This window comes from Hyperolius riggenbachi, chromosome 9, assembly GCF_040937935.1.
Source record: "Hyperolius riggenbachi isolate aHypRig1 chromosome 9, aHypRig1.pri, whole genome shotgun sequence".
Classification (NCBI taxonomy): Eukaryota; Metazoa; Chordata; class Amphibia; order Anura; family Hyperoliidae; genus Hyperolius; species Hyperolius riggenbachi.
The window spans coordinates 47,262,403-47,406,581 of record NC_090654.1 but is presented as its reverse complement, the minus strand read 5'-3'; the positions used below and the strand labels follow the sequence as shown (position 1 = coordinate 47,406,581).

The following is a 144,179-nucleotide window of genomic DNA, read 5'->3' as shown; positions in this document are numbered from 1 at the left end:
GGGCCCCTACAGGCTCTGGGGCCATTGCCCCCTTTGCCTCTATGGTAGTGCCGGCCTTGTCTGCTCCTCTCTGTCATGCTCTTCATTGGCTACCAATTAACCAGTTTTAACTCTTAACAAAGCTCTCCACAATCTCTCTCCCCTATACATCTCCTCCCTAATTTTAAGATACCAACCTACTCGCAATCTCAGATCTACACTCGACCTTTTTTTGTCCTCCTCTAGATTTACCTCCTCACATTCAAGTATACAAGATTTTACACGTGCTTCACCCCTGCTTTGGAATGCCCTCCCCAACACATCCATCACTCGCCAACCTTTAATATCTTTAAACCCTTCCTTTAAAAACTCACTTTTCCGACAAGCATACGCTCTACCTGAAGGTGGTCACTAACGGTCCAATTCCTAGTGAAAAATCATTCAAGGGATCAGAAATTCTGATCAGATTGGTTGTAAATAATCTCAGTTGATGGGCACCATCAATTACGAACGATTATAAAAATAGTCGTCCAATTAAATTTTCGTCAACCCAAAATTTGGATTTTCTTGTCGGTTGTGATAGAAAGGAAGCAAAGACTGGTTTGTTGATGGTGTAGTGAAGGATTTTTCTTCTGATCAGAATTATCTGATCGCTCGAACGATTTTTTGCTAGAAATTGGACCTTTAGTGGCCACCTTAAAGGGAACCTTAACTGGTGGGGAAAAAAAAATTCACTTACCTGGGGGCTTTCCTGAGCCTCCTGCAGCCGTCCTGTGCCCGCGCCGGTCCTTCGGTGCCCTCCGGTCTCCCTCCGCGACTAAGTTTCGTTTTCGAACGACTGCCAGTCGTCCTCGGGCAAAGCGTCCTCTTCTTCCGCATTCCCCGTCAGAAAGAGCCATAAAGCGCGTCCGCATGATGCGTTTTGCGTCATGTGGACGCGCTTTACGGCTCTTTACCGGCGCGGGCACAGGACTGCTGCAGGAGGCTCGGGAAAGCCCCCAGGTAAGTGAATTTTTTTTCCCCACCAGTTAAGGTTCCCTTTAAGGCCATTCCCCTTTGACCTATGGTTGACCTATGGCCAAGTTGCACTCCTACTAGATATTCTAAAAACATGCTGCCTCTAGGTCTGTTTATTGTATGCTACCCCACCTCTTGTTCCCCCTCCTATTCCTTTAGATTGTAAGCTCACAAGGGCAGGGCTCTCTCACCCTTTTGTGTCTTGGAATTTGTTATACATTTTATTCATCATGTTACTTTTGTCACTGTCGTTACCAGTTCTGTATTTTTTGTATCTATTCTGTATTTTGTATAATGATGTATACTATTGTCTGTATTATTATGTACTCCATGTTTGTTTCTTACTTTGTACAGTGCCACAGCATATGTTGGTGCTTTATAAATTAATAATAGGTGAGATTTAAATAATATACCATTGACGTGAACTATATTTTATATTTGTTTCCTCCTAATACCTTAAGATACTGTATCCCCAGCTTGGGTTGCTAGTTGTCTTTGTTGCTGTGTCTCTACACATGTTTCCTTTTGGGCCCAAAGGGGAGAGGCAATATTAATGCAAATTAACACTTTATGTTGGTGTTTTAGCAATGATCCTAATCCAGGTGATTACGTATTTGTTTTTAGAAATTACATAACCTACATGTGTACAAATATTTGGGAACTGGCCTCTGATATTAAAATAAGGAGTACATCTATAGCACGGCTTGCAGGAAGGCCTGCTGCCACCTCCTCTCCTCCTGCTACATCCTCTTCGCTGTCATCCTCCTCCTTGGCTGAGTGGCAGTTCAACTCTACTGGTGCTGCGATCTCCTCTCCAGCTACACAGCCCCAGCTCCCCAGGCCCTATGCTGCATGCCAGGTACGACAGTGTCACGCCATCTTAGACATGTCTTGCCTCAAAGTGGAGAGTCACACTGGACCAGCTTTCCTGGCTGCTCTTAACAGGTGGATCAGTGGCTGACCCCGCACCAGCTGGAGATCGGCAACGTGGTGCGTGACAACGGCAGCAATCTCATTTCCGCATTAAATTTGGAAAAGCTGACACATGTACCCTGCATGGCACATGTGCTCAATCTAGTCATTCAAAGATTTGTGTAAAAGTACACAGGCTTAGAGGACGTCCTGAAGCAGGCCAGGAAGTTGTGTTGGCATTTCAGGCGGTCTTACACGGCCGTGGCACGCTTTGTGGACATTCAGGGGAGAAACAACTTTCTGGTGAGACGCTTGATATGTGATAGCCTGACTTGCTGGAATTCGACCCTGGTCAAGTTCTCTCGCCTGCTAGAACAGGAGAAAGCCGTCACTCAGTACCTGTACAATTTCAGTAGAAGGACACAATCTGGGGAGATGGGGATGTTCTGGCCTCAAACGGCTCATGCGGCCGTTTGAGGAGGTGACCAACCTGGTGAGTCGCAGTGAAGGCACCATCAGCGACTTGATCCCATACGCTTACTTCCTGGAGCGTGCTGTGTGTACAGTGGTGGACCAAGCTATGGAGGAGCGTGAACAGGAACAGTTACGGCAGGAACAATTGTGGGAGCAATTTTCATCAGAATCAGAGGTTTCCTGAACACCTGCTGCAGCACAGAGGGGGGAGGAGGAGGAAGAGTCGTGTGGGGAAGAGGAGTTAGACTCGGATGATGAGGAAGGTGTTTCTTTGGAGGAGGAGAAGGAGGCAGTGGCAGCAGAAGAACAACCACAGCAGGCGTCGCAAGGGGCTTGTGCTGCTCGACGTTCCCGTGGTAATATTCGTGGCTGGGGGGAGGAGGAGGACTTAACTGACGTCGCTGAGGAAGAGCAAGTGGAGATGGATAGTACGTCTGGATCCAACTTTGTGCAGATGGCATCTTTCATGCTGTCCAGCCTGTTGAGGGACCCCCGTATAAAAAAACTCAAGGGGAATGAGCTGTACTGGGTGGCCACGCTACTAGACCCTCGGTATAGGCACAAAGTGGCAGACATGTTACCAACTCACCAGAAGGCAGAAAGGATGCAGCATATGCAGAACTAGCTGGCAACTATGCTTTACAATGCGTTCAAGGGTGTTGTCACAGCACAACGCAATAAAGGTACCACTGCCAGTAATCCTTCTCCCATGTCCACGCAGGCAAGGATAGGACGATCCAGCGATCTCATGGTGATGTCGGACATGCGGACATTCTTTAGGCCTCGCCTTAGCCCTTCCGGATCCACCCTCCACCAACGCCTGGACCGGAAGGTAGCTGACTACCTGGCCTTAAGTGAGGATGTAGACACTGTGAGCAGCGATGAACCCTTGGACTACTGGGTGCGCAGGCTTGACCTGTGGCCAGAGCTGTCCCAATTTGCCATCCAACTTCTGTCTTGCCCTGCCTCAAGCGCCCTGTCAGAAAGGACCTTCAGCGCAGCTGGAGGCATTGTCACTGAGAAGAGAAGTCGCCTAAGTCACAAAAGTGTTCAGTACCTCACCTTTATCAAAATGAATGAGGCATGGATCCCGGAGGGCTACTGCCCGCCCGAAGACTAAGTCAGTCCCCACACACAGCATCTCTGCCTGCATGCCCTGTGACTGCCTGCCCCAAGACTAAGTCGCTCCCCACACAGCACCTCTGCCCGCAGCCCGCTTGACTGCCTTGTCCGCCACCACCAACAGGGTCCAGGACTCCAGGCGGATTCCTGAATTTTTAAGGCTGCTGCTAGCAGCGGCCGCTATAATAATTTTTCTGGTGCGTGTACATGCCTGCCTAATTTTTCTGCCTGCACTGCAGCTGCAACAACAAAACAAAAGGCATGTACATGTGCCAATTGCCATTCATGATCATTACCTTGCCGCGGTGAAGGGGCTTGCGAATCACAATGAAGCAATGACCGCCGGCTATATGAGTGTGTTGGGGGGCACACCCACAATAATAAGGTCATTGCTTCATTGTGGACAGATCAAATTTGATCAGCTGGACCGTCACTGTTCTGTCATTCAGCTACCTCAGCCCAGGGACCATATGGGCTGGAAAGCCGCCATCACCTGCACTCTCGTCATGGTGCGCACCAGTCTAGCACGGCCGTCACTACACAAACAGCTGTTTGCAGTCACTGCATACCTTTCACTGCATCTTTGACTGCACATTGTATTATACTTGCCAGTCAGTGCATAACTTTCACTTGAATGGATGGCAGACTTGCCCTCCATAACAGATTCTCGTTAAAAGATTTAAAGTTGATATATCTCATATACAGCAGGGCCTCAAAAGTCCTCCTGTATTGTTGTTTTTGGTCACTACCTCGGCACGTGCATGCCATGCCTGCTGCCTTCCTTGGATGTGTGGTAGCTGTTCCTGCTCCTTTGCCCACAGGGTGCCTGCTGCCTTCCTTTGATGTGTGGTGGTGGTAGCCATTTCTTAGGCTCCCACTCCGGACCGGAATCGAACCCTGATTCCCCGGCCATTACCCGTGGTCACTGACAATGGCAGACTTGCCCTCCATAACAGATTCTCGTTGCAGGTACTGAACAGCAAGTAGAACAAGTATTTAAAAAAATAGATGTAAGCTTTAACAACGGTAGTGAAAGAACCATCGAAAGTTGATAAGGCAGTCAGACATTACCTGATATCACTGAGGAAGAGCAATCTCACCATGGTGCGCACCAGTCCAGCACGGCCGTCACTACACAGACAGCTGTTTGCGGTGCGTAACATTGAGTTTGGTGTGTCAGTGTGAAGCAGTACTCTAATTACACTCCCTGATTGATGTATACACATGCAAGATGTTTTAAAGCACTTTAGGCCTGCAATTTAGCATTCAATGTGATTTCTGCCCTTAAAACGCTGCTTTGCGTCACATCCAGATTTCCCTCCCGGGACTTTTGGCATCTATCCCACTCCTCCATGCAAAAACTCAGATGTTAGACCCCTTGAAACATCTTTTCCATCACTTTTCTGGGCAGCATAAGTGTTTAAGGTTTTCAAAGTTTCGCAAACCGAAAATCAGAGGTTAGGGCCATCTCTAGCAATAGGGTATGCGGAAGTAGTGACTACACATAGGCCCCTGGACCAGTGGGGCCCGCAAGGGGGGTCCTTCTTCAACTGCTGTATTAGTGCTTCATTCGTGCCATGCTGGAAATGATCATCTCTATATGTGCTTTGAATAGTGGTAATTGTTAACAAACTGTTTCCCTGGGATCAGTTAAAAATGGCGCCAGAGCCTACAGTGTAAAAATGGCGCCGCATTAATTTGCATTATAAAATGATATTTATCGTTTTATGAGTTAAAAAATGGCGCCGCACAAAAAAACGATATTTATCGTTTTATGACTTCCATAAAACTATAAATATCGCTTTGAAATGTAAGTCATAAAACGATAAATATCGTTTTGAAATGTGTTGAATATGGGTTTTGCTCCGTGTGTGTGTGTGTGTGTGTGTGTGTGTGTGTGTGTGTGTGTGTGTGTGTGTATGTATGTATGTGTGTATGTATGTGTGTATGTATGTATGTGTGTATGTATGTGTGTGTGTGTGTGTATAGGTGAATGTGTGTGTGTGTGTGTATAGGTGAATGTGTGTGTGTGTGTATGTATGTATAGGTGAATGTGTATGTGTGTGTGTATAGGTGTGTGTGTGTGTATATAGGTGAATGTGTGTGTGTGTGTATATGTGTGTATGTATATGTATATATATGTATATATATATATATATATATATATATATATTTATATTTATATATATATATATATATATATATATATATATATATATATATATACACACACATAGTAAAAACAATATAGTTTTAAAAAAAAATATCGTGCGTAACCAGGCGCCATTATTTGGCTGGCGCCATTTTTAACTGGACGCGTTTCCCTCCCCTTGCTTACCCCCTCTCTGACATTGTAGCTTTCTTTGGCAGATTTGGTGCTCCAGTTGTTAAATAGGAGTAACTGTCTTGAGACTCTCAGCCAGCAAAAATGCTTTTTGAGGCTGAGAGTCTCAAGACAGTTATTCCTGTTTATCGCCTGATGAAGTGGGTGAATGCCCGTGAAACGCTTTTCATCGTTTGGATTTTTTTCGATTAAATAATTTTTCAACTGAATATCAACTGTTTTAGTCTATTTGGGAAGGTAAGTCCACCTCTGCCTCCCTTTTAAACTGTTTTTAATTTATTTTACTTTTTTTTTTGTTCAACAAATAACCACATCTTAAAGTCCACACTTGGTGGAGGGGTGTTTCCCCTATTCATTACCTCCTACAGAGAGCCAGTCTTAACCCAGGTGGGGACAGGTCTAATCTCACCACCTGCTATTACAGTGGTTGCCTTACTGGTAACCCACCTTTGTGAGTAAACTCTTCTGTATGTACTGAAAATCATATTTGTGCTAATATACTACACAATTAGGGGCTCTCAATTGTTCCTTTTTGTTTTTCAGTTGTCATATATAGACTGCTAGAGGGTGCCCAATGTAAAACTTGCACTGGGGCCCATGATTCCTTACCTACACCACTCGGGCATTTTTAATGAATTCTTTCGAAACGTAAATGACTAAGGGGGGAGACATAAGTAAAATAAAAAAAAAGTACAGTACAGACAGCCTTATAACATGTTACAGCAGCCCCTGCAAACCAGAATCAGATATTTGCACAGCGCCTCCCCCCCCCAGTGGGTTAAAGTGACCCAGAGATGACCGATATTGAAGATTTTTACTTACCCGGGGCTTCCTCCAAGATCTGCGCATGTGCAGAAGGCCCCCTGCAGATGTCACTGAGCCGAATACCGGAGCTGAATGCCTACTAACGGAGGCACTCAGGAGGACGGCGAGGGACGCATCTGTGCTTGTGGGGCTGGAGGAATCCCCAGGTAAGTAAACAATCTTTAATATCGGAGGTCTCTGGTACAGTTTAACCATAAAGTTAAAAACAATTGCGACAAATGAACCACCGTGAGGCCTGCAACTCTGTCATTGCTGCTTTATTCTGCACCCTTCTCTGATCCGCAATGCGTCATTCATTCACTTCCCTGAATCCTTCTGCATAAAGTTTATAAGAACCCCCGAGAGGCATGGCGGTCTGCCAGACAGACAGGGCTGCGTGCGGACAGTACCCACTCATAGCAAGTCCCCCTCCCCTTGTTCAGATCCCGGAGAATAAATATCAACATTTGTGTTCATAAAACAAATAAGGAAACGATTCTCTCCCAGACTGTTTCCAGAGAACCCTTGGCAGCCGTAGAGAGAAGAACACGCGAGCAACAATTTGGCTGAAGATGACACTACGCTAACAAAAACATCAGAGACTCCACCGCCTGAGCGTTTCCTGCAAACACATCGGGGTCTCCTAATCAGGCGTTTAGAGGTGGCATAAAAGATTACCCATTTAAAGCATAAAGCCCCATACATACACTCAACAGCTGTCTTTTATGCTTTCACAACTTTTGTTGTGAAACAAGTTGAAACACCTAAAAAAAGTCTTTTGCTATTGTTCAAAGAGCTGATACGACTGATAAGAAGTCAATCCAACTGTTGGATTGACTTCTTATCTGGTCTTTGAACATTAGCAAAAGTCTTCAGGACAAAACCGCTAAATAGATGAAGAACAATTCTAACAAGGTTGACACAACTTGGTTTTATGCTGGGCATACACGGCTCGATTCGTCCGCTCAATCGATTCCTCGCTTGATTCTGCAGGCGATTATCTTATCTTCAGCTCATTTTTCTTATCTTTTTCCATTTTCCTCAATGCAGAATCGAGCGACGAAACGATCGGGCGGGAGATCGGACGTGATGGAAATTATCTATCGAGCCATCTAAATTACTAATCGAGCCGTGCATTCTCAGCATTAGATTCCTTCAACACTCCTGCACACGTCCCAACAATCTGCCCAACTATCTTCCGAACTTGTCTGTTGGAAGCTAAGTTGGGCGTGTGTACGCCTGGCAAACAACCAGATGACCAACTGATAACAGGTTGTTTACCAGATCCAACCGGTGAATCAAACTGCCCAACTATCAGGCAGGTTGGAGGCACTAGGCTGAGTCATCGACTCTTGTTGCTGCATGCTCCATCCCCTATTGCCTGATGAAGCGGGGTTCACACCTGCAAAACGTGTTGCTTTGACCCTTTGGAGTGTATATATAAATAAATTTGATTGATATAATATCAACCTCTTTTTGTGTCTGCTTGGAGGCGGTAAGTCCACCACTACCTCCCCCTGTTTTTTTTAAAGTTTTACAGTGATGTGAAAAACTATTTGCCCCCTTCCTGATTTCTTATTCTTTTGCATGTTTGTCACACTTAAATGTTTCTGCTCATCAAAAACCGTTAACCATTAGTCAAAGATAACATAATTGAACACAAAATGCAGTTTTAAATTATGGTTTTTATTATTTAGTGAGAAAAAAAAACTCCAAATCTACATGGCCCTGTGTGAAAAAGTGATTGCCCCCCTTGTTAAAAATAACTGTGGTTTATCACAGTTCAATTTCTGTAGTCACCCCCAGACCTGATTACTGCCACACCTGTTTCAATCAAGAAATCACTTAAAGAGACACTGAAGCGAAAAAAAAAATGATGATATTATGATTTGTATGTGTAGTACAGCTAAAAAATAAAACATTAAGATCAGATACATCAGTCTAATTGTTTCCAGTACAGGAAGAGTTGAGAAACTCCAGTTGTTATCTCTATGCAATGTTATCTCTATGTAAGATCAAGATGGCGCCGCACCGGTAGCCACGGCCACAGGGCTCCGGAATATTCTTCAACTCTCTCTTTCTCCTCTAACTATGTTGCGCCCGAATCCGCCCTTACCTACCGGGGAGGATGTGGAGGCACAGGAGAGCCTGTCCACAGGGCTCAATCATCAGCCACGGGACGGCGGCAGCCTGCCAGCTGATCGGGCGGCCAGCTGATCAGGGCCCACGTGCTCTGATCCGCACTCCACCACCGCTGCCCAGACTGCTTTTCGCCGCTCAGGGGGGAACTGTGTGACTGCCGCCGCTGAAGATCGGCTTCTCCCTGGTCTCCGACATCACACGGCCCGTGACCTGTAGCCATCGGTCCGCCACGTGGGGAGGTGACGCACTGATGCCGGTCCCGACACCATCCACAGCGGCTCTCGGACAGGACCCAGCCGCTGCTTCAACCTTGTGCACTCGCTGGCCGACAGGATGCTTCCCCCTGCAGCCGCTCCGGCGTATGGCAGACGGGACCACACTGGCAGCTCTCCACCGTTGCTGCTGTGACCTGGATCGGCACGGTAGGCTACTGATCCCCGGCCCCACTCTTTAAAGCGGCCCAGCATGGCCCCTGGGAAACATGCTCGCCTCCACCACTGCGGCTCAGAAACGCTGCGGGCAAGTCATGGGACTGTAATTTCAGGGCCCCAGCACAGCGTCTCCTGTGCCTGTTTCCCCTACACGAGCAGAGGCAGCCTGATCTCTGCTACTACTCCAGCCACCATGGGAACATGGCCGCTCCTCCACTGCGACCACAGAAGGCCTGTTGCCGCCACCCCACAGCACTCTGGCAGCCACAGAAGAGGAGATGCGCTCCACCACCGGGTCCCTGGACCCCTCTCCCGAATTGCCGCTAGGCTGCAAGCTGGGGGCTGAATTCTGAGTGCAGCCATAGGATCCACCAGCCACACCACCAACCAGCTGGACAGCAGGACTCTCTGAACTCTTTCTATCTCTGGCCAACAATCCTTCTTCTTCTCATTCTCTCTCTCTCTCTCTCTCTCTCTGTCTGTCTCTCTCTCTCTCTCTCTTTATTCCTGTCTTCTCTCTTTCTCTCCTTATGTACTGTCGGACATTTATGGGGGGGATCCGAGTTGCTGCTACTGAGTACTTGAGCGCCGTCAAGGAGGCAGGCAGCTCCGCTCACACAGCACTGGGACCCCTCTAGTTTTTGCTGCTATGTATTTGCCTACTCTTGTAATACTACGCTGCATGTGTTATGCCAAGTGTATATCTACTGCATGTCTGATTTTTACTGTACCATACCATCACCGACCCTGTATGTGCCAAAAATAATTCCGGGTACAACTCCCGTTGTACTTGGCGAAATAAAACGATTCTGATTCTGAAAAAAGCTATTAAGCTCTCCGACTAACTTAGTCGTGGAGAGGGCTGTTATCCGACTTTTATTATCTCAACTGTAATTGAACTGTTTACTTTTCCTCTGCTAGAGGAGAGTTCATTACTTCGCAGACTGCTCTGAAAGACTCATTTTGAATGCTGAGTGTTGTGTAATTTGCACATATTATAGAATGATGCAATGTTAGAAAAAACACTATATACCTGAAAATAAAAATATGAGAATATTTTCTTTGCTGCTAATCTTCTAGTAATTATTCATAGTACACAACCAATTCATTATATCATATATTTTTTTTTCGCTTTAGTGTCTCTTTAAATAGGAGCTATCTGACACAGAGAAGTAGACCAAAAGCACCTCAAAAGCTAGACATCATGCCAAGATACTGGCATGGCTCATGTGTCATTTAACACTAACAAATCACTTTCAAGTCATACCTTATGGACTTGAACAAGGTCTTTTAGTTGATATAATCTATATAATTTTTCTTTTATTTTTGAATTTTCGCTTGTTTTTGTATCTTTTCCTTATTATAGTTGCTCCTTTTGTATTTGCCTGAGGAAGCAGGCTGTAGACCCATGAAATGCATTGCAGCAATTGTTTTGAGTAAGAAATAAATGATTGTTATTAACAGATTTTAATCTGTTCAGTATTCTGTGGGGAAGACCACTACCACCACTACCCCACTTTTTTAAAGGGACACCGAGCAGTGCAGAAACTATGGAAAGATGCATATCATTTTAAAGCTCTCTTTCTCCTCTTTCCAATGATATATAAACCACAGGCCTACGCCTTTTAGTTTTCGTTATTTTCGCGATCGAAATTGCCGCGGCCGCGACTTCAATCGAGAAAACTAAAAGGCGTAGGGCGACGATTTAGGTGTCGCCAGACAGAGGAGAAAGAGAGCTTTAAAATGATATCCATCTTTGCATAGTTATATTGTATTACACAGGGCGACTTTTTCTCAAAGTCAGCAACTCCATTCAGCAGAAAAAGTCACCCTGTGTAATACAATGTAACTATAGAAAAATGGATATCATTTTAAAGCTCTCTTTCTCTTCTTTCTGGCGACACCTAAATCGTCGCCCTACGCCTTTTCGTTTTCTCTATTTTCGCGATCGAAGTCGCGGTCGCGGCAATTTCGATCGCGAAAATAGCGAAAACTAAAAGGTGTAAGGTGGTGGTTTATGTATCATTGGAAAGAGGAGAAAGAGAGCTTTAAAATGATATGCATCTTTCCATAGTTTCTGCACTACTCGGAGTCCCTTTAAACTGTTTAATATATTTTATACTATACTGGCGCCTTGATTGAAAATCTGTGTCCAGTGTGTGGAGGGAATGTGGATGATAGATTCCTCTCTGATCAGATAATTATTGGAGAGGGCTCTATCTGCTGGCTATATCAACCAGCGGTGTATGGCCACTTTAAAGTAAACCAGAGATCTGAAAAGAAAAAGATTTGATGCTCACCTGCGTCTTTTTCCAGCAGCATAAACCAGTCTGAGTCCCAGACAGGTCTATCCATGTGCAGTAGACCCAGACTGGACCCAACTGAGCCTCTTACCGGGGCTTATCATGGCTGAATGGCAGACCGCAGGATGTTGGTGTGTTTATGCTGATGGAGGAAGCTGCGGGTAAGTATTAAATCTTCTTTTCAGATCTCCGGTGCACTTTAAAGAAGAACTCCAGTGAAAATAATGTAATAAAAAAGTGCTTCATTTTTACAATAATTATGTATACTGTAAATGATTTAATCAGTGTTTGCCCATTGTAAAATATTTCCTCTCCCTGATTTACATTCTGACATTTATCACATGGTGACATTTTTACTGCTGACAGGTGATGTCAGTAGAAGTAACTGCTGCTTGCTTTTTTGGCAGTTGGAAACAACTCTAAACAGTTATTTCCCACAATGCAATGAGGTTCGCAGACAGGAAACTGTCAGGACCATGGTCCTGATATCACTTGGGCTTGATTCACAAAAGAGTGCTAACTGTTAGCACGGCCGTTTTCATGTAAATTTTCGCATCGCGCGCGATCGCGAATTTTCACGCGAATCGATAACGTTTTAGTGCAAAACCGCGAATTTTCGCGCAAAAACAATATCGATTTCGCAGGACAATTTGCGTTTGCGCGCGAAAATTCTGTGAATCAAGCCCATTGTGTGAGGGGTTTCACCACAATATCAGCCATACAGACCCTCACTGATGATCTGTTTGAGAAAAGGAAAAGATTTCTCATGGGAAAGGCGGTATCCGCTACTGATTGGGATGAAGTTCAATTCCTGGTTACGGTTTCTCTTTAAAGAGAATTTTAACTGAAGACTCATCTTTGAGCTTTAACCAGCCTACAGCAGCAGGCCAACAAAACTCAGCAAGTCTGACAGATCGTGCTGCTAGGCCATAAAGCAGCCAACCGCTGCTACCTTATCAGGAGGGAAAGACAAGAGGAGAAGTTTGTTGTGTCACACATTTGTTGCACCACAAGGCAATATGTAAAAGGCCGCTTAGCCGGTAAGCTGCGTCACACAAAGGACTATTGTCTACCTCTGCTATGTGCTGAATGTGATTAGGTGTTAAATTATACCAGTGCTAACGTACAAAGAGTCTTCTATGACAGGAAAATGATAGGGCAGGAACAGGCAAGCGTTCCAGAGAACTACTGTACATTTAGCAGCTAGTACAAGATTGAGAGCTACTGTTAGGAGATTAGTTAGCGTGACGCATCGGGCTGCTGTTTAGGTTAATCTGTTTGTATTCATGTGCAACGGTTAAAGGAAGCTTGAAGTGAGGATTGGAATACGCAGGCTGCCATCTTGATTTTCTAACAGCTGGACTTCTCCTCTGATGCTCCACCTCTAAAGCTGAATACTCACCTGACGACGCAGGAAGATGGATCGCGGCGACATCCTCTGATGACAAGCGTTTCCCGGTCTATCTTCCTGCTCCCGGGAACAAGCGACAGCACACGACGGGCGCAAACGAGTTAAAACGATCACTCCACTTTGCACTGGAGTTGTACGGGATATTAAACATCCGATCCGGCGTGATGTCATTATTGCTGCGCATCATCAAACGTCATTCCTGTAATTGTGAGCCTGTACCCATTTCATGAGATCGCAGCAACAAGCGCTCGTCCTTCAAAAAATCGCCAGTCTTTGGAAAAATCATCATAGAAATCACAGGTTAATATTTCACTGGCCTGAGCTGGAGGGGTAGCTGGCAGGACGGGGGTATTGGGCCAGCGGCGGGGAGGGGGGTCGGACCCCCCCCCTCCCTCGCCTGGGTCCCCCATCCTCCGCTCCCCTCCAGCCTAAATAGAAGCAGCCGTATGTGTAAGAGGCACGGGCGGGGAGGACACTCACCTCTTCCCAGCGTGCGCTCCACTAACGTCACTTCCTGCAGCGTCCTGCAGGAAGTGATGTCAGTGGAGCATACGCTGGAGTGAGGAGGAGGTGAGTGTCTCCCCGCCCGTGCCTCTTACACATACGGCTGCTTCTATTTAGGCTGGAGGGGAGCGGAGGACGGGGGACCCAGGCGAGGGAGGGGGGGGGTCCAACCCCCCTCCCCGCCGCTGGCCCAATACCCCCGTCCTGCCAGCTACCCCTCCAGCTCGGCGGGCCGGCTCCCCGCACCCACGGACGGGCGGGTGCCGCCCCTGGAAATTTGCCGCCTGAGGCAAAAGTTTCACCCCGCCTCATGAGCGGGCCGGCCCTGGCTACACTACAGCAAATATGCGCCTGTTAGGACTGTCCACTTCCAGAGACTCTCCGACCACATCCAGGATTTTACCTCCACAGATGAGGAGAGGAAACGCTACATCCTACTGGGGGAGGAGGAAACAACCGTGCAAATAGCTGCCCAATATGTCACAGCCTGTCACCAACTAAGAGGAACATGTTACCACATGGACTGTATACCCCCAATACCCCCCTATGGACTAAATATTCCAGCCCCCCCATATTATCCCTTACATCCTTCACACCCAAAGGACTACATACCCCAACCCCTAATACCCTTCCCTTATTCCCACAACCCCCTCCCCATGTTAATGCTTTGTTTTGCTTTGGCAATGCTAAATGTATTTGGTCCTGCCAATAAAGCTTTTTTGGATTTGGATTACTGGGGGGGGGGGGGGGCTAATTCTGGCTACCTATACTGGGGGGCACATCTTGCTACCTACGGTATAATTAGGGGGCTACTTTATACTGGGGGAGGGCATTTCTGGCTACCAAACACTAAGGCTACCTAAAACTAGTGTGTGTTTAGAGGGAGGGACAACGCTACCTTACAATTTTATTTGGGGGGGCGGGGGCTATGGTGCCCCATGGTTTCTAGCTACGCTCCTGACTCGGCTGTAGAGATAGACTGGCAGTTGTTAAACTGCATACCCGCCGGCAGATGCAGCCAGATGGATCTGGGATCTCCACTGACAAACGATCGTTTCCCCGGACCCCGATCCATGTGACCGAATCGGTAAGCATTGTTTGTGGCGCCCAGAAAAGAAAATTCGTGTAAACAATTGTTTACACAATCGCGGCAAAGCCTGCGCAAGTCCTCAACGACTTAAACAGACGTGCCGTTCGTTAAAAAACAAACGATCGGCACGGGTGGCGTATATTGCTAAACTTCGTTTAATTCATTTTCATTAAACGATGTTGTGCTATATGACAAAAAAATTGTTTGTTGCGCAAAATCGTCCACAAAAATCGTTTACTGGGTATGGGCCTTTACTTGTATTTGCTATATCTTAAATCTGGCCTTTAAAATTAGAACAAAAAATTCTGGACTGCAGACGCTGGATACCAATGAGGCACCTTTGGCCTGCTCTGCACAGATCTAACACTGCGGAAGCTCTTTGCTGTCTAAGTGTGGTTGAGTTTTGAAGCATATATTTGTCTTAGCAGCACTTTGCGAAGGCTGCGATTGTGGCTGGCTTTGATGCTTCTTCCCTTTGATGTATTATCCTGATATTTGCTTTTCCTGAACCTCTTCCCCTGAACCAAATCTAATAAGAATCATTCTTCCAAGTGCAGCCCTATTTCTCGCTTTAAAGGATAACCCTCGTAACACCATTTAAAGTAAGACTCCAACTTTTGTAACGAAAAAAGTAATCCTTTTTAGACGAGCTCTGTACAGTACAAGGATTTTCAGCAAACATCATTTCATGGCTTTAAGGGTGTAACGGTCGGGCATAAAATAAAAAATGAATTCCTTATTTTTATTTGGTAAACAAGTAATAAGGATGCTAACCAGACAACCCAAAAGTTAAAATCACTATTACTTTTCTTGTTGATAAATGATCATTCCCCAGTTTACCTGACTCTTATTTGGTACACACAAAATTTGGTACACAAAAAGGAAGTTGCAGGGCATGCTGGGTTGTTGTTTTTTTGCTTTTCTACTTCCCCTCAGACTTAACTAATGCAGCCTGATTGGCTCTCTCCCTCTTGTTTTCCCCTCCCACACCTCTGTTCCTCTCTGATTGGCCAATATTTCTCATGCTGAGACAATGCACTTTCTATAGTGAAGGGCGGGCAATGCATACATAATCAGGCAGAGGAGAGTAAGGGAGGAATTGACATCAGGATTGCCTTCAAAATAGCCACAGTTAAAATGGGAAATGCTAAGGATTTTCTCTTTTTTTACTGAAGAAAAATCACTAAATTCAAAATGTGGACAGTACAATACATATGTTATGTAAGTAGAGCAAGTATTTATCTACTTATATATGTGTTTCTTTCTGAGATAGTATGGCTGACAGCCCCTCTAACTTGTTCAGTTCCATATAATAAATGCCAGCATTCACAAGCGCCTCCTAACCGCAAACACTAAATGTAAGCAGGGCTGGATTTACATTTCATGCCTATAGGTGCAAAACAGTCCCACACCCAACCATCAGTACACCTCACTTCCCATGCCACGCCCCTGTTACACAGCTGGGAAATGGGGCACAATTGTCCAAATAGGTGCAGCTTTGTTGTATTAAAATATGGCGACATTAAATCAAGTCTGAAGCCACATAAAAAAGTCACCTCCAGGAGCCTTCAGAAGACTTAGGAAATACTAATGTCTCCAAGTGCTTCTGAACACGGTGTTAGATTTAACAGCATTATTATTTAAAGTGCATTATAGTAAAGCAACCACAAGATGTCACTGTCTGTAAAGTGGCCGGGCTGATGATCTCTATGGTATTGAGATTTCCTATATTCATTCTGTGTTCCTCTCAGTTCTAAGTAAGCTGCATTTCCTGATGGTGGTGCATGATCTAATTCTGCATGTTTTTCTTCAGTAAAGAGTTCCAACTTGTTATACTGGATGCCTATCTGCCTGTTCCAATTACTTGCTCCTATAGACGGGTGGATCCGCACTGCACGACTGTGTGTTTGCCCATGCATCGTACAGAGCTGCCCATCTTCAGAAGCACTTGTAGACACAAGTGCTTCTGAAGTCTTCCAAGGATCCCCGAAGGAGTATGCGATTGGTCGAATACCTACAATGGGGGTGAAAGCGCTGGAATGAAGACACAGAGAGAGGATCGGGAAGGCTCTATAGGATCTAGAGCCCTCCCCATAGGGGATTATCTGATTGGTGAGTATTGCTTCAGAATCACTTTAAAGGAAGCCGAAAGTGAGGAAACTCACTTCAGGTTTGGTATATACCTAAGTAGAGGGAAAGCTCTACACGGGACACCCCTCTTTTAAAACCGTTTACCTTGGCAACGGAGCATTACACTGACACGGGACCTGGTGTCATGGAAAGCCAGGACTTTCAGCTTTTTAAAAAGGGTTAAATCTTGGTAGTGGAGCAAACAGAACTTTAACAAGGAACTGCCAAACTTTTCAGACGGTATATTACGTACAGGGTCGTACTGACCCACCGAATAACCAATGGTTCCATCGGTGGGCCTCGGCCGCCCTGCCTCCTGGGGGGTCCCCCAGAGCTGAGGAGGGGGACACAGCGCAGGAAGGGAGAAATTGTGCACAGAGCGGCAAGGAGGGGGGGGGGAAGCCTCCCCCCCCCTCACCTAGGGGCCTCCGTTTCCGCGCTCCCCCCTCCCTCCAAAATTGCAGCCAGGCAGCAGCGAGGAATCGGCATGCTCAGAGGAGCGATAGCGCTGCGTGCCGCTGGGCTGGTCTTTGTTTCCTGCACTGGCCAATCATGCTCTGGCTGCAATTTTGGAGGGGGGGGAGCGCGGAAGGGGGGGCCCCTAGGTGAGGGAGGGGGGAGGCTTCCCCCCCTCCCCACCGCTCTGTGCACAATTTCCCCCCTTCCTGCGCTGTGCCCCCCTCCTCAGCTCTGGGGGGCCCCCACTAACTGGGACCTGCCTTTGTGGGGGTATCTGCCACCAGCCAGATTGCATTTTGTGGGGGTATTTGCCGCCAACCAGATTGCATTTTGTGGGGTTATCTGCCGCCAGCCAGATTGCATTTTGTGGGGGTATCTGCCGCCAGCCAGATTGCATTTTGTGGGGGTATCTGCCGCCAGCCAGATTGCATTTTATGGTGTTTTTTGCCGCCAGCCAGATTGCATTTTATGGGGTTATCTGCCGCCAAGCAGATTGCATTTTGTGGGAGTATCTGCCGCCAACCAGATTGCATTTTGTGGGGGTTTCTGCCGCTTACCAGATTGCATTTTGTGGGGGTATCTGCCGCCAACCAGATTTCATTTTGTGGGGGTTTCTGCCGCCAACCAGATTGCATTTTGTGGGGGTATCTGCCGCCAACCAGATTGCATTTTGTGGGGGTATCTGCTGCCAGCCAGATTGCATTTTGTGGGGGTATCTGCCGCCAAACCTGATTGCATTTTGTGGGGGTATCTGCCGCCAACCTGATTGCATTTTGTTGGAAAATCTGCTGCCATTTGACTACTTCATGAATTATCATGAGGCATGTAACTACTTGATTATTTTATCTAAAATGTATCTGGTCAGACCTAATCTCTGTGAATAACACCGCTACTTATTTTGTGTTTTGTTTTGTTTTTTTTAAGTCTGCCCATGACTCATCATGACCACGCCGATGTTCCAGTGCATGGTAACACCCATTTATTTTTGCTGCGCGTGCCGCATGTGGTCATATCGCTATTGGAGACTGCCCTCAGAAGTGCTCACAATCTATTTCCTACCATAAAGTCATGCAAAATTTCTAGTAGATGTGTATGTGAGCCCAAAATGGGGGGGGGGAGGAGGGGATCGGGGGGAGGGGGGCGGGCCCCAGGCTGAAACTTCCTTGGTGGGCCCTTAGTGTCCCAGTCCGACTCTGATTATGTAAGTTCAGTTTCTGATTCATACAATTATACATCATACTGAATGTTTTTAAACTGTGTGCCTCTGAGGAAGCTGCTTTTGGCCGTGAAACACGTTTCAGGCAGTCCTTTTTGTGAATTGGATTCCTGAATTATATCTACGCCTCATATCCGCAACCTGGAAGACTTGTGATTTGAAGAATAAAGAGTGAAACTGTTCCTTTAAAAAAACGCTTTTCTCTTGTTTGGGCTTTTGCATATAGTGTGCATGGCTTTGGGGTGGAACTGCACTATCTGTATTTTGTTATGGCGAAGCAGTTAAGTTCGGCGCACGGCCGCATAGCCCCTGATTGCTGGACCCCAAATAGTTCCTCCTGCCAAGTCGGAGCCAGGAATTGGAGCGGCAGCAGGGTGCACCCAACTCACCGGCGGCTTACATGCACCTGCGTTACCATGGTAGCGGCCGTGCTAATGGAGTACCGCGTTCGTGCTACCAGAGTATCTCGCGGTAGTTATGTACGCACGCAACAAAAATATTACCGTGTGCATTGTAATATTACCGCACACTGTGTATGGGCGGTAATATTACCACAATTTCATGCATCAAGACCGTTATGTGCTATATTCTAGTGCCTACAGAATATAACCTAGGTTCACATACCTTTATGCTAGTGACAATATTCGGATCCACGCATGATCTGTTATGACCACACCCACTCGTATGGGGTCCCCTCCATTTATTCTGCATAGGGGCCCTGTGTTAGCTTCGTCTGCCACTGGTAGGGATATTTTTTAGCTCCTCTGAGAGGGACAGTTAAAGTGAACTGAGCACCTTTTTTATCATTCAGGACATTTCTATAGCACATGAAAAATGCATGCCGACAATCTGTTTCATTATTAAAATAAACTTTCATTTTACCTTGTATTTTACATTCAAAGTAGATTAAATACCCTGTTTCAGCAGGGCTGCCCGGCCGTCCCCGGCCGCAGAGCTTTCAGGTTCCTAATTGTTTTATTGGGCTAATTACCAAGAGGTAAACAATGCTATTAGACAACAAAGGGGGTTAGTAATTAGGACTGTTTCTTCAAAGACCTAGTTTGTGTCAATGTGTCAAGATAGCATCTCTGACTTCTGTAAATAAGGAATGTGAGAAGTGGAGGGGGGAACATGGTAGCTTCTATGCCAAGAGATATTCCATTGAAAGAGAATGTGTTCAGTTCCCTTTAAAGGACAACAGAAGTGAGAGGGATACGGAGGCTGCCATATTTATTAGTCCTGCTGATAATTCCGGCATCAGTTGTGTCAGAACACACACCAGAAACAATCATGCGACTAATCTTGTCAGATCTGACAATAATGTCAGAAACCCCTAATCTGCTGCATGCTTGTTCAGGGGCTATGGCTAAAAGTATTACAGGCAGAAGATCAACAGGACATGGCAGCCCACATATCCCTGTCACTTAAGTTTCCCTTTAAGCCTGCACACATTTAAAATCAGAGGGCATAACTACAAGGGAGCAGCCCCTGTGACCGCAGAGGGGCCCAGAGCTGTGAGGGGGCCCCAACTACTACCTCACTCCCTCTCATAAAGGAGTCCATCCTCTTGATCAGGTCTTTTTATGGCTACACTTGTTATGGAGAAGATTATTATGATGCCCACGCTTGTTTGATTATTATTATTATTATTATAGTATTTATATAGCGCCGACAGTTTACGCAGCGCTGTACAGAGTATATTGTATATTTTGTCACTTAATTGTCCAATTTAGAGGGCCAATTTAGTGGGAAGCCGATTAACTTATCTGTTAATCTGTAAGACAGAGATGCCTGGCTCTTCCACTGACCACATATCCTATTGCTCCGTTGTTATTGCCTGATGAAGCGGGATCAAACCTGCGAAACGCATTGCATTGTCCCCCGGAGTATGTAAATAAACTTGTATTTGACAAACATATTGGCAATTTTTGTGTCTGCTTGGAGGAGGCAAGTCCATCATGGCCTCCTCATGTTTTAAACTTTTTAGCTTCTTTTTTCCTTTTGGCGCCTCTCTATCCATACTACGCTAACTTATCTGTATGTTTTTGGGGGATGTGGGAGGAAACTGGAGTGTCCAGAGGAAACCCACACAGACACGGGGAGAACATACAACCTCTTTGTAGATGTTGAAATGGCTGGGATTCGAACCGGGGACCGAACTCTGCAAGGCGAGAGCGCTAACCACTACGCCACCGTGCTGCCCAAAAGATGTAGGACTCTTGTGAGATGGGCCTCCAGGCTGTGAGGGTCACCAGGGCAGGCAACAGAAAGAATGTGCACATTGGGGACTCCATCAAAGTTTTGCTTGGGGGAACCCATGATTTGTAGCCACGCCCCTGTTGAAAATAATACTTTTGTTTCCAGCCTGCGCTCAGTCTTCCGTCACTGCTTGCATTTTAAATTCTGTTTGCTGTGTTCCAATTCCTCCCAGGGTTCTTTCCCACTGTAAACACAAACCGCTTGCAGTTACCCACTGCTAGGAACTGCGCTCAGCATGCAAATAAACCTTCCATTAAGTCAATCCAGAGATCATAAATAATCTGCATTAATCAAGACAAACAATTAGCAAAGTTAAAATGTGTTCTAAGAGGAATAGCTGTGAGATAATGTCTCCCTACATGAATAAACGGTTAGGCCTTGTTCACATCATAAGTCCCAGCGCTTGCGTTTTGCGTTTTTGTGCGGAATTTTTTTTTATCTCTCCCGGTACTTACCTGCACTTTAGCGATTCGTATTTTCACTTCCTGATGTCAGTCAGGAAGAGAACTCTTTCACCTGGAAATTAATAAATACAATGTATTTATTCATGAAAGCTCTGGGGAAATCACTATACAAAACGCTTTTTCATGCGCTTTGCGATTTTCCTATACCTTCCATTGAGGCAAATCACCCCAAAATGGTACAGGCAGCGCTTTGGTGAGTGGATCGGAATCGAACCGCTTATATGTGAACACTCTCATAGGGAATCATTGCACAAGCGCTTTTAGGGCGATTTTAAAAATCGCTGGCGCTTAAAAAAAAAAATGCTCTAGGTGTGAACAAGCCCTTAGGGCACTTTTCCGCTAGTTGTCGCACAAGCGCAATGCGATTTGATTGCAGTGCTGTTGCACTTTTTTGCTATGTTTTCCCCTGCGATCTGATTCGATTTGAATGTGTTCTATAAAGTAAGCGTGTGTGTTTGCCTTTCCGATTTTATTACACTGCGCATGCACAGAAGACCTAGACTGGACCCGACTGAGCCTATTACCGGGGCTGATCACGGGTGAACGGCAGACCACAGGAGGACGGCGAACAGGGGCGTAGCAATAGGGGGTGCAAAGGTTGCGACTGCACCGGGGCCCTTGGGCCAGAGGGGCCCTCTCTCAACCACAGTATTAGCTCTCTATTGGTCCTGTGCTCATAATTATCACTTCTATAGATACCTTGAATAGTGGTAATCATTAACACACTGCTCCCCATCCCCTTCTTGCTCCTCTGACACTGTAGTTGGCATTGGCAGGTTTTGGTGCACCGAATCAATTATGTATAGAGTGCTTAGGGGGCCCCAATGTAAAACTTGCATCGGGACCCACAGCTCCTTAGCTACGCCACTGACGGCGAGGGACTCACATGTATTTATGGGGCGGGAGGAAGCCCCGGGTAAGTATCAAATCTTTAGTTTAGAAGATCTCTGGTACACTTTAAGCTGTGATTACATTAGGGACTTTGTTGTATGCTGGGCTACATTCTTCACTTGATTGTAAGCAGTTACAGTCAAGCAGTGTGACTTGACAGTGGCCACAGCTAATCATTATTGGCATTCTGTGTAGCGCACAGAACGGCTACCTCCACTACCGGTGCAAGGCAGGTTCTCTTTCAACACCGCAGCGTTTTCATGGCCTCATTATTTTTGATTAGGCAGTTTATCCATTCAAGAGGAGGCAATCAATCAAGAGGCTCAAGGCACAAAGTCCAGCCTAACCGCGCTCACCCATTGAGAGACGTAACGCCTTGGCCTCAGACGTCACCCCCGTTTCTTGGGATGTGTAAGAAATAAAATCCCCATTTAATTACATAGACTACTTGTGGAATGCCATGTTACAGGTTGTCATGGTAACCACATGTCATCAGGCAAGCTCCCGATATAAGCTGAGCTGAATTAAACTGAAGAGCACGATATGGAAATTGGAGCAGTTAACATGACAATGGCTGATAATACATGCACGTGGGCATGCAGCTCTATTTAACAACACAGGAGCCTCTTTATCACAGACGGCCTCCTAGCTCATTATTCTTCATCCATCAGGAAGAAAGACTTGGGAGATGCCATCCCTGAACTCATATCTAGAAATGTTAAGGTGCCCATACACTTCAAGTGCATTTGAGACAGGGGGATTAAAAAAATAAATTATACATACATACATAGCCCCTTCCAGGCTGATCGCTCCCTTGCCATACTTCTGCGCCACCTAGATCCTCCGCCTAGACCAGGGGTGTCAAACTCAAATAAAAAGTGGGATGAAATTGTACACTGGGACCAAGTCGCGGGTCAACCTCAATGTCTACTGGCCACCTTCCTCTCTTATTAAGTTCCTAGGTGTCTAATGCCCCCCCTCCCTCCCCATACAGTTCCCTAATGTCTAGAGGCCCCCACCTTCCCCTATACAGATCCCTAGTGGTTAGTGATTTCTCCCTATCTCCCCCATATGGCTTCCCTGCTGTTCTAGGGCTACACCTCTATTATAGCTTCCCTGATGGTCTAGAGGGGGCCAAACATAATACAAAGTTGGGAATCCACTTGAGGGCCAAATTTAATGGCTGCCTGTGAGGGCCAGATTTGGCCAGCCAGCCGGAGTTTGACCGGTATGGCCTAGACCTTCAGTAGGGGCAAGTCGGTGCCTGTGCAGTCCGACCGCACACCCTCCCCCAGTATGCTCCAGACCGAAGGACTTTCCAGGCTGAATTACGGAGGATCAAGAGCATGTCCGATTGACGATGTGACCAATCTAGAGCCAAAATTGGTCACAAGTTAAACATTCCCTAATTTTTTTATGTTAAACAATTGCCCCTCCCCCCCCCCCCCCCCCCCCAGGTGCCCCATGCAGTTATACTTTACCTGTCACACCGCTTTTCTGCGTTCTGCCCCATATGACTACTACCACAACCACATGGGGGTGCAAATACGGAAGTACAAGGACAGCGGGAGTTAAAGTATGATTGGACGGGGCATCGGGGGGGACATAAAACATTAGTGGGACAGCGGCCAGGGGTGATTCCCGTAAGATTGCATACTGAAATCGATCAGGAGTCAGCCTGCGGTTTATGGCGGCCAGCAGATCTCCCCCCAAACAGATTCGATCAGAGAGAGATCTAGCCAAAATTGCTAGATGTATGGCCATCTTTAGCAATTTTTCTGGCAGATTCGATCAGAGCAATCAAATATGCAGAGAATAGTTTTCCAAAATGACTCCTTTTCGATTGATTTACGATCAACTGTAACCCAAAAAATCAGTCGAAATTATTGATTGGACTGGATGGAACATATAGGTGGATCGGGGGGCTGGGCACAAGCGGTAGTCAAGCAGCGGCGGCCCATACCTTTGCACTGTGTGGAACAGTGCAAAGCTGCAGTTTGATCAATTTTTAATTGATTCCCTACTAGAATCTTTTGAAAATCAATGTGCTTTGTATGGAGGAAAATAAATTCCGATCAGAGAGGAATCAATATTTTTACGACATCTATAAAGGTGGCCATACATTGCTTCCAGATCAACCATTAAATAGATTCCTCTTTGATCGAATCTAATTAGAGAGCGATATTTAGCCTGCTCACACTGCATATGGATTTTCAATAGCATGAAATTTATTGGAATTTGTCCTAGCACCGCCCCCGAAGTGTATATGTTTCTCCCCCCCCCCTCGTGCCCATGCGCAGTGTTGAACGCTCACCTATTCACCAGCGCAAATCCTGGCCTCCAATGTCCGACGTCACCCCGGGCACCTGTACCATGCGATACTAGCCCTTGCGACCAAGATTTTCTATTATTCCTGATTGACCAATTTCAGCCGGGAATCGCTCAAAAGATTGATCAGGTGGCCATGTTGCTGTACCGATTCTCCTTCAATCTGATAAAAGGATCATATCGAAAGTTCAACTAGCCAGCAACATTGAATAATGTGGGGGCCCCCTAATGCTGGATACACGCAATGCAATTTTTGCGTCAGATTTCTAGCATGTCCAATCTGCTTTAGATTCAGAAAGGGATCGATTTTGTGCAGTACTGATCTCAAAATCGATCCCTCTCAGATCCAACATGCTGGAAATGATCAAGCGATCAGTCTATCTGATGCAAAAATTGCATCATGTATATCAGCCTTATAAGGAAGGTTCAAGGTGAATAAAAATAAAAATCTACTTATTTGGGGCTTCCTCCATCCCCTGGCAACTGTCCTGTGCCCTCGCCACAGCTCTGCATCCAGTCAGTGGCCCGGGGTCCCCTCTAATGCATATGCCAAAAATCGCCAGATCGGCATCTACTGCGCCTGCGCAAGAGCCAATTGGGGTTGCGCTGATGTGGTCTGGAGTGTACTTCATAGGCAGAGTAGTTCTTCGCCTGCACAGAACACTTCAGATGACGTCAGCGCGACCCCATGCAGCTCTTGCGCATGCGCAGTAAGGGACCCCTGGGCCACCGGCTGCGAGAGGAGCAGCAGCGAGGTCACAGGACGGCTGCCAGCGGCTGGAGGAATCCCCAGGTAAGTACATTTTTTTTTCTTAATCACCTCTGATCTGTCCTTTAAGTGGCCTGACTATATTTCAGGAAACACATTAAATAGTTTACCTGGTACAGGTATGCAAGTGAAAGGAAATGGGGGGGGGTATATCACCTGATATGTAGAATAAATCCTAGTGAGCCTTAGCGTTAGTTATGTTATGCTTGCAATGCTAGGAAACCGTTGTGGGTGTTTTATGCATGTTCCAGTGCGACTGATGTTTGTGGATATTCACTCTTTTAGCAAAAGATTCAGACTCCTCTTTCCAGCTCAAGTAAAGTGGAAAGTATAGCGTTTTAATAAGGACTTGTGAGGAATAGGATAATGGAATGTGACCTCCTCGTGTGAGCTCAGCGTGGCTGTGCGCAAAGTATGTTGCAAAGCTGTCAGCAGGGGAACATCTGTCCAGCAGGGTTTCCAAGCTGTTGTTGAGCTTATAACATATGAACTGTAATCTAATTCTGGTAGGTAGGGATAGAAAGTTGTGATAAGCAAAGATTGACTGTGGTAGGCAGGGAGTGAAAGAAGGTAGTAGTAGGCAGGTAGTGACAGAAGGTAGTGGTAAGCAGGAGGTGACAGAAGGTACAGGTAGGTGGGGAGTAAGAGAAGGCAGTGGTAGGTAAGCGGGGAGTGACAGAAGGCAGTGGTAGGCGGGGAATGAGAGAAGGTAGTCATAGGCAGGGATTGACAGAAGGTAGTGGTAGGCAGTGATTCACAGAAGGTAGTGGTAGGCAGGGAGTGACAGAAGGTAGAGGTAGGCGGGGAGTGAGAGAAGGTAGTGGTAGGCAGGGAGTGACAGAAGATAGTGGTAGGCAGTGATTCACAGAAGGTAGTGGTAGGCAGGGAGTGACAGAAGGTAGAGGTAGGCGGGGAGTGAGAGAAGGTAGTGGTAGGCAGGGAGTGACAGAAGATAGTGGTAGGCAGGGATTGACAGAAGGTAGAGGTAGGTGGGGAGTGAGAGAAGGTAGTGGTAGGCAGGGAGTGACAGAAGATAGTGGTAGGCAGGGATTGACAGAAGGTAGTGGTAGACAGGGATTGACAGAAGGTAGTGGTAGGCAGGGATTGACAGAAGGTAGTGGTATGCGGGGAGTGACAGAAGGTACTGGTAGGTGGGGAGTAAGAGAAGGCAGTGGTAGGTAGGCGGAGAGTGAGAGAAGGTAGTGGTAGGCAGGGAGTGACAGAAGATAGTGGTAGGCAGGGATTGACAGAAGGTAGTGGCAGGCGGGGAGTGATAGAAGGGAGTGATAGAAGATAGTGGTAGGCAGTGATTCACAGAAGGTAGTGGTAGGCAGGGAGTGACAGAAGGTAGAGGTAGGCGGGGAGTGAGAGAAGGTAGTGGTAGGCAGGGAGTGACAGAAGATAGTGGTAGGCAGGGATTCACAGAAGGTAGTGGTAGGCAGGTAGTGACAGAAGGTAGAGGTAGGCGGGGAGTGAGAGAAGGTAGTGGTAGGCAGGGAGTGACAGAAGGTAGGGGTAGGCATGGATTCACAGAAAGTAGTGGTAGGCAGGGAGTGACAGAAGGTAGAGGTAGGCGGGGAGTGATAGAAGGTAGTGGTAGGCAGGGAGTGACAGAAGATAGTGTTAGGTGGGGAGTGACAGAAGGTAGTGGTAGGCAGGGAGTGACAAAAGGTAGTGGTAGGTGGGGATGATATAAGGCAGTGATTAGCAGGGACTGACAGAAAGTAGTGATAGGCAGGGAGTGACAGAAAGTACAGGTAGGTAGGCGGGGAGTAAGAGAAGGCAGTGGTGGGTAGGCAGGGAGTGACAGAAGATAGTGTTAGGCGGGGAGTGACAGAAGGTAGTGGTAGACGGGGACTAATAAACACTAAACTTCCTGTGAAGCAGGAAGTTTAGTGTCTAATATCAGTGACTGTAGAAGAGGAGACCAGCGGCAAGTGAGAGGCGCCGGCGATCGGAACCAGGAAGGTAAGTTGTTGTTCTCACTGCTGCAATCCGCATCGGAGGGGGGTGCACGGAGGGTGGCCCGGAGAGGAAGGGAGGGAGAGGTCGGGCTGCCCTCCCCGCGGCTCCCCCTACATCACGGTGGCCGCACGGGGTTTGCCAACTTTGCCCCCATATCACCCCCAGCAGTGGCACCAGGGGGCGGAGCGAGACGGACCCAGCCGGGGCCGCAGCTTCCGCCTTAAAACACAGGCGGCAGGAGCGCCCCCTGGAAGCCGGCGCCCTGAGCGATCGCACAGGTCGCTCAGGTCAAAGGCCGGCCCTGACGGGGAGTGACAGAAGGTAGTGGTAGGCAGGGAGCAACAAAAGGTAGTGGTAGGTGGGGATGATATAAGGCCGTGATTAGCAGGGAGTGACAGAAAGTAGTAATAGGCAGGGAGTGACAGAAAGTACAGGTAGGCGGGGAGTAAGAGAAGGCAGTGGTGGGTAGGCGGGGAGTGACAGAAGATAGTGGTAGGCAGTGATTCACAGAAGGTAGTGGTAGGCAGGGAGTGACAGAAGGTAGAGGTAGGCGGGGAGTGAGAGAAGGTAGTGGTAGGCAGGGAGTGACAGAAGGTAGTGGTAGGCAGGGATTGACAGAATCTAGTGGTAGGCGGGGAGTGACAGAAGGTAGTGGTAGGTAAGGATGATATAAGGCTGTGATTAGCAGGGAGTGACAGAAAGTACAGGTTGGCCGGCCGGGGAGTAAGAGAAGGCAGTGGTGGGTAGGCGGAGAGTGAGAGAAGGGAGTGGTGACAGTGGTAGGCAGGAAGTGACAGAAGGTAGTGGTAGGTGAGGAGTGACAGAAGGTAGTGGTAGGCGGGGAGTGACAGAAGGAAGTGGTGACAGTGGTAGGCAGGAAGTGACAGAAGGTACTGGAAGGTGGGGAGTAAGAGAAGGCAGTGGTAGGTAGGCGGGGAGTGACAGAAGGTAGTGGTAGGCGGGGAGTGACAGAAGGAAGTGGTAGGCAGGGAGTGACAGTGGTAGGTGGGGAGTGGTGACAGTGGTAGGCAGGGAGTGACAGAAGGTAGTGGTAGGTGGGGTGTGAGAGACGGTAGTGGTAGGTGGGGAGTGACAGAAGGTAGTGGTAGGTGGGGTGTGAGAGAAGGTAGTGGTAGGTGGGGTGTAAGAGAAGGTAGTGGTAGGTGGGGAGTGACAGAAGGAAGTGGTAGGCAGGGATTGATAGAAAGTAGTAATAGGCAGGGAGTGACAGAAGGGAGTGGTGAGGTGGTAGGCAGGAAGTGACAGAAGGTAGTGGTAGGTGAGGAGTGACAGAAGGTAGTGGTAGGCGGGGAGTGACAGAAGGAAGTGGTAGGCAGGGAGTGACAGTGGTAGGTGGGGAGTGGTGCAAGTGGTAGGCAGGGAGTGACAGAAGGTAGTGGTAAGTGGGGTGTGAGAGAAGGTAGTGGTAGGCAGGGATTGATAGAAAGCACTAATAGGCAGGGAGTGACAGAAGGAAGTGGTGCGGTTGGTACAGGAAGTAGTGGTAGACAGGGAGTGACATTAGTCTGCGGTAAGCAAGTAGAGACATGACAGCAGGTAGTGACAGAAGGTAGTGGTAAAAAAAATTTTGTAAATTTTGCAGTGAAATTGAGCCCATTGCTGCCAATGACATGAAGTTAACATCAATGACAGTCAGATAATACCAATGACAGGTAGATAGCAATGACAATCATACAATACGAACATGTAATTACAGACAGAAATGCAGATAACACCAATGGTAAAAGAGCAAATAATTCCCCCCTCTGTCACCCCAATACCATTTTCTGATTTGTGCTGGGCTAAAAGACCCCCAGTTTGTTAAATCTACAGTACATAAATCCCATATAGGTAATTCGTTATTATCTGTAGGCCACAAAGAAGTCCTGAATTTAAACCTGCAGGAAAGGAGAAACAAAGAACAGTGCTGTATTCATTTAACATACAAAACACAAAACCAGTTTGCGGTGGGGGGGGGGGGGGGGGGGGGCAGGTTACAGCAGTGAAGGAGAGTCATTATTGAGAACTCACAGTTCGTAGTTTTCATTTGGCTTCTCCTGTATTTAACAATAACAGAAACAAGCTTGTGCTGGAAGTGGCTGCGCACTGGTGACAGGGGGTACCAACTCCCACATAGGGAGCTATAATAAGGGCCCTGTGTTTCTGCTCTGTGGATGCCAGGGCTAGCAGGAGTGATTGGTTTTCGGCATCCTGGTTCTTGTAGCATATTTGACATTGCAGGAAAATAAATGAACACTATTTACAGAAGCCACCCATCTGAATCCTTATAAACAGACTTGCAGGGTACTATCATGTTTTCCCGAAAATAACACTGGGTCTTATATTTAAGGAGCACTATAGGGAAAATTTGTAATATATACAAATGTAATATTAATTTGTAAAATATGTAAAATACATGTGTACACAAAATACATATCTTACAGATTCAAATGTACGCCTATGTTCCAGTTTCTAGTAAGTAGTATAAACATACATATATCCAGGCACATCGCCTCTAGTTAGGACATTAAATAAATTATTAGGGAAAGGGAGGTGCTGAAGGGGGTGTGGCTAGAAAACAGCAAAAATCTATTAACCTTTCGCACACTCACATGCAAATGTTCAAACAATTGCATTCACAGATTCACTCATCCAGGCACAACTGTTATCCCTACAGCTAAATTAAAAGCCAGGGTTTTAGTTCACAGAAGAATTCATTCTTATGCTTAATCACCTATACTGCGCAGAAGTACCCAGGTAAACATAGGTGTCCTAACTCTGGCCCTGTAACATGCATAGTGCAGACATGCAAACACATTCATTGCATCAAACCTATCAATGGATTAGGAGCACACATCCTAACTTCCTCTCCTGGGAAAGACAGTGCATCTTACCAATCGCACAAGGGAGCTAATGTTATGTGTCCATGTGCACCATGCGCATACACCAGCATAAGCTGTCTGCATGCTGACAAACATACAGGGGAAGGGGGGAGTGCACCGAATTGGACCCTAGCCACAGGGGTCAATGATAAGAATAAACATACATATATCCAGGCACATCGCCTCTAGTTAGGACATTAAATAAATTATTAGGGAAAGGGAGGTGCTGAAGGGGGTGTGGCTAGAAAACAGCAAAAATCTATTAACCCTTCGCACACTCACATGCAAATGTTCAAACAATTGCATTCACAGATTCACTCATCCAGGCACAACTGTTATCCCTACAGCTAAATTAAAAGCCAATGCAATTGTTTGAACATTTGCATGTGAGTGTGCGAAGGGTTAATAGATTTTTGCTGTTTTCTAGCCACACCCCCTTCAGCACCTCCCTTTCCCTAATAATTTATTTAATGTCCTAACTAGAGGCGATGTGCCTGGATATATGTATGTTTATTCTTATCATTGACCCCTGTGGCTAGGGTCCAATTCGGTGCACTCCCCCCTTCCCCTGTATGTTTGTCAGCATGCAGACAGCTTATGCTGGTGTATGCGCATGGTGCACATGGACACATAACATTAGCTCCCTTGGGCGATTGGTAAGATGCACTGTCTTTCCCAGGAGAGGAAGTTAGGATGTGTGCTCCTAATCCATTGATAGGTTTGATGCAATGAATGTGTTTGCATGTCTGCACTATGCATGTTACAGGGCCAGAGTTAGGACACCTATGTTTACCTGGGTACTTCTGCGCAGTATAGGTGATTAAGCATAAGAATGCATTCTTCTGTGAACTAAAACCCTGGCTTTTAATTTAGCTGTAGGGATAACAGTTGTGCCTGGATGAGTGAATCTGTGAATGCAATTGTTTGAACATTTGCATGTGAGTGTGCGAAGGGTTAATAGATTTTTTCTAGTAAGTAGTAGACATCTGACAGGTTTTGGACTAGTCCATGTCTTCAAGGAGGATTCTCATCGATTTCTTTCTTTATTTTCTTTATTTATCACTGAACACTGTGGCGATTCAGAGCGAAAAAGCTCCCAGAACGGCGGGGATGTAAATATTTACCTTCCTGGCTCCAGCGCAGGCACAGTATCAGCTGTCCGCTCGGAAATAGCTCAAGTCACCTGCGCCTGCGTAGTAGAGCGGACCCGACAGAGATCGGCTATTTCTGCCTATCTCCGTGCTGAGTGCCTCAACAGCGCCCCCAGGGAAGGTAAATAAATCAGCGCTTGTCAGGCTTGTCTAGCCAGGATTGCGGGACACTTCGGGGGAGCCAGCGCTGGATTGCCTACAGCAGAGGGGGTAGCCTCATTGGGACCCTGAGGCTTCCCCCTACCGAGGTGAGTACCAACCCCCTCCCCGGGGACTTTTTTTTGTTAAAGGTTCGCTTTAAGACTGTAAGGCAGCAAGCTGTAGTGTGCAAGCTCCCTCTGTGTCCTCCCGCTGCTCAATTCTATGTACGCTTTGAATAGAAATAATCTTTGAAGGGATCTTCGAGACGGGCAGGAGAGAAAAATGTACATACCTGTGGCCTCCTCCTTCTGCCAGCCCCCTCCAGGCTGATTGCTCCCTCGCCGTCCTCCTGCGCCATCTGGATATTTGGCAATTCGTCCTGGAATTTCCTCTGGTTTAGAGTGTATGGCGCATGCCTGGCCATGTGTGCGCACCATCCACACTTCCCTTCTGCGCCTGCGTAGCTACAGGAGCGCGACAGGGGAGACTGCACCATCTGGTCCCAACTGGAGGACTTTCCGGGGGAAATTGCCGAAGATCAGGACGGCGAGGGAGCGATCAGCCTGAAAGGGGGATGGCAGAAGCCCCAGGTATGCATATTTTGTTCTCTCCTGCCCATCTCAGGTACACTTTAAGAAACTGTTATGTATAAAGTGCTGGGGGGGGGGGGGGGGGGAGGGGGGGGATTATTACCTGCCAATGGCAATGGCAACTACAGTGTCAGAGGTGCAAGAAGGGAATGGGGAGCAGTTTGCTAGTGATAACCACTATTCAAAGCATCTATAGAAGTAATTATTATGTTCACAGGACCAATAGAGAGCTAATACTGTAGTTGAGTGGGGGCCCTTTGGGGCCCCTCTGTCCGAAGGACCCCGATGCGATCGCAACCTCTGCAACCCCTATTGCTACACGCCTGCATAGCTCCTGAGCTACGCCACTGGCATAGTGGATAGGACAGGGAGGACATGGAGGGAGCTGACAGGTTACACAGGGATGGAAGAAGTCCCAAGTAAATAAAATTCCTTTTGTTTCCTTCAGGTACACTATCTTTTTCAATTTCTTTCTACTGTCCCTTTTTCATTATTTTTTTCTTTTCATGCAGTGAATTAGAATAACAATGCGCTTCCCCAAGTATAATAGACTTATCAGGATCTGGTGCTGGTGTGTGTGCTCTGACTCTCTCTACACACTTCCTCCACGGCTGAATGAAGTGCGTGTCATCTGGCGCTATCACCAGCGCATACTATAGGGGTGACGTTTCCATGGAGATCTCGTAGATAACAGGGGCACTCTGTCACATTGAAAGAGGAACAAAGGTGTGTGGAAGAGGCAGTTCGCACCGAGCCGTACTCTTCATGAAGTGCGAGGAGCCTGTGCCATTCTCTAACACAAAACACTGATGAATTAAAGCGGGTCTCCAGCCTCACTGAAAATCTGGATGCTGTCTTTAAGGAGGAACTGTCGCAAAAATCTTAAAATTTAAAACACATACAAATAAGAAGTAAGTTTCTTCCTGAGTAAAATGAACCATAAATTACTTCTCTCCTATGTATGGAGAATACAGAGGCGCCAATAGGATAAAATTTGATAAAACGTTTAAAAATGTTCTGGTGGCGGTGGTGGACCAGCCACACACAAACAGACAAAAATGCTGTTGATTGGAGAAACAACAATTTATTCACATACTCCTAAACAAGAACTGCAACGCGTTTCACGGGCAACATCCCGCTTCATCAGGCAAAGATTGACCGGAGTATTAACAGAGGTGCCAAGCTATCATTGGACTCAAAGCTGTGTTGATACTCCGGTCAATCTTTGCCTGATGAAGCGGGATGTTGCCCGTGAAACGCGTTGCAGTTCTTGTTTAGGAGTATGTGAATAAATTGTTGTTTCTCCAATCAACAGCATTTTTGTCTGTTTGTGTGTGGCTGGTCCACCACCGCCACCAGAACATTTTTAAACGTTTTATCGAATTTTATCCTATTGGCGCCTCTGTATTCTCCATACATTAAGTCGACCACCCTTGGTGGAAGGGTGACAAACCCTCCTTTCTTCTTTCCACAGAGAGCGACATCTTAGTCCTGAGTGGGGTCAGGCTTAATCTCCCCACCTGCTTATACAGAGGTTGCTTAAGAGCAACCCAGTAGTATAATACTTACGTTTTATTTTCTTCTGTTTTCATTGACATACTACACTATATTGGGCTCTCGGTCTCCATTTATACTTCTCTCCTATGTTGCTGTCACTTACAGTAAGTAGTAGAAATCTGACATTACCGAAAGGTTTTGGGCTAGTCCATCTCTCCGTAGGGGATTCTCAGCATGGCCTTTACTCTTTATAAAGACACTAGTGACCTTAGCCTGTTTAACAACGGGGTAGGTCTGTCTCTGCGCGCCTGCCGAGCGCATGCGCGCACCCGCCCTTCACACGCTTGTCACACACGCGTGCACCCGCGCACGTGCGCGCACCTGCTGCAAACGCGCGCGCCCCTGCCGCACACCCGTTTGCCCTCTCACACGCCCGCCTGGCCCCCGTCCCTGTCCTCCTGCCTGTGTGAAGCTGGGTCCGTGCTGCGCACATGCGCAGTAGCCAAAAGCACGGACCCAGCTATGCAGGGACAGTTGCCTATTATTATATAGGATTCCCTGAAAAAGATTCATACAAGATGCTGACCAGCCTCCCTGCTCACCGTACATTTTTTTGGCAGTTGGACGGAGCAACTCCCATTCACTAAGTGCATTTTAAAAATAAAGAAATCCCTGTGAACCCCTGTGAGGTGATGGGCTAGTTCAAAACCTGTCACTTCTGTCAGATTTCTACAACCTACTGTAAGTGACAGCAAAATAGGAGAAAAGTAATTTATGGATCATTTTATATGTTTACATATATTTTCAACTTTAAGATTTTCGCGACAGAGGTCTTTTAAGTGTAAAGGTGCCCATATATCTCTAGACTTGGCGGCCAATCAACCATCCAATTAATTATTATTGAAGCTGATGAAAACCGGTGCTGCCAAAAGCATTCCATCAGAGAGAGTTTGGTCTCTTGGTCGAATCTGCCCATCATCGCTAGATGTATGGCTGCCTTAACCTTGTATGGCTAGTCTACCTATCGTATTGACCATCAGATAGATCCCTCTCTGATCAAATCTTATCAGAGGGAGATGTATTGCCTGTCCACACACTACAAACAGATTTCCAATAAATGTAAAGGACCACTATAGCAAAAATGTGAAATACACGTGTCTAAGAAGTACTTTTCTCCCAGAATAAACTGCACAATAAATTACTTTTCTCCTATGTTGCCATTGTTTACAGTAGGCAGTAACAATCTGAGAAGAGATCTGACAGGTTTTGGACTAGTCCATCTCCTCATGGGGGATTCTCAGTATCTAATTTATTCCTACAAAAGCATTCCCTGGAAAAGATCTATAGAAAAATGTCATCCAGCTTCCCTACTAACCTGCACACTATCTTGGCCTGCCAACTGCCATTGAGTAAGACGTATTTTAACAATTAAGAAAACTCCCCATGAAGTGATGGACTAGTCCAAAACCTGTCAGATCTGAATATTTTTACAAGCTAATATAAGTGACAGCGACGTGGGGAAAAAGAAATCTATAGTGCATTGTACTCTGGAACAAATGTACATGTTATACTTATGCATACACATTTAATTTAAATTTTCAACTTTTCAAATGGTGATCCTTTAGGCCGGTTTTACACCTGGCGATGCTCCATCGATGCAACGCACAAAACTTCATTCATATGACCCTGTGGCAGAGTGCTTTGATTGTCATATGCATAGCGCCTCCCTCCGGCACGCGCTTCACTGCCCCTCGCCCAATGATGTACTCCCTGCTGGACAGGAAGTATGTCTCTGGGATTCCCCGTTGTATTACTGTCGTTCCACGCATTTCGCCACACCGTTAGCATATTTAAAATGTCTGCGTCGTCCATTGACGAGTAGGTATGAAATCGCCGCTGGGAGACTTGTGCGCAGGAAACAGCTTACCCTGATCCTGCACAAGTCCCGGCTGCATTAATTACTATTCCCCCTCCAGGTCCACGTGGACAGTGGGGAATTATGTAATTCCGCTTTCAGCTATTGCTGGCGGCTGAGTTAGTGTTTTAAAAGTAACTTCTGCTCCGTCTTCTGACGGCGCCAATGTTACTGTGCCGGCTGCACCCAAATCTCCTGCACTGTATTCAGTGGCGGCTCCAGGAATTTTTTAGGGGGTACTATGCAGGTGCTGGACCAATTTCCGGGGTAGCTGATGACCTGCCGCAATGAAAAAAATTTGCGTGGTCATGATCAGATGAGGGCGGGGCTAACTGTAATTTAAAGTGAACCCACTGCCATATTTATTTCCTTTTAAACAATACCAGTTGCCTGGCAGCCCTGCTGATCTATTTGGCTGCAGTAGTGAACTGAATTACACCAGAAACAAGCATGCAGCTAATCTTGTCAGTTCTGACAATATTGTCAGAAACCCCTGACCTGCTGCATGCTTGTTCAGGGTCTATGGTTGAAAGAATTAGTGGCAGAGGACCAACACGGCAGCCAGGCAGCTGGTATTGCTTAAAAGGAGATAAATATGGCAGCCTCAATATTATTCTCAGCTCGGGTTTCCTTTAAAAGTGCAACGCAAAGACTGAGGGCCCAAGTTTTGGTGACCCTTTCCCCAGAAAATTCACATAATTGTGCAGGTTTTCTCAAGAAAATACACGTAATGTGAGCAGATTTGAACAAAAAACACGTTCAATAACCCCAATATGCACAACCGTTATCAGATATGACCCCAATATGCACAATCGTTATCAGATATGACCCCAATATGCACAATCGTTATCAGATATGACCCCAATATGCACAATTGTTATCAGATATGACCCCAATATGCACAACCGTTATCAGATATGACCCCAATATGCACAACCGTTATCAGATATGACCCCAATATACACAACCGTTATCAGATATGACCCCAATATGCACAACCGTTATCAGATATGACCCCAATATGCACAATCGTTATTAGATATGACCCCAATATGCACAATCCTCATCAGATATGACCCCAATATGCACAATGCTCAGCAGTTCTGACCCCAATATGCACAATCAATGCTCAGCAGTTCTGACCCCAATATGCACAATGCTCAGCAGATCCGACCCCAATATGCACAATGCTCAGCAGTTCTGACCCCAATATGCACAATGCTCAGCAGATCCGACCCCAATATGCACAATGCTCAGCAGTTCTGACCCCAATCAGCAGCACCACCTGAAAAAGAAAAGGAAAACCCATTTACTCACCTACAGTCAGAAGACCTCCTGTTCCGACCTCCTCCTCTCCCGACCTCCTTGTGGCGCGCAGCTCTACGGGAAAATGGCTGCCCGAAGCCCTGCACTGCAGACTCCAAGTCTGCAGAGCAGGGCTTCGGGCGGCCATCTTACCGTAGCCCTGCTCTGCTGCTACGGGCTGCCGCTGTGAACTGACTCAGCGTCTTTTAGACGCCTGAAGTCAGTTCACGCCAGGGGGTGCTTTGGGGGTGCTTGGACAAATTTAGGGGGTGCTTGAGCACCCCCAAGCACCCCCCTGGCGCCGCCACTGACTGTATTCAACATGTTCCCAATTGACTTACATTACTTCTGACGCCAATGCGTAGCTGCAGTATTCTGATGGTAATGCCCTGTTGACTTGCGGCAGCTCAGAGGCCGATTGGCACTTCCGGCGCAGCGCGGCTTGACGCCGTAAGTGTGCTAGGCCATTGCCTTGCACAGGGTAACCCAACGCACATTTGTAAGGCAAGTGTAAAAAGAGCCCCATACATGAAATCTATTGCCAGTCCTGCCCCCCCCTCCCCCCCCATATAATGTGTCCCCGCCTTGGGCACATGGTGAGTGTTGCCAGCATGACTCTCCACCTCCTCTTGTGTCCAGCATCTTTTTGAGTGGCCACCGCACCCGCCTGTACCACACAACACCAGCACACGTAGTGACGTCAGTACATGTGGCGGTGTCAGGGTACAGACGCCGGCAGCAATGGAAAAAGGCGCCAAACACAGGCGCAGACGAGGAGTCGCACCAGCAGACAGGTGAGCCTGCAACACTCGTCAAGGGCATGGAGGGAGACATACATTTGTGGGGACACTGGCTGGTTGTCCTCCAGTTGTTGGGAAATCAAATGCCGTTACTGCCATGCACCCGATCTAGCCCCTGGGACTAACCAGGGCCGGGTCGTGGCAGAGGCAAGAGAGGCTCCAGCTTCAGGGTGCAGTGTGTAGGAGGGGGCGCACAACTCATTTAGATATCATTCCTCTATTATGTTTGAAGCAGAGAAAAATAAGAAAAGGGGATACATGACTGCAAGCCAGATAACTAGAGATGAATGTGTTGGGGGCCCTGGGGAGCTTCTTAGTCTAATAGCAATCAGTGTGTGATGGCTGGGGTGGGAGGGATGGACGGGCGCACTTTGGTGTCTCAGCCTTGGGTGCTGGAGGACCTTGTCTCGGCTCTGGGACTAACCATTTAAAGATTAGGGATACTCGTTCGGATTCCGCGGAAATGCAATTTCCGAAATTCCGATCGGAAATTGCATTTCCGCATCGGAATGTGGAATTCGGTAATGCAAGTGCGTTAGGCGGATTTCCGCCGGAAATCGCGGAAATTTCCGCCGGAAATCGCGGAAATTCTGCCCGACTTTAACATCGATTTTCTCGAAAACTATAAGGTCTTTTTGAAAACTTTTTTTTGCATTTTGTTCACAAGATTCAGTTTAATAAACGGGGGCTTTGCTATTAACCGCTAAAGTCGGCGGATTTTTACTGTAATGTGAAATGCAGAAAATCTGCATCTGCCTATTTTCTGCATTTACATTACAGTAAAAATCCGCAGACTTTAGCGGTTAATAGCAAAGCCCCTGTAAGTCCTAGAAACACCAAATTTTCAGGGTTTATTGAACTGAATCTTCTGAACAAGATGCAAAAAAAAGTTTTCAAAAAAACCTTATAATTTTTGAGAAAATCGATGTTAAATTCGGGCGGAATTTCCGCGATTTCCGGCGGAAATTCCGCATTAGAATGTGGAAATTGGTAGCGGAAAGCGGAATCGGTATTTGGCAATGGCGGAATGCGGATTTACCGCGGCAACGGAAATTGGAATTTCCGACCATCCCTATTGAAGATAACCCGAGGTGGGTTCTAAGAACGCGAATTAGCACACAGAGGCTGGGTCTGCATATACTGCCCAGCCTCTGTTGCTATACTGATCCCCCCACAGGCCCCCCTGCGCTCTGCTGTGCCCCCCATAAATCATATATGCCGAGCTGTCGACACGCAGCCGGCTGTTTACCTTGAATCTGTCAGTCTCGCAACTCCTTCGCCTCCTCCATAGCACCGGTCCCCGCCCGCCCGCGTCCCTTCCCTTCCCGCTGATTGGAGAGAAGGGACACGGGCGGGGACCGGAGTTATGGAAAAGGCGGGGGAGTGGCGAGAGTGACAGATGGAAGGTAAACAGTCGGCTGCGACACGCTGCGTGTCGACAGCTCAGCATATGATTTATGGGGGGTAAGCAGAGCGCAGGGGGGCCTCTGGGGGATCAGTATAGCAACAGAGGCTGGGCAGTATATGCAGACCCAGCCTCTGTGTGCAATTAGCGTTCTTAGAACCCACCTCGCGTTCTCTTTAAGAACATTTATAAACCTCTTATTTTTGCACCATTAGTGCAAATAGGACATTTATATAAATGTCTATTCTGCTGAAATGCACATGCATGCTTGTGGCCGTGCATTTTAGTTTCAATCATTTTTATTTTTTTCAAATACAAAAAAGAACATAATACATCCAATACGCGAGGAATTTAACCACAGTCAGAAATAAATGCAGTGGAATCACAATATGAAACAATAATTTTGAAATACAGTTACAAAAGTTATAAAGTATATTGGCTTTCCACTGTAACACCAGTCTGTATCTAGACTTATCACATGACATAAAGCATTGAATGCAGAGTAATTTGCCGGTAGTCTGCCTGAAACCATAAGGAGTATCAGTGGTCTGAAAGCCAGCATTTCTACTTTGCTGTAAAAGATTCCTCACAGCTTGAAAGCTACTATCCCAGACATTTTTTTTTAGCAGAACCTCACTGAAATGGTTAAACAAAAGCATTTTGTCCTGCTATTCAGCTTCAATCCGCATCCAAACTGTAGATAACAGTATCTTTGTCTACATTCCATTCTTGTTACAATGTGTGTAAACACAGTCAAGTGAAAAGGAGCTCTCTGTGCTTCATACACACACACAGTTCAGAAAAGCTCATTAGAAGATGAATAAAATGCAGTTTGAATAAAATGCAATGCCAGCTTTCAGGGTACAATAAACTACACTTTGTAAACTTATAATTTGTAAACAGACAATATTACTTTCTGCACAAAAGCATATATGATAACTGTATGAGTAATAAAAAGTAGGAAAACACATTTCTTTTTAATGTTATGTTGGAGTTTCAGACCACTTTAATAAGAGAAACACATCACCACATACAGTCCCAATCGAGGCGTCAGCATCCAACCGGACCAAAAGACATGGTAAAATTCCACAGCGATAAGCTTGTAGGCTAGTACCCACCAGAGCTGAGACAAGGTCCTCCAACACCCAAGGCTGAGACACCAAAGTGCGCCCCTCCATCCCTCTCACCCCAGCCGTCACACACTGATTGCTATTAGAATAAGAGGCGCCCCAGGCCCCAAACACCTTAATGTCTAGTTATCTGGCTTACAGTCACTGCCATGTATCCCCTTTTCTTATTTATTTCTGCTTCAAACACAATAGGGAAATGATAGCCGAGTGAGTGAGTTGTGTGCCCCCTCCTACACTGCGCCCTGAGGCTGGAGCCTCTCTCGCCTCTGCCTCAGTCTGACCCTGGTACCCACATCAGACACTACTGCCAGGCCTCATCATGTAGAACACTCCTCCTATCCACCCAAGGGTCTCAGGTTTTATAAACATTTTCAAGCTTGTCAGCAACTGTAGCATTGATTTTTTTCTGGCAGATGTTTACCATCCAGCCTGGTAAGAACAAGCGGGAAACTCAGAATGGGTTTGTAATATAGTGATGCTAGATAAACTTTAGCTTAAAGTAGAACATGCTGGATCCATCTATGTTTTGGGTATTTTGTTTTATCAGCCTTAGGTAAAAAAAAATGCCCGTGTATTAAAGGATACCTTAGCTCTTGCTAATTTTCCAAACGGAACGTCCCACTCCGTTATCTTTTCAAGGCCCGCGCGGTGATGCGCGTCCTTGATTGCACGCCCATGGACTGGAGAGCTCTGCACTTGCTCACTATAGTCGTGACGTCATTACTACACACACATGTGCAGAGCACTCCTGGCCATGGCATGAAGTGGTCAGTGCAGAATGTTGCGCAGCACAGATGGAAATACACACAAAAATGCCTTCATTTTCGAAACCACAAAACTGAAAAACTGAAGTAAAGGAATTTTATCAGACCAGTGAAAACTTATGATTGAAAGAAGACCAGAAAATACTCAAAATACTGTATCTATCTTGTCTGTGTCCTGAGTGATCAGTCAGGCTGAATTAATTTGATGCCAGTGTTATTTTGTAGTGGATGTGCCTAGTGCAGATTCTTACTAAGTTCCAGGGAAAAAAAATGAGAAAGGTGAGGTGATAATTTCCCTATAATAAGTCATTAAAATGCAGATTTAAATCCTTAATTCCCATTCCCATTTTTTAACGCATATGATATTTACAAATGCAAATTTGGATTGCGGTAATTAGCAATGCACATAGTTACTTCTGTACTTTTGTGTAAAAGACACAATTAAAAATACCTCGCTGGCTGGATTCTGTAGCTCCATTTCCTGAGTAGAAAAAGATGTATGTTTATTGAGCAGATCACTGTACAAACTCCACCCCCATCATATAATCACCCATATCAAGAAGTAGGCAGGGACTAGCTGGAAGATTATTTATTATTATTATTAAGTATTTATATAGCGCAGACATCTTCCGCAGCACTTTACAGAGTACTGTATATATATTCATGTCACTAACTGTCCTTCAGAAGAGCTCACAATCTAATCCCTAAAATAGTCATATGTCCATCGTAGTCCAAGGCCAATTTTAGGGAGAAGCCAATTAACTCATCTATTTGTGCCTGGAGGAAGCCCACACAGACATGGGGAGTAGAGATGGCCCGAACCTCCGATTTTCGGTTCGCGAACCGCGAACATGAACTTCCGCGAACCGCAATAGACTTCAATGGGGAGGCGAACTAGAAACTATGCTGGCCACAAAAGATGTTTCAAGGGGTCTAACACCTGGAGGGTGGCATGGCGGAGTGGGATACACGCCAAAACTCCCCAGGAAAAAAATCAGGATTTGACGCACAGCAGCGTTTTAAGGGCAGAAATCACATTTTATTACTAAATTGGAGGCCTAAAGTACTTTAAAACATCTTGCATGTGTATACATCAATCAGGGAGTGTAATTAGTGTACTGCTTCACACTGACAGACCAAACTCACTGTGTAACGCACAGCAAACAGCGTCAGGTCAGGCCTGGAACCCACTGGAGCGATTTTGTGAGCGTTTTGGAGAGCGATTCAAACCGCAAGCGATTTCCCTAAACGCTCAGCTAATGTTAAGGGATGGGCCAAATTCCAATGGAGCGATTGCGTTTACAAAAACGCAAAACGCAGGACATGCTACATTTTTAGCGTTTAGCGTTAGCAGTTAACGTTTCTGTAATGTAAAGTATATAAAAGCTGGCCTAATCGCTGGTCAAAACCTACACAGAGCGATTTAGTTAGCGTTTTTCTTGTCTGAAACGCTACCCAGAAGTGGTACTTCCTGGTGACGTCTGCTGGAAGTGCTACAGAGGTGCAGGCTCTGTACACACAGAATTCATCACTCCAAAAATACTGTGGGTTATGTGTGCTTCATACAGATACAAAGTTGTATTTGAGGTTTTTTTCTCAAAAAAATAAAAGAAAAAGGTGCCAAACATTAAAAAAGCAAAAAGAAAATAAAAGTTAAGTAAACTACCACTATTGTTTCTGTGTGAGTATTATTATCATTATTAATTTATTGTTTGAAGTATGTGATGCTGCCACTCATACAGGTGTGTAGTCCCCTTTAAAAGCTCAAAAAATCCAACACATCGGCTAAATTTGGTTAAAAATAAATAAATTTGAATTAACCCAATCATATTGCAAATCACTAAACGCTAATCGCTATCGCTCACAAAACGCTATGCACTTTTTGCAAAACGCTCACCAAAATGCCAGAAAACGCTGATGAAATTGCTGACAAACCGCTCACAGAAAACACTAGCGATTAGCGATTGTGTTTTGTAGTGGGTTCCAGGCCTGAAGGCGATAGCGGTTTTCAAGCCCCTATGATCGGGCTGAGGTAGCTAAATGACAGAACAACAGTGACTGAGTGTCCAGCTGATCGAATTTGGTCTGTCCATAATGAAGCAACGACCTTATTATCTATCTTCTTGGGTCAGGTGTGCCCCCCAACCCCAACACACTCATATAGCCGGCAGTCATTGCTTCATTGTGATACGCAAGCCCCTTCACCGGGGCAAGGTAACGATCACGAAGGGGAATTGACACATGTACATGCCTTTTGTTTTGTTGTTGCAGCTGCAGTGCAGACAGAAAAATTAACCAGGCATGTACACGCACCAGAAAAATTATTATAGCGGCCGCTGCTAGCAGCGGCCTTAAAAATTCAGGAATCCGCCCGGAGTCCCGGACCCTGTTGGTGGTGGCGGAGAAGGCAATCAAGCGGCCTGCAGGCAGAGATGCTGTGTGGGGATCGACTTGGTGGAGGGCGGATCCGGAAGAGCTAAGGCGAGGCTTTGGACTAAAGAATGTCTGCATGTCCGACATCACCATGAGATCGCTGGAGCGTTGTGTCCTTGCCTGCGTGGACATGGGAGGAGGATTACTGGCAGTGGTACCTTTATTCCGTTGTGCTGTGACATCACCCTTAAACGCACTGTAAAGCATAGTTGCCAGCTTGTTCTGCATGTGCTGCATCCTTTCTGCCTTCTGGTGATTTGGAAACATCTCCGCCACTTTGTGCCTATACCGAGGGTCTAGTAGCGTGGCCACCCAGTACAGCTCATTCCCCTTGAGTTTTTTTATATGGGGGTCCCTCAACAGGCTGGACAGCATGAAAGATGCCATCTGCACAAATTTGGATCCAGACGTACTATCCATCTCCTCTTGCTCTTCCTCAGTGACGTCAGGTAAGTCCTCCTCCTCCCCCCAGCGACCAACAATACCACGGGAACATTGAGCAGCATAAGCCACCTGCGACACCTGCTGCGGTTGTTCCCCCCCCCCCCTCCCAAAAAAAAACACCTTCCTCATCATCTGAGTCTGACTCCTCTTCCCCTCACGACCCTCTGCATCCCCCCTCTGTGCTGCCGCAGGTGTTGAGGAAACATCTGGTTCTGATGAGAATTGACCCCTCAACTCTTCCTCCTGTTCCTGTTCACGCTCGTCCACAGCTTTATCCACCACTCTACGCATGGCACGCTCCAGGAAAAAAGCATACGGGATCAAGTCGCTGATGGAGCCTTCACTGCGACACACAAGGTTTGTCACCTCCTCAAACGGCCGCATGAGCCTGCAGGCATTTCGCATGAGAGTCCAGTTCTTCGGCTAGAACATCCCCATCTCCCCAGACTGTGTCCTTCTACTGTAGTTGTAGAGATACTGGGTGACGGCTTTCTCCTGTTGTAGCAGGCGGTCGAACATAACCAGGGTCGAATTCCAGCGAGTCGGGCTATCGCAAATCAAGCGTCCCGGCAAGTTGTTTCTCCGCTGAATGTCGGCAAAGCGTGCCATGGCCCTGTAAGACCGCCTGAAATGCCCACACAACTTCCTGGCCTGCTTCAGGATGTCCTGTAAGCCTGGGTACTTAGACACAAATCTCTGAATGATGAGACTCAGCACATGTGCCATGCAGGGAACATGTGTCAACTTTCCCAAATTCAAAGCTGAAATTAGATTGCTGCCATTGTCACACACCACGTTGCCGATGTCCAGTTGGTGCGGGGTCAGCCACTGATCCACCTGTTTGTTAAGAGCAGCCAGGAGATCTGCTCCAGTGTGACTCTCCGCTTTGAGGCAAGACATGTCTAAGATGGCGTGACACCGTCGTACCTGGCATGCAGCATAGGCCCTGGGGAGCTGGGGCTGTGTAGCTGGAGAGGAGACCGCAGCACCAGTAGAGTTCAACTGCCACTCAGCCAAGAGGAGAAGGAGGAGGACGACAGCGAAGAGGATGTAGCAGGAGGAGATGAGGTGGCAGCAGGCCTGCCTGCAAGCCATGGAGGTGTCACAAGTTCCGCTGCACAGCCACGTACTCCCTGCTTGCCATCGGTCACCAGGTTGACCCAATGGGCTGTGTAAGTAATGTACTTGCCCTGGCCGTGCTTGGCAGACCAGGCATCCGTGGTCAGATGGACCCTTGACCAAACGCTGTGTGCCAGAGATGACACTACTTGCCTCTCAACTTAATGGTACAGCTTGGGTATCGCCTTTGTGGAGAAATAATTGCTGTCTGGTATTTTCCACTGCGGTGTCCCAATGGCCACAAATTTTCAGACGGCCTCAGAGTCCACCAGCTGGTATGGTAACCGCTGGCGGGATAACAGTTCCGCCAAGCCAGCTGTCAGATGCCGGGCAAGGGGGTGACTGGCAGACATTGGCTTCTTCCACTCAAAGATTTCCCTCACGGACACCTGGCTACTGGTGTGGGCAGATGAGCAGGAGCCGCTCAAGGTGAGAGGTGGAGTGGAGGAGGGTGGCTGTGATTGTGAAGGTGCAAGGGAGAAAGTGGCTGAAGAAGATGATGCACCTGAAGAACAAAGAGGAGAAGTAGGATGGCTTTGCTTTTGTGTGCTGCTTTTGCTCAGGTGGTCTTCGCTAGAGTTGGGCCGAACGGTTCGCCGGCGAACCTGGTTCGCGCGAACCTAGGTGGTTCGCGTGCGGGTACCGCACGCGAACTTTATTGCGGAAAAGTTCGCCCCATTGCGGTTCGCCCCATAATGCACTGAGGGTCAACTTTGACCCTCTACATCACAGTCAGCAGGCCCAGTGTAGCCAATTAGGCTACACTAGCCCCTGGAGCCCCACCCCCCCTTATATAGGCAGGCAGCGGCGGCCGTGGCCACTCGTGTGCCTGCATTAGTTAGAGTAGGGCGAGCTACTGCAGTCTCTCATAGGGAAAGATTAGTTAGCCTTAGCTTGTCCCTGGCTGCATACCTGTTCATTGATCCTGCCACTGCATACCTGTTCATTGATCCTGCCACTGCATACCTGTTCATTGATCCTGCCACTGCATACCTGTTCATTGATCCTGCCACTGCATACCTGTTCATTGATCCTGCCACTGCATACCTGTTCATTGATCCTGCCACTGCATACCTGTTCATTGATCCTGCCACTGCATACCTGTTCATTGATCCTGCCACTGCATACCTGTTCATTGATCCTGCCACTGCATACCTGTTCATTGATCCTGCCACTGCATACCTGTTCTGTGAACCCACCACTGCATACCTGTTCTGTTCAGTGGACCCGCCACTGTATACCTGTTTAGTGAACCCGCCACTGCATACCTGTTCTGTTCAGTGGACCCGCCACTGTATACCTGTTCAGTGGACCCGCCACTGCATACCTGTTCTGTTCAGTGAACCCGCCACTGCATACCTGTTCTGTTCAGTGGAGTTTGGTGTGTCAGTGTGAAGCAGTACCTTAATTACACTCCCTGATTGATGTATACACATGCAAGATGTTTTAAAGCACTTTAGGCCTGTCATTTAGCATTCAATGTGATTTCTGGCCTTAAAACGCTGCTTTGCGTCAAATCCAGATTTTTCCCGGTGACTTTTGGCGTGTATCCCACTCCGCCATGCCCCCCTCCAGGTGTTAGACCCCTTGAAACATCTTTTCCATCACTTTTGTGGCCAGCATAATTTTTTTTTTTTTTCAAAGTTCGCATCCCCATTGAAGTCTATTGCGGTTCGCGAACTTTAACGCGAACCGAACCTTCCGCGAAAGTTCGCGAACCCGGTTCGCGAACCTAAAATCGGAGGTTCGGCCCAACTCTAGTCTTCGCATTGCAGTTTGTGCCTTTTCAGCATGTGCCTTCGTAAGGCTGTTGTCCCTACATGGGTGTTGGCCTTTCCACGGCTCAATTTTTGGTGGCAGAGAGTACAGATGGCATTGCTCTGATCTTTGGCATACACACTAAAAAATGTCCACACCGCTGAGCCACTCTGGGGTGTGGGCACTATGGTGGCTTCAGCAGCTGACATTCAAGGGCATGTTGGCTGGCTGTCCATAGGTGGCGATACATGGCGCCGGACACTGCCACCAGCTGTTTCTGATGACGAGCTCCTGCTGCTTCTTTCAGCAACTAATCTCCTCCTACTCCTCTCTGGCTCCCCCTCTGAACTGTCCCCTTGGTCATCTTGTCTCTTAGGATCCCACGTGGCATCTGTATCATCATAATCATCCTCCCCAGCTTCGCTTGCCTTAGACACCTCATAAACTGCACCAACAGCAGGTACTTTATCATCCTCCTCCTCACACGTTATGTCCATAGTGTCGCCTAACTCAGACATATGAGGTGGTGCAACTTGCTTAGCACCTTCATCTTGTTGTAACAATAATGCCTGTGCATCAGTGATTTCCCCACCAAATAACTCCTGCGAAGTGTCAAATGCAGTGGATGTGGTACTTGTAGTAGCGCTGGTGGCTGCGGAAGATGAGGTGTTCTGTGTTAAATAGTCAACCTGACAATCTTGGGAGTTGATGGGACGTGCCTTCTTCTGAGCACTGCACTTTGGGCCAGGGCCGCACAAAATCACGTCAGCACGACCTCGAACAGACCTGCCGGGTGGCATGCCTCTGGGTCTGCCCCTGCCTCTGCCTCTACCTGTTTTGTCCATATCGGGGGAGATGAAGTGAAAGGTATGCACTGACTTGACTAATACAATGTGCAGTCACACAGGTGCAGTGAAAGGTATGCAGTGACTGGTATTACAATACAATGTGCAGCTGTCACACAGGTGCAGTTAACAGGTATACTCAGAGTGGTATATTAAACAGCGTGCGGTCACACAGGTACTGTGAACAATTATGCCATGTTGGGTATTACAAATGTGCACCTGTCACACACATACACACACAGGTACCGGACAGGCACAGTGACACTGCTTGCGCTCACGTAGGTAGGTGGGTGCACTGAACAGTGAACAGGTGCAGTGATTGGGATTACAAATGTGCAGCTGCCTGTCACACATACAGGTATTCACTGAATGTGCTGGCCCTGGCAGTGGCACAGTAGCAATTACCACCAAGGTGCCAAAGGCCAGCTGCGACTGGCTGACAGGGCTGTATATAATGCAAGTGGGCCACACAGAAAAAAAAATAGATCACAAGAACAAGATTAGCTCTCAAAAGAGCTGTTGAGGGGTGCTTTCTTAGCAATAAGAATCAGCAAGGAATAATCTAACAAGCCTACAAGAGCCTAACTAAGCTTTCCCTATAGCTCTCTCTGCTGCAGCAGCAGCTCTCAATTCTCTAATTACTGCAGGCACAGGAGTGAGTCCAATGCCTGATGCTGCCTGACTTTTATAAGGGGGGTGGGGCTCCAGGAGGGAGTGTAGCCTGCTACAATGTGCCTGCTGACTGTGATGTAGAGGTCAAAGTTGACCCTAATGATGCACTATGGGGGCAAATCGAACTTCTGGTAAAGTTCGTGGTTCTCCGCGATCGCGAACCCTGGAAGTTCGCCGGCGAACCATTCGGGCCATCTCTAGCTGTCACACACAGGTACCGTGAACAGGTGCAGTGACTGGTGGTATATTACACTGCTTGCGGTCACGTAGGTGCACTGAACAGGTTAGAGGTATGCACTGCAGCGATTGGTATTACAAATGTGCAGCTGTTACACACACAGGTACCGTGAACAGGTGCAATGTGTGCGCTCACGTAGGTAGGTAGGTGCACTGAACAGTGAAAAGGTGCAGTGATTGGGATTACAAATGTGCAGCTGCCTGTCACACACACAGGTAGTCACTGAATGTGCTGGGCCTGGAATTACCACCAAGGGGCCAAAGGCCAGCTGCGACTGACTGACAGGGCTGTATATAATGCTAGTGGGCCACAAAAAAAAAATAAAAAAAAAAATAGTTCACAAGAACAAGATTAGCTCTCAAAAGAGCTGTTGATGGGTGCTTTTTTAGCAATAAGAATCAGCAAGGAGCAAGCTAACAAGCCTACAAGAGCCTAACTAAGCTTTCCCTATAGCCCTCCCGTCTCTAATTACTGCAGGCACACGAGTGAGTGAAATGCCTGATGGCCTGATGCTGCCTGCCTTTTATAGGGGGGGGGGGGGGCTCCAGGAGGGAGTGTAGCCTGATTGTCTACAATGTGCCTGCTGACTGTTATGTAGAGGGTCAAAGTTGACCCTAACGATGTAGTATAGGGGCGGACCGAACTTCCGAAAAAGTTTGTGGTTCTCCGCGATCGTGAACCAGAGAAGTTCGCCGGTTCCCATTCGCTGGCGAAACGTTCGGGCCATCTCTAATGGGGAGAACATACAAACTCCACGCAGATAGTTCCCTGACTGCTCATATTAAGTATGTAAAAGCTGCAGGGAGGAGTTAACCTCCCCGAAAAATATATAATTTTTTTTTTCAAAAAGTACAGATATGCAATGTAAAAGACTAAATGTCACTGGCACATGCATTAAAGGGAACCTTAACTGAGCGGGATATGGATGTTTCCTTTTAAACTATACGGCCTGGTGCACACCAAAACCCGCTAGCAGATCCGCAAAATGCTAGATTTTGAAACGCTTTTTATTTTTCTGTAGCGTTTCAGCTAGCATTTTGCGGTTTTGGGAAGCGTTTTTGGTGTAGTAGATTTCATATATTGTTACAGTAAAGCTGTTACTGAACAGCTTCTGTAACAAAAACGCCTGCAAAACCGCTCTGAACTGCCGTTTTTCAGAGCGGTTTGCTTTTTTCCTATACTGTACATTGGAGGCAGAAACGCCTCCGCAATCCAAAAAATGCCTCACTCCGGGAGTATGCGTTTCAGACTTTCAGCAAAACGCCTCCCGCTCTGGTGTGAACCACCACATTGAGATACATTGACCAAGCGTTTCCGCAGCCGCGAGCGGCTGCAAAAACGCCGATAAAACCGCTCGGTGTGCACCAGCCCTACCAGTTGCCTGGCAGTCCTGCTGATCTCTTTGGCTTTACTAGTGGCTGAATTACACACCTGAAACAAGCATGCAGCTAATGCAGTCTGACTTCAGTCAGAGCACCTGATCTGCATACTTGTTCAGGGGCTGTGGCTGAAAGTATTAGAGACAAAGGATCAGCAGGAGAGTCAGGCAACTGGTATTATTTTAAAAGGAAAAATCCATATCCTTCTCAGTTTAGGTTCCCTTTAAAAATGAGAGACTGAAATAGATATCCAAGGACACATCTCTCCTTTATACGGAGGCTCTATCAAATGCTGGGGGCACAGCTGACTACCTTTACTGAGGGGAGTGCACATCTGCTGCTCCCTATACCGGGGGGGGGGGGGGGGGGGACAACTTGCTCCCTAGACTGTGGTCCTACCTAACACTGGGGGCACAGCTGGTTACCTATACTGTGGGGAGGGCCCATCTGCTCCCTATACTAGGGAGTTTACCTAAATACTGGGGGAACAGTTGGTTCAATGCACTGAAGGGGGACGCATCTGCTCCCTAGACTGGGAGCCTACCTAAACTGGGGGACATCTGCTGTCTATACTGACCCAGGTTGGAGACGCAACCTAGCAGCAGATTTTTTTTGTTGGGGGGGGGGGGGGGGGGTGACTAGGTTTGTTAAAATACGTTAGTTAGATTACTTTTCACATGAATGTCCCGCCTTGGAGAACCTTCATAAATTAGGCCCATTGTGTGTATGCACCACATTTAGTCACAGAGTTTATGAGGAAGGCGCCTTAACAAGGACAAATTTAGCGCTGTGCATGATTTCTGCGAGCACCCCCTGTTCTGCTGATGGGGCCAGTGCGAAACAGCAATCAATCCTCCCTGCACATTCTCCCTTTTTGGTGATGTTGTGATGTGACCTGATTCCCTGGGACATTGTTGACAATGGCTTGTTGCTGGATTGCCATCCTGACAGCAAATATTTGTCTAACTTGTTAAAGCCATGTGCTGCCCTTTGCCGAATAAACACTTCCTGTGTTTTAGCTGGAGGGCTCGTGGCTCATGCTGACACTGTTTGCTGGGGTCATGTGAGCAAACTTTTTATTGTCCTACACTCCTGTACTTTGGCCAATACATATAATGTGTTCCGTGAAGTGTTGGGCGTTTTGCAGGAGACTTTTCACGAAAGGAAGACAATTATTTCTTGAAACGTTATTCTATCCAGATGTGAACTCTTCCCTGTGAATCTTGCCTGGGATGTATTTTAGAGATGTTAGAGATTTAACAACATTATTACTTTAAACTGCAGTATGGTAGATCAGTGACACAATGTCGCTGTGTGTAAAATGTGATGATGATCTTTATGGGATTGTTATTTTCAATATTTTCTATGTTCCTCTCTGTTCTAAGTAAGCTGCATTTCCTGATGGTGGTGTATGATATATCTGCATGTTTTTCTTCAGTAAAGAGTTCTAACTTGCTATACTGAGTACATATCTGCATGTACAGAACACTCTGCTCCATGAAGAGATGCCTAGAAAGTCTCATTCTCATTGGCTGAAGGCAGGGCCGGGCCGAGGCATAGGCTGGAGAGGCTCCAGCCTCAGGGCGCAGTGTAGGAGGGGGCGCAGAATTCATTCAGCTGTCATTCCTAATTGTGTTTGAAGCAGAAAGAAATAAGAAAAGGGGATACATGGCAGTGACTACAAGCCAGATAACTAGATATTAAGGTGTTAGGGAGGTTGTGGGCCCTGTGACGCCTCTTAGTCTAATAGCAATCAGTGTGTGACGGCTGGGGTGGAAGGGTTGGAGGGGCGCACTTTGGTGTCTCAGCCTTGGGTGCTGGAGGACCTTGTCCCGGTTCTGGCTGAAGGCATCACTCTGCTGGAGAGCATTGTAGATGATAACTGGTCCAACACTACAGAGCCTCCAGGCTAGCGACATCTCTGTACAGTGTCAGCCATATACTATTGCCCGAGGGATGAGTCCTGATCCCTGCTGGACAATATGTTTTGTACGTGTGTACAAGTCTTATGGGAGCGTACACACACATCCAATTTTGATTGGGCAACGCCTGGCCAATTTTGCCACTTCCATGCAGTATGAGAGCTTACCCACACTATCTGTTCATAGTATTCAGGCTAGGTGCACACTTAGCAGAAACGCAAGTGTTGCGGAAAATGCTGAGTTTTTGCCACTAATGGAAGTCTATAGGCCGCATGGAAAAAAACATATAAAAACACGTGTTTTGTTTGCGTGCTTTTTTTGGGGACCGCCTCTATGAGATCTTACGCCGCACTTGTGGCTGTTCTAGCCTGATGCGGCGTAGGATCTACGCTGCCTGCCGTTTCCACTCCCGACGCAAGTGAGCGCACCTGGAGGGGGAGATTAAGCTGTCATATGACAGCTGACATCTCCCCTCAAGGATCAGAAGCCATTGTGTATGTCTGCTGATCACGTGATCACTACGATCGCCGGCGGAACGTAGTGATCACTAGTAACAGCTGCGCGCGGTAGGGGTAGAGTGACCAGACGTCCCGGATTGCCCGGGACACGTCCCGGATTCGGGGTCCGCTGTCCCAGGCTTAATGAGGTCCCGGGAAACGTCCCGCTTTCAGCAGCGGGACGTCCCGGCCTCGGGACTCTGGCCACTCTCTCCTCAATGAACTGGCAGCGGCGTCTATAGACGCCGTGCCAGTTCATTGCCCGCAGCCCCGCTCCAGCCTCCTCTTCCGGTGTCTGTTTCCGACACCGGCAGGCGAGCAGGGCTACGGCAAGATGGCTGCCGAAGCCCTGTACTGGAGACCTATTTGTGTCACTAGTACAGGGCTTCGGGCGCCATCTTGCCGTAGCCCTGTCAGCGCGGGAGAGAAGAGCAGGAGGAGGAAGACGGTCCCGGGACGGAGCAGCGCGCCAGAGGCCGGACACTTCTGCCAGGTGAGTAAATGCTTTCTTTTCCAGGTGAAATGTTTGCCCGCATTGTTTCTTTTCCAGGTGAAATGTTTGCCCGCATTGTTTCTTTTCCAGGTGAAATGTTTGCCCGCATTGTTTCTTTTCCAGGTGAAATGTTTGCCCGCATTGTTTCTTTTCCAGGTGAAATGTTTGCCCGCATTGTTTCTTTTCCAGGTGAAATGTTTGCCCGCATTGTTTCTTTTCCAGGTGAAATGTTTGCCCGCATTGTTTCTTTTCCAGGTGAAATGTTTGCCCGCATTGTTTCTTTTCTGGTGAAATGTTTGCCCGCATTGTTTCTTTTCTAGTGAAATGTTATTGTTTGCCCGCATTGTTTCTTTTCTGGCGAAATGTTTGCCTGCAGTGCGTTTCTTTTCTGGCGAAATGTTTGCCCGCAGTGCGTTTCTTTTCTGGCGAAATGTTTGCCGCATTGCGTTTCTTTTCTGGTGAAATGTTTGGCCGCAGTGCGTTTCTTTTCTGGTGAAATGTTTGCCCGCAGTGCGTTTCTTTTCTGGCGAAATGTTTGCCCGCATTGCGTTTCTTTTCTGGTGAAATGTTTGGCCGCAGTGCGTTTCTTTTCTGGCGAAATGTTTGCCCGCAGTGCGTTTCTTTTCTGGCGAAATGTTTGCCGCATTGCGTTTCTTTTCTGGTGAAATGTTTGGCCGCAGTGCGTTTCTTTTCTGGTGAAATGTTTGCCCGCAGTGCGTTTCTTTTCTGGTGAAATGTTTGGCCGCAGTGCGTTTCTTTTCTGGTGAAATGTTTGCCCGCAGTGCGTTTATTTTGTACTGACATGTTGCCCGCATTGCGTTTATTTTGTACTGACATGTTTGCCCGCATTGCATTTATTTTATACTGACATGTTGCCTATTGCGTTTATTTTCTGGTGTCCGGGGTAACTGTTACTGCATTTATTATTTAATGGTCATAGATGGCTATGTTTGCTGCTTTGTGGTTACGGTATACTATTAGCATCACACAGTTTCTGCACACCCATGATACAAAGTCTCGTTTGTCCACATCATGGCGTAAACACTGCTTTCTTATGCCTCGCTGTTACATCATTACGTTAGCTCCGCCCATACAATGTCATGGCCACGCAGCCCCCCTCCCCCAGTCTTCGCTGCTGCGTGCTCCTCACTCCTTCCCACTTTTCGCCGCGGCGCGCTGCGCGCGCCGCCCCCCCCCCCACGCCCCTCCCCCCCCCCCCGTCCCAGGTTGGACCCACAAAAATATGGTCACTCTAGGTAGGGGGGAAATGAGAGGATCCACTCACCTCCCTGCCGTTCCCGCGATGGTCGGCACTCCCCTCTGCTCTTGCCGGCATCTCTGCTTGTTGTGATGTAAGTCCCGGGCTGCGGCTTGATGACGTCATCAAGCCGCGACCTGGGACTTAGCGTCAGTACGAGCGGGGATGTCTGAGAGAGCGGTGGTGTCCGCAGCGGCTCATCGCTGGAGCCTGGAAGGTGAGCAAAAGCAGCTGCTGAACGGGGGAACACCTGGCCACGCAGGGGGAAACAGCCCAGCAACCCAGCAACAGGATCCGGCTGCCTGACCCCCCAAAGCGCTCCCCCCTCCCATTCAAAAGTGCCTGGTCCTTAAGTGGGTTAAGGCGGCCGGTCCTGAAAGGGTTAAAAACGCTGTTTTTGTTGCATAATATTCAAAAACGCATCAAAAACAAACATAATGAAAGTCAATGGGAACTCAATGTATTGCGTTTTGTATGCGTTTTTCATGTGTTTTTATATGCGTTTTTCCCCAAAAATAGTTTTGTGATGTATTTCCGCTTCCTGTTGCCTTCCTAGTGATTTGCATAAATTGGAACAAATCCCTGGAAGACAAGAACCGGAGGATAAGGAGGGGAGAGCAGGAGGGAAGAAGAAAAAGGACTAGGGGAATAGCCAACAGGTGCAGCATAAACAAGGTTTCATTTGAGATCACTTTAATTTGTCCGCCGGAATGTGGAATTCCGTGGAAATGTCAAAATTCCGGCGGAAATGTCATAGCAACGGAATTTAGCGCTGGCAGAATCCGAATTCCGGCGGAACGGAATTTGCTCTTTCCGATCCTCCCCATCCTTGCATGGGGGGAGGGGGATATATGTTGTTATTGAAAATGACTCAAACTGTTATTATTAATGTTGTAAAACTTTTTTTAATTCATTTGAATGGACAGTGGTTGATCACTTTTGAACGACCCCCACGCCGTCACGTTGCCCATGTCACCACAGAAAGAAGCCCACATCATCCAGTCCATGTGATCTGCAGTGCTCTCCGTTGCAGTGATGTCTTCAGCCAATGAGAATGAGGCTCTCTGGACTTCGCTAAATTGCGTAGGACGCGTCAAGTTGCGTAAAATTCAAAGAGAAAAGTTCATATCTGGATTGGATAACATGTTGTGCAATAATTGTGTTCCTTTCATGAATGGGCAGAACTGCCTCCTGCAAAACGCCCAGCACTTCACGGAACACTATTATATGTATTGGCCACAGTACAGGAGTGTAGGGCAATAAAAAGTTTGCTCACATGACCCCCGGAAACAGTGTCAGCATGAGCCACGAGCCCTCCGGCAAAAACGTAGGAAGTGTTTATTCGGCGCAGGGCGGCACATGGCTTTAACAAGTTAGACAAATATTTGCTGTCAGGATGGCAATCCAGCAACAAGCCATTGTCAACAATGTCCCAGGGAATCAGGTCACAACTTCACCAAAAAGAGAGAGCGTGCCAGTATTGGCTGCTATACAGGCCCCATAAGCAGAACAGGGGCACAGCGCTAGCGTTGCCCTTGTCATTAAAACACATTTCTCATAAACGTAGCACTTGGCCGAATCGATCCACCAGGCTGATTGCTGGGGGGGGGAGTCCTCTGTGCACACACTGGATTCTTGGTCGGCAGAGGCAATTGATATCACATGTGTACACTCAGCTGTAGGCTTAGTTCACACTACAAAACGCAATCGCTAAGTGCTTAACGACTGTAATTTTCCAATTTGATTTTCAGAGTGATTTTTAAAGGCTTGTTCACATCTAGGACGTTTTTGTTTTTTTTAAGCACTGGCGATTTTTAAAATTGCCCTAAAAACGCTTGTGCAATGATACCCTATGAGAGAGTTCTCATCTGAGCGGTTCGTTTCTGATCTGCTCAGCAAAGTGCTGCCTGGACCATTTTCTGAGCGTTTTTGCTCAATGGAAGGTATAGGGTATTTGCAAAGCACTTGAAAAAGCACTTTGTATAGCGATTTGCCCAACGCTTTCATGAATAAATACTTTGTATATATTTATTACCGGGTGAAAAAAACGAATCGCTCTGCAAAAGGATTTAGAAAAGCACTTTTCTAAGAGCAAAGCGTAGGGAAAAGTGGAGGAAAAAGCTCTTCATAAATCGCTCAGTGCTTGCGATAGCGTTGGCAATTTATGATGTGAACAAAGCCAAAGAGAGCTCGCTGTAAAAATGGTACAAGCAGCAAATTTTTAATTTTCTCAAAATTGAAACACCGCAGTGAGAACACCCTCAGGGTGACACGGCTCGCTGGCGATCAGCAATCAGTGCGCAATTACTCAACAGTGTGAACCAGCCCTTAGCCCCCACCCACTAAAACTGCAGTTTTTGTTAAAGTACATCAGACGGAAACAATATTTTATGAAAGTTCGGGCCTACACTTCGCAGGCAGCCTGTGACAGTTCCCACACGCTTGGCTGCGTTCCATGTTCTGTCCTGCTGAGAGAGAAGAGGGAGGAGAGGCAGGAGGCTCCCCGGACACAAAGCAAATCGCTTGAAAAATTCTTCAGCAATTGATTTCTGTGATGTAGAGACAGAAAAAAGGGACAACAACCTGACTTCCATTTATTACATATCTACATGAATGTTTTTCCTATTTTAGGGCCCCTTTTTATTTGCTGTGCTCCGATTAAAAAAAAAATCGCATTGCTTGCGTTTTGAGTATCGATATGGCACCGTGATTAACATGTAAATCGTGGTGCTGTTTTTCCAAAAGTGTGATTTGTTTTGGGTTTTTTTCAGAATCTCAATAGCTGGTGGTACCCAAATGTTGGTGAAAAAGCACTATCAATATTATTTTGAGTAATTTCTTGCTTGTTGGGGGTTTAAAATGCATTTTATGACAAGTTGTGAAAATATCACCTAGGAGAAAAGTCAGGCGAAAAAGTGAATTGCATCTGGGCCCTGTGTTTACTAATTATCTGCTCTGCCGAGGCAGCCAGCCAGCACAGCTAAGAGATCAAATTATAGTTGTGATTAGACACAAATGAGGGGGAATTAGGCTAAGCTTCTGTCCTGTGCAACAGTTCAGGTCCACTTTAAAGAGGAGCTGTCACCTGTCAGCCATACTATCTCAGAGAAATAAAACACTTATATAAGTAGATAAATACTTGCTCTACTTACATAACATATACTGTATATTGCACTGTCCACTTTATGATTTTAATGATTTTTCTATAGTAAAAAAAGAGAAAATCGTTCTTAGGATTTTCCATTTCACCTGTGTCTATCTTGAAGCCAATCCTGACATCATTTCCTCCCTTACTCTGTCTGTGTATCATTGCCCGCCCCCCTCCCAGTCTTCAGACACTCCCACTTAGCTCTGCAGTAGGAAGTGCATTGTCTCAGCATGAGAAATATTGGCCAATGAGAGAGGAACAGAGGTGTGTGAGGGGAAAAGGGGAGGGAAAGAGGCTTCAGCCAATCATACTGCGTTAGTTATGTCTGAGGGGAAAGTAAAGAAGCAAAAAAAAAAGCCTTGCAACTTCTTTTGTGCTAGAGATGTACCAAATAAGAGCCAGGGAAACTGGGGAAGCCGGAAGGATGTTTTATGGAGAAGTAAGAGCAATTTTTAACTATTGGATTGCCTGGTTAGCATCCTTATTACTTGTTTACCAGGTAAAAATAAATAATTGATTTTTGATTTTATGCCCGACAGTCACACTTTAACAACCCTTCCTGTTGCCTAGCAAAGCCAATGTAATTGAGCTATCAGCTAGCTGGATTAATTACCTCTGTCGTGTAACTGCCCCTCCCTCCTCTCATGTCGGCAAACTTCTCTGACGTCACCTGTCACTTTTCCAGCCGCTTCTATAATCCTGTAATGCATTAATCCCGCTACAAGCTGTCAGTGTGTCCTACACCCTCAAGGTCCTTTGTTTTACCGCATCCTGGCCTTCTCTGCATTATTAATCAGCCTTGTGTGTCCCTAATTCCGCTGACATGATACGCCAGGCCCACAGCGAATGCCGGCACAGGTCTTCTACAGCTGCGAACGGCTTCATTCAATACTGTTTACTGTTTTAATCCTCTTCTTGTTCAGTTCCGATATAAGGTTTCAAAGATTAATCCCCAGGCTTGTTGCTTACACAGAGCTCTCGAGCGGCGGATAATTGATGGCTTTTTGACTTGAAAAATTGTATAAAAGGAGCACTGCATTTATTTATATATATACACACACTTGCTGCTCTTCTGTGCATCATCTTGGGTACATCTCCCAGAAGGTAAATGCTGGTACTGCAGAAAGATTGGAAGATCGGGAGCAGGCCCGGATAGACATCACAGAAGCCTATAGGCACAGATGTCCTGACACTCTAGACTTTACCCTCCATGAACCTACAAACACCAACAAAACCGCACCTTACTTCCCTTGCCCGTCATAGGTAGATTCAGGTGCCTCTTTGTATTAGGTAGCCGGAAGTACCCTCAATATTAAGTAGCTAGTGGTGCCGTCAAGTATTAGGTAACTAGAGAAAGCTCAGTATTAGGTAGCTAGAGGTGCACCTGATTGAAGGAAGATCTGGTCAGTGGAATGCTGAGACCTGGGTGAGTAACCTCCCATTTACACTCTGCATAGGGATGGAGGCAATAGGGGAGGGGAGTGAGCCACCTTTCCATGATCAGGTGCCTGTAGGCACAAGCCTACAGTGCCTTATGGCAAATCTGGCCCTGGTCAGGGGGACATAAAGCTGCTCAATATTTACACTGATATTTTTGTTGTAAGTTTTTCTGCAGGGGGTGCGACCTGTGGGGGCTCAGGGGCTGGGAGGGTCTGCTTCTTCTCCCTCTTCCCACCCACATGCAGAGTATAGCAGCGATGTTCTGATGTTCGGTGCACAAAGGAGGCAATTGCCCCACCCCCCGACCTCTGCAGGGGCTGCTTAGCTGCTGGACCCTTCCAAGTGGTCTCCCCACACTGCTCTCCAGAGCTCCTGCATATATAACTGCATTAATCACTCACCTGTCCACGGCAGGCGGTGGCTGCACTGCACATGCAGTCTTCAAATACGCTGTCTGCCTCCTCTTTATGACCCAGCGCATTTACACATAACATGCATTGGATAGAGAAGAGGCAGATAGTGCGGTTGTAGACTGCACAGCCACCGCCCGCGAGACAGGTGAGGGATGCAGCCACATGCGCAGGAGCCCGGGGAGCAGTTGGGCAGTGGCTATGGGGGGGGGGGGGGGGATGGGGCCCCCTGCCTAATTCTGCCCCAAGGCCCGCTTAAACTGGTCCTGTTTAAATTTATTTTTCTGCTATCTATTATTAATATTATGTGCCAACATATTGAGCCCCATGCAACTCGAGGATCTCCACCGTAGTTTCTGCTACGACCCGCTTGTCCCTCTCTCACCCCCATAGAATGGTCTGCTCAACCGGGAGCCCAGTAGGTCTGTGCACTAGTCGGGGTTAAACTATCACCTGAACTGATCAATAATGATCACGGTTTTGTAACACTCATCCCAAAGTGTGGACGGCGCAGTCTTTACACAATTTGCACACCGATCACTGTCTTTACTTTTGGATGGTGTGATTCTTCTCCCATTCACACACAGCTTACGTTCTCTTTAGCAGTGCCGTTGGCTCATCAGGAGACTATAAACTTGTGACTGAGAGGAGAGAGGAGATGATGAGACATTATTTTGTATATGAGAAAGAATGCTGGTTGGTAACTATGCATCTCTCAGCTGCAGATGATCTAACCTCCTCCTCTTTATTATAGAACTTCATATTTTATTTTGACTATGCTTTACTTATCGCCCACTCACACCTCCAGAGTCTTCAGTGTTAGTCATCAGGAAGGGTCAGGTGATTTGTGGCTGGATCTGCAGAGTTACCAGTCTCCAGTGCGGAGGACCAAGCTGCTTAAAGGGAACCTTAGCAGATTTGCAATAGGTAAGCCAGTAGAAGACAAAAGATACAGTTAGTATAAATCACACAGGTGGCTGAACTGCATGCTTGTGGCTCGCTTAAAGTGGACTTGAACTCTTGCACAGGACAAAAGGAAAACAGCGATAAATGAACCCTGTATGTATTTAGAGAGTTTAGCCTGTCTAATTCCCCATCATCTGTGACTAATCATAAGTTGTAATTTGGCCCTTTCATAATATATTAATTATAATAGCTGAAATGGAAGACATTTTTTTTCCTTTTTTTTTATTCTTCCTTTTAAAATGCATATAAAATTCTTAACAAAAGCTACCACTCAAAGAAAGCCTAATTAACGGCAAATCCCCCCCCCCCCAAAAAAAAAGAAAATATGTATAGATCATTAGCTACTTTAACCAGTTCAGGGTCACAGGCTTACATCCCCCCTAGTGGCCAGGCTATTTTTTACAATTTAGTGCTCTGCAGCTTTAAATGCTCGCTGCAGAGCCACACACGTAAGCAAACAAGTAACCCCCCCCCCCCACACACACACACACCTTGTCTGCCCACTAACAGAGCATTCTTCTGCTGCCATCTGTATTTTTTAAAATAAATTTAATTGTATTATATTTTTGAATAAATTTGTCTCTTTTCTTTTATTTATTTTGATTCCTCCCCTCCGACAGCCAATGACAGCGATCATAGGCTTCAGCCTATGAGAGCCGATCGCTCTGTGAGCCTCTCCAGGGGACAGCCGAGTGACACAGCTGTCCCCAGTACAGCGCTGCCGTACATCGCAGTGCTGTACAATGTAAATAGACAGCAGTTTCGCCGTCTACTGCTTGGTACCTGCCACCTTCCCGACGCCTATTGGCATTAGGCATCAGGAAGGAGTTAATGTGAAGAGGTAGATATTGCTTGCTTGACAGTTGGAAAAAGCTGTTATTTCCCACAATGCATTAAGGTTTACAGACAGCAAACTGTCAAGACCATGGTCATGACAACACACAGTGGGAGGGGTTTCCCAACAATACCGATTCAGATGTCCCTGATGATCTATTCAAGAAGGTAAAGATTTCTCATGGGAAATGGGATTTTGGCTACTGATTGGGATGAACTTCAATCCTTGGACCTAAAGAGTTCCTCCTTAAAGGTGTGCACAGGACAAAGTTTCCACCCATTCCTATCCGTCTCCATTTATACTGAATTATACCAGCAACCCCCCCTAAGCATTGGGATGGATTATACGGGTGAAGTATGGATCTCCACTACAAGCAATGGTATATACCTGCAGGCTGCAACTAATTTGATTTCTTTATTTTAGATTCAATACTACTGGAGAGTCAATGATCTATGAAATCGCCCATCAGAGTCATTTGTGGGCAATAACATAGCAATAGGGGATAAAGAGGTACTTCTTCATTATCCTCATGACCTTTTGTTAACAGCCGATACAAATGTATAGCTTTTGGTGTAGTATGTTATGGACATTTGGCTAACACAAATGTGTTCTGGTTATCCAAGATGGGCCCTAATCTGTATTCCCACCCTTTGAGCATTCTAAGTCGACAGAGTAGGGAAGCAGGCCCATACGTCAGAGGCGTAGCTATGGGTGGGCAAGGGGGGAACACGTCCCCGGGCACAGCACTGTAAGGGGGCTCAGCACAGCCACTGCACCCCCACATGCGTGAAAAGCGGCTCGCTGGCTGCCCAAAGTGCCCTTGCTTCTCTCCCGTCCTTTGCAAAGCAGTGCAGAAGCATTAACGGCAGTAGAAAAAGCGGGGCACGTCTCGCTATCTAAAGGGGGGCACACCTGGCTATCTATAAGGGGCGCACCTGGCTATCTGAATAAGGGAATGGGGACACATTTGGCAATCTAAATGGGGAGAAGGGGGCACATATCGCTTTAGGGGGGGGAACGGGTACAGCTGGCTATCTAAACAGCATTTTTACACTTGACTCCACCCATGACCACGTCCACATTCGGGGGGGGGGGGGGTGCTGAAAACCCTAGCTCGCCTCTGCCGTGCCTTTGTGTCCTCATGGGGCTTCATACTCCCCAACATCCTTTTGAAACCATATCTAAAATGGAAAATAAACATATGTAACGTGTTTTCAGCTAAAGGCTCAGCCCTGCATGCAGTGGCAGAACTACAATTTATGAGGCCACCCAGCAAGCCTTTGATGCCCCCCCCCCCCCCCCAATGATCACAACCCTGCCCTTGCCTCCCCTTGGTGCTCTTCACTGCCTTTAGGTCCATCTCACAAGGGTCGTAAAATAAGTGTGGCCATGATGATCTTCACACCCATAACAAGTGTAGCCACAAAACACCTGATGTGAACTATAGTCCCCTGTGACGGAAGGAAGGGAAGGTTAGTAGTTGGGGGCCCCCCACAGCTCTGGGCCCTCCTGTTATTGCAGGTGCTGCTCCCCTCTAGTTCCTTGTCTACATGTACACATAAGGAATGCATGTCTGAAATCCTTGCAAACAAGTGGCATGTTCTCCAATTTACCACAACCCTGACTGTCAAATGTGTCCTTCACAAATACATTCCAGAAAAGAACGGCATATCATCTACAAGCAATAGCAGATGAAACTGTGGAATAGGTCACATGTCCCATTGGCAGTGCACATTTTTGAGGCTATGGCCCATATTCAATTAACTTTTTCTCCCAATTGATATTTTCACACCTTATGGATAAAATGCCTTTTTAGTCACCAATCAGCAAGAAAATACTCAAAATCATATTCACAGTACTTTTTTTTTAAAATGTATTTTCTTGGCACTTTTTCAATTGCAGAGTGCTAAAAAGTTATTTTAAAGAGAAGATGAAAAATTGTCTCCACCGAATGGAAATTGCAATTTTGACTTTTCGCATTAGTATTAAAACCAGTGCAGTTCAACGGAGTTGTGTAATGGGGTTTTCTAAATGCATTGTGAAGAAAAAATATAGACTGCATGCCGCAGATTTCCGCACTGTACAATTCCCTGCATGCAAATCGCAATTAACCACTTCAGGACCACAGTGCTTAACCCCCCCTAAAGACCAGGCTATTTTGTTCAAAATAGGCCACTGCAGCTTTAAGGCCAAGCTACAGGGCAGCACAACACAGCACACTAGTGATTTCCCCCTCCCCCCTTTCTCCCCACCAACAGAGCTCTCTGTTTGTGGGGTCTGATCACCCCCCTAGTGTTTATTTTTTAAATAAATATTTGTGTCATTTTGTTAATATTTTTTACTGTGTTTATTTTCAAACCCCTTCCTCCCCCCAGTTAGCCAATCCTGGCGATCAGCTGTCATAGGCTTCTGCCTATGAGAGCAGTTTGCTCTCTAGTGACCCAGGGGGATAGCCGTGTCACACGGCTGTCCCCAGTACAGCGCTGCTGCAGATTGCAGAGCTGTACAGCTATTACACAGCGTTTTCGCCATATAACAGTCTCCGAGTGGCGATTGCCGCTGGGAGACTGAAGGCGGGGCGGAGCTCAGCCTTCCAAGCAGGAGATGCGTGCGCAGCCTGCGCGCAATCTCCTGCAGTAACCGGCCCCAGGACTTGACGCTAATTGGAGTTAGGCTGTCCTGGGGCTGCCGCAGTGGTCACACCTATTAGCGTGACGCGGTCTTGAGGTAGTTAATGAACGTTAATGGTCCACATGTAAATGTGAATTTTCGCATCCGTTTTCCCATCTAACATGCTTTTTCCCCTTTTCCTGTGTAGTCACAGTGATATCAAGTTGCTATTAAACATTTGCATTAAAAACACATACCATTTCAAATTGTAATCAATTCGCATCTGCAAGTTCGGGTGTAAAACATACAGTAGAAAAACTTGTGGAAATAGGCCCTTACTCGACGTCACCATAAGGTGAACTCTCCTCATGGTAAAGGAAAATGTATTTTTTAAAATTGTCATAGCTAAGATAAAAGGTAATGGTAATAAAAACAGACAAGCCCTGTATCAGGCTATCTTCTGTCTGCCATAGGGTCAGATTACTCGTGACATTACTTCTGGTCTGTAGCAAGTATACAGGCCAGACACCGAAGCTGTGTGACACAGGGTACAGCAGATAGAAAAAGGTTTTGTCTACAGCAGTCCTTATCTTATTTACCACACTTTTATACTTTTGCTCTGTGCGGCAATTGGAGTTTTCAGCAGAGATGGTCAACAAGATCAGGGCCGTTTCTAGCCTTGTTGTTACTCCAGGCAAGAAGTTCTGTATCATTTCAATTTCACTTCAGGGAAGTTCCTAACATACAAAAACTTGCTTATTATGTCACGATCCCATTGAACTTCACCATCTTAGTGTGTATAATGCAGAGTATAGAGCAGCAGAAGCTGTGCTCTCACCTCCTTGCTGGAGTCCAGTGCTATGCTTCCACTAGTCTGCTCCGCTCTGGCTAGGACCCAGCATCTCCTACCACATGCAACGTGATTACTTCCGACTTGAGGAGAGTGAGATGCCAGCACTATAGGGAGCAGGAGACAGGATGGTCGCACAGGCACATCGCTTGACTCCGCCGGCGAGATGAGAGCACAGCTTCTGTATTTACACACTGTGCTGTGGCAGCACAGGAGGGCAGAAGGATGCACAGAGGTGAACAGGAGGAGACACAAAGGGGGACCAAAGGAGGCAGAGGGGCAGGAGGAGGCACAAAGGCAGGCAGACATGGCACAAAGGAGGACAGAACAAGGCACAAAGGGACAGGAGGAGGCACAATAGGGAACAGAAAGTGGCACAGGGGGACAAAATGAGGTGCAGGGGAACAGATGGAGGAACAGGGAGACAGAAGGCAATGAATCGGGGCACAACTCCAGTAAGGAAAAAAAAAATCTGGATAAGGCAGTTATAATTGACTTTAGGGCTTAAGCAGGGCCGGATTTCTGGAAAGGCCAGAGAGACCACGGCCTAGGGCGATAAAATTAGATAAGAAGGGTGGCATGACTTGGAGAGAGAAGAGGTCATATGTCAAAGTAAATCATCTCTTCTGGTCCCGCAGTGCAGCCAGCCAGCGCCCTGCTCTGCACTAATAGCTGAATTCCAGAGTTCCCCAATCCCTGCATCTCTCTCACTTCCTGATGTGTTAAAACAATCACGATCAATCATAACGGTCACCTGATAATCCATTCCTTTCTTTGTATGATAGACTTACAGATCGATGTGAGAAATACCAGAGATTTACATTACAAAGCAGATAGAACTAAGTTCCGCTGAGTTTTAATGCAGGCATTCCCAAACATCAGAGAGCTCTGCAGTTTCTTCTCTTTTACAGCTTTGACACTGACCCCAGCAGTTGTTAATTAATCTAATCCTATTTATGACGGTTTTAATTTTTTTTTTTTTTTCCTAGTAGCAGTGGTCGCTTCTCTTCCTTAGTTAACTCTTTCCTGACTCATTTTCTGTCCTCCAGCTCCTACCATCTATGAGACTGCAGGAAAAAAATGCTGTTTTCTTCCCTTTCATTGCTAAACTCTCATTTTAAATACACCTGAGCAGTGGTGCTCATCCAATATTTGGGTATCCGAACTACCCAGATAATCTGAACTTTTTCCACTATCCGAACTTTGAATAGCAATTCGGATATTTTTTAAAATCTGAATAGCACTATCCGAGCAAACTCGGATTTCCCATCAGAGAGGGGGATTTTAAGTCCCCACATCACTAAAAAAACATGATGCTACATGCCTCATTTACCCTAAAAAAACGTTTTAAAGGCAATTTAAATAAGCCTTCTTCAGACTTTGTTCCCGTATACTGCCAATATGTTAGAGCACACCACCATATGTACATTCAGCATTCAAAAGAGATGCATAGATTTTTCAGCAAATATAAATAAATGTCATTCAGATGCTTTAAAGTGGAGCTGAACTCTTGCACAGGACAGAAAGAAAACAGAGATATGTACCCTGTATTTATTTAGAGAGCCTGTCTAATTCCCCCTCCTCTGTGTCACACTGCAACAACATCTAAGCTCATTTGAAAGCACAGGATGTTAAAAATATGTCTGCTTCCATAAAAGCAGGAAGTAGACACACTGCAGATTTATTGCAGGATTTGTATCAGCTGTAACAAAAATGTTTTTATTGAAAGGTTATGTTGTTGCGTATCTTTTAGAGCAGAGAGGAAGTTCTGAGTTCAGGTCCACTGTAATTACAACAGAACATCCAAAGTGGGTCTTGACAGGATGTTTGATACTTACCTGTTCTCTGTTTTGGATGGGCTTCTCTCCATTGCACTGCCCTGCCACCTGTTTGTGGCTCCGACTGCAGCCAGTCGCACAGAGGACAAAGAAGCAGCGCATGCTCTGGTCACTCGCGCTCCCTGTAATTTCTCGCTCCTGCCCAGATGTGCACAGCAACCGAGGCCGGTACAGTGTTATGCATTCTTGACAAGTACCGGTCATACATCAGCATCATTTCTCAAGTATGCATGCCCAGAACACTATCGGCTGCTGTGCACATTCGGGCAGGAGCGCAAATTACAGGAATTATTTGTTTAATGGGAGGCAGAGCAGCACAACTGAGATGAGCCCATTCAAACCAATAATCGCTAGTCAGAGTGTTGGACAATTTTTTTGGGGGGGGGGGGGCGCTTGGTGACAGCAGGCCTAGGGCGCTGGAAAGTACAAATCCGGCCCTGGGCTTAAGTCCACACAACAGGGAAATAATACTATATACTAACTGAAGGATGTAAGTATGCACAGGCAAATCTGTATACCACAACCGCTTTGTCAAAACAATCGCACACCACAACTGCCATAGATCGCCTTCCGCATCAGAGGATCTGCAACAGTTTGGCGTGCAATTCTTTTGCGAATCACAAGTTTACCGGATACTCATAACTCAAGACAGATATGAACCGTGGTAGTATGAGGATTAGGAATTTATGGAAGACAATAAATACCCGAGGAAAGTGCTCTCTTCCCTACAATTCATTTTTTTATTGCTGTCACTGATTGCTACCTTTGTGCCAAAACAGGAAGTGAGAGAAAGGAAGACAAATAAAGGCACAAGCAGCAATAAAAGCCAAAGTGGAAACACTAAAATAGCAATCCAACACTAAAATAAAATAGTTTTTTGGCATTAGTCTTTGACAAGCAAGTAAAGCCCAATCTACACGATACGATTCTTTGTGTGATTCGATTACGATTCGATTTACAATCCGATTAAATCAGACATGTCCGAACGGGATTCGATTCAATTTCGACTTGCCATTGTTTTTTGCAATGGCAAATCGATTGAATCGAATCCCGATCGGACATGTTGGATATATTCAGATCGTAAATAGAATCGTAATCGAATCGTGCAGATTGGGCTTAAAACAAAAATATAGACCAATAAAAGACAAGAGCCTCAATGTTTATTAGAATTTAGGTTTACTGCTGTTACAAATATCCGTATAAAGGCAATGCCCAACAAATAACGCCGGAACAATTCACGACATCCCCCAGCCAGTGGCTGAGCAGCTCCGATATGTATAGGAACTGTTATGCAAGACTGTACAGAGTGTGAGCTATTTAATCCGTTCAGCTGTATACATTGAGAGGTCGCCCGGCTCGGGTTACTCAGCGTTCTGACGCACAGGAAGAATGTTTTCCTCCTCTCGCTGTAGCTTCATACCAGGATCAACTATTACTAATGATCATTTTCAGAGCACCATATAGCAAGTCCAAAAAATCTGTGGCTCTCTGTGACATTAAAGCACACAAAGTGAGAGGAATATGGAGGGGGCCATATTTATTTTCTTTTTAACAATACCTGTTGCCTGGCTATCCTGCTGATCTACTGGACTACTGCAATGTTCTCTATACAGGCCTTACAAAGACCTGCACTACCTGCAAGGAGTATAGAATGCCACTGCAAGGCTGTTAAGAAGCCAACGCTGCCATTGCCACATGACACCAACTCTTCGCTCGCTCTGCTGGCTACCGATGAAATGGATAATTCTGTTTAAGATTGGCTTATTGACATTCAAATCCTTGCACAATGTGGGCGCTGGATACCTAAAGGACTTGTTGCAACTGCCCCTCCCACCCCATCTTATGCTGGGAATACACAATGAGATTTTTCAGCAGATTTACTGTCCGATCGATTTTTCTAATCAATTTCCATTCACCTCTACGAGGCATCGATCAGAAAAACGATCGAAAAGAAGATCGGACCTGTCAAAAATCATCTATCGAGCCATCTATCTGCCAAAATATCTCATGGTGTATTCCCAGCATAAGATCAAAAGGATCTAATAACTTTGATCACTACCAGAGTCCACCACAAAACCTTTGGAGACCGAGGCCCACATGCAATTAACTATTTCACTAGTTTTTTCTCCGAGGAGATAATTTTTAATCTTCTCTATTATTCTACTTTCAAATTTATTGAGTATTTTCTTGCTTGCTGGTGGTTTAAAAGGCATTTTATTCACAAGTGTGAAAATATCACCTAGGTGAAAAAGTTAATTGCATATTGGCCAGAGACTTCTGTCATGCTGCCCCTACACTTTGGAACTCCCTGCCACACCCAATTAGGGCATCTCCATCCCTGGAAGCATTCAAGCCCAAACTGAAAAGCCACCTGTTTAGTCTGGCATTTATGAACACCTGAGTGTTTCCAACACAGTCCATCCTGCAACCCTGTATTGATCTTAAACATATCTATGCGCGTTGCATTATATTATTGTATTGATCTTTTTGGCTGCAGTAGTGTCTGAATCACACACCTGAAACAAGCATGGGGCTAATCTAGTGAGACTTAAGTCAGAAACATCTGATCTGCGTGCTTATTCAGGATCTATAGCTAAAATGTAATGTAAGCAGAAGGTCAGCAGGACAGCCAGGCAATTTGCATTATTTAAAATGAAATTAATATCCCACTCACTTAAGGTGTGCTTTAACCTCCTGAGTGTTATGCCGCTCAGGAGGTTTTGTACCTTTGTACCCGATTTTTTAATAAAAGTGCTACCCCCCAACCCCCCCCCCCCGATCTCTGCTGCTCCCCCGATATATACATTACCCAACCTGGATCCAGCGATCGGCGCAGCCTCCCCGGACAGCGCCGGTCCTCACTATGGGGAGGATCGCAGATGACGTCATGACATTGCCAACGTCAAGCGCAAACCCGATCCTCCCCGTAGAGACCGGAGCTGTGCCGAGGGGCTGCGCGATCACTGGAACCAGGGGTGGGGGGGGGGGAGGAATGTATAAACGGGGGGATCGCAGGGGAGCTGCGGGTGCCCGACACTTTTACTAGCTAGCCAAGTGCTAGCTAGAGCGTTTACAAATCAATTTGCTCAGTTATTTAATTATGGGGGTCTCCTGGGGCCACAGAGCGGTATGCCCAACACAATGGCCTCGATTCATCATTGTCTTTGAGATAACTTTTCCAAGTTTGTTAAATTACCGAATTCGTTTATCGATTTCTAGTTGTATTCATCAAGGTTTTTCCGCAGTCGGTGTGAATTCGATAAAATATTGATAACAATTCGGTAAAGTGTCGATATTTCCATTTTACAGCGGTATTTTAACACAAGGCCATAAGATTCCCATGGAATTGTGGGTAAAAGGCAGTCCTTTGAACACTACATAGCAACATTCCGAATAGGGCTTAACACCTGGACCAGGATTCTGGAAGTGGTTTGGGACAATCCCACAAATTAGCCAGCTGCGGCTTGATAGGAGCCTTTTCTAAAAAAATTATAGTGCAGCTAGCAAATTAGTTAACCCTAGCACTGCCTGTGTTCTCTTACAAGATTCAAGAGAAATGCAGATGTCCTGTTATAGCAAATAAACCTATTCTCTTGCAAATTGATATGGTTCTAAACCTTATTCTTGCCCTTCTGCGCCTTTGAATCACTCTTAGATGATAAATAACCACTTCAAATGGCTCCATCTTCTCTGTCAGCAATGATCTGACAGGAATAACGACAGAGCAGTGAAGGAGATAACTAATCCTAAATGTAACGCTAAACCACGCACACTTTCATTTTCATGAATTGCACTTTCTTCCGTTTTAACGCATCACTAACGAATTATTACCGAATGCTCGCTAACAGCTGTAGATAAATTTGATGAATCCTAAAATCAACATAAAGTCGGTATTTTACCGAACTGTCGTTAACCAATTTGATAAGTCTTGATGAATCGAGGCCATAGTCGGGCATACCGCTAAGGAGGTTAGAGATACTGAAGCCTTTCAAAATACCTCTTTTTATACTGCAGGCTTCTTCATCAATATAATCCAAGCTGATTCGCCGCAGGGATGCAGCATAACGAGGTATTTATCCCCCCAAATCCCGGGGCAAAATTCCATGACTTTCCAGGTCGTGGATTTTGCTGCCCAGGGGAGGCAGAGCTGTGTGTAGTAGCTCCGCCTCCAGTCCAGTCAATCTGCATTGATTGCCACCTCTCGCCGCCCCCCTCAGTGAAAGAAGATTGGGAGAGGCGGGGATCATCGCAGAATGACACAAGTAGAATCAGAGTTACAGCACAAAGCTCTGCCTCTACCTGGAAGGAGACCCAAATCTTCCCCCATACATATCAATACTCTGGCAGCTAGGGGGTGGTCAATACCATGCTAAGAATTCCCAAGTGGATACTAATTTTATGCCGCTTGGAAAAGAACCAATCAAATGCAGCAGCTGCACAAATTTGCCTGGACTTGAAATTATTAGAATGCCTCATTGGTAAGAATGAGCCTGCAAGTAAAAACTAAGGCCTCTTTTCCACAGGCAGTTAAAGAGAAACTCCAACCTAGAATTGAACTTTATCCCAAACAGTAGCTGATACCCCCTTTTACATGAGAAATATAATGCTTTTCACAAACAGACCATCAGGGGGCGCTGTATGACCGATTTTGTGCTGAAACCCCTCCCACAAGAAGCTCTGAGTACCGCGGTACTATGGGCAAACTGCCACAATGTAACAATGTTCACAGACAGGAATTAGCTGTTTACAGCTGTCTCTAACAGCCAAAACAGCTAGCAGCAGCTACATAACCTGCCCACAGTAAAAATGTCACCATGTAATAAATGTCAGAATGTAAATCGGGGAGATGAAAGATTTTACAATGAGCAAACACTGACTAAATCATTTATACATAATTATTGTAAAAATAAAGCACTTTTTTTACTACATTATTTTCACTGGAGTTCCTCTTTAAACTGTGTGCTCAGCAAGAAGTTACCAGGCAGCAGCAGCAAGCAGTTGTAAGAGTCCGAGAGGCATTTCACTGCCTATCAACTGCCCACGGAAAAGAGGCCTCACTCTCCCCAATGCATGCTGCTCTCCAACTCCCCAACACTTCTGCCTTCACAACAGGAAGTTCAGATGTGAGGGCCAAAGTGTCGGAAAGCTGGAGAGCAGCACCATAGGCAAGTTAACACACTCTGTACTCAGGTGATCATCTGACTGCTGTAGCACCGTTCCCTCACAAGCTTAAGCTGGCCAAACACTAAGCCGATTACCCGCCGATCAACAGCAGATTCGATCACTGGGATCGAATCTGCTGTCACATCGTTCACGCTAAACTTCGATCTATTTCATCCCGAAATAGATCGGTCCCGATCGCTCCGCGCGGGAAATTACCGTAGATCGCCCGCGGGTAGGGAGCGCATCGCTAGCAGCGTACGATCAACGCAGGTATACATTACCTGAAGCTGGCTCCCGGCATCTTCTCTGCATCACCTCCCGGCTGGCATCTTCTCCGCATCACCTTCCGCATCCAGCATCCGTGTATAACTTCCTGTGTCACTGCAGTGACAGCGGAAGTACAAATAGAGGGCACTCTATTTGAACTTCCGCTGTCACTGGAGTGACAGAAAGTTATAAGCGGATGCCGTGACGCGGAGAAGATGCCCGGGACCAGGCTTCAGGTGGGGGGGGGGGGGGGGGGGGGTAGGGGGGGGGGGTCACAGGCGACAGGGGCAGCTCAGCGGTGGTGAATCGGTTTCAAGCTGAAATCGATTCACAATCGGTTTGCAGTAAAGGCAAGCCATACGATCCCTCTCTGATCAGATTCGATCAGAGAGGGATCTATCTGTTGGTCGAATCTGATGGCAAATCGACCAGTGTATGGCTACCTTTAGGGACTCTTTCCCACAGGCAGTTGAACTGTGTGCTCAGCAAGCAGCAGTTACCAGGCGGCAGCAGCAAGCTGTTGTGAGAGTTTAAAGAAAACCTGAACTGAAAATTAAAAGTCAAAATAAGCATACACAAGTCATACTTACCTTCCATCTAGTCTACTCCTCAGTGTCTTTCTCCTGTCCCGCATCCTGTTTGTTCACTGTGATCAAGGGAATTTTCCGTCCTCCATTTTGAAAATGGCCATTACCCATAACAGCTTTCTGGTCTGCACACAGTTAAACTGTAACATCGCCCACTTGGGCCATAGGGAAACATGGACATTACCTGGTACATCAGTTTTCCTCTCAGCTATAACTGACAGCAACTGATATCTTACTGACAGCAACTGATAGATTTCAGAACTGACAAAATATTGTCAGAACTGGAAGGGATCATTGTCAGAAGAAAATGGTGAGCTTCTGAGAGGAACTGATGGCAAGGTAACTATGTAATGTTCATTTGAAGTTACCTCATGTTTATTTTAAAATTTTTTACTCAGTACAGGTTCTCTTTAACGCCGCTTTTCCACGAGCAGTTGAACTGTGTGCTCAGCAAGCAGTCACTAGTTCGCAGGCAGCAGTTACCAGGTAGCAGTGAGCAGTTACCAGGCGGCAGCAGCAAGCAGTTGTGAGAGTTTAAAGAAAACCTGTACTGAAAATTAAAAGTCAAAATAACCATACACAAGTCATACTTACCTGCTGTGTAGTCTATTCATCAATCTCTTTCTCCTCTCCTGCGTCCTGTTTGTCCAGTGATTAATGGAATTCTCCGTCCTCCATTTTGAAATTGGCTATTACCCCATAACAGCTTCCTGGTCAGCACACAGTTAAACTGTAACATCGCCCAATTGAGCCATAGGGAAACATGGACACATCAGTTCTCCTCTCAGCTGTAACTGACAGCTGCTGATATATAACTGACAGCAACTGATATATTTCAGTTCTGACAAAATGTTCTCAGAACTGGAAGGGATCACTGTAAGAAGAAAATGGTGAGCTTCTGAGAGGAACTGATGGCAAGGTAACCATGTAATGTTCATTTGTAGTTACCTCATGTGTTTATTTTAAATAATTTTACTCAGTACAGGTTCTCTTTAAGGCCTCTTTTCCACGAGCAGTTGAACTGTGTGCTCAGCAAGCAGTTACCAGGCAGCAGTGAGCAGTTGCTAGGCGGCAGCGAGCAGTTGTGAGAGGCATTTCATTGCTTATCAACTGCTCATGGAAGAGAGGCCTAATGCTGGGAATACACAATGAGATTTTTCAGCAGATTTACTGTCCAATCGATTTCCATTCACTTATATGAGAAATCGATCAGAAAAACGATCGAAAATCAGATCGTACGTGTCAGAAATTATCTATCAAACCATCTATCTGCCAAAAAATGTCATGGTGTATTCCCAGCATAAGGCCTCTTTTCTACAGACTGTTAAACTGTGTGCTCAGCAAGCAGTTACCAGGCAGCAGTGAGCAGTTATCAGGCAGCAGCAAACAGTTGCCAGGCGGCAGCAAGCAGTTACCAGGCAGCAGTGAGCAGTTATCGGGCAGCAGCAAACAGTTGCCAGGCAGCAGCAAGCAGTTTTGAGGGTTTGAGAGGCATTTCACTGCCTATCAACTGTCCAGGGAAAAGAGGCCTTAGTTCCTGCCCATCACACCCTGTGTAACGTATCAGGTTTATCTGACATCCAGGTCATTGTGGACAGAAAATAAGACAATAGACAACGTCAGTCAAACTGGCAGTATTATAAAATAAATTTAATAGATTGGCCTAAACAGTACTTTTTCTGTGCAAAAAGGGTTTGTCTTTGAAAAAAATGCCCTAGGATAAATCAAATGTGTTCAGTAGAATGCCTTTATAGTAAACCCCAAGGGACTGTAGAAGTAGTTTACTATCAGAAGTTTACTATATCAGAATTGGTCATACATTGTATATTTAAACAGAGGCATTTTCTGGGACCTGAGGACTGAGTTTACTGTATCCAGAGGTTTACTATACTGAGATTCTACTGTACTTACATAACAGGGTCCATCGCAATCCGCCTGAGGCCTAGTTCACACTATAAAACGCCATTACTAACTGCTTAGCGATGGCGCAAAGCGATTTTTAAAGGCATATGCGTTTCCTTAAGAAAAATCACTCTAAAAATGGTACAAGCAGAACATTTTTGATTTGTCAAAATCAATAAGCTGCAGTGAGAACAACCTCAGAGGGTGACACTGCTGTAGAGCTTTGCCAATCGGCAAACAATGCAATCGCTCATAGTGTGAACCGGACCTGAGCCAGCAACAGAGATGGTCAGATCATTCTTATGGCTAATATGCAGAACGAAAATGGGGTAATAAACTTCCTGCCAATTCAGCCTGGTCCAATTATAATCTGCATTCAACTTGCATGCAAATTACAATAATTGGCATCTGGTTGACCATCTGTAGTCAGGAGCTGCAATCTGAAAATGTCCATGCAGCTCCACCTAGTGGTGGGATGTGAGATGGAAGGTAGAAATAAATGCACCTTTGTTTGCTCTTTTGACCAAAAATCTCTGCAAAATTAATGGTGCTTATACATGGTACAATAAAAACATTTGATTTTACTGTTTAATCGAGCAAATCAATCAATCAAATGAAAGACAAAAATATTTTTGGGATCAAGAAAATGAACGATTATCCTGTTTTTTTTCAACAAAAATCCAATTGGACATGTTGGAAAATCTCTATATTCAAAATAAATTGAACGGAAGTATCTAATCTTAAAAAAAAAGTACCATGTATGGGCACCGTAAGTCTCAAATATTGTTAGATTAATGTGATTAATAGTCTTATATTTTACAGTCTTGAGTACCCTTTGTATCTCATTTAAGGGAATCTGCATATGGTGGCTGCCATATTTATTTCATTTTACACAATACCAGCTGCACAGCAGCCCTGTTGAACTTGGCTGCAGTGGTGTCTGAATCATACACCTGAAACAAGTATGCAGCTATAAGGTCAGGCTTTGGTTAGTACACCTGATCCGCATGCTCTTTTAGGGTTTGTGGCTTAAAGCGGTCCAAAACCCAGAACTTCCTCTCTGCCCTAAAAGATAAGAACAGCATAATTACCTTTAAAGAAAAAACATTTATTAGTTGCAGCCCACAAAACTCCTGCTGAGAATCTGCAGAGTGGTTACTTTCTGGTGGGAGCACAGAAACGGTTAACTCCCTGTGTTTACATATAGCCTTTCTGAACAGCATACCTGCAGCACAGATCAGAGAGAGATGACAGCTCAAATTACAGTGGCTCATTATTTCCAGATAATGGAGAATTAAGCTGCGTACATAAGCAAGACTGAGGTGGCCGATAAAGGCCGTCTCAGCCAATAATCCGGCATGTGTACAGCAGCCCCCGAACAACTGCCGCTTGGCTAACGATCCGCCTGGTGGATCAAGCAACAGCAGATTGCTGTCTGTGATGTCACGTTTGTGCACTCCATCATCCCTCCACCTCCACGCATAGCAAAAGAAAGCGCTGTAAGCTGTACAACTGACACATCTGTATAGTCCGGCCCAGCGATGTTGCATAAGAGATCGGGTCCTGATCCCCAACGGGCAACGTCAGCCGAAGTGTACAGACCTTTAGACAGGCTGTTATGTCTAAATACACACAGGGTGGGTTACTCTGCGTTTCCCTTCTCTCCTTTGGAAGAGTTTAGGTCGGCTTTAAAGTATTAGAGGCAGAGGATTAGCAGGGCTGCCAGGCAACTGGTATTGGTTAAAGGGAAATATCAGCCTCTATATACCTCTCACTTCAGATGTGCTTTAAAGAGGATCTGTAACGTCAAAAGATCCCCTCTGGGGTACTCACCTCGGGTGGGGGAAGCCTCCGGATCCTAATGAGGCTTCCCACGCCGTCCTCCGTCCCTCAGGGGTCTCGCTGCAGCCCTCTGTGAAAGAGGACGTCAATATTTACCTTCCCGGCTCCTGCGCAGGCGCTCTGACGGCTGTCGGCTCCGAACTATACGGAAATACCCGATCACCGTCGGGTCTGCTCTAAAGCGCAGGCGCAAGTTTCCGGCGCCTGCGCAGTAGAGCGGACCCGACGGAGATCGGGTATTTCCGTGTAGTTCGGAGCCGAAAGAAGCCACAGCGCTCCCGCTGGAGCCAGCAATGGTAAATATTGAACCGACAGTCGGGTCTGTCGCCGGCTGTTTGGAGGGCTGCAGCGAGACCCCGTGGGACAGAGGACGGCGTGGGAAGCCTCATTAGGATCCGGAGGCTTCCCCCACCCGAGGTGAGTATCCCCCAGGGGATGTTTTTGAGGTTACAGAGTCTCTTTAAAGTACGTGTGCCCTACTACAGTGGGGTAGAGGAAAAGCAGTTGTGGTGCTTGTGCACTGGTCCTTGACAGCTTTACACGACCAAAGCCAGATATCTCAGGAGGAGCCACTAATATCTGGCTGGTGACAATCACAACATACACTTCAGAGTACAAGCTCTGGTTTTGTGTTTACTACAACTAACAGTGGCTCATGCCAGGATCTACTATACATTCTATTGTGGTAAAAAGTGCATTTTCAAGGCTCTCTCTGAGCTAAGGGCAGCCCCTCCGCTTTTGGCTTCTTACATCTTGCAGGAAGTACAATGGGCACTCAGCAACAGATTGTGCCTTGTCCCTCCCTCAAGGAGTTGTTCCTCGCTCACAGGCGTAATCTCCATCATGTTTACATTAAAGAGGACCTGCCAGTGCTGAATAATATCATCATCTGACTTTTGGGAAGAAAACAGAACAAAACAACTCTACATTAAACCCCATCAATCTCCATACTTGTTTTTATTTATTTAAAACCTACCAAATTTGAAGGTGGTCTCCTAATCCGCATTTATAGTCTCCAGGAATACCAGACGTTTCAGAGAGAATGCATGATGGGGTTGCAGCTGGGTGCCCATTGGTGTCTGCAGGGGGAGGGCACAAGAACTAGCAGCATGGCCTTCCAGAGTGGCTACTGCACCACTCCCTGCACTGCTGACAGGAGGGGACCCGTACCTCATGACTAGTATAGCAAGAGTCAGGAGGGCGTGGCTGCAGTGCTCTGATGCTGAAGCAAAGCAATGTGGGAACAACACTGCCCAATGTGGTATGAAAATATATGGGGGGGGGGGGGGGGGGGGAAATCACTCAAAACCGTATTCACTGGAGCTGAAGTGGTGCTATGGGCTGTCTGCACCAGTGGTGTGTTCCTCAGGGGAGAATATTTGGGGACAGGGCCTTAATGAGCATGAGGGAGGAACACAACAGGATAGCAGAGAAGAGAGAACAGTTACGGTACATCAAGAAGAGGATAATAAAAATTCCTAGACATGGGCATTGATATGTATAAAAGGCCTGTATTGCATTCAGTCTGACAGCAACTACACAGAAGTTTCAGTTATAATTGCATCAGTAAACCCGGGTTGAAGCTGGAGTTTTTTTTCTTTTTTTTAATTTCTGCCATTGGGGGGCAATAATTATTATTTTGACTAAGTCTGACTGCAGGCCCAGGTGCTAGTAATTGTATGACCGCTGTTACACCGGCCTTTTACCTACATCCATACTGAGGTCTTGCTATGACTAAGACAAGGGCCTTGAGAGTTTGCCACCAAACAGCAGACACTTAAAGGACACATGAACTGAGAAGGATATGGAGGCTGCCATAGTCATTTCCTTTTAAACAATACTCTTTGCCTGTCAGTCCTGCTGATCGCCTTGGCTGCAGTAGTGTCTGAATCACACATCTGAAACAAATGTAGCTGATTTAGTCAAAAACATCTGGTCTGCATGCTTATTCAGGGTCTCTGGCCAGAAATAGGAGACAGAGGATCAACAGGACAGCCATGCAATGTACATTCTTTAAAAGGAAATAAATATGGCAGCCTTCACATGCCTCTCACTTCAGGTCTCCTTTAACCCCCCAAAAACATAATAATTAGGTTATACTTATGTCCTCTAGTCTAAGAACCTTAGTAATTCAGGCCCACCGCAGCACAACATTTGTTAAAAATAACCTGTAACAAAATATGTCCGGTTTTAAAGTGAACACCAGTCACAATTTCTATTTTCACAGTTTTGGATGTTTGAAACTAGTCAGGGTGTTATTTCTGTCCTTCTCTTCTTTTTGTCATAGTAAGAGATTATCGAGACATATGAGCAAAGCTCCAAAATATTACGGCAGTCACTGGATCAGGAGGGAACCATTTCTATTGGACAAACCTGGTCAGGTGATGATGTGTAATTTCCCCTCTCTTTTCTTGAAACTTCCTGTTGTCGTTGTGAGACAGGAAGTGGTTATAAATTTTACCAGTTGGGATATCGCCAGAAATTTTTTTTTTTTGTTTTTTTTTTAGTAGGAAGATTACTTGAAACCTCCTATTAAGTTTCTGACACAGGAAATAAAAGAAAACATCACTAATAAGGATAGTCAGAAAAAGAAATTTGACAGAGGTCCCAAGTCTTGTCCTTGGCAGGCGAATCACTAATCTTCTAACAAGCACTGTCTCCATTAACGATCGTGAGGAACGAGAATAATAATGTAGCATATATACGGGGATTAACATTACCTCAGGCTGTCTGAAACTGGAGAAAGCAATAGCCAGATTTAGATTTTTACCAACCAACCAGCTCATTTTTTTCACTTTCTGAGATTCAGAAAAACAGGAATGGAATCCATTTGTCTTTGAGAAACAGGCCTTTTGTCAGACAGCGATTTCCATTAAAGGAACTCTAGCAACTGTATACAAAAAAAATATATAAAATTTAACTTCCCCATAAGAGAGGTTCCTAATAAAGTAGGCCATTAGTGGGGAGACTGACATTACTTACCAATGGCCCCCTATCAGTAAGGGGTCCGTCATCCTCCCCAGGGAGAAGAGCAGGTGCCACTGATTCAAGCTCCCAGTGGGGACACTCGCCCCCCCCCCCCAGTGCCGCAATGCATGCTGGGAGATGTAGACCTTCGATGCATGTTGATCTCCTGGCCGGGAGATGTATTTACACTGAAGGACTACATCTCCCAGCATGCACTGCGCCAGTTGGGGGTCACATGCTACTGCCTGGGTGCTTCAAAATGCAGCAGCTGTGGTATTCTCTAGGGGAAGCAATCATTCTCACCAATAGCCCACTCTGTTACAACCCTTATGTAGTTTTTTTTTATATATATATTTTCTACATAGGTGCCGAGTAGCCATTAACCAAAGGAGTGGTTACATGAAGAACAGCATTGATTAATTATTTCACCGATCTATTAACCGGTTTTAACAATTAGTATCTATTTACGGTGAGATCTATTTCATTGTAGTCCATATAAAAATTCAAGCAGCTTATTTCATTCACTTAGATTATCAACATTTCTTCAAGTTTTTTGTAAGCCACCAGCAAGAATGGCTCATACATACAAAAAAAACACAAAAGAGAAATAAAAGACCCAGGCTTCCAAAGAGCAGGTCACTAGTAAGGCAAGGTGTTTCTGTAATAACTGAGATATGTTGTTTGGCATGGCTGCTGACTGCGCTGTCCTGTCAGCCCATCTCTTCTGCGTCCTCACATGTTCGGTGCCAGCCAGTGTAAGAACTTCATAGCGACTTCAAATCCGAGGAAGCAAGCCTGGCGGAAGGAAAGGGAAGCAATTAGTCTGATTAAACTGCTTTTATTTCTCAACATCATCCAACTAGTTAACTAAAACTAGAGTTTTATATGCGTCCAGTTTGAGTCTCCCTTTAAATCCATTAGGACGTACAGACACGGCTTGTCAACCAGTGACGGGTGCTCGCCCCACTCGTTCACAGCGGGACTAAAACGCTGATAATTGATGAACAGGAACAAGTGTTCTGTATTTTAATGAACATGTCTCAATCAGGAGCCATGTTCATTCATAAAAATGAAAGTTATCAAACACTACCGACCTAGTAGCCCAGAATAGTGTATAGCACCATCTTGTGGCCAAAAAGTAACATTAACCACTTAAACCCCCGCGGTACGAATTTCTCCGTCCCTTTTTTCCCCCCTAAAAAACCAGGGATGGAGAAATCCGTACCTTCCGCGCTACCGCCGCTGTCCACGCTCCCGCCGTTTGTGCGCGTGCACCCGCCGCTCGTGCACGCCGCCGCCTGCTCGCACGGAGATTAATGAACGGGAAAATCCATTCCCGTTCGTTGATCTAAGCCCCCGCAATGATCGCTCTACTTCTATTAGAAACAGCGCGATCATAGTGATTCTCCCAGCCTCCTACTGCTTCCTGTAAGCGTCCGGAAGGACGCTTACAGGTCGCATGTAAACAAACACACTGTGGCCATCTTGTGGCCAAATAGTAAACTACACCCTAAAAGCATTTTACATAAACAAACATTACATTTACACAATAAATTAACTCATTACCTCCCACACTCCCCAATTTTTTTTATTTTTTTTTTGTAATTAAAAAAAAAAAATACAATAAAAAAAAAAAAACAACATAAATAGTTACCTTAGGGACTGAACTTTTTAAATATTTATGTCAAGAGGGTATAACACTGTTACTTTATAAACTATGGGCTTGTAATTAGGGATGGATGCAAAACTGAAAAAAATGCACCTTTATTTCCAAATAAAATATTGTCGCCAAACATTGTGATAGGGACATAATTTAAATGGTTTTATAACCGGGACAAATGGTTAAATACATTTCATGGGTTTTAATTACAGTAGCATGCTTTATTTAAAAACTATAATGGCCGAAAACTGAAAAGTAATAATTTTTTCCCACATTTTTTCCTATTTTCCCATTAAATCACATTTAGAATAAAATAATTCTTGGCATAATGTCCCACCTAAAGAAAGCCTAATTGGTGGCCAAAAAAACAAGATATAGTTCATTTCATTGGGATAAGTAATAATAAAGTTATAGACGAATTAATGGAAGGAGCGCTGAAAGGTGAAAATTGCTCTGGTGTTCAAGGGGTAAAACCCCTCAGTGGTGAAGTGGTTAAAGTAAAACTACATTAAAAAAAAAATGTATTATAGTTATGGATGCCTTCCAATGCCTTCCTTTTCCTTTCTCACATTGCTTGAAAATGGTGGTCTTCTTAATAATGTGGAACACCCTTTTTTATTTAGTAGATTTTCCTTTAATCAGGCTCAACTGGCAAACTAGTTATTAGAAGTATCCAAGATTGATTTCAGTGATCAAACGAGCCCTGAGACACAATACCATCCATGAGTTTGATTGAAAAACCAAATATTTTTATCTTTATGACACTTAAAAAAATGTGCATAATAATTTGGAACGCAAAGTAGTTCCCATAAGGACTCAGCTTTTGATACTATGCATGCTATTTTTGCAAATAAGGGCTTGTAATTATTGAGCGGGTACAAAAACCTCCAATACATCTTTATTTTCAAATAATATATTGTCGCCATACATTGCACTAGGGTCATAATTTAAACATTATCCTAGGGACAAAAATGTTGGTTTTATTTACAGTAGAATTGTTTTATTTTATAGATTTTTAGAATTTAGAATAGAATTTAGAATTTTAAAACTAAAGAGGATGGACTTGGAGAAATAATGTATATTTTCATTTTCCCCCTTTGAAATGCATAGAAAAAAAAAGTAATTACTGGAAACAAGTATTACCCCCCAAAAAAGCTAAATTGTGGTGAATGTACTGATTTAACAAAAAAACAAAAAGTGAATTTAGGCAGAGGAATTACATGAGGCTGCTCAAATGAGAAAATCCATTTATCTGGATTATCAGCGGTTGCTGGGGACTGGTTTACATACTACTAACTATGTTTAGACTCCGATGGTGGATACTGTTCCTCTACCTAAACTTTGAAAACGATTTGAAATGGGAGAAAAAGGCAATACGATCCAAGTTTAATCCTAAACCAAAAATATTGTATCTTAACCTCCCTGGCGGTATGAATGGTGCGGCTGCGCGGCCACGGGAGGGTTTTTCTCACCTTTTTTTTTTAGCATGTAGCTAGCCTAGCGCTAGCTACATGCTTCCCCCCCTTCCCGCGGCGTCCACCCGTCCCCTCCGATCGCCGCCGGCGCCGCTTGCCCATAAGGAAATCCTGTTCTGAACGGGATTTCCTTGAGGGCTTCCCCCGTCGCCATGGCGACGAACGGAGTGACGTCATCGACGTCACAGGGAATCCCGGTCCACCCCATAGCGCAGCCTGGCGCCGATTGGCCAGACTGCGCAAGGGGTATGCGGGGGGGGGGGGGCTCCATGTATCGCGGCGGGTAACGGCGCATGGGCGGAGGCGATCGCAACAAACACGCAGCTAGCAAAGTGTTAGCTGCGTGTTTGAAAAAAAAAAAAGATGCAAATCGGCCCAGCAGGGCCTGAGTGGCACCCTCCGGCGGCTTACCCGGTGTACAGCACGGGGTTACCGCTAAGGAGGTTAAAGAACCACTATTACAAAAAATGGTAATGTAAAAAAGGAACTGAGCACCAGGGACATTTTTTTTTATCAATCTCCCCATGAAGGAGTTTCATAATGGACTTTCAGCAGTGTCTCGTGCAAAGCAGGCTGGGAGATTTAGTCAGTGGATGAGAGTACACAGATGTTCTCACTTCTATGGATGACATCTCCTGGCATGCATTGCAGTGAGCACAGAAGACCTTGCCAGGAAGTTGAAAATACAACAGGTGTGGTCGCTCTTTGAAGAACAAAGTGGATCCTATATTGACCAGAGGCCAGAGGAGCAGCACCCTGTAGGTAAGTGGTGATGCTCCTGTCTGTGTCTGCCGCTGTCTCTGTCCACATATACATGCCCCACATAGTTACCAGTGTATCCATGGTGATGTCACCTTTAGGCCATTATAATCCTTTTGCTGACAACCCTGAGGTACCTGCAGTAATGCAGTAATGCCATTTTACAGTGCAGCTTCTCTTTTCATGACATCTACCATTACATGTAAGCCTGCCTTCCCTTGTACAACACATTATACAAAATTCAGGGAATAAAGCTAGATAAGCACATACCGCATTGGCTGGGAAGGCCCGAAGCATAACTGCATTGAATCCTTTGTACAGGGAACCTATACCTTCCTCTCGGACCAGTTCCCGTAGCACATCCCGGAATCCATTAGGATACTTTCCAGCAGGAGCTGCGTCAAAACAAAACAGATAATACACATTGGCAAAACGGTCACCCACTCAAACCTACAAGAGCAGGAAGTGATGTCACAACAGGACAAATGTTTGCATGAGGTAACCGCTATCTCCAGGCCCTCTCCCAATGCAAACTCTGCACTGAGGAGTACTGTGAAGAGGCCTTCAGAGAGATCCTGGAGAAGGAAACGTGCCCGATACTGAAACACTTCATCCACTGGTTTATTTTTAAACACTTATTGGAAATATTAAGTGAGAGGGATATGGAGGCTGACATTTTTATTTCCTTTTAAAACACATGATATTCTGTCTGTAACGCCAATCTCTTGGCTTCAGGACTTTGTGAGTCACATGCTGGGAACAAATATGCCAACATCAGAAAGCCTCAACTTCCCTTTCTACATGGCCCTTCTAAACTCATGCCCTCTGTAGTGTAGTGGAAAGAACAATGAATAAAAAAGCTTTTTTTTTTACAATATTCACTGAAAAATTATTTATTCAGTGTCTGTAAAAGTTTCCCTTTTCCTGATTTACACTCTGAAATGTATCACGGGTGGCATCATCTTTAGTTCTGCCAAATGATCTCTACGGAACGTTTGTTACTGAGAGTTCTATGCACAGATAGAGCTATTGCTTGCTTGGCAGCTGGAAAAAGCTGTTATTTCCCACAATGCAATGAGGTTACATAGTTATTTGGGTTGAGAAAAGACATATGTCCATCGAGTTCAACCAGGTTCACAGACAGCAAACTGTCAGGACCATGGCATCACACTGTGGGAGAAGACCCCCCCCCCCCCCCCCCCCCCCCCGATCTGTTCAAGAAAAGGTAACGATTTCTAGTGGGAAAGGGGGTATCGGCTACTGATTGGAAGGAAGTTCACTTCTTGGTGAAAGTTCCTCTTTAAAGAAGGACCCATTTTAGAAAACAAAAAGGACAGAGACAACATAGACATTTGTGGCACTAACTCTTATGGGCAATTTTTTTTTCGGGGGGTGTTACAACCCTCTTTAAAGCACAACTGAAGTGAGAGGGATATGAAAGCTGCCATATTTATTTCCTTTTAAACAATACCAGTTGCCTGGCAGCCCTACAGACCTATTTGGCTGCAGTAGTGTCTGAATCACACCAGAAACAAGTGTGCAGCTAATCAGACAAATTTGACAATGTCAGAAACACCTGATCTGCTGCATGCTTGTTCAGGGTCTATGGCTGAAAGTATTAGAGGCAGAGAAAAAAGTAGGACTGCCAGGCAACTGGTATTGCTTAAAGAGAATCTGTATTGTTAAAATCACACAAAAGTAAACATACCAGTGCGTTAGGGGGCATCTCCTATTACCCTCTGTCACAATTTCGCCGCTCCCCGCCGCATTAAAAGTGGTTAAAAACAGTTTTAAAAAGTTTGTTTATAAACAAACAAAATGGCCACCAAAACAGGAAGTAGGTTGATGTACAGTATGTCCACACATAGAAAATACATCCATACACAAGCAGGCTGTATACAGCCTTCCTTTTGAATCTCAAGAGATCATTTGTGTGTTTCTTTCCCCCTGCATCTCTCATGCACTGAAGTTTCAGGCTGCTCTTTTCTTCCTGCAAACAGCTTTGCCCTTGTCTGTAATTCCTCACTATGTGAAAGCCCAGCCAGCTCAGAGGACGATTTATCCAGCTTGTAAAAGATAAGAGAGAAGAGAGAAGCTGCTCTAATCTAAATAACACACAGGCAGTGTGCATAGAGGGGCCTGGAAGGGGGAGTTCATAGCAGAACCACAACACTGAAGAACTTGGCAGCCTTCCAGACACAGGCTGACAAGTCTGACAAGAGAGAGATAAGTTGATTTATTACAGAGACTGTGATAGTACAAAGTGCTGCAGTAAGCCAGAACACATTAGAATAGCTTTTGTAACTTGTAGGATGATAAAAAACAGGATGCAATTTTTGTTACGGAGTCTCTTTAAAGGGAAATAAATATGGCAGCCTTCATTTCCCTCTCACTTCAGTTGTCCTTTAACCTTTTCCGGGCCGCCGCATGTAAATCCTACGTCGCACTTATGGCTGTCTAAGCCTGATGTGGCGTAGGTTTTATGCCACCTGTCATTTTCGCTCATATGACAGCTGACATCTCCCCTCAGTGATCAGGAGCCATCGCGTTTGGCTCCTGATCATGTGATCACTACGATTGCCGGCGGATCGTAGTGATCACTATTAGAGCTGCAGGGGGGGGGGGGGGGGGGGCGAAGAGGACCCACTCAACTTCCTGACGTTCCCCCAGTGATCGTCGCTCCCCTCCGCTGTAGCCGGCATCCCCGCTTGCTCTGACATAAGTGTCGGGTCCCGGCTTGATGACGTGATCAAGCCACGACCTGGAACTTAATGACTGTGACGCCGGCCAAAGTGGAGGGGTCCACAGCTGCTCATCGCTGGAGCCTGGGAGGCGAGTAAAGGCTGGTGGCTACGGGGGGGGGGGTCACAGACGGACACCTGGCTACAAGGGGGACACCATGCCCAGCTAGCTAAGACTGGGCATCCGGCCGCCTGACCCCCCCAGATGTCCCCCCCCCCCGCATGTAAAGTTGCCTGGTCCTTAAGGGGGGTTAGGCAGCCGGTCCCCCAAAGGGTTAAGTCAGAAAAAAGGTCTGATCTGCATGCTTCTTTAGGGTCTATGGCTTGACGTATTAGAGGCAGAGGATCAGCAGAAATAAATATGGCAGCCTCCATATCCCTCTCCGGTCAGTTGTCTTTTAAAAGCTCCAGCTGAGAGATCCAGCGTTTCTGGTTATAAGGCTCTCCCTTTGAGGGCCAATAGCAGATCCATGTCCCGCTGTGGAGATGTCTACGCTTCCTGGCGAGGAAGGGGTTACATGGAAAGCCTCTAATCCTGTGAAGTGTATCAGTTTTGGAAGCAATCCTCCGCAATTAGCAGCTCTGCGGAATCCAATTCAGCTCCCGGCAGGCTGCACATTATCGGCACTCGAAGAAGTGGAAAAAGGGGGAGGCGAGAGTCTGCGGAAGAATTTGGTGTAACACAAGTCTTGCATTAACGCTCACGCCTGCAGAGCCTCACGGCCAGGCTCAGCCGCTCACCCACCTGTCTGGAAGCGAGATTTTAGCACGTCTGGGGGAATTGCAACAGCCCAGTTAAAGATTCCGGCCATTCCTCCGGCAAAGAGGATCCGGGGCACGCTCAGATCGCTTACACTGTCAGGAGAGATGAGAAACAGTTCAGGAAGATCCCTGCCATAAAGAAAGGAAAAGGCTAACAGTTCATTGCACACTTATAACAGACCTCAAGTCACTTTCCCTGCTGTGAAAAAATATAGTTAATTTGGACATTCCTGTGCTTTACTGTTAGATGTAAATCGTATGGATACTACATTGCCATGACAGCATCCTCTGCTTGTTCTTTGGTGCACAAAAGCTGGTCCAAGTTAGACAATGGCCTCAATTCACTAAGCAGTTTAGACTAGTCTGCTGATGGTTTTAGGTCTACTGATGGTTTGGTCAGTTGCATCAAATGGGGAATTCACTATTACCAAATGTTTTAGACCTGCTTTTAGACCTGGTCTAAACCATTTGTTAATTAGGTGGGTAACGCAGGGCAAATGATCAAAAGATGCATTTCACAAACAAGTAGCATTGACGGACATCCTTCTCATTTGATGATCTCTCCTCTGCATACAATTAAACTCCTGCATTATTATTTGAAAAGGTTCCATCCTCACATCTAAAATACCTCACAGAATTACTTTACCCACACATATCAGCTGGTCTAATCTCTGTCAGAAAAGTGGGCGTGGTTACTCCTTGTTTGCCTTTGTGAATTGTGTATATACTGAATGTTAGACCAGGTCTAAAAACAGGTCTAAAACATTACACCAAACCATCAGTAGACTAAAAACCATCTGTAGACCAGTCTAAACTGCTTAGTGAATTGAGGCCAATATTAAAGTGGATCTGAACTCAGAACTTCCTCTCTGCTCTAAAAAATACACAACAGCATAATAACCTTTAGAGAAAAGCATTTTGTTTGTTACAGCGGACTCAAATCATACAATAAATCTGCAGTGTTTCTAATTCCTGCTTTCAAGGAAGCAAACATATTGTTAACATCCTGTGCTTTTCGTGGCAGTCAGGTGACACAGGAGAGAGATCAAATTACAACTTTTGATTAGACACAGATGAGGGTGAGTTAGACAGGCTAAACTCTCTAAATACATACAGGGTGCATTTCTCTTTTCCGTCTGTCCTGTGCAAGAGTTTAGGTCCATTTTAAAGTGGAAAAATACTTATAAAGATCACTTTGGGCCTGAACGTTTATGGAATATCCAGAGATCTCCAGGGGAGATCGCAAGTGATCCAGCACCCTAAAAGTTGTCTGCAAATATATATAAAGGCTGCTGCACACACCTTAATCATACTGAAACATGGGTGGGATGTTTAAAGGGAACTCGAGGCAAGAGTGATTTGGGGGCTGCCATATTTATTTACTTTTAAACAATGCAAGTTGCCTGGCTGTTGTCCTGATCCTCTGCCTCCAATATTTTTAACCAGAAGACCCTGAATGCAGATAACTTGCTCCTGACTGAAGTCTGACTAGATTAGCCTCATGCTCGTTTCAGGTGTGCGATTCAGACACTACAGCAGCCAAAGAGATAAGCAAGATACCAGGCAGCTGGTACTGTTTAAAAGGAAATAAATATGGCTCTCACTTCAAGTTCCCTTTAAGATCCAACTCCAGCCAAACCAATTTGGTGTGGGTGAAAGTGTTGGCATTGTATTTGGTTGCTACTGCCCTTTATATATATTTCACTTCCTGTTCCAGTGACCAGCAGGACTCGGATGTGAGCTTTGCAGACCACAAGTGCAGGGAGTGAGGGAGTGCAGGAAAAGAAGTGTGAACTTCCACAATACAGCATATATTTTATTTCTGGCTCTTCATGTTGGGAAATTAGACTAGTGAATGCACATATAGAAGACAGTCACCTCGTCCACCTGCCACTCACCCGGCCAGTTTCGCTATGGTGTCATTAGGGGCATGAAACTGGTCGGGTGAGCAACAGGTGGAAGAGGTGATGGTGTCTTTTTTATATGTGCATTCACTAATAGGGTCCCTGTCATAAGAGCACGTAAATAAGTGATCATTTTCTGATGATTTTACAGTTTGTCTGGCTTTTCTGAGAAATTACACTTGAATTCACACTAAAGTGGTATACACTTAAGAGATTTTTTTCAGTTCAATACATGCATTACCGTTTACTATTAGCGATACCCTTCTTCAGGAGCACTCGGGCTCCCTGAAGACTTCTGGAGCCTCCTTCGGCCGGGTAAAGCAATATTTGACTAATTTAGTCAAATACTGCTACCGGGCGAGCCAGCACTGGAACGAGGGGACCAGGAGAGGAGCGGGTAGGCTCTATACGACCCAGAGCCTTTCCTCTCCTCTCCTTGGGCAAGTATCTGTCTCATTTCTTTAAATGTGGTTCCCATTCACTTTAAAGGGTGCTGGTGGCGGATCCCTGATGTTTGATCAATGCATAATTTATTTCTCTGGTGCAGATTCCTATCATTGTTTGGTAAATTAGACCGGACTCCTGTTAATGCATTGCATAACATAAAGAACATTTTCTAACCAAGACAGAGATAGTAACACAAGAAAAAACATTTTTGTTTAGTACATGGGATTCTTGTAAAGCAGGAACAACCAGAACATTTTTAAACCTTTTCTGTATTATCCTTGGCCAGGGAAAAGCACTTGGCCTAAGTAAAATCAGATTTTTTTTTATATACATATACCATGTGCTGCAGGGCTTTGTACTATGTAAACAAAGAGATGATGAATACACACAGCAATTCAATATTACAGTTTGGATGACAGTCACACACACTTGTTGAAGCAGACTTGCTGGGTGATCTCATAGGGAACCAACGTAAACAGACCTCCAGCGTAGTAATGTGACTGCTAAATAGATTACTAGTTTTCTCTTCTATATAGTCAGGAGGGAGGGCGAGTGCTTGTGCAAAAAAGTACAGGAGACAAAAACGGGAGCCCAAATAGTGTAGTATGTTAGATAGGAAAAGCGTGAAGAAAGGAAATTCGAAATACTACTCACAAAAGCGGATTGCAAGGGGGCAACAAACCACAGGATGTAGGTGGAGACAAAGAACCTGACTCCACTCGGGGAGGTCCGACCAGACCTGGATGTGGTTGCTCTCCTTATGAAAAGTGACAATAAACCTCTGTGGTAAGGACCAGAGGTGTTCTGCCTCAACCCCCTACAACAGGGGACATTGGGGGTCAAGTTAAGCACAGTTAAAGGGAAAGAGGCGCCCTGGTATGTATAGAATGGTTTAAACGAAATGGCCTGTGCTAAATAAAATTCTTTGTTCATACAAACATCTTCTTATTGGAGGTAAGTCACCTCACCTTTTCGATTTTAAACTGGTTTTAATCCATTTTATACATACCAGGGCGCCTTTTTCCCTTTAACTGTACCATGAGGAGATGGACTAGTCCAGTGATCTGCAAACTTGGCTCTCCAGCTGTTAAGGAACTACAAGTCCCACAATGCATTGCCGGAGTCTGACAGCCACAGTCATGATTCATAAAGGCAAATGCATTGTGGGACTTGTAGTTCCTTAACAGCTGGAGAGCCAAGTTTGCAGATCACTGGCCTATTCAAAACCTGTTGGTTCTGTCAGATTTTAACTGCTAATTTTTTTCGCCGGAGTGGTCCTTTAAATGTGAGCAAAGGATTTCTCATATTATAGGAGGTCAAAGTACAGAGGGCAAGACAGGTAACTACATTCCAACATGCTACTCTCAGATTTAAACACACACAAAAAAAACAACACTTAAATTAACCTGAGGTGAGAGGGATATGGAGGCTGCCATATTTATTTCCTTTTAAACAATACCAGTTGCCTGGCAGCTCTGCTGATCCTGTCTAATACTTTCAGCCACAGACCTTGGAACAAGCATGCAGCAGATCATGTACTCTGGTCTCAGCTGACTCAGGTTCTACTGTATTAGCCAAATGCTTGTTCCAGGGTATTGACTGCTTATGTCAGAAGACCAACAAGGCTGCAAGGCAACTGGCATTGTTTACAAGGAAATAAATATGGCAGCCTCCATATCCCTCTCACCTCAGGTTCCCTTTAATTCCTTCAGTAGACAGTATTCCTATATGCAGGTCGGCGCACAAAAGACCGCCCCAGACCCGATCATGTTTGCCAGTATACAGACAGACTCCAGAAGAGAAAGAGAAATATTTTCGCCTGCACCTGCTGCCGTACGGGTTCCTCTTACTGTCTCGACGGGCCACGCATGCGTAGTTGCACACGACTCCCGGCCAAGTCACTCAGCTAACAGAGCCACCAGTGGTAGAACAGAGGGAGCCCAGAGGACGCTGGGGGACCTCACGGACTACGGTGAGCTGGAGGACGCTACAGGCAAGTTCAGTATAACATTTTTTACTTGTGTTCAGGTTCCCTTTAACTAGGTATCCTGTAAAACTACTCATGTCCTTCCCATCGTGCTAAACCAATCCATGCTTTGCACTAATGAAGACCAACATAGCCTGAAACAGCCATCTGCAAACTGAAAATCTCTGTCAAATTAACGGGTAATAAGTATGCTCTGCTGTATGCCCCTGAAAAAGACAGGCATAAAGGGAAGATTTTCATATTCACTCACAGACCTGAAGCAATGCATTATGGTAGTAACTTCTTGTATAAGTTAGTCTGCAATATTACGTAACAAAGGTTGTTTTCATAGATAAATACTCAAGTTTCCATTAAAAGGGACAATCCTAGCCTTGTCAGCGACAGCTCTGATGCACTGCACAGAATGTCAGGTGACACCATTATTTCTGGTTTAGGCTTTACCACCATTTCCTTTGTAAACTTCCTGCTCTCTGTAGAACAGGGGTGTCAAACTCAAATACAAAGTGGGCCGAAATTGTACATTGGGGCCAAGTCACGGGCCAACCTCAATGTCTACTGGACACCTTCCTCCCTTATAAAGTTCTCTGGTGTCTGGTGTCTAGAGATCCTCCCTCCCTTATACAGCTCCCTGGTGTCTAGAGACCCCCACCCTTCCCTATACAGTTCCCTAGTGTTTAGTGTTTCCCCCCTTACTCTCTATATGGCTTTCCTGCTGTTCTAGGGCTTCACCTCCAATATAGCTTCCCTGGTGGTCTAGAGCAGGGCTTTTCAACCTTTTCACTAGTTGTACCATTTTTATCGCCTGAAAAATTTTAACTACCACCAGTGTGCCTGTGCAGTAGATCTGATCTGATCAGGCACGGCTGTTTCTGCCAGAGCAGAGAGCCATTACTGTGCATGCGCTCACACCGGCAAGAAGATCTTTGGGGGGGTCCCACCGCTGGATCCTCTGTACTGAGGAACGGGGAAGCCTCTTTAGGTAAACAGCCACAGCGAAGAGACAGCCAGGCGAATGGTGCAGTGACGGCACGTATACTTTACATACAGGAAATTAGCAGTGATGTCACTTCCTGTATTTGAAGTATACCCGCTGTGCACTATTCGCCTGTCTGTCTCCTACCGCTGATCTGATGTCTGAAGTATGCTGCAGAGCAGCACAGCGAGGAGCAAGCAAGGGGTAGATGAACTTTGTGGAGGCAGGAAGAGACCAGGGCAAGCAATTAAGTGGCAGGCAAACTTGGAGTGTACCACCTGGCCAACAGCAAAGTACCACCAGTGGTACATATTCCACAGGTTGAAAAGCCCTGGTCTAGAGTGAGCCAAACATAATGCAAAGTGGGGAAACCACTTGAGGGACAAATTAAATGGCTGAGGGCCAAATTTGGCCTGTGGGCCATAGTTTGACATGTATGCTGTAGAACTAATTTGCATTGTCTCCGCCCAGTGCTTAGACAGGCGAGACAGGAAGCTGCATGCAGTATGTTAGAGATGGGCGAATTACATGACTAGCTGGATGGTTTGGCAAATACCTGTGTCCTTCTGGGGTGAGAGCCGTTTTCAGCCACTCATAGGTCATAAAGTACATCCCACTGGCTGGCACATCTAAATGGGGAAAAAATAAATATAGTCATGAAGTGGTTTACATACAAAAACATGATATACAATAATCACGGTTGGTGTAAGTGTACAAGTAAAAGGTGCCTCTACATGACTTGTCTTTCCTGTTCTTTCGACCGTTCAATTCTATCACTATCAGATCGGCTGAGCTTTGATTATGTTCCATTCTGCTTAATTGATGGGTACCGTATATACTCGCATATAAGCCGACCCGCGTATAAGCCGAGGTACCCACTTTTTCTTTAAAAAACAGGAAAAAATCATTGACTCGCATATAAGCCCCCTCCCGAGTATAACACCCCACTCCCACACAGTATAAATAGTCAGATGTACCCCATTATGTTGCAACCCCCTCCCCAGTATAAATAGTCAAATACAGGGAACAGTATAGAGTTAGAGACACACCTGCATAGATAAGTGGCTCAGGATGCAAAAATTGCATCTGAATCAGTTGGCTGGTGTATAGATAGCTGTGTCTTGCCTGCTCCCTGTGCACTATCATCAACACAATTAAGCATGCAATGTGAGGTAATGTGCCTGTGACAGGTGCACCCCACTGCTGTGTACCTCCTGTGGCAATACAAAATGGAAGTGTTGCTTAATCAAGGGCCACCTGCTGCAACACACTCAAGTCACTGTACCCCCTTCCCTCCCAGTACCCTTCCGACTAGTTATAGTGCTCCCCGCTGTGTCCGTGCATCCCCGCGGTAAGAGTGTTTGCGGCCAGCACTAGGAGGACTGACCTGAGGTGCAGCAGAGTGAAGAGAGCAACATCGTCATTGCCCCATGTGCACACGCAGTTCCAAACACAGATGCCGTTTCCTCATGGGCTCCCCGCTGTCCCGTGCTGGCTGCGGTGTAGAAGAGCGCGGCCTGCCCACTGTGATTATTCAGTCCGTGCTGGCCGGTGTAGCAGAGCATAGAGAGGAGCGGTGTCACGTGCATCTTTGGGGATTCCCTCCCTGTCCCACTCGCTATGTCTCAAGCAGCCACTAGATGGCGTCATATGAGACAGCGAGTGGTGAGAGAGGCAAGGGAATCCCCAAAGATGTACGTGACACCGCTCCTCTCTATGCTCTGCTACACCGGCCAGCACGGACTGAATAATCACAGTGGGCAGGCCGCGCTCTTCTACACGCAGCCAGCACGGGACAGCGGGGAGCCCATGAGGAAACGGCATCTGTGTTTGGAACTCCGTGTGCACATGGGGCAATGACGATGTTGCTCTTCACTCTGCTGCACCTCAGGTCAGTCCTCCTAGTGCTGGCCGCAAACACTCTTACCGCGGGGATGCACGGACACAGCGGGGAGCACTATAACTAGTCGGGAGGGCACTGGGGGGGGACAGAGACTCGCATATAAGCCGAGGGGGGGACTTTTGAGCACTTTTTTTGTGCTCCAAAATTCGGCATATATGCGAGTATATACGGTAATTGAACGATATCTGCCCGAATTGACAATTTCACTCGATCGAGCAGGATGGAAAATATCGGTCGATCGTAAAGGAATCAGCTACTCTTCGCATGATTTTGCTAGATACAGAATCGATTTTTGGTTTCAGAGGGGGGGGGGGGGGAGGCGGGAAGGTTTTAAAAAATGCATTCTTGCCTGGACAAATCGACCCTTGCATGAATGTATGTGTGTTCAGGATCTGCACCCCCACCCTGGTGCTCTCCTCTCCTATGTTGATGCTGCTCACTCTACTTATGTAATGCGCTCCCTTGCTGTCCAGTTGATCCAGAGGGTAAGGGCCCTTTTACACTTAAAGGTCCACTGTCGTGAAAATCTTAAAGCGTAACACATATGTAAACGCATACAAATGAGGAGTACGATTCTTCCTGAGTAAAATAAGCCATAGATTACTTTTTTCCATGTTTTGACTTACAGTAAGTAGTAGAAATCTGGCATTACTGACAAGATTTGGGCTAGTCCATCTCTCCATAGGGGATTCTCAGCATGGCCTTTAATATTTATAAAGACACTCCATGAAAAAAAGATTTATACAAAGATACTGGCCAGCCTCAATGCTCACCGTACACTTTTTTGGTAGTTGGACAAAGCAACTGCCATTCACTAAGTGTTTTTGAAAATAAAGAAAACCCTGAGAACCCCCCATGAAGAGATGGGCTAGTCCAAAACCTGTCGGTTCTGTCAGATTTCTACTATTTACTGTAAGTGACAGCAGCATAAGAGAAAAGTAATTTATGGTTTATTTTACTCTGGAAGAAACATACTACCTATCTGTATATGTCTAAATATATTTTAAATTTTAACATTGTTGAGACAGTGGTCCTTTAATCAGTTGCTCTCAGTTATAACTGAAAGAAAACTGATTTTCAAAGTAATGCCCATGTTTCCATATGGCTCAGTTCCCACTATACGCATTTTAACTGAAAAACTTTTTCACAATGCACTGCTATGGAAAAAAAACCTCATAATGCATACTAACACATACCATAGACCCTGAACAAGCATATACAGATCAGGTGTTTCTGACATAATGGTCAGATCTGACATGGTTAGCTGCATGCTTATTTCTGGTGTTAAAAACAGGCGTTACAACACAGGCACAGAGAGGTGAGAGGAAGCAGGTAAAAAAAAAAATAAATAAAAAAAAATTAAACAATATTGCGGTTCTTTGCATTGGTTAGGATGTGCTAACACGTTGTGGTGTAGTCTTTAAGTTTTGAGGACTCCACCCCGGCTTCACTCACTCCCCCTCCTCCACCCCAACCTTACTCACTCCCCCTCCTCCACTCCAACTTCACTCACTCCCCCTCCTCCACCCCAACTTTACTCACTCCCCCTCCTCCACCCCAACCTTACTCACTTCCCCTCCTCCACTCCAACTTCACTCACTCCCCCTCCACCCCTCCCCCTCTTACACCCCAGCTGCACTCACTCCCGAACTTCACTCCCTCTCCCGTTTCAACTTTTACCGCCACAGTTTACTTTAAATAAAATTTCCCCACACAATAGTCATCATGTTGGACTATGCTGTACAGTGTACATCCTGTGACATGTATGCATGCCTTGATCAGCGGATTGAGGGTGTTTACTGTTGCCCTGGGTGTGTGCGTGTTGCTCAGTTAGAGGCGGAAGTCGCAGAGCTAAATAAGCATCTCGCAACACTGAGACGCATACACAACATGGAGATGAGCTTGGATCTCACGATCCAGACACTGGATGGAATCGGTGAAGATGAGGTGGGTGGAGTAAAGCCGGAGCAAGAAGCAGAGGTAGCAGCTAGTTGGGTCACAGTTAGAAGGTGTAGGGGAAAAAGTGGCAGGAAGGCCAGTCCCGAGTTGTCCCTCACTAATAAGTATGCTTGTTTGCGTAATATTGGGGAGGATGATTCAGGAATAGCAATGCTGCAGCAGGATGTGCTCCTTAGCAACCAAGGGGCAGACTGCTGTAACGAGAAAGGGAATAGGAGTGCAGCTAAGGCTAGACAGGTACTGGTGGTAGGGGATTCAATTATTAGACGCACAGATAGGGTAATCTGTCGAAGAAACCGTGAATGCCGTACAGTCTGTTGCCTCCCGGGTGCTCGGGTTCGGCATGTAGCGGAAAGAATTGACAGATTATTGGGTGGGGCTGGGGAAGACCCAGCTGTCATGGTACACATTGGCGCCAATGACAAAGTTAGTGGGAGATGGAAGGTCCTCAAAAATGATTTTCAGGTACTTGGAGATAAACTTAAAGCAAGGACCTCCAAGGTGGTGTTCTCTGAAATACTGCCAGTGCCACGCGCTACATCTGAGAGACAGAGGGAGCTTAGGGAGTTAAATAAGTGGCTGAGAAATTGGTGTAGGAAGGAAGGGTTTGGGTTCCTGGAGAACTGGGCAGACTTTGCAGTCGGCTACAGGTTCTACAGCAGGGATGGGCTGCACCTTAATGGGGAGGGTGCAGCTGCATTGGGGGAGAAGATGGCTAAACAGTTGGAGGAGATTTTAAACTAGGATCTGGGGGGAGGCGGGAGGATAAAGTCTCAATATGTAGACAAGATAAGGTAAAAAGACAGTGGGAGCCTAACATTATGGGGGGTGGAGAGGGGGTGGGGACAGTGTAAAGATTAAGGAGGTTGGTAAAACTTCAAGTAGCCCATTTCGTGTAAACAAAATTGGTAAATGTGTTGGTAAAAATATAAAGTGCATGGTAACCAATGCTCGGAGCCTTGCAAATAAAATAGACGAACTAGAGTTCATTCTGAATGACAAAGGCTATGACATTGTGGGAATAACCGAGACATGGATGGATGAAAGCCATGACTTGATAGCTAATTTAAAAGGATACAATGTGTTTAGGAGGGATAGAACAGGGAAAAAAGGTGGAGGGGTTTGTCTCTTTGTTAAGAATTCTTTTACAGCTGTCCTCAACGATGAGATGGAGGAAGATTGAGAAGATGTGGAGTCCGTTTGGGTAAATATTCATGGTGGAAATAAAAGTTGGCAATTGCTTATTGGGGTATGCTACAGACCACCTTATTAATGAAGCTGCAGAACTGCGATTACTACAGTAGATTGAAAAAGCTGCAAGTAAAAATGAGGTCATAATTATGGGCGACTTCAACTTTCCAGACATTGACTGGGGTATTGAGGCTACCCATTCTGGTAAAAGCAGCAGATTTCTGGCAGCACTACAGGACAATTACTTGACTCAAATGGTAACGGAACCAACTAGGGGGAATGCGTTACTGGATCTGATCATTTCTAATAGACCAGATAATGTATCAAATGTGCAGGTTCAAGAACATTTGGGAAATAGTGATCATAACATGATAACGTTTGATCTGGTGACTGATAGGCCACGGGGCAGCGGGACCACTAAAACTATGAATTTTAGAAAAGCAAAGTTCAATCAAATTAGGCAGGCACTAAGTTTGGTGAACTGGAATAATGTACTACAAGGGAAGGACACTGAAGGGAAATGGCAAGCTTTTAAACGTATTCTCAATCAATATTGTAGTATGTATATCCCATATGGAAACAATGTCTAGGAGTAAAAAAAGGCCTCTATGGATGAATAGAAAGGTTAGGGATAAAATGAAGAGGAAAAAGAATGCCTACAAGGTCCAAAAACAGGAGGGGACTGAGGCTGCACTAAGCAATTATAAGGAGTGCAATAAAAATTGTAAAAAAGAAATTAGGCTGGCAAAGATCGAAGCTGAAAATCAAATCGCTAGGGATATCAAATCTAACTCAAAAAAGTTTTACAAGTACATCAACTCTAAAAAAAGAAAGGTTGACTGTATAGGAATCCTAAAGGATAAGGGTGGGAACTCAATGGTGGATGACCAAGGTAAGGCAGAGTTATTAAATGCTTTCTTTGCTTCTGTCTTCACAAAGGAAACAGCACTGTTGCAAATTACAGAGGCAGAAGAGTCTCAATCTTCTAACTGTAATATTAAATACTTAACGCAGGAAGAAGTAAAGGCAAGACTAAATAAATTAAAAATAGACAAGGCACCTGGCCCGGATGGCATGCATCCTCGGGTCCTAAGAGAATTAAGTTCAGTTATAGCTAAGCCCCTTTATCTTATCTTTTGTGACTCTCTTGCAACTAGCAGAGTCCCAGTGGATTGGCGTACAGCCCACGTTTTCCCATTATTTAAGAAGGGCAAAAAATCTGATCCAGGAAATTATAGACCTGTAAGATTAACATCAGTTGTATGCAAACTATTTGAGGGGTTACTAAGAGATACTATACATGACTTCATAGTAGAAAATCTTATTTCTCAGCATCAACATGGGTTTACTAAAGACAGGTCCTGTTTGACTAACATGCTCAGCTTTTATGAGGTAGTGAATGCTAATATGGATATTGGGAATGCTGTAGATGTGATATACTTGGACTTTGCAAAGGCCTTCGACACTAATCCCCACAGAAGTCTGGTGCAAAAGTTGAGGATGCAAGGACTGGGGAAGAGTTTGTGTGCATGGATAGGGAACTGGCTAATGGACAGAAAACAAAGTTGTGGTCAATGGATCGTACTCAAAATGGGAGACTGTTAGCAGTGGGGTCCCACAGGGGTCTGTTCTGGGTCCAGTGCTCTTCAATTTATTTATTAATGACCTAGTAGATGCAGTAGTGAGTAATGTTGCTATTTTTGCAGATGATACAAAATTGTGCAGAATCATCAACTCTCAGGAAGATAGTGTCATATTGCAACAGGATCTGGATAGGATGGCTATATGGGCACATACATGGCAGATGAAATTCAATGTTGACAAATGTAAAGTCATGCATTTTGGTCGTACCAATGGTCTAGCACCATACAAAATAAATGGGATACAGTTGGGAACATCAAACTTGGAGAAGGACTTAGGAGTACTCATCGACAACAAGTTAAATAATCGTACTCAATGCCAAGCCGCTGCAGCTAAAGCGAACAAAATTTTGGGATGCATTAAAAGGGAAATAAAAACTCGAGATGCTAGCATAATATTGCCCCTGTTTAACTCTCTAGTAAGGCCACATCTGGAATATGGAATTCAGTTCTGGGCACCACATTACAAAAAAGATATTGCAGTTTTAGAGCAGGTGCAGAGACTAGCTACAAAATTGATACGTGGGATGGAAGGTCTCGCTTACCAAGAAAGGTTAGATAAACTGGGTTTATTTAGTCTAGAGAAAAGACGCCTTAGAGGAGATCTTATTAACATGTATAAATACATCAGAGGGCAATATAATAGCTTGGCGGATGAGCTTTTTGTCCCTAGGCCTTCTCAAAGGACTAGAGGACATGAGCTGCGCATGGAGGAAAAATGTTTTAGCCATTTATTTAGGAAAGGGTTCTTTACAGTAAGAGTGATTAAGATGTGGAATGCATTGCCACAGGAAGTCGTTATGGCAAACTCTATACCTGCATTTAAAGGGGGCTTAGATGCTTTCCTTGCGTTGAAAGACATCCATGGCTACAATTACTAGGTTATGCCTAATGATGTTGATCCAGGGATTTTATCTGATTGCCATCTGGAGTCAGGAAGGAATTTTTCCCTTTTGGGGCTAATTGGACCATGCTTTGTGGGGTTTTTTTCGCCTTCCTCTGGATCAACAGGGGTATGTGAGGGAGCAGGCTGGTGTTGTACTTTGTACTGGTTGAACTCGATGGACGTATGTCTTTTCAACCAAAATAACTATGTAACTATGTAACTATGATATTCAGACACTACTGCAGCCAAATAGATCAGCAGGGCTGCAAGGCAATTGGTATTGTTAAAAATGGAAATAAATATGGCAGCCTTCATATTCTTCACAGATCAGGTGTCCTTTAAAGAACCCCTGAATAAGAGGGTTATGGAGGATGCTATATTAATGTCCTTGCACATTGTCTGGCAGTCCTGCTGATCCTCTGCCGCTAATTCTTTTACCCATAGACCCTGAACAAGTATGCAGCAGATCAGGTGTTTCTGAACTGAAGTCTGACTGGATTAGCTGCATGCTTGGTTCAGGTGTGTGATCCAGATATTACTGCAGCATGAGAACAGCAGGACTGCCAGGCAACTGCTATTGTTTGAAAGGAAACAAATATGGTGGTTTTCAAATCCTTCTCCTTTAGCTTTCGGGATTTAATGACCTCACAGGCATATGCATTAGCAGGGAGCGAGCAGGGGACAGAGGAGCGGCCCCCTCATAAGTAAGGGGCCCTGGGGCAGTGACTAAGGGACAGTTGTGCTGTTTACATGCATTTTTTGGCTGAGCAGCCCACTTTAAGTCTCGCATCCACTAGTCCATATTTCAACCACATTTCTAACACTTTGAGCAAAACGGTTAGCGATAGCCAATCAATTTCAGACTATCATTATTATTTTAGTATTTAAAGCGGAACGGAAGATAATATTAAAACAAACTGTTTCACTTACCTGGGGCTACTGCAAGCCCCCAGAAGCCGTCCTGTCCCGCGCCGATCTTCCGTTCTCCCGCCGACGGGCCACTGCGCCTGCGCAGCTCTGGCCACACGTATCTTTCTTCGCATTCCAGTCCGCAATAATGCTACTGCAGATGGGAACACGGAAAAAGGATACGCTTGGCAGGGCTGCGCAGGCGCAGTGGCCCCTCAAATTACAAGTCGAGGAACGAAACTAGCTGGCAACGGGGAATAGAGGATCGTGCAGGACCGGCGCAGGACAGGACGGCTTCTGGGGGCTTGCAGAAACCCCAGGTAAGTGAAACTGTTTTAATATCTTAGTTCCGCTTTAAAAAGTGCCAACATCCTCTGAAGTAACCGAACAAGACATCTCCACCTTCCTGGGTCAAATCTCTCTACCTCAACTTACTTCAGAAGTCACAGCTCGTCTTAGTGCCCCAATCACAGCACTAGAGGTTCAGGCAGCTATAAAATCCCTTAAAGTGGATCCGAGATGAACTTTTACTCATTGCATAATTGTGTTCCTTTCCTATAGTTTATAGGGCATTCCTCAAGCCAAATACTTTTTTGTTTTTGTTTTAATACTCTAATTCCCTATAAACTAAACAAGCCTCGCCCACAGGTTTTCAGAGAGCCAAGGCACTTTCAGACAGTAGCAAGGGCTCATGGGAGCTCAGTCTGGGCAGGAGGAGGGGGAGGTATTACTAGCCAGAGATTTCAGAGGCAGAGGGGAGGGAGGGAGGAGGAGGAATTAGTTTTTTTGCTCAAGATACAGATAAGCCTGCCTCTGTGTAATGTTTACAAACATGGCTGCTGTCATTGTATCACAGGAAGAAATAATAATTTTTTATTAAAGCTGTTTGCAGCTAGATTTGCTGTGTAAACTATCTAAACTTTAGATAAGATATATAGACAAGTTACTTGTTATAGTTAGTTTTTTATCTCGGATCTGCTGTAAAATTAACAAAACCCCCGGCCCAGATGGTTTCTCTAGCCAATACTATAAAAAAAACCTCTGACATCATAGCCCCCACTTTAGCGAGTTGCTATAATGAAATGAGAGTGGGTAAACTTCCTCCACACAATATGCTTAAAGCCCAAATCTCAATGATCCCTAAAGATCTTGAATGTCACGCGGCCCATCAATTCCACCCCATCTCCCTAATTAACGTGGATTTTAAATTACTAGGAAAGATCCTAGCTCTCAGACTGAACACTGTCCTCCCTGCTATTATTCATAGAGATCAGGTGGGATTTGTGCCAGGGCGTCCAGCGGAAGACAGTACCAGAAGAGCGATCCTCCTGACCCACTACTTACAGCATCAAAAAATCCCTGGAGTTGCCTTAGCACTAGATATATAGAAGGACTTCGATACCCTCTCCTGGTCATATTTAAAATTAGCCTTGGGTAAATGGGGCCTGGACGCACACTTTCTTAACTGGATAGAAAGTATGTACTCCCACCCGACAGCCTATGTACTTTAATACTGACAAATAAAAAGAAGTAATGTGGTTCCACCCCTATTAATTATGTTCAACAGTACAATGTACACACGCAGGCGGGGTTTTTTATGAACCCAAAAGTTCTCTTTTATTCTTCAATTTTTCTCTTCAGAACGTAGGTGATACGTGCAGATACAACATCAGACCTTCACATACAATTGCCTGACACGTGTTTCGCAGCCATAAGCCGCTTCCTCAGAGGCACATTGCAAAAACACATCCAAAGTCTAGGATATCAAACACACCAGATCGATCTGAAGATGAGTGCAGAAAAATATCCTCCAAAGCGTCTCCCCAAATAATCTCCACGATCTGCTCATTTGGGGAGACGATACCAAACGCCCTTCAGGCATTCGACCAGTTTGCTAAAATATCCGGTCTCTTTATCACCGTCACCAAGTCCAAGGCTATGAGTATATCTCTAGATCCTCAACATCGGGACGCTCTCAAAGACACAAGCCCCTTTCAATGGGTCCAGGCTCTTCCTTACCTAGGCATCACACTTACCCCTCCTACGCTTCCCTCTTCTCAGCCAACTACCCTCCTTTTTTAAAATCGCTATCATCACTGACTGATAAATGGTCCACTCTCCCTTGATCATGGTTGGGTAAAATTAACTCAATCAAAATGACGTATTTGCCTAAACTGCTTTACTTTTTCAGCACCTTACCGGTCAAGGTTCCAGATCACCATCTGCGTATTTTTCAAAACAGGATAATTAACTTTATCTGGGGTCGTAAAGGTCCCAAAGTACAGAAATCAACTTTGTTCGCCCACAAATTAGACGGAGGTCTGAGCGTGCTGTGTATTCTCTCTTACTATCAAGCAGCTTCCATTTGCCAACGGACACGCCTCTTTCAACCCGAAAAAACACCCCCCTCTGGGTCTTCCTTGAAATTCCTGATAGCACTCCCATGCTCCCTAGTACTCTGCTCTGGCTCCCTCACAAATTAGGGCTCTCCACGATCAGCCCTCCCCTATCACATAACCTACAAGTATGGGAGTCAATACGGTACTCAGCTAACCTACAGTCGCCTCACCTTCCCTAACTGCCCTTAATTGGCAACCCACTTTTTAAGCTGGGCTTGGAAGCTTCTGGGTCCTTCTCTTGGTAGACCGCCCATGGTTTAACCTATGTGACCCACCTCCTCTCCCCCAGAGGCTTCTATTCTTGGTCAGAGCTCGAGGATAAACTCAACATCCCAAAGTCCGAATTCTATCGCTTTCTGCAACTTAGATACTGGATTAACACGCTTTTTAAGGACCGGCTCCCCTCCCCTGCCCCCCCGGTGACCTTACCCCGTTCAAAAACATCTGTCTCCGCCGCCCTGGCTCCTGAGGCCTTATCTCCTCAATTTACTCCTTCCTTACACGTCCACAACAACCAATTCAACATGCTCATGTCGCCAGATGGGAATCTGACCTTGGGGGAACCAAAGATCGGGAAGACTGGTTAAACTTTTGGAGCAGAGTAACCTCCTGCTCTAATAACTTACATACTGTTGAAGCGGCTTACAAACTCATGACCAGATGGTACTTAGTCCCGGACAGGATAGCTAAAGTTTTTCCTTCTGCCAACCCCTTTGTTTTAGGGGTTGCAGAGTCACAGGCAACATGCTCCAACACTTGGTGGTCTTGTCCCCCGCCTTCTTATATTCTGGAGCCAGGTCTACAGACTACTGGCAGCCCTATTTCATAAATCTATCCCCAAGAATCCCTGGCAGGCCCTCATGCACAAGAAGATCGACTCTCTCAATACTCATCAAAACAAGCTGGCCTCCCTAGTCTTATCTGAAGCTACTACGACTGTAGCTAAAAACTGGAAAAAAAAAACCCTCAGTAAACTTTGAAGAAGTTAAAACACAATTGAACAATTATATGAAACACGAAAAGCTAACCAGCATCTTACGTGACTCCCACAAAAACTTTGAACGGATCTGAGACCCCTGGATTCAGTTAGAACATCCGACCATGGAGGATACCTTAATTAGCAGGCTATGAGATGGATCCCGTTCCTTTTCCTTTCCCCTCCTTTTTCCCCCTTTCCCTCTCTCTTTTACTATCTCCTCTCATCTCTCTGACTCTCTATCCTCTTCTACTTCTTTTCCCTTTTCTACTTTCTCTTCACTTTAATAGCAGTGGTTCCGCACAATTTATAGTGCGGACCCTCAAGACATTAATTTTGGCCAAACACTCACATCCTGGCCAAACCCCCCTTTCTATCCCCCATCCCATTTCAAAGCATGTTCCAGATAGCTGGTGTTACACCTCTGGATCTCACTTGAGACTCTCATTATAGTATCTCCCTCCCTTTATCTCCCACCCGATAAACACAATTAGGCTTAATACCCCCTACACGAACCTGGTATACATATGCCATGCACGAGATTGAAATATTGAGTTGTTTACTTCAGGGCTGTGGAGTCGGAGTTGGAGTCAAGGCAATTTTGGGCACCCGGAGTCGTTGATTTCATAAACTGAGGAGTTGGAGTCGGATGATTTTTGTACAAAATTCACAGCCCTGTTAAGTATTAGACTAAGGAGTCGGAGTCGAGGAATCTAAATCAGAGTCATTTTGGGTACCCGGAGTCGGTGGTTTCATAAACTGAGGAGTCGGAAGATTTTTGTACCGGCTACACAGCCCTGGTTTAATTCTCTCTTTTTCTCTTCTCTCTCGTTTATGAACAGTTTGCGTAGTCTTGGCTGCCTTGTTTGTTGTGTATGGTATATTTACGCAATATTACCCTGCTGTAATGTTTACCCATGGATGTGTTATTGGAATCCCAGGTTTGTTACCCCTTTAAAAAAAAAAAAAAAAAAAAAAAAAAAAAAAGGAAAAACTTCAATAAAACTTTGAAAAAAAAAAAGTGCCGACATCTTCCGCAGCACTGTAGAGAGTATATTGTCTTGTCACTAACTGTCCCTCAGAGGGGCTCACAATCTACTCCCTACCATAGTCCTATGTATGTATCATGTAGTGTATGTATTGTAGTCTAGGGCCAATTAGGGGGAAAGCCAGTTAAATTATCTGCATTTTTTTTTTAGGTATGGAAGGAAACTGGAGTGCCCTGAGGAAACCCACACAGACACAGTGAGAACATACAAACTCCATGCAGATAGATCCCTGGCTGAGATTCGAACTTAGCTCTGCAAGGCGAGAGAGTGTTACGCCATCGTGCTGCCCAATTTATTGATTGAGACTGTGAGCAGGCTTGGTGACAGGGTGACAATCACTGACATTGTGGTAGGGCTCTGATGTGAGCACTTCCAGGTTCTAAGAAGTCCCATCAAAGAAGGATCCAGACTATTTCCAGATGACAGAAGAGCATGAAGAATACAATTAGCTACTAGAGGCCGCGTTGACCTTGAATCACTCAGCTTTTTTTTTGGCGTCTAATTTGCAGAATTGTGCAGCCGTGACTCTGATTAGAATGTAAAATTCAATCAACAAAAAGATTACACATTAGTTTAGGATCTCATTATGTAAACGCAAGCTGAGGTACAGTATCTAAAACACTATGCTGGGAATAGAAGCTGAGTAACGATGGCCATACATCAAGCGACTTGCCGGCCGATCAACCGTCCGATTATTATAATAGGATGAAAATCGGGGTTGCCAAGCTCATGTCTGATCAACGATGCAACCAGTTTTGGGCCAAACTTTATCCTATGTACTGATTGGATGTAGGGCTAACTTGCTTTATCGGATGCATGACGGTAACGTCGTGCAATATCGGGAAGAACGCGCCGGAACTCCCGGCGCTGTCTACCGGGTCTTCATACACACACCACATTGCTGGCATAACATGGGCACGTGTGACATCACACACACACTCACCCACATATATACCGGCAAGCACTTGGGGTGCGTGTATGCATATGGAGCCCAGAGCCAGCGGCAAACAGGAACAGGTAAAGTATACCACACAGGGCACCATGTGGAGGGGAGGGGACAGTTGGGGAAAGGGCAGCACGGGGTGCGGCAAGGCGTGTGATGCGCGTCTCAAGGCCAATTCCCAAGAGATTTCATGCTGAAATGAATCCGGAATTGGTCTGCGGTCTATGGGCAGCCGACAGATCTCTCTCCGATCAGATTCCATCAGGGAGAGATCTGTCTCTTGGTTGATCTCATCGTCTGATGTAAGAGCACCTTAAAGAGACTGAAGAGAGTCTCAATTCTCATTTTTAACCTATATTAATGTTAAGCCCCATAAGCACAGCTAAACCGCCGCTATCCCGCGGCAAAACGAGGGGTTAATACCCCCCCAAATCCCCTCCCCTGTGTCGGGGGGAGTGCTTCCTGATCGCCGCCTCCCCCCCCCCCCCCTCATCTGCCTTCACAGAGATGGGCGGGAGGGAGGCGGAGATCCGCGCGGCGATTGACTCGCATGGAGGTAGAGCTACAGCTCATAGCTCTGCCTCCAGGAAGAGCAAAATCCACGACCAAGAAAGTCGTGGATTTTGCTGGGGGGATTTGGGGGGTATTAGCCCCGCGTTTTGCGGTTTAGCTGTGCTTATGGGGCTTAACATTAATACAGGTTAGAAAAGAGAATTGAGACTCGCTTCAGAGTCTCTTTAAAGAAGGCCATACACCAGTCGACTATCAGCTAGATCCTTCTCTGTCTGAATCTGATCTGACAGAAGTCCATTGCTGCCACAGATCTGCACTCTGATTTCCAATAGATTTCAGCATGCAATCTATTCGATATTAGTGGAGTAACAACCTCCACCTGCCGGGGCCGCCAGGTCTCCATGTGGGTCTGTCATGGTGTGAGAAAGGACTGAGGACAACCCGAAACGCCTGTGCGCCATCTTACAGATACCCACATATGAATTTTATGATGATGTAACCTTTTAAAAAGAAACTTAAGAATTTTAGATGGTGCGAATCTTCAAGTGAATGGGAACCACATTTAAAAAAAAAAAAATGAAGCAAATACTTACCTAAGGAGAGGGAAGGCTCTGGGTCGTATACAGCCTTCCGTCTCCTCTCTTGGTGCCCTCTATCCTGTGCTGGCTCCCCCCGTTTCAATCCCCCACCGAAAGGGTATTTGGAAGTCTTCGGGAGCCGTGTCCTCCCGAAAATGTGCAGCTCCATACTGCACAGGCGTGAGCGTGCAAAAAAGCGTGCTTGCGCAGGCGCAGTACAGGGCCGCATTTCTTCAGGAGCACTCGGGCTCCCTGAAGACTTCTGAATCCTCCTTCGGCTGGCTAAAGCAGTATTTGACTAAATTAGTCACTGGAACGAGGAGACCAGGAGAGGAGCCGGAAGGCTCTATAGCAGGGGTCCCCAACCACCGGGCCGCGACCCACTGCCGGTCCGTTGGCAGTTTCCAGCTGGGCCGCGGCGGGTCTGTCCTCTCGCCCCTCCCCCCCGCGGCCGCCGCTCATGTTACCTTATGAGCGAGCGGCCGCTTCCAGATTCCCCCAGGCGCCTCTCTCTTTCATGCAGCATCTCCGCTAACAGCGCGTCTTGCGGAGGAGGGAAGGAGGCGGGGCTAGCCACTAGCCATGCTGGGCACTATACTAGCCATGCTGTGCACTACAGTAGCCATGCTGGGCACTACACTAGCCATGCTGGGCACTACACTAGCCATGCTGGGCACTACACTAGCTATACTGGGGCACTATACTGGGGCAGTACCTACCCATACTGGGACTATACTAGCTATACTGGGGCAACTAGCCATACTGGGGCAACTAAACTACCTATACTTGGGCAACTATGCTAGCAATGCAGCTGCACCCCCAGAACCCCCCCCCCCGTAACCCGCTGCGCACGACACTGTTCACTAGGTCGCGCACCCCACTCCTCACCCCACTCATCACCCCATAACCGCCCACCCCCCTTCAATTTTACCTCTTCATTTTACATTTAAAAGTTTAGCACAGGGTTTTATTAGCCAAGTTCCGATTTGTGCCGTACTGCAGAAGTTTCAGGCATATAAGGACTGATGTAATTATTTTATTGCACACATTAGCAGGGGGAGGGGGGGGTAGTAGATTGGACACTATACTTCAAAAAGTTTAGAGAAGCCACAGGTGCTATTTTCACACCTTCCCTCTGGCTAAATAATGGGAAACTAGGAGGGGAAGGGGGAAACATCGCAACTTCTATAGCTATTAGAAACCAAGAAAAAAAAAAGTGGTGCTTGGTTCTCTTTAATTTTTTACCTCATGATTGCTTTACACTCAGAGCAGGCTCAGTTCTTGCTGGTGGAGGGTTTGCCATGAGACCTTTTGCTCCACAGCAGCTTTTATTCACTATTATTGCTGTTCACGGAACTTGAGCTCCTACAATGGGAATGTCCCCAGCACATCCTGCGTCATCCAAGCCTTTTCATTCCAACAGGTGCAAAGCATTCAGCTCCATGGTATACAACGAAGTGAGGTCAGACAATCCTCTGTAGAATGCAGTTCTACAAGACAAATCTATAACTTACGGAATATAACCTCAGGGCCCGGGGGAGTCTGGTGAATTCCTGCAGCTGTATAACTGGTTACTCTGCGCCCCCCCCTCCACACACACACACACAATCTCTTGCACTCCCTCTAGTGTGCGCCTGCAGAATAGCTCAGCGTGAAATTCCCCACGTCTCTCTGAACTGTCAGTGGACAGCTGACCCCCGGCTTACCTCTCATGAGCGTCAGGACGGTTCCTTTGTAGATGCCTCTGATTCCAGCCTCTTTGTACAGCTGGCGGGCGCAATCCATGGGACCTGCATATTTCTTCTCTCCAGAGGCAGCCTGGATCTGAAAACAATGATTCAGGTTATGGAGGATTAGCTACTCTATGAAGATTAACTGTGCTACAACCTAACCGCAAACTGACTCGCTGGCATTAAAGTATTACATGGAAGCAGTGTTTAAACACCAGCATAAAGAAATCAATCTAAGCATGCCAAGCAAGACAAAGGAGTGAATGAAAAGGTACTCGGGATGTACAGTAGACATCCAAAAACGGCGGCGGGAAATTTGGGCGCAGGGCGAAGGCAAAAAACAGCCCACCCTGCTCCTACAAAAGTCCCGGCGGCGTTCATTATTATTATTCCCCGTCCAGGACACAATGGACGCAGGAAAGATGCAATTAGTCTAAATCACACTATTGAAGCGTAAGAACCCAGGGGATAGCAAAATGTCAAAAACATTAATCAGTATCAAAAATTGCACAAATAGGATATACTTCGCCTTTAAAGACACTTTAAAATGTCTGCGGAGAGCTCCTCGCACATTATCCAGCACAACACACGCTCCAACTACACTGGTAATGGTACCACCAATCGACGATTTTTCTTCAGAGTGGGGAGACAGAGTTCACCAGGGTATGCGATCTTATACTATACACAAGTGCCGTTAAGGATTTGCCTTCACAGAACAACCGTTTCATCGGCCATCAGAACGCCATAGCTGCATGGCTGGTATCTCACCAGTCTCATAACCATCAATCAGGTCGCTCCTGTTCTCAGCCTCTCAGGTCTGCAGCTTCCTTCTCACAGCGCACCGCTCAACTCAGCCATGAAATCACGGTGGGGAGCGGTAGCCACTACGGAGATCCTACCGGCAGCTGTCTGACATAGAGGGAGCGCTCAGAACACAGCACAGGACGTGACCCCACCCACTGCAAGCTTCATACACCCTGTATGACGTGGGAGGCGGAGGCACCTGCCACAGCAACGCCATGAACAGGGCTGGATCGGTCTTTTCCCCTTGCTGAAGTTCATCATTATGCAATCCTGCATGCTCGCCCCTCAGAACCGAAGCATCTCTGCCAGGCATTGCTGGTGGTCGAATTACACTTTTTTTCTCGTAATTTGGGCTCCGTCTTTTGCTGGCGCCCAAATTACCCTCTGAGTGCCGCTAAAGCCATAATGCACATAACAGCCTATGGCAGCGCCCAGCAGTGCCTAAATGTCCGGCACCCCTTATGCCTACCTAGACTCAGAGGAACAGACAGATTTAAAAGAAACTTGAAATGAGAGGAATACGGAGGCTGCCATTTCCATTCCCTTATAAACAATGCCAGTTGCCTGGCTGTCATGCTGAGTTTTCGGCTTTCGTTGTGCTTGTGTCACACACCTGTAACAAGCATGCAGCTTATGCGTGAGCGTATGCTCATTCTGGGCCAGTGGCTTGTAGTAGCCTCCATTTTCTTCTCAATTTAGGTTGCCTAAATTTTTCGTTTGAAGACTGCAATGCACTCTAAACCTCTGCCGGCATATCTCGTTTGGCTGCCTAGTGCAGTAAAACGAGGGGGCGACAGGAAGCAGTTATAGTTACCTGTTCCGGACAGCTTTTCTCTTCAGCCACCCCAACTAGGACCTTGACAGGTCTTCTGGGTCCTGATCACATGATATGACGTGATCAGGCAACAAGAGACCGTGTCAGGGTTACAGCGCCACCTGGTGGTAGTAGAGGGTTGATGGAAGAGATATGAGACTCTTCCATCACCTTCTTCCACCACTGGGTGGCGCTGTAACGATGACCTGTTCTCTTGGATCCTGATCATGTCATATCATGTGTTAGAAACTGAGAAGACATGTCGGGATTATATCGCCACCGTGGTGGAGGAGAGAAGAAGCCGATCCAGCCGTCCGGACAGGTAGCTATGAAAGCTCCCTGCCACCCACTCTGTATACCCTGCTAGCCTGCCAGGCTGGGGAAGGCACACTTCCCCAGCAGAAGGAAACATTTGGCCCTGAAGCCAAAATAAAGTTAATGTCGCTGTACACACCTCACCCAAGGCTGTTTTTGTTGGCCACCTCGACAGAGTGTGCATGTAGCTTAAAAGACACCTGAAGCTGAGAGGCATATGGAGGCTGCCATATGTCTTTCCTTTTAAGCAATACCAGTTGCCTGGCAGTCCTGTTGATCCATTTGGCTGTAGTAGTGCCTGAATCACACACCTGAAACAAGCATGCAGCAAATCCAGTCAGACTTCAGGCAGAAACATCTGATCTGCATGCTTGTTCAGGGTGTATGGCTAAACATATTAGGCCCTGTTCACAGTGCTCAGTTGCGTTGCAGAAAAATTCTGCATGTCAACTCACTGCCCACACAATTCTATGGGCCTGTTCACAGTAACAGATTGCATTATTCTAACTCGCTGCATTAAAGCTTTGTATTGAAGTCTATGGCCAGTCTCCATTGCAGTTCACAGTCATCATAATGCGCGAGTTATACAACTGACCACAGTAAACCTAGCCTTAGAGCAGTGATCTGCAAACTTGGCTATCCAGCTGTTAAGGAACTACAAGTCCCACAATGCATTGCAGGAGTCAGACAGCCACAGTCATGATTCATAAAGGCAAATGAATTGTGGGACCTGTAGTTCCTTAAAGAGACACTGAAGCGAAAAAAAAAATGATTTAATGAATTGGTTGTGTACTATGAATAAGTACTAGAAGATCAGCAGCAAAGAAAATATTCTCATTTTTATTTTCAGGTATATAGTGTGTTTTCTAACATTGCATCATTCTCTAATATGTGCAGATTACACAACATTCGGCATTCAAAATGATTCTTTCAGAGCAGTCTGTGAACTAATGACCTCTCCTCTGGCAGAGAAAAAGAAAACTGTTCACTTACAGTTGAGATAATAAAAGTCAGAAAACAGCCCTCTCCACGACTTTGAAAGTCGTAGAGATTAATGGCTTTTTTGCATAGAGATAACAACTGGCGTTTCTTAACTCTTCCTGTACTGGAAACAATTACACTGATGTATCTGATCTTAATGTTTTATTTCTTAGCTGTACTACACATACAAATCTTAATATCATAATTTTTTTTTCGCTTCAGTGTCTCTTTAACAGCTGGAGAGCCAAGTTTGCAGATCACTGCCTTAGAGACAGAGAATGAGCAGGACAGACAGGCAGCCTCCATATCCATCTCCTGTCAGATAATCCTCCCCATGCATGGAGTAGTGGGTGAAGTGATGCTGGAGCACAGCAGCAGGAGAAGGCCTCGGAAGCCTCTATGTATGGCTGGGGAGAGTCTGAAATTCTTGCAGAATTATACACAGACATAAATAACAGCAGATCAGTGCGGAAGCCCAGTGGCCAGGCCTGGAAATACATCACTGCTGCTCTGCAGGGAAAATTCTTCAGAACCTTCTGTGTGTGAGAAAGAACAGAGGCCGCCACACTGACACCCCTCTAAATCAAAAGACAGTCAGCAGGCCTAATGTCTGCCTAAAGTCCTTCCTGTGCTACTGGGCACCCTGGGCAGCATTGCATTTCATGCTATTTCTGGAGCAGTTCTGGTTCTCACAGGCTTAAGTGGTTCTCCCACCTTCCCATAGTTCTCTGTGTGTACCAGGAACCAGCTATATGCTGCAGGAAATGTATGCCACTGGTAAATTACACTACATACAGAAACACCACAACTGTCCAACGCTTCCCCTGACGCAGCAGGCATGTTCAGCGATACGTGTGAGGTTGTGACGCCACTTTGGGCCCAGAGGTTCCTCTCCATCATTCCTGCCAGGTAACTACAATTCAGTGTTGCCTTTGGCCAACACACACACACACACACACACACACACACACAATGACACAAAGCTGGATCACTATGGCAGATAATCATTAAATGTAAGCAGCGTATACGGTGTGGCTAAAAATTATTTAAACGATTTGTCCACAAAGTCTATAGCACTCTCCCCAGACATCCTGCATCACTGAGTGATCCTATTGGTTAACAATCATTTGGCACTTCCTCGCCGTAAGGGGCAGCCGCGGTCACGAGTCCCTTCCCCAATGATTCCCCCCCCCCCCCAGTCCCAGTCTCCTCCAACTCCTCTGCTGCCCCAGAGTGTGTTTGCATGTCCGTATGTTTGACTTTCACCTGTCCTACTATACCATATGTTAAGTCATGTTGTTTTGCACTATGTGGTTGTTATTTGCACTACTTGCTGTGTGTACCACAAATAATTCCATGTGCGACACCTGTTGCATTTGCCGAATAAAGAGGATTCTGATTTTGGTTGCAGTCTTCTGTCGTTCACATCACTTAACATCTTTTTACCCGGTTTTATGTTTTGGAGGTAGCATTAAGGTGCCCATACATCAGACGATGTGTGGGCTGATCGACCAAGAGAAGGATCTCTCTCTGATCGAAGAGAGACCTGTTTGGCTGCCCATACACCACTGGACGATTCCCGATCAATTTCATGCGGAAATCGGCCTTGTGATGCCACCTCGCCGGCCCTACGTTATCCCCCCTAATGTTCAATCTGCCCCCTCAGTGTCCCGTGCACTATACGATACCTGTGCATATCCACCACAGGCTCCGTCCATACACGCACCCCACGTGGTTGCCGGAGTAATGTGGTGGGCACATGTGTTTAACCACGTCACCTCAAAGGGTTTTTCCCCTTCAGCACCAGAGCAATAGCGCTCCTACCATTCATTTGCCTATAACTTTAGTACTAATTACAACGAAACAATCTATATCTTGGGTTTTTTTTGCCACCAATTAGGCTTCTTTTAGTGGTACTTTTTGCTAAGAATTATGGTATTCTAACTGCATTTAAATGGGAATAGTAACAAAAAACTGCAAAAAAAAAAAAAAAAAAAAAAAAGCCATTATAGTTTTCAAATAATACATGCTACCATAATTAAAACCCACACATTTTATTTGCCCATTTGTCCCGATTATTGCAACGTTTAAAATATTTCCCTAGAACAATGTATGGCGCCGATATTTTATCTGGAAATAAAGGTGCATTTTTTTCAATTTTGCTTCAATTCCATGACTTAAAGAGCAACTGTAACATCAAACTGTCCCCTGGGGGGTACTCACCTCGGGTGGGGGAAGCCTCAGGATCCTAATGAGGCTTCCCATGCCGTCCTCCGTCCCTCGGGGGTCTCGCTGCAGCCCTCCGTACAGCCGTGACGTAATATTTACCTTCCTGGCTCCTGCGCAGGCGCTCTGGTGGCTGTCGGCTCCGAAGTAGGCGGAAATACCCGATCTCCGTCGGGTCTGCTCTACCTAGTTCCGAGCCGAAAGCAGCCACATCGCCCCCGCTGGAGCCAGCAAAGGTAAATATTGAAATTACAGTCGGGTCTGTCGCCGGCTGTTCAGAGGGCTGCAGCGAGACCCCCGTGGGACAGAGGACGGCGTGGGAAGCCTCATTAGGATCCGGAGGCTTCCCCCACCCTAGGTGAGTACCCCCCAGGGGATCTTTTTAATGTTACAGAGTCTCTTTAAAAAGTAATACACATTTTAATATGCAAGTCAATACATGCAAGTCAATACATAATACATATTAGTAACTGAACTATTTTAATATTTATTAAGGTAACTTTTTTTTTAATGAAAAAAACAAAAAACAAAAAAACTATGGGAGGAAAACATTTAAATTTTAAATGTAAATGTGGGACTTATTAAAATAAATTGTATGTAGGTGTAATTTTACTATTTGGCCACAAGATGTCCTTGTGCATTGCTTTCTGTTGTGTATTGATGAATGAGAAACCTATTCCCATTCATTCATTCATTCATTGCGGGAGCGAGCGATAGTGCATGTCGGCAAGAGAGGAGTATCTACGCCCCTGCAAGGTAAAGCAGGGACGTAGAGCTTCGTCCCCGGGGGAGGGGAAGTGGTTAAAAGTTATTTTATTGGTACAGTGTAAAAATATCTCCTCAGGGGAAAAAAAGTTTATTGAATAAGGGCCATTGACCGTTTGTCACACTTTACTCCACCTTATCCCAGCCATTCTCATTAGGCGTCATGACTTTTCCACAAACGGCGGACGCTATTGCCTCCTGCTGTTTTATCACACACTGATGGTTCTGTATGATCTCTGTCATTCTTGCTCATTTACATTATTCTGCGCCTGTTTGGACACATTGGCCTCAATTCACTAAGCTTTATCAAACACTTTATCAAACGTTTGATAATTTACCTCATGGGTAAAATCTAATTTTGAATTCACTAAGGTGTTCTAGATTTATTGAAAGTTTTATCGATAAAACATTAGATAAATATATAACACCTTAGTGAATTAAAAATTAGATTTTACCCATGAGGTAAATTATCAACCGTTTGATAAAGTGTTTGATAAAGCTTAGTGAATTGAGGCCATTGACAGTAACATTGCATGAATGGCGCAGCGTGCATCTACACTCACATCATTTGCAGTTCCTGTCACACGTTCTCATACATCAGGTTTACATGTTTATATAGCAGGCGGGATCGCTTAATTTACGCATGCACTTTATGGCTGGATTATCTTACCTGACAGCAGGTCTTGGATGTATAATTTATTATATACTGCTTATATGCAGTTTTCCCACTATCTTGTTGGGATTAATCATATGCCTGTGGATGTCAGCTATTTCAGCAATATTGCTCTTCATTATGATGTATATTGGGTGAACTTCATGAATATTTAATATGGTTCCCTGCTGGCTAGATTATAATAAGCAGAGAAGAAAAAAAAAAAAAACCACTAACAAAAAAGGGTAGGGTTTACTGGCTCAGTATAGATCTCAATGGATCATTAGCAGTGTTCTCCCCAGGCTCTTTTAGCTGGGTGCTCCACCCGGCTAGTTTTGGTGAGCACCCGGCTGTCATCGGCTCACTTCCTCCTTTGCTGTAAGCAGAGTTGTGAAGAGAAGCGCCGCCCTGCATTCTCTCATCTCGCCCCACCCAGCTATTTTTTCATGCCGCCCAGCTGGAAAAAAAATTCTGGAGAGAACACTGCAGTAGTATAAATAATAACATTTATTAAAGGAGAACCTCTAGTGAAAATAATGTAATAAAAAGTGCTTTATTTTTACAATAATTATGTATAAATGATTTAGTCAGTGTCTTCCCATTGCGCCGTCTTTCCTCTCCCTGATTTACATTCTGACATTTACCACATGGTGACATTTTTACTGCTGGCAGGTGATGTCTGTGGAAGGAGATGCTGCTTGCTTTTTTGGCAGTTGGACCCAGCTGTAAGCAGCTGTTATTTCCCACAATGCAATGAGGTTCACAGACAGGAAACTGTCAGGACCATGGTCCTGACATCACACTGTGGGAGGAGTTTCACCACAATATCAGCCATACAGAGCCCCCTGATGATCAGTTTGTGAAAAGGAATAGATTTCTCATGGGATAGGGGGCATCAGCTACTGATTGGGATGAAGTTCAATTCGTGGTAACGGTATCTCTTTCTCCTGAAGTCAGGTACATTTTAAAATAATGTTGATAACAATACAATGTGCAGCAGCCTAAGGGCTCTTTCACATCAGAGCTTGCGTTGGAGAACGCTCAAAGCATACGTTTTGTTGTATGCGTTTTAATGCGTTTTGCACTGCAGTGAGTGTGCGTTTTTAATCCGTTTTCAATGCGTTACAGGACATAGGAAAACACAGGTAATTTTTTTTTCTTTTAGTTTTCAACTTTCTACATTGTTCCTCTGTTGCATTCTGGGACTGATTGCCTGCGTTAACGGATTAAAAACGCGCATAGTGTGCGTTTTACATTGACTAACATTGTAACGCATAAAGCTAGCGTTGGCCGAAAAACTGCGCCTGGGTGCAGTGTAACGCAACGCACAAAAAGGCTGCGTTATATGTGAAAGCTAAAATGAAAGTCTATGGACTTTCGTTTTACCTTGGGTAACGCAAACTTTATCCTTTGCGTTGAAACGCAGAAAATCTGCCCTAATGTGAAAGAGCCCTAAAGGAAATTTTTTAGCCAAACTGCTACTTCTTCAGAGGTATGAAAATAGACATCCAAGACATCAGAGGTAAAAAACATAGTATCTATAAATGAAGAAATAAACAAAGGTTTTATCAATTCAGTATGAATGGGACTCCAGATGTCATTTTTTTTCAACTTCCATTTCATGGATGTCTTCTTGCAATTTTCATGTCTCTGAAGAAGTAGCAGTTTAGCTACAAAACCTGCATTGCACATTGTATCAACATGATTTTGAAATCTATATTTTATTAATACAAAAGGAGATATTTTTAATTGATGTCCATGTACATGACTTTTAGAGATGTTTAATAAAGGTTTTTTTTGTATTCTACTGATCCATTGAGATCTATACTGTGGCAGTAAACCCCACCGTTTTTGTTAGTTTCTTCTCTACTAGTTAGTTATTATATAGGCGGCTAATACTGTACTATATTAACCTTTTGTGATATATTATAATAATCTCCTATTTATCGACTATGCCCCCCATGGTTTACAAATGTTTTTGTACTTAAAGAGAACCCGAGGTGTGTTTAACCCATTCAGGTTCCGTCGTTTTCACGTGAGAAATGTTCACCTCCCATTCATTAGCCTATAACTTTATTACTACTTATCACAATGAACTGAGCTATATCTTGTTTTTTCCGCCACCAATTAGGCTTTCTTTGGGGGGGTACATTTTGCTAAGAGCCACTTTACTGTAAATGCATTTTAACAGGAAGAATAAGAAAAAATGGAAAAATTCATTTCTACGTTTTCAGCCATTATAGTTTTAAAATAATACATGCCTCCATAATTAAAACTCACGTATTGTATTTGCCCATATGTCCCGGTTATTACACCATTAAAATTATGTCCCTATCACAATGTATGGCGACAATATTTTATTTGGAAATAAAGGTGCATTTTTTCCATTTTGCATCTATCACTATTTACAAGTTTAAAATAAAAAAAAATATAGAAATATTTCATCTTTACATTGATATTTAAAAAGTTTAGACCCTTAGGTAAATATTTACATGTTTTTTTTTTTTTATTGTAATAGTTTTTTTTTTTATAGTAAACATTTTATTTGGGTAGTTTTGGGAGGGTGGGAGGTAAACAATAGATTTATAATGTAAATGTGTGTTAATTTTAATTTTTTTTCTCTTTCAGGTGCAGTATTACTTTTTGGCCACAAGATGGCGGCCATGAGTTTGTTTACATGACGTCACTCTAAGCGTAACACACGCTTAGAGTGACTCATCGGGGAGGGAACGGCCAGAAAAGGCGCAGCTTCCGAGAGAAGCTGTCGCTTTTTCAGCGGGGGATAGGAATCAGTGATCGGGCACCATAGCCCGATGCATTGATTCCGTAGCTACCGAATCCGCTGCCGGGAGTGCGCGTGCACGCGCGCGATCGGCCGCGGTAGCGCACATGGTTCCTGGACGTAGATTCTACGTCCAGGAACCAAAATAGGTTAAAGAATGTTATCTGCATATAGAGGCTGGATCTGCCTATAGAGCCCAGCCTCTGTTGCTATCCCAAACCCCACTAAGGTCCCCCTGCACTCTGCAATCCCTCATAAATCACAGCCGTGCTGTGAGGCTGTGTTTACATCTGTAGTGTCAGTCTCAGCTGCTCCCCCGGCTCCTGCATAGCTCCGGTCCCTGCCCCATCCCTTCTCTCCAATCAGCAGGGAGGGAAGGGATGCAGGCGGGGACTGGAGTTCTGCAGGAGGCGGGGAGAGCAGCAGACTGACACTATAGAGATAAACACAGCCAGCTCTGACAAGCTGTTTGTCAGCAGCGTGGCTGTGATTTATGAGGGATTGCAGAGTGCAGGGGGACCTTAGAGGGGTTTGGGATAGCAACAGAGGCTGGGCTGTATAGGCAGATCCAGCCTCTGTATGCAGATAAGATTCTTCAAACCCACTTCGGGTTCTCTTTAATAATAATGGCAACATTTGTACAGGTAGTCCCTGGTTAACGAACAAGATATGGACTGTAGGTTCGTTCTTAACCTGAATCTGTTCTTAAGTCGGAAAATTATGCCATCACTGTCCCCTGTACCTCCAGTGTCCCTCTCTATGTCACCTCTGCGCCTGCTTATACAAGTTTAAAAGCCATTTTTTTCTTTGAATTTTTTAAAATAGATTTTCTCAAAAACTACAAGTCCAATTTGAAAAACATTTTTTGACTTGTTCCCATGGAAACACAAAATCCATACCGTTCGCAAGTCGTGCGTTCGTAAGTCGGGGACTACTTGTACATCGCTTTTCTCCTGTTGGACTCACAGCACTCGAGAGCTGCAGCCACTGGGACGCGCTCAAGGGGCCAGCCTGCAGTGTTTGGGAGTCTTGCCCAAGGACTCCATACTGAATAGGTACTGACACTAACCAGGATTTGAACCCTGGTCTCCCATGTCAAAGGCAGAGCCCTTTAGCAGTACTTTTGTACAAGCTTCCCAATAAAGATTATCTGGATGATTCTTTCAGTTATTCTGGTTATTCTGTTCTATTTCTAGCATCCTCTAACATGTTTTATTTGGAATAGTAGTTGTTCCACACAGCTTTTCCTTTTCTCTCGCTCGCTATTCAAACTCGCAGCTTTTGAATCGAACGCTCAACTAAAGAGGACAATAGCTACACTGCTGTGCTCCCAAGTTGAGCAGTGCTTTCATCATCGTTCCAGTTACTAGGAAATACTGCCATTTATTTTGTCAAAGAAAATAAATTAAGAAAGAAAAAAAATAAAACACACACACAAATATGTAACAGTATCTATATCCCCTTATTTTAAATCATAAAAGGTGAATATTCACCTTTTATTTGATGGATGTCGGCCGCGGGAATTGGGGCCCGATCCCGTTGGGTGACATCGCTGGGCCAGGCTGCACAGATACAAGTTAGCTGTGTAGCTGACGACGCATACTGCTGCTATGCAGAGGGGGGATGAAGCAGAGCATGCATGACGCCATTCAGTGGGTAGGTGAGCGGTGTGGACAAAGAAATTGGCCATCGCAGGGGATGAGTCAATCCGTCAGGCGGATCACTTGCGCATCACGCGCCTCTGTACACACGCCTGAATGGGAGCTGAGGTGCTCGTTATTGGCCTCAGATGACTTTAGTCAAGCTCGAATACGAGGCTTTAGTACGGAGTACGTGTGTACATGTATTACTGAGTATGGGCTGGTGCACACCAAAACCCGCTAGCAGATCCGCAAAACGCTAGCAGATTTTTAAACGCTTTTTTTTATTTTTATGAGGCGTTTTGCTAGCGTTTTGCGGATTGCTGCTGCGGTTTTCAGTATAGTAGATTTCATATATTGTTACAGTAAAGCTGTTACTGAACAGCTTCTGTAACAAAAACGCCTGCAAAACCGCTCTGAAGTGCCGTTTTTCAGAGCGGTTTGCGTTTTTCCTATACTTAACATTGAGGCAGAAACGCATCCGCAATCCAAAAAATGCCTCACCCAGGCATTTTTCGTTTCTGCAAAACGCCTGCCGCTCTGGTGTGCACTACCCCATTGAGATACATTGACCAAGCAGATCCGCAGCCGCAAGCGGATCTGAAAACGCCCAAAAAGCCGCTCGGTGTGCACCAGCCCTATGTGTACAGTGTTTTTGTTTTTTTTTGCATTTACTTGATTACTATAGTCTGGAATGATTGTTGACTATCTTACAGGAGACAGATTAGAGGACGCTTCCATGAAAGCAGGCAGTAGACATACTGCAGATTTACTGCAGGATTTGTATCAGCTGTTACAAAGACGATTTACTTTAAAGGTTCTTATGCTTTGCTTATCTTTTAGAGCAGGGAGGAAGTTCTGAGTTCAGGTCCACTTTAATTGCTCTGAAAATGTGTCCCGTAATTGCTATAAGCCATAATTGTAATTGCTCTAGTGGGTTCCCCTCCATTGACTTTCATTAGCAAAACATTTTTCGGAATCACCGGCAATCCAAAAGCGCTCTAGTTGGTCCCAGCTCTGCTCCCATACTTGGTGGCTGATAAAGTCCAACTCAGCCCATCGGTAAATGAATATGTAAAGCAGCTGCCTGACGTCACCTACAAGTGAAAACCCCCAACTCACTCCTCCCACTCCAAGCCACTCCGTTGTGCCACCCTACATGGTAATAAGGGAGTCGTTATATCTGTACAGCATTAGGCCATGAACTGTCGCCCGAGGGATTGATCCACATAAGGCAGCCAGGGAGGTGCCCAGAGGTAGCACCAGGCTTGCTCTGTCAGCAGATCACCTGACCTATCTGTGCTGGTATGAATTAGCTCTTTGTGGCCTGCACCACAGCTCAGCAGAGTCTCGATAAAAAAAATCTGCTGTAGCTGCAGTGCTGGTCACAAAGTCGCTCAGCAGAAGAGGGAGGAGCTGGAGAGGAAAAACTGTTCATTGGCTGGGGAACACCTACTCTGCTGCTAGCTCCAGACCTCATGTGATTGAGTTTACCCAAAGGGGGTTTCAAAGGAATGGCTGCATCATATATGAGAACCATGTCACGGCACAGCCCCCTATTCTGCTTTACGTGCAATGAAAAATCCAGGAAGGTGAATGGGGACTTCAAGAAATATCATCAATGGAATTAGCCAAGGGAACTAGACATTCTGATCTGCTGAGCAGCCTAGGAATGTAAATAAAGGAATGATGTGCAGGGAATGCAGACTTATTTCTGCTCCATTCAGTTACAGAGGAATTCATTTGCAACAAGATATTTTTAGTTCAGGGTTTGATGCGTACATCAGTGGGGCCAAGGGGGTCAGCAGGGGTTGGTAGCGAAGTCCCAGAGTTACATGCATATACACAATAGTCCAGAATGCAAACTAACATAGCACTTAAAAAAAAAAACTTGAAAATACGTTCAACTCACATCACAGATCCAGCATGACCTGCTTGGCGAAATTAAAACCCTAACTTTACAGAAGCAATTTAGCAGACCGTCTCTGTGGCCAAACCAATACAACACTGACCTCTGCAGACTGCTGATGGTAACTACACAAAGCACATATCAACGGGTACTGCCAGAATGACCGCCATCCAGCAGCCTCATGTCAGGAATTTAAGCCCCTTTTAAAAGTGTAACTGTCGGGCATAAAATCAAAAATCAATTCTTTATTTTTATCTGGTGAACAAGTAATATGGATGCTAAGCAGGCAATCCAAAAGTTAACATCACTATTACTTTTCTTGCAGATAAATGATCATTCCCGTTTACCCGATTCTTATTTGGTACACACAAAATATGGTACACAAAAAGGAAGTTGCAAGGCATGCTGGGTTGTCCTTTTCTGCTTCTCTACTTCCCCTAAGACTTAACTAATGCAGCCTGATTGGCTAAAGCAGCTTTCCTTCCTGTTTTCCCCTCCCACACCTCTGTTCCTCTCTGATTGGCCAATATTTCTCATGCTGAGACAATGCACTTTCTATAGTGAAGGGCGGGCAAATCAGGCAGAGGAGAGTAAGGGAGGAAATGACATCAGGATTGGTTTCAAAATAGCCACACTTAAAATGGGAAATGCTAAGAAGGATTTTCTAATTTTTTCACTGTAGAAAAATCACTAAAAATCAAAAACGTGGACAGTGCAATACAGGTTATATAAGTAGAGCAAGTATTTATCTACTTACATACTGTGTTGTTTTTTTCCTGAGATAGTATGGCTGACAGCTCCTCTTTAAACGCAGGCGCTTTATTTGCATTGCGTTACTCTTTTTGCAAGCAGAGTAAAAGCAACAACAATGAAAGTGTATGGGGCCTACTACATTTACCCCATCGCGTCGGAAGTTTCTGATCGGCCGCCGTCCTGCCGTAAACTCAACAGTGCTTTACCGTCGGACTTCCAAGGTGGCGGAATTCGTGGAAGTCAGTAAATGGGCAATTTTAAATTTGTAGGCAACGGCAGAAATACGACGGGAACTCAGGAATCCCGGTGAGGTACTTCCTGTCCAACAGGGCGAGGGATGGCGACAGGTGTGCGAGGGTGTGGCGCTCTACATACAACCCTGTCGGCACACTCTGCGGCAGGGTCATATGAGAGTAGTTTTTGCATTGCATTGCGATGGGGGCGGAGCATTGCTCCACAAACGACGGGTGTAAAACCGGGCTCCAAAAAGTGGAAACTCAGCACTGGCCTGCTGCAACCAGGACAGTTCCTGGGCACAGGCTATCCAGGCAAGGGCCTGAGACATCTTCTAGTGTACAAGGCGCAATGCTGTGACCGACAAACCCTCTACCTCTCTGCAAACAGAGCTTTAAATGCGGTTTACGGCTATGCGTACATGGTACATAGCTTGCTCTATTCACTTGATCTTAGTTTAAAGTAAATGTACCTGTAACAAGCACTTGATTCTCTCCCCGGGTGCCATGATTCCGGTGGTGAAGACTCCAGAGAGCATGCCTGCTGCAAACAGCTGTGGATACCTTCAAACAAGAAATAAAAGGGTGATTAGCGGCGTGGAGAAGGGAAGCTGGACAGTAAGCAGGCACTGCACTATCTGCCCGACGTGACACATCAATACTGCACTGAGGGTACCGCAGCCTCTGTAAATAAAATGCTTGGAGGCAGAAAGGGAGGATGGGTGACAGAGATACAACAGAGATGAGCAGTTTCTCCCGCATTTTATGATTTCCCCTGTAGGAGAGAAAAACGGGACAAAACAGGAAGTGGAAGTAGCAAGCGATCACATGATCAGTTTGTAAAGCTCTGATTGGCTTGTTATGTGTCACTCTGCTTCCTGTTTCATCCTATAGGGAGAAATCATGCAAGAGAATCATCTCTAAAACACGCCAACACTCACATGTGCACCATGACAATGTACACAGGCTACCAGGTACACCTACCTCTGGGGGTAAGGCCAACCAGAATATCCCCCTCCAGTAGACGCTGTGTAAGAAAGTGTCAATTAGGACAGAAGTTCTTCATTTTTACAATAATTATGTTTAAATGATTTAGTCAGTGTTTGGCCACTGTAAAAGCTTTCCCTCTCCCCGATTTACATTCTGACATTTATCACATGGTGACATTTTTACTTCTGGCAGGTGTTGCCAGTGGAAGGAGATGCTGCTTGTTTTTTTGGCAGTTGGAAACCGCTGTAAACCGCTATTTCCCACAATGCAACAAGGTTCACAGACAGGAAACTGCCAGGACCATGGTCCTCAGTTTCCTGTGGGAGGGGTTTCACAACAATATCAGCCATACAGAGGCCCCTGATGATTCAAATAGATTTCTAATGGGAAAGGGGGCATCAGCCACTGATTGGGATGAAGTTCAATTCTTGGTAACGGTTTCTCTTCTTACAACAAAGCTTTGCAGGACATTTTAAAGAGAACCTGTACTGAGTAAAAATATTTAAAATAAACACGAGGTAACTTCAAATGAACATTACATAGTTACCTTGCCATCAGTTCCTCTCAGAAGCGCACCATTTTCTTCTGACAATAATCCCTTCCAGTTCTGACAATATTTTGTCAGATCTGAAATATATCAGTTGCAGTCAGTAAAATATCAGTTGCTGTCAGTTATAGCCGAGCGGAAAACTGATGTACGAGATAATGTCCATGTTTCCCTATGGCTCAAGTGGGCGATGTTACAGTTTAACTGTGTGCTGACCAGAAAGCCGTTATGGGTAATGGCCATTTTCAAAATGGAGGACGGAAAATTCCCTTGATCACAGTGAACAAACAGGATGCGGAACAGGAGAAAGACACTGAGGAGTAGACTACATGGAAGGTAAGTATGACTTGTGTATGCTTATTTTGACTTTTAATTTTCAGTTCAGGTTTTCTTTAAGGTGCACATTAACAGTACATTTTTTCACTAAATGCGATTTTTCGATGCAATTTGAATGATCATAAGTAATCTGAAAGCAATTATTGACTGTTCACATTTACTAAATGATTATTTCTTCAAATTCAATCATATTTTCCAACTTTCAGATCGATTTTATCCTATAAAGCAATTAACCAAAGAATTGTTCACTATCGATTGCATTCATAAACTGCGAATTTGATCATAAAAATTGCATTGAAAGATCGCATTTGGTGAAAAAAAAAAGTGTAAAGCTTAAACAAATGAGTCCCAAGAGTAACTTACGTTAACACTTCTTCTGGGTGCTTCTGCTGGAGTTTTTTCCCCAATCCAAAACCAAAGAAACATACAGCAAACATGGGTGTCACACCAATGATGGGAGCAGCCATCCCCTTGTAGAGACCTTTGACGCCCTGCAAAAGAAAGCCACAGGTCAACACCATTCAGTGATAAAGCTGCACATGCGCATTCTAGTGTAACTCTCTGCACTGCGTTGCCTTTTACTTTCTTATACATTTTTCAAACTAGCTTTATTAATAGTTTGTAGTCTGATTTCTTTCAAGTTACTTACCCCTAAACCACCAGAGAGCTAACATAGGAGCCTCTGTGTTAGACAGGACAAATAACATTTATATTGCGCTTTTCTCATGGTGGACTTAAAGCTCCAGAGCTGCAGCCACTAGGCAGTTGCAGTGTTAGGGAGTCTAGCCCAATGACTCCTTACTGAATAGGTGCTGGCTTACTTGACAGGAAGAGCAGAGATTCAAACCCAGGTCTCCAGTGTCAGAGGCCTTAAAGAAAGTCTGAAGCCATAAAAAAAAAAAAAAACAACCTCTTTTTATTGGCCAGTTCTATTAAGCATTAAGATCATAGCCGATACGCCGCATCCCTGTGGCAGAACAAGGCATCTATACCCCCCAAATCCCAGGGCAAAATTCTACGACTTTCCAGGTTGTGGATTTTGCTGCCTGAGGCAGGCAGAGCTTTGTGCAGTAGCTCTGCCCCCGGTCCAGTCAATCTCCGCCGATCTCTGCCTGTCTCTCAGTGAAAGAAGACTGAGAGGGGCAGGAGAGGCAGGGATCTACGCAGATTGACACGAGCAGAGGCAGAGCTACTGCACAAAGCTCTGCCTCTTCCAGAAGGGATCACCAGATTTTGCCCCGGGGATTTTGGGGGTATAAATACATTGTTATGCTGTGGGAATGCAGCAAATCAGCTATGATCTTAATGCATGATAGAACTGGCCAATAAAAACAGATAATGTTTATGGCTTCAGACTCTCTTTAACCAGTAGGCCATCCAGCCAGATACATTATGAACTACACGTCAGAGACTTTGCTGACAACATTATGAACTACAATGCCAGAGGACTTACTGAGAACTTTATGAAATACATCCCCAAAGACCTTACCGGGGACATTCTGAACTTCACCACCAGAGACCTAACTGAGGATATCAGCCACTACACAACCAGAGAGCTTACTGAAGACATAATAAACTAAACCACCACTTACTCATAAAATGATGAACTATGCCACCAGAGACCTTACCGAGGACACAAGCATCCCCCCGTTAGCGTATACCTTACAGGGGGACTTTATGAACTACACCGCCAGAGACCTTACTGAGAACATCAGCCACTGCACCACTAGGGAGTTTACTGAAGAGACATGATGAACTACATCACCAGAAATCATAAGGAGGTCATTATGAACTACACCACTAGAAAGCTTACTGAGGACATTATGAACTAGACAAAACACAGAACATTTATATCACTCTTTTCTCCTGGCGGACTCAAAAGCACCAGAACTGTGGCCACTAGGACTGGCTCTATAGGCAGTAGCAGTGTTAGGGAGTCTTGCCCAAGGTCTAATACTGAATAGGTGTTGGCTTAGTGAACTGGAAAAGCTGAGATTAGAACCCTGGTCACCTGTGTCAGAGGTAGAGCCCTTAGGCTAGGTTCACAGTGCTCAGTTGCATTGCAGAAAAATTCTGCATGTCAACTTACTGCCCACACAATTCTATGGGCCTGTTCACAATAGCTGATCGCGTTATTCTAACTCGCTGCATTAAAGTCTATGTCCAGTCTCCATTGCAGCTCACTCACATATTTTAACATGTGTGTTATGCAACTGACCACTGCGAATGCAGCCTAAAAGAAGAAAGACTCAGGATCCTTTTAAGGCTTCTCTCGCTGATGTAAAAGCCCCCCGTTGCGGAGTGCGGATCCCCTCCACATTGGGGCAGCGCAGTAGCTGCGTGAGCCTGTCTGCGCATGCGTGGGTGGGCTGGGTCAGCTATTGCGCGTCCATGATGGAGGAAGAAGAGCTATGCCTGGGGGGCCGCACTCAGTGACGGGAGACATCAGAGCAGGGAGGGAAGCCTCAATAGGATTCTGAGGCGTCCCAATCTTTAGGTAAGTATCTAAATTTGTACCCAAGCTCAGCTCAGTTACATCGTTACCAGTACACTATCCAGCCAACTACATCACCAGAGAACATACTGAGGACATTATGTACTACCCCAGATATCCTACTCTGGCCTCAGCCCCTACAGTGGCAAAGTCCTTACTGAAGACATAATGAACCATACCGCCAGAGTCCTTACTGGGGCATCAGCCGCTACACTACCAGAGACCTTGCTGAGGATGTCAGCCACTGAATTTTAATTAAAGTGGTCCCAAACTCCTGCATAGCACACACTAAAAAGTCTTTATCCCACATATACTGTAGTTGCTTAAGAAATTCACTGCTCTGTGTTCTGAGTTTGTTTAGGCAGATAAACCTGTCTAATTGATGCCTATCAGTAACTGTGAATAGACTGCAGGCGAGCTCTGCCAAGGCAGCGCTCCATATAGAAAACTGAGCCTAAGGGTGCATACAGACATGCGACTATAGTCGTTTAAAACGATCGTTACCGACGGCATTGCCCGACGATCGTTCGTAAAAAGTGCACTAACGATCATTAAAACGACCGACCAACGAGATATGTCGTTGGTAAAGAACGATCCATTCTGCCAGATCTTTTCCAACGACCATCGTTCAAAAAGTAATGTCTGTACAACGATCGGTCGTTGATCGTTCGTTCTCAAAGCTTTGCACATGCTCAAACAGTTCTTTTTGACACTTGTGTTTGAAATCAGTTTATACATTATGTTGCGCACGCAACGCTCGTTCCAAGATCGTTCGTACACGAACGATGTTCAAAGTAGCCTTTCTTCAAACGATCATCGGCCGATACCTCCTTTAACATCGTTCGTCGTTCAGAACGAACGATCGTTATCGTATGTCTGTACGTACCCTTAGCCTTTGCAGTGCCCTCTGCAAAAGTGAAACAAAGTAAACTATTTGTTTTGTTTTCCCATATAGGTTATCATGCTGTGGCTAATCTTTTAGGATGCATATACATATGCAATTTTGAATGACCAATTTACCACCTATATGTAGTATAAGAGCTTACCTACACAATCCATTCATAGTATTCAAAAAAATCGGATGGCTCCCATACTGCATGCAAGTGGTAAAACTGGCCAATCAAAGTGGGATGTGTGTATGCACCCTTAGAGCAGAGGGCTTAACTTCACTTTAAAATTTACATTCACTTATCCTGAAGGCTATTAGAAATGCCTTCTTAACCACTTGAGGACCTGGGGCTTAAACCCCCCTAGTGACCAGGCCATTTTTTACAATATAGGCCACTCAGGGCCGTACAACTTAGCACGCAAGTGATCCCCCCCATTTCTGCCCACCAACAGAGCTCTATGTTGGTGGGCTCTGATCCCCACTGGAATGTTTATTTTTCTACAAATATTTATTTCTTTTATTTTTAAATATATGATGCTATATGTTTTTTTTTTTTTTTTTTTTGTATTCCCTCCCTCTGCCAGCCAGTCACTGTGATTGGCCGTCATAGGCATCAGTCTATGACAGCGGATAACCCCTGAGCCTGCCAGGGAGACAGCCGTGTCATGCACATCGGCGCGTGCGATCTCCTGCAAATCCCCGCCCCAGGCCGTGATGCAGACAGCAAGTAGTTAAAGTACACCTGAACTGAGAGGTTTATGGAGGTTGCCATATTTATTTATTTTTAAATAATACCAGTTGCCTGGCCTCCTGCTGATCTCTTTGGCTGCTATGGTGCCTGAATTACACACCTGAAACAAGCACGCAGCTAATCTTGTCAGATCTGACAATAAGTCAGAAACACCTGATCTGCTGCCTGCTTGTTCAGGGTCTATGGCTAAAGGTCCGTACACACGCCGGACTGCAGGCAACGACGGGTCTGTCGTCACCTCCCGCTGGGCGGGTTTTCAGCAGACAGTCCGGCATGTGTACAGTCTGTCAGTGGACTGATACGGCTGTTTTTGAGCAATCCGCCGGGCGGATCGCTCAGAAACAGCCGTATCAGTCTGCAGACAGACTGTACACACGCCGGACTGTCGCTGGAACGCCCACCCAGCGGGAGGTGACGACGGACCCGTCGTTGCCTGCAGTCCGGCGTGTATACGGACCTTAAAAGTATTAGAGGCAGAGGATCAGCAGCATAGCCAGGCAACTGGTATTGTTTTAAAAAAAAATATGGCAGCCTCCATATACCTCTCACTTCAGGTGACCTTTAAATATTGAGTTTAGGGGGTGGGGCTACCCAGTCCCCTAACAGATGCAACAAATGTTTGAGGTTGTCCAAAAAGCAGGGCCCTTTCCCACTAGCAATCGTAATCACAAACCACAAACGCCAGCGATTGCGATTTTCCATTTGCGTTGCAGTATCCCTCTTAAGGTGCCCATACACCTAACGATTTTCCCGCCGATATGCCCGACGACCGACGCAATACAGCGATAATACATTACCTGCTCCAGCCGGCGCGAGTCCCGCTGTCACTGCTGTCTTCTCCGCTCTGGTCTGGTCTCCGGCATGCTTCACTTCTTCCTGCCCGGCAGGAAGTTTAAACAGTAGAGGGCTCTCTACTGTTTAAACTTCCTGCCGGGCAAGAAAAAGTGAAGCATGCCGGAGACCAGACCAGAGAAGACAGCAGTGACAGCGGGGAGTCGTGCCGGCGGAGCAGGTAATGTATGCGGGGGAGGCACGGCGGCAGCACCACCACCACCACCGATTGTGAACGGTTTCAGGCTGAAATCGGTTCACAATCTGTTTGCAGTAAGGTGGCCATACGATCACTCTCTGATCAGATTCGATCAGATAGGGATCTGTCTGTTGGTCGAATCTGATGGCAAATCGACCAGTGTATGGCTACCTTTAACATCGCTCCAGAAAGCGATTGCAATTTTGGATTTGCAAATCAAATCACTATAGTGGAAAATACTTCTCATGATTTCTATGATAAAGTAGCAACCCTAGCGATTTACAAATCACTAGCCATTTGCGATTTAGGAAAAAGGCCCTAACCGAGCAGTAAATAGAAGCTAACATGTACAACATGTCCCAAGATGTTTCCTACATACCAGCATGCTGGAGAGAAGTTGCCTGGCTACCAGGGCTGTGGAGTCGGTCCAAAAATCCACCGACTCCGACTCCTCAGTTTAGGATTCCACCGACTCAGAATCCTCGACTCCGACTCCTCTAATTTGCATATTACAATTTTGTTGATTAACAGTATGTAACATGAAATTCGTCGCTTAACTGCCAACGCTTAGGAATTTTACAAGACAACTGAAGTGAGAAGGATGTGGAGACTACTATATTTATTCCCTTTAGACTAAAACTAGTCCTTGGTAAGAGTACTTGTAAAAGGTACAAACCGGAACAAAGAACATCTATCAGGCCCTAGGCAATGTAAGTGTGGGTACATGTAAGAGTGATGTGCAGGTACTCTGCAGGGGAATGAGGAGATTGTAAACAGACAACACCTCTGTGTTCAATGTGCACAGCATTCTCAGTGGATTCCCTGCAGCTCTGTTGGGAGTGCATATGTAGAGTATAGTACTACTGTGTAACAAAGTAAACCTGAGACAGATGAAATTAAAGTTTTATACATACCTGGGGCTTCCTCCAGCCGCCTTCAGGATAATCAGTCCCTCGTTGTCCTCCTCCACCACCTGGATCTTCTGCTATGAGTCCAGGTACTTGAGCCAGTCTGGCGTAGTGCGCACGCACACACTCCGCCGCCAGGAGCATACTACACCTGTGCAGCAATATTGCGCAGGTGCAGAATGTTCCTGGCTGTGGGAGCGGCATGCGGCCGGACAGCGCTGACTGGCTGAATTACCAGGACTCATAGCAGAAGATCCGGGTGGTGGAGGACAGCGAGGGACTGATTAGCCTGAAGGGGGCTGGAGGAAGCCCCAGGTATGTATAAAACTTTACTTTTCATCCGTCTCAGGTACCCTTTAATTTGCAGTCACCAAACCAAATTGTATCAACCTATCAAATTATTTGATTTCATGAGCAAAGGGAGTGCATACATTTGCATAAATCAGCATCAATGCAGAATTATTTCCATCTCGTTGACCATCTCTATTAGTGACACGGCTACACATCAGGCTTAATTCTTACAGCATAGATGTTATTTCGTATATATAAGAGATTCCTGTGTACACATCATATATACAGTCACAATCAGATATGTATATCTGACTTTAGAAATACGGGGACTGCTTTATTGAAGCAGCATAAGTAACTAATTTTGATTGGTTCATTTCATTTTTATGGACTAAGCACAGCTATTACTGTATATATACATTATTTTCAATTACTTTTATCTGAGAAAAAGAACATTTTATCTTATTTTCTATTTTAATTACAGTTACAAATTCATCAGGAGTCAGAGTCGGAGTCGGTGCATTTTTCCCCAACTCTGATTCCGACTCCAGGCACCCAAAATTGCCCGACTCCGACTCCACAGCCCTGCTGGCTACCCCTACCATAATGACAAAAAGAGAAATAACTGAACAACACAAAGCCCCCTTACCTCATTTACAAGTGTCTTCTTAAAACAGTCAAGCGTCCCAGAATACAAAGGAGTGACACCTGGCGCTGGTTTTGGTTGGGTTTGAAGACGAACCTATGGAACGAAAAATGTATAATTACCAAGTCAAAATAAAAACTAAGTGGGATATATTGAAATAGAAGAATCTGGTTAGGCAGATGGATCATTAGTAGTTTGAAAGCCATAAAATCAAAATCCTATTACCCACTGCTCTGTATTTATTATGTAGTCTACATCTTGACCCTGCATTACAATAGAATCAGAAATGTTTCTGCTGTGACCACCAAATAATTACTCCTAGATCCCACCTACAAATCACTGATAAATTCAAATATCTGGGAATTTGGGTGCAGCGCCCTTTAAATACCTTCTTTGCAGCTAACATGCAACCAACCCTGGATTCTATTGAGGCCCGACTTAAAAAATGGATATCTTTGCCACTTAATCTATGTGGTAGAGTATGCATTGTTAAAATGATAGTCGCCCCTAAACTTTTATATCTTTTGCAGATGGCTCCAGACGTGATTCCACGGGCGGTCTTTAAACACATTGACTCGATAGTTGTGTCTTTTATATGGTCAAACTCCGTCCCTAGAATTGCCCTATCTACCTTGCAACTGCCGACCTCCCAGAGAGGCCTTGCGGTACCCAATTTTTTTCTATACTATTTGGCAACACAACTCATACCTATCAGTTATTGGATTAGTGACCACAGACAGGACTCCTCGCTGGCACTTGAGGCAGACGTAGCTAGCTCTTATGAAGCACTGTGTGGAGCCATCTATAGATATTCTATTCCAAATTTGGGCGCGGGTACCTCACTTATCCAGAACACAATTAAAATCTATAAGACCACTCGTAAGCTTCTGAACGAGCCCCTGGACCCAATCTCTCCTAGTTCGCCTCTGTGGCATAATCAGAACCTCCCAGAACTCCTCAGTGTGCCTGACCCTTGCTTCTGGACAAAGTATGGTATTAAATACCTGCACCAGCTTTTTTCCGATGGTATTTTTAAGAATTTTTTACAATTCCGTGAGGAATTTGGCATACCTAGACAAGCCCAGTTCAGGTATTTTCAACTTCGACATGCAATAAGTGCCCAGACTGGTCTATACAATGTCGATCTAGTACCCTCAGGAGTGGAATCCCTACTTCTGCAAAAGGACAGAACTAAGCAAATATCTAGGTACTATAACTTTGTACTGACATCTCGTAACACACCTAAAGTTGTATCTGTCCGGATGAGATGGTCGGGCACAGGAACTGATTTTAGCAAGGAGGACTGGGTAGTTTTTGAAGAATCTTACCATAAGTCGGTTATTGCTGCGCATGACAAACTAATTAACCTGAAATGGTTCCACCAGGCCTATATGTCTCCAGCACGCCTCAGTAAAATGAGCCCCTTACACAACGGCCTTTGCTTTAAATGCAGGCAGAGACAGGCAGATTTCCTCCACTGTGTCTGGTTTTGCCCGCAGGTAAATAGCTACTGGAAGTCCGTAGCCCACTTTCTCCGAGACACCTTAGACCTACCAGAAGTCTTTAATTTTAAAACTTGTATGCTAGGTGTACTGACAGACATACCATGTAGTCGGAGAGAAGCCACACTTATTCAGATTCTGTTTTACTACATAAGAAAATCTCTGGTTCTACAATGGAAACATAATAGGGTGCCTAGCCTGCATGACTGGAAGAGACTGGTAAATCAAGCTTTACCCCTCTATAAATTAACATATCAGTCAAGACATCAACCCCGTAAATTTGACAAAATCTGGTCTAAATGGGTCGACTCCTCAGACACAACCATTCCCAACCTAGATATCACTGTCTCAGTCCAGGATACCGCCCTATAAACGCCAATCTACTCAGATCTATTATATACTAGGAGTTCTCTGCTTGTTGTCCCTTGAATCAAACTTTGCCTATTATGCTACATGTACTTGTATTTTCCTCAACTATGCACTAATGTCGGATTTATATGCACTCATTCATTGATTAATCATGAAACTGTCATTTTTAGTCAATTAACTGACTCTGGAATGTAACCCACTATGGTTAATTTTTATGTTCTGTTTTTGTTTGTCTATGCTCCTTTTTGGGAGATGTTTGTATGTTTAAAATCTTCAATAAAAAATCTCTTATAAAAAAAAAAAAAAAAGAAATGTTTCTGCTGTAGTTAATCTTATCGCAGTCAGCCAAGCTCTTTTCTTGTACTTATTCAGGGAGAACGAAGCTTGTCATCTTCCCTTCTTCCCCTACCAGATTCCTGCTCCTTGCTGATTGGCTGAGGGCAGTTCAGTGTGACACGAGAGTGTGAAGGGAAATAGAAGCTAAATCACCTCACTCTTCTGCAGAAGCTGCTGAAATCTGAGCTATGTTCTGCTCATAAGTGTTTACAAAGAAAAGTAGATATGAAAGTGCATTTCTGCATACACCATTTCAAGCAGAGAAGAAAAAAAAAAAAAGTAAGGTAGAAAATGGCATCAATTTACCAAAGGCTGTTCAATAAGAGAAAAATAGTCAGGTAAATACCACATTATTTTAGACTTTTGTGTGCTAATCCACCAATATTTTCACGTGTGGTAGAAGTTCGTTAATTTACCGAAGCCCAGTTGTCGGTAACAGCAGAGTCTTGTTACATGCTGTTCCGTGCAGAGACAGCATTACAATAGTAAGAGGCATCCTGACATCCCTTTAGATGTGTCGGTTTTGTTGTACTGCCTATGCTTGCCCTCAATCTAGTCTCCTTAATGTTATTTATTTGCCACAGCTTAGATGAACTCCAAGAGACTTTACACATGTTCTACTTAGGTTATTTCCCCACAAGCTCCTTAATTCCCCCACTATCTCCTCTGCCTTTTCAAACAGGAACTTAAAGAGAAACTCTGACCAATAATTGAACTTTATCCCAATCAGTAGCTGATACCCCCTTTTACATGAGAAATTATTCCTTTTCACAAACAGGCCATCAGGGGGCACTGTATGGCTGATATTGTGGTGAAACCCCTCCCACAAAGACATTCTGAGTACATACTCTTGGCAGTTTCCTGTCTGTGAACCCTATTGCATTGTGGGAAATAGCAGTTTACAGCTGTTCCCAACTGCCAAAACAGCAAGCAGCAGCTACATCACTTGCCAGCAGTAAAAATGTCACCATGTGATAAATGTCAGAATGTAAATTATGGATTTAAAATATTTTACAATGGGCAAACACTGACAATCATTTATACATAATTGTAAAAATGAAGCACTTTTTATTACATTATTTTGACTAGAGTTCCTCTTTAAGAGGATAAACTGCCAAAAGTGGAAGGTGAAGTATGTTTTGTTGTATATTCTCTCTGCTTGCTGCGTGGGTGGTAGGTAACCTTTGCTTTTCATGTGGTAGCAGTCTTGGTGAATGGACACCGAACTAAGTGTAAAATCAGCTGTTTTCAGTCAGAGGCAGTAAAGATGGAAGATGCCTGGAACAGTTTCCTCTTTATTTACTATATAGGTTTTACTGAAATGAAAAAAAATGTGGATAGTACAATATATACCGTATTTTTGGAATATGAGACGCAATTTTTCTTCCCCAAAAAAGGTGGGTGCATCTTATATTCTAATAGTGTAGTGTAGTTTGGGTTGTGTTGGCTGCAGGGGTTAGTGACGTGTAGTGTAGTTTGGGTTGGCTGCAGGGGTTAGTGACGTGTAGTGTAGTTTGGGTTGGCTGCAGGGGTTAGTGACGTGTAGTGTAGTTTGGGTTGGCTGCAGGGGTTAGTGACGTGTAGTGTAGTTTGGGTTGGCTGCAGGGGTTAGTGACGTGTAGTGTAGTTTGGGTTGGCTGCAGGGGTTAGTGACGTGTAGTGTAGTTTGGGTTGGCTGCAGGGGTTAGTGACGTGTAGTGTAGTTTGGGTTGGCTGCAGGGGTTAGTGACGTGTAGTGTAGTTTGGGTTGGCTGCAGGGGTTAGTGACGTGTAGTGTAGTTTGGGTTGGCTGCAGGGGTTAGTGACGTGTAGTGTAGTTTGGGTTGGCTGCAGGGGTTAGTGACGTGTAGTGTAGTTGGTTTGGCTGCAGGGGTTAGTGACGTGTAGTGCAGTTGGTTTGGCTGCAGGGGTTAGTGACGTGTAGTGCAGTTGGTTTGGCTGCAGGGGTTAGTGACGTGTAGTGCAGTTGGTTTGGCTGCAGGGGTTAGTGACGTGTAGTGCAGTTGGTTTGGCTGCAGGGGTTAGTGACGTGTAGTGCAGTTGGTTTGGCTGCAGGGGTTAGTGACGTGTAGTGCAGTTGGTTTGGCTGCAGGGGTTAGTGACGTGTAGTGCAGTTGGTTTGGCTGCAGGGGTTAGTGACGTGTAGTGTAGTTGGTTTGGCTGCAGGGGTTAGTGACGTGTAGTTTGGGTTGGCTGCAGGGGTTAGTGACGTGTAGTGTAGTTTTGGTTGGCTGCAGGGGTTAGTCAGTGAAGTGCAGTGTAGTTTGGGTTGGCTGCAGGGGTTAGTGAAGTGTAGTGTAGTGTAGTTTTGGTTGGTTGCAGGAGTTAGTGAAGTGTAGTGTAGTGTAGTTTGGGTTGGCTGCAGGGGTTAGTCAGTAAAGTGCAGTGTAGTTTGGGTTGGCTGAAGGGGTTAGTGACGTGTAGTGTAGTTTGGGTTGGCTGCAGGGGTTAGTGAAGTGTAGTTTGGGTTGGCTGCAGGGGTTAGTGAAGTGTAGTTTGGGTTGGCTGCAGGGGTTAGTGAAGTGTAGTTTGGGTTGGCTGCAGGGGTTAGTGAAGTGTAGTTTGGGTTGGCTGCAGGGGTTAGTGAAGTGTAGTTTGGGTTGGCTGCAGGGGTTAGTCAGTGAAGTGTAGTGTAGTTTGGGTTGGCTGCAGGGGTTAGTCAGTGAAGTGTAGTGTAGTTTGGGTTGGCTGCAGGGGTTAGTCAGTGAAGTGTAGTGTAGTTTGGGTTGGCTGCAGGGGTTAGTCAGTGAAGTGTAGTGTAGTTTGGGTTGGCTGCAGGGGTTAGTCAGTGAAGTGTAGTGTAGTTTGGGTTGGCTGCAGGGGTTAGTCAGTGAAGTGTAGTGTAGTTTGGGTTGGCTGCAGGGGTTAGACCAGTGAAGTGCAGTGTAGTTTGGGTTGGCTGCAGGAGTTAGTGACGTGTAGTGTAGTTTGGGTTGGCTGCAGGGGTTAGTGACGTGTAGTGTAGTTTGGGTTGGCTGCAGGGGTTAGTGACGTGTAGTGTAGTTTGGGTTGGCTGCAGGGGTTAGTGACGTGTGGTGTAGTTTATGTTGGCAGCAGGGGTTAGTGACGTGTGGTGTAGTTTGGGTTGGCTGCAGGGGTTAGTCAGTGAAGTGCGGTGTAGTTTGGGTTGGCTGCAGCCTGTGTTATGTGCAGCCGAGTCACTCGCACACCTGTAACCTGAAGCAGTTTAAAAATTGTAATACAAGGAGTCAAAAGATCACTTGCAGAATGGCTGGGATGTGAGATAGCAGTCTGAACTCTGAACACAAATGATTAACAGCAAGGTATTAGGCCTCTTTCACATTACATAACGTGTGCACTAACCCGATTTTGTGCATACGTTATAACCTACGGTGTGGCGTTGGGAAGTTGCGGTGCAACGCTGATCTGCGACGTTCGTTCTAATTTACCTGATGGGGAAACGCCATTGCTGGACAATTCAAAGCTCCCAGAAGCTTTACACCATAACAGATGAACGCTTTGTCTAATGTGAAAGGTAACATGAAAGTCAATAGACTTTCAGGTTACCCCGCTTACCGCATCCTAGGAGTGATCCGTCAAAACACACAACACATTTGGAAAATGCTTTTCTCCCATAGGACCCAACGTGCATAAGCTTGTCTCCGATCCGTACATATTTAGGTTTGCGATGCGTTACAGGGGAAAAGTTATGTGATCATAAATGCCAGACAAAACTAGTGACTTTTCAGTTTTGATATTAAACGCCTCCAGGTGAGACATAGCAAGGAAGAATCTGCTCAGACTGGAAGATAAAGTCATCCAATCTTTATTGCAATATAATCACAGACATAGGCTAGAAGTAAAATGCAGCTCACGCATATCGGTGCACTGCTTGCTCCTTAGTCATAGCTAATATTATTCTCACATGTAGAAGCATTTAAAAAGTACAGCAGGGTGGCGTAACACTCTCCCTTTTGCAGCGATGGGTACCCGGTTTGAATCCTAGCCCGGGCACCATCTGCGCAGAGTTTGTATGTTCTCCCTGCGCGGGTTTCCTCTGGGCACTCCAGTTTCCCCCCACATACCGAAAACATACAGATAAAATAATTGCCCAAAAAATGTATAAAATGGGAAAGCAGCCTGGTTACCCATTAAAAACACTAAAACCATGTCGGAACAGGAAGCAGGATAGGAGGAACAGGAGTGAGCGCTCACGTGACCCTGTACAGGCTGCACAACAAACGCTAGCATGGCGGATTCCGTCAAACGGCAGTGGGGCACAGCAAACATAGATGCCGGTCAGCCAGAAAGCAAGTGGCAGAGCTCGCTGAGGATTCACCTTGAGCACTGCCGAAGACCGTCTGATGAGACTGATCCACCAATAGCCGAATTTGACACTGCCGGAGCGGCTGGCTACACAAGAGGCAGGAGTCGTGAGTAAATATACAGCAATGCAGTGGGGAGATTGAAGTTTACAGGACAATTGAGCATTCTGTGGTGTAACTAGAAGGGCTGGGTTCACACCAAGTATTGGCGAATACGCGTATATCATGATGTTGGACTGTAATTAAGTGCCCATATTATGTACAATCTGAAGCAAAGAGGGGCTGCACACCTCCAATATTGAATCATAGAAGAAAAGCCACAGGAACTCTTGATGTTTTCATTTACAGGAACCCCCTTATGATACTCACTTCAACTGTGTATGCAGCTGCTTTTGTGAGGCCTCTAGGTGTGCGCAGGTGGTGGGTCCACACACAGCCAGACCAAACGGGTGGCAGAGGCGATTGGCATAGGCTGGTGCTGGGCGATCGCTGTATGCATTAACCAACTGGTGGCTGGTGAAAAATAATTGTGTGAAGGAGCGCTCCCTTGTGTTCCGACATGGTTTTAGTGTTTTTAATGGGTAACCAGGCTGCTTTCCCACTTATACATTTTTTTGTACAAATAAAGTTTTTCTATAATGCACATGCAGGGCCACTTGGATTCATTTTCCTATAGCAATTTCTCAACAAGTAGGCCCTCCTTGACTGAGTAGTGCAAAACTATGGAAAGTCGGTTCACATTTTTTACATAGTCTCAAATAAAATAATTGGCTTCCCCCTAAATGACCTATGACTATGAATAAGACTATGATACATACACTGCACGATACATCATTTATACAGCCAATTAGAATGCTTCAGGTTGCAGACATCGCTGTGATTGGAGAGCTGTTCCCTATGGACTTTCACACTGGCTTACCTCAACCATACTAGCTCTGCGATCTAACCATTACCACAGCTAGCTTTTCCCTGTTCTATGCAGTGCAGGTGTATGGGCCATGATGTTTTCACATACAAAACCGTTAATCGATCTTGACTATTTTGAGTTTTTTAGACAAAGCACTCAGGATGGGAGATTGGTATCTGTGCCCTGCAGCAACTGTAGAACAATTATACTTTGACTGTTTCTAGACAGATAAACCTGACTTTCAGCAAGGTTAACCTCTCACCTAGTGATGAATAGTAAAACGAATCTGAACTGTACTTTGTAAACTCAAAGACTGCCCCCTGCAGGCATCACATTTACAGTAACTTCCATGCTACACTAAAGTCATTGCAAGAGTAGTTATACAAACACACTATCATTATACTGGGAACAGCAGGTCCCTTTCTACATGTACTGTACTCTGTGCTAAACACTTTCCCATCACATGACTAGCAGTGTGATTCCCATCATACACCTGACAAGTCTCTCTTATTACAGTTGGGATTTATCAGAAAGCTACAAAATTAGTTTATCCTATAAAATGGACAAGCTGCAACTCGTCAACAAGGATGCTCTTACGAGTAGCTACAAGTCTGGTAGCTACTCAGATTTGAAATTTAAATGCTAGGTACACACCATACAATTTTCTGGCAGATTAACTAGCCAGATCGATTATTTCCAACATGTCCGATCTGAATTTCGATTGATGTTCGTTTTCCGATCGTTTTTCATTCACTTGTAAGAAAATTCGATTGAAAAAAACGATCAGAAAATCAAAAACCGATCAAAATTCAGATCGGACATGTTGGAAATAATCAATCTGCAGGTAAATCTGCAAGAAAATTGTATGGTGTGTACCTAGCAGCCTTTGATGAATTGATGCCATACCATACAATTTTATGTTAGATTTACCTGCCAAATAGATTTTTTTTTCCAACATGTTGGGGGGAAAAAAAAAATAAAAATTACCAGCGTTGCTGCACCAATGGATCAGATGTGCAGGGACCGCCCCTGGAGTCACAGGGAATCTTCAGTAATCACCAAAGGTCCGCACCATCAAAGTTCATATCTCTATTAATAGCTCTTTAAAAGTTACACTGGTCAGAGTCTGTCAGACTCTACAATGATTTGAGAAAGCAGGGTTGAAACGCCTGTGCGTCATCATCTTGCAGACCTGGTTTTTATGGATGTAACTTTTAAAAGAGATATGAACTTTGATGGTACGGACCTTTGGTAATTACAGAAAAACTGGGAGGTAAAGCTAACAGAAAAGTGTATGGTGTGTAGCTAGCATTAGCTGTGACCGTGGGAGACAGGGGGATATAACTTACCCATGCGTTCCATTCACCTATAAAGTTGCGTTCCATGACGCTCCCACGCTTCCTTCTTCAAGCCAGAACGAGGCAACAGTGATGTGGAACGCGGCGTGTGACGCAAATGGAACGCATACGATAAATGGGTAAGTTAACTCACCGTCTCCCGCGGTCACAACTGTTTAATGAACATTTCAAATCCGAATAGCTACAAGACCTGTAGCTACTCGTAAGAGCATCCCTGCTTGTCAAACTACAACTTAAAGAATAACCCTCACCCATTCATTGCGACAGGATCAGGATTTCAGCTCATGTTATTATAAATTACGCATTTATATAGCATTGGCATCTTCCACAGCTTTTTCTAGACTTATGGACAGTTTTAGGCCTCTTCTCCACAGATAGCTGAACTGCTCGTTTATCAGCTTGGCTGCCGGCCACAAGCACCATTTGACTACAAGTACATGTAGCCGAATGGGAGCATTCGGCGTCAAGGAACAGTCTCATGTTGCATCTGAGCATGGCTAGCGCGGGAGTGACATCCCACCACAGGTAGGGGAAGTGGGGAGGACAATACTCTTAGCTGTCGCTCCCCGAAGTGACCCACCAGGACAGATCAACAAGAGTGGGGACACGAGAGCCCAAAATAGTGTAGTAAGCAAAATAGATTGGAATTGAAAAGTATATAATGTATATTCTCACAAGTGGGTTACCTCCTAGGTAACCACTGTACAGGCAGGTGAGGAGATTAGACCTGTCCTCACTCAGGATTAAAAGTCGCTCTCTGTAGATCAGGAAAAAAAGAGATGGGGATCGACCCCTCCACCAGGGTAGGATATTGGTAATATAAGAGTGAACAGAGGTGCCAGCAGGATAAAAAGGTACTAAAAAGTTTAAAATTCCTCAGGAGGTGGTGGTGGACTCGCCTCCTTGAAGTAGACAAGATACTGTCAGCTTTTTAACAACAGGTTTATTTATATACTCCAGACAACGCGTTTCGCAGGTATATTTCCGCTTCCTCAGGCAATAACAAATAGGAGTACACGCAGTACAGTCTCGACAGAGGCGCTTATCGTAACCTTGAGACTGTATTGCGTGTACTCCTATTTGTTATTGCCTGGGGAAGCGGGAATATACCTGTGAAATGCGTTGCATGGTTGTCTGGAGTATATAAATAAACCTGCGCAAAAAAGTGGGATCAGCGCATCACCAGGCCGCCTCTGAATGGCCTCTGCTCAGAGATGCGCTGAGCCCCCCCAGAAACTACAAACGCACCTTGAACCCAAACAGTTCCTACTTTTTTTGCGCAATTTTCAATTTTACTTGGTAGCGCGCCCAGGCTATGCATATGCATAGGTAGTATTTAGTTAGTGTTAGGTCCCCTCCCATGGAGGAAAGACTTCTTCGACAGTGGGAGGGACAAGTACTTAACAAGTTGCATGCAAGCTGTTATAGGAAACTAACATCCTCCAAGTGGTAGACAGGTCATGTTTATGCTCAGTGTGTATTTTATCCCATAAGTGGGGCTTGCACTCTTTTGCAGGTAAGCACTCATCTGTTTTTAAGTAGCGCTGTTCATTTCTTTGCTATGTTTTATATAAATAAACCTGTTGCTGTTAAAAAGCTGACAGTATCTTGTCTACTTCAAGGAGGCGAGTCCTCCACCACCACCTCCTGAGGAATTTTAAACTTTTTAGTACCTTTTACCCTGCAGGCGCCTCTGTTCACTCTTATATCACCAGGACAGATCGCTGGTCAAGCAGATGAGAGGGGTCGGTGGCTACCGTACATAGGCTGCATTCTCAGCAGAGGATTGACCACCTTGGCCAAGTATGGTATTTATATGGAGCATTAGATAGTTAGATACTTACCTCAGTAGGGGGAAGCCTCTGTATGATCTAAAGGCTTCTCCCATCCTCCTGCATGCCCCCAATGCTTGCCAGGATCCTCTTCTTCATGGCCACACCCCCATTGATGTAGGAGAACACCTATAATGAGCAGTCGCACTGACAACTAGCACCTGCGAAGCAACATGGAGCCGCTCATGCATAAAGCCATGCACGGAGTATAAAGCCATGCACGAGCAGCTCCTTGCTACCGTCATTGCATCTGTACACGAAGAGGAGCGCGACGGCACAAACATATATACCAAGCCATTGTCAAATATGTTCAGAGAGTCCCAGCGCGTGATCAGTGGGGAGCAAGGTGGATGGGGAAAGACTCTGGACTATACAGAAGTTTCTTGCTACTCATAACTATAGCATTTTATTCTTACAAGTATACTTTTAAAGGAATTTTTAAGTCAAATGAATAAAATATTTTAACTTACCTGGGCCTTCTTCTGGCTCCCTGGACTCCTACTGTGCCCACAACGTCCTCCTGATCCCATCCAGGCAGCGACAGCGACTCCTGCAAAGCTGGGCTGCCGTCGCCAGTCAGCGGCCACTGCGCACACGCAGCACCTAGCCACTTCTGAGCATGCGCAGTTCGCTACTGCGCATGCACAGAACCCTCCCAGGGCTGGGAGTGCGAAAAGGTACGCACTGCTCAGGGCCACACGTGTGCAGTAGACTGGCAGCAACAGCCCAGCTTTGCAAGGGTCGCCGTCGCTGCCCCAGAGGGGATCAGGAAGATGTGGGCACAGTAGGAGTCCAGGGGGCTGGAAGAAGCCCCAGGTAAGTTAAAAACTTTTTTTTTTTCATTTGGCTTAAGGTTACCTTTAAGAGAGGAGTCTGCACCCTCCAGGACGTTTCTGGAATTTGGCAGCTCCCCCATGTTCCCCTTGCAGTCTTCTTGACAGGAGACTGCTCATGCCCTCTGCCCTGCAGCCTCCCCTCCCCTACACGTGTAGGACTCTCACCTTGATGGTGTCCAGCGGGTGTCCGACAAAAACCAGGCACATCCCTCCGAATCCCCCGGCGAAGAAGTTCTTCACGGGGCTAATGACCTGCGGCTTGTCAGACATGGTGAGAGCGGAGTCCTTAGCACACACTGACAGCCACTTCACCCGCCGGACAAGGTGCACCCCAGCGACCTTTCACCCAATTCCTGGCACTACCCAGGGCAGCCAATCACCGGCCAGTTCCCTGCCCGCTGCAGCCAATGATACAACTAGCCGTAGCTCATTTCCGCCCTTACTTTATGAGTGACAGCAACTTTCACCAACCAGCGACTTCGTGATTCCTTAATCCCGCCCCTTTCAGTAAAGCACCAAAGAAACTGAGGAGTTCTTCTCACTAGCGGGGAAGCGTCATTTATTTCAAGTGTCGGTCTCACAGGAGACATGTTTCCGTAGACCAAACATGAGTTGACCACACAGAATGAATTACTGATTATACAGTGCCATTTTTGACTGTTAAATATTTCATTATAGAGTAACATTTAATCACTATTTTTTCTCTGAAGCATGATTGGCTAAATTTCTTTAATTTGTCTCTCCTAGACAAAGTTCACCAGCACACCAGTATGTAAATTTCAAATGCTTTGCAGTTTTATTGTGCCATTTACCTCAGCATGCAGTGTAAGAGGGGTGAGCTGAGTTTGAAGCAAATAGAAATATGAAAAGGGGATACATAGCAGTACCTGCAAGCGAGATAGCTAGAGATTAAGGTGTTGGGGGCAGAGCAGTGCTTTTCAGCGCAGGTAGATTTGCGCGCAGCCAGCGCCACCATAGACTATAATAGGAATAACAGCTATAGCGGCGCTCAGTGAGTAACTTCGGCGCCGTCAAAAACACAATAAAACACAATAATTCGACCTCCTGCAATAGCTGGAAACCAAATTATATCATTCCCCACTATCCATGGTGGCCTGGAGGGGGAATAGTAATTAAAGTGGACCCAAACCAAACATTTTTTTATTTTTTTTATTCAAAATATTTAGTTGCACCACTCTGATACATACACAGATAAATAAACACTCCTTCAAGCCTATGAGCATTTCAGTGCATGCTTTTCACCTTTCTCTTTCCATAACTAGGGTTATACAGGTGGCAGCCATTAGCAATTCCTTCTTTGCTGGACACCACCTACTTCACCAGTTTGCCGGATTCTGTCCCGGCAATATGAAAGGAAGGGAGGGGTTCCTCCAATAAATGTAAAATATTTTATATTTGTCATCATGCAGCTGAAAAAGGCTGCTCTTTATCATTATAATTTAGAAAAATAGATTTTATTTCTGGAATCTTGTATTTTTAATTTGGGTCCACTTTAACACTGGTCTGACCTTTTCTGATGTACCTTATGTGATGTTGGCATACTCATCTTCCTCTTTTCCCCTTCATTTTTTGTAAACTTTATCAATACTAGATTTTATTAACATGCTTTAGCTATATTATCATGAAATGGCCTCACTTAAAACTAGATTACAGTAAGGATGATGCTGTGGCCTGTGAACATGAAAAACCTAGTAACAGTTTAGTTTACTTTAGGGTTTGTTAGCTATGAGAATATGAAAAAGTCTCATATATCACAATTACTACGATTATAATTAGTATGTATTTATATAGCCCTGACATCATCTGCAGCACTTTACAGAGCACATATTCATGTCACACTCACTGACTGTCCACAGAGGAGCTCACAACCTAATCCCTGCCATAGTCACATAGTCATAGTCTAATGTCCTACCATATTATTATTATGTATTTTTATACAGTGTTGACATCTTCTGCAGCACTTACAGAGTACATAGTAAGGAGACTCCTGCACAGTAGAGTGGACCCGATCAGGCGTGGGTGGCTAGGGGGAAGCTGGTGCTGCGCCTGTGCTAGATCGCAAAGGTAAATATTGCCATCTGCTGCTGATCAAGGGAGCCACCATAGAGCGGTGCTGCA

At 45.5% G+C, this 144,179-nt stretch overlaps 1 protein-coding gene across 1 annotated transcript; it reads right to left on the bottom strand.

Moving 5' to 3' along the window:
- Window positions 1–76,448: 76,448 nt before the first annotated feature.
- On the bottom strand, window positions 76,449–142,418 carry SLC25A20 (solute carrier family 25 member 20). The gene is made up of 9 exons (XM_068252694.1): window positions 142,206–142,418; window positions 130,618–130,710; window positions 123,972–124,099; window positions 122,209–122,299; window positions 107,838–107,955; window positions 91,742–91,814; window positions 85,858–85,967; window positions 82,642–82,766; window positions 76,449–79,272 (listed from the first exon to the last, which is right to left on the bottom strand). The coding sequence occupies exons 1-9, from the start codon at window positions 142,308–142,310 to the stop codon at window positions 79,210–79,212; spliced, it is 906 nt and encodes a 301-aa protein (XP_068108795.1). The 5' UTR covers window positions 142,311–142,418; the 3' UTR covers window positions 76,449–79,209.
- Window positions 142,419–144,179: the final 1,761 nt, after the last annotated feature.

Excerpts from the sequence above, each read along its gene's own strand:
- SLC25A20 (XM_068252694.1), bottom strand. The coding sequence starts at position 142,310 with ATGTCTGACAAGCCGCAGGTCATTAGCCCCGTGAAGAACTTCTTCGCC. Across the intron at positions 122,300-123,971 it reads CACCCAGAAGAAGTGTTAAC|GTATCCACAGCTGTTTGCAG; the intron begins GTAAGTTACTCT and ends TCTTGTTTGAAG. Across the intron at positions 79,273-82,641 it reads GGGCCTTCCCAGCCAATGCG|GCTTGCTTCCTCGGATTTGA; the intron begins GTATGTGCTTAT and ends TCCTTCCGCCAG.